The sequence below is a fragment of the Vicia villosa genome, linkage group LG4 (genome assembly GCF_029867415.1).
Source record: "Vicia villosa cultivar HV-30 ecotype Madison, WI linkage group LG4, Vvil1.0, whole genome shotgun sequence".
Classification (NCBI taxonomy): domain Eukaryota; kingdom Viridiplantae; phylum Streptophyta; class Magnoliopsida; order Fabales; family Fabaceae; genus Vicia; species Vicia villosa.
The window spans coordinates 182,647,709-182,791,887 of NC_081183.1; the positions used below are offsets into that span (position 1 = coordinate 182,647,709).

Consider the following 144,179-nt stretch of genomic DNA (forward strand, 5'->3'; position numbering starts at 1 on the left):
ATTTTTCTGAATCAGAAGGAGATCCAACATTATTGGATAATTTTAAAAGTTTTTCTTTTAATTCAGAATTCTCCAACTCAAGCTTCTTTGTTTCAAATTCAAATAGCTTTTTCAGCTTTTTGTATTTTAGACTTATCTGAGACTTGAGTTCCAGTAGTTCAGTTAGACCGGAAACTAACTCATCTCTAGTAAGTTCAGAAAATACCTCTTCAGAATCTGATTCTGATGTAGATTCTGATTCGTCATCTTCTGTCGCCATCAGCGCACAGTTGGCCTGCTCATCTTCAGAGTCTGAATCATCTTCTGACTCATCCCAGGTTGCCATAAGACTTTTCTTCTTATGAAACTTCTTCTTGGGATTTTCCTTCTGAAGATTTGGACATTCATTCTTGTAGTGTCCAGGCTCATTGCATTCATAGCACATGACCTTCTTCTTGTCAAATCTTCTGTCATCAGAAGATTCTCCACGTTCAAATTTCTTTGAACTTCTGAAGCCTCTGAACTTCCTTTGCTTGGTCTTCCAGAGTTGATTTAGCCTTCTGGAGATTAAGGACAGTTCATCTTCTTCTTCAGATTCTGATTCTTCAGGATCTTCTTCTCTAGCCTGAAAAGCGTTAGTGCATTTCTTGATATTAGATTTTAATGCAATAGACTTACCTTTCTTTTGAGGCTCATTTGCGTCCAGCTCTATTTCATGACTTCTCAAGGCACTGATAAGCTCTTCCAGAGAAACTTCATTCAGATTCTTTGCAATCTTGAATGCAGTCACCATAGGACCCCATCTTCTGGGTAAGCTTCTGATGATCTTCTTTACATGATCAGCCTTGGTGTATCCCTTGTCAAGAACTCTCAATCCAGCAGTAAGAGTTTGAAATCTTGAAAACATCTTTTCAATGTCTTCATCATCCTCCATCTTGAAGGCTTCATACTTCTGGATTAAAGCTAGAGCTTTAGTCTCCTTGACTTGAGCATTTCCTTCATGAGTCATTTTCAAGGACTCATATATGTCATAGGCCGTTTCCCTGTTAGATATCTTCTCATACTCAGCATGAGAGATAGCATTCAGCAAAACAGTTCTGCATTTATGATGATTCCTGAAAAGCTTTTTCGGATCATCATCCATTTCTTGCCTTGTCAGCTTTACGCCTCTGGCATTTACTGGATGTTTGTAACCATCCATCAGAAGATCCCATAGATCACCATCTAGACCCAGAAAGTAACTTTCCAGTTTATCTTTCCAGTATTCAAAGTTTTCACCATCAAATACCGGCGGTCTAGTATAACCATTGTTACCGTTGTATTGCTCAGCAGAGCCAGATGTAGATGCAGGTGTAGGTGTAGACTTTTCACTTTCATCAACCATCTTTTACTGAAGCGTTTTTCTCTTCCTGAATCTTTTCTAAACACGGTTAAGTGCTTGCACCTTAGAACCGGCGCTCTGATGCCAATTGAAGGATAGAAAAACACTTAGAAAGGGGGGGGGTTTGAATAAGTGTAGCTTTAAAAACTTGACAGATAAAAATAAAATGCACAGTTATTTTTATCCTGGTTCGTTGTTAACTAAACTACTCCAGTCCACCCCCGCAGAGATGATTTACCTCAACTGAGGATTTAATCCACTAATCGCACGGATTACAATGGTTTTCCACTTAGTCCGCAACTAAGTCTTCCAGAGTCTTCTGATCACACACTGATCACTCCAGGAACAACTGCTTAGATACCCTCTAAGACTTTTCTAGAGTCTACTGATCAACACGATCACTCTAGTTACAATCTGCTTAGTTCACTCCTAAGACTTCCTAGAGTATTCTGATCCACACGATCACTCTAGTTCCTTACAACTTAATGTAATCAATCTAAGAGTATTACAATTGCTTCTTAAAAGCGATAATCACAACTGTGATATTTCTCTTAATCGTTTAAGCTTAATCTCACTAATATATTACAACAGCAATGTAGTGAGCTTTGATGAAGATGAAGATTCTGAGTTTAGATTTGAACAGAGTTTCAGCAAGTTGAATAAGCATTGTTTTGTTCAGGATCGTTAAAATCGTCAACCTTGCTTCTCATCAGAACTTCATATTTATAGGCGTTGGAGAAGATGACCGTTGAGTGCATTTAATGCTTTGCGTGTTCCGTACAGCATCGCATTTAATGTTATACGCTTTTGTCAACTATCTCGAGCCTTGTTCACGCTGTGTCTACTGACGTAGCCTTTAGTAGCTTTTAACGTTCCTTTTGTCAGTCAGCGTAGCTTGCCACTTGTACTTTCTTCTGATCTGATGTTTGTGAATACAACGTTTGAATATCATCAGAGTCAAACAGCTTGGTGCATAACATCTTCTGATCTTCTGACCGTGAAGTGCTTCTGTTGCGTGATACCATCTTCTGAGCTTCAGTGCTTCTGATCTCATGTTCTTCTGATGCTTCCATAGACCCATGTTCTGATTCTGCTTCGACCATCTTCTGATGTCTTGCCAGACCATGTTCTGATGTTGCATGCTGAACCCTTTGAGACAAAGCTTCTGAGCGCTGAATTATGCGTACTCTTTATATATTTCCTGAAAGGGAAATTGCATTGGATTAGAGTACCATATTATCTTAAGTAAAATTCATATTATTGTTATCATCAAAACTAAGATAATTGATCAGAACAAATCTTGTTCTAACAGAAGTAACCTTGAAGATGTTAGGAGTCAGGAAACATAGGTCAGATGTGAATGAGAAAACTTCAACTGGTATGACGGAAGGTGAAAAAGAAGACAAAAATCTTAAAAATCTCCAAGAAAAAGTTTCAAGCATAGCCTCTCTGTTGGAACCAACTTATGTAGCCGCCAAAAGTCCTAAGAAAGCTAAGGAAATCAAGAAAAATGTGGGAAGCAAATTGAAGAGAAAAGTTATCCAGGCTTTTCATCTTCATGAGTTCGCGGTTGCGGAAGTGGCAAGCAACAAGGTTTGGAAAAGGAAATACCCTCCATAAAAGAGGGTAATGGACCGTCGAGCCATGCGACGTTAAACGAAGCGCTTCGTGGGAGGCAACCCACGGTTTTAATGATAAATCTTTCTGGTTGTTTGTCTTATTTTCAGGAAATAAAAGAGAGCATCTCCAGTGGAATCTGGGAAGTGATCATTGGAATGCAATACCTCTGTAAGCAACCTCTCTGAGGCTGGTTCTAAAACATTGAGGACAATGTTTAGTTCAAGTGTGGGAGGGGTTCGTGGCATTTGCTTTTAGTTGTTTTCCATTTTTGTTTTTGTTTGTGTGTTGTGTTAACATTGTGTTATAGATTGAGTGATGGATGCCAAATGAATGATGATTGGTAGTTAGTGGATGAAAGGTGCAACCTGAACTTAATCTCTCGAGGTACTTTGGAAGTGGACATAGCCGAAAGTGTCGGACGCAACTTGAAGAACAAGACTGAGAAGGTAAGTGGTGAAATCGAGCTGGAAAGGAAAGTCACATGACATAAAGGGTGTGTTGAAGCTGCAAACTTAGCCTACATGGTGAGAAACATAAAATGCCAAACACATGTAAAGATCATCATGAGAGTGAAATCAGGTATGACTTTATCTCTCTAATTTTGCGTTTGTCCTACCGACACAGTACAATTATGAAATCACACACTGAGGCACTTGTTTGTTCTCCCCAGAGCCTTTCCGTCCTTCATTTATTTTTGTTGTATCCCTCGTTAAACCCGTTGAGCCATTCCCCCTTGTTTGTTAAACCCGCACATGTCATCCTTAACCATAATTCTATCATCTTTGTTTGGCACTTATGTAATTATTGCTTCTTTTGAATCTGTGTGAAATTGTAAGTTTGGGGTAGTGCTTAAGAAAATAAAGGGCAAGTGTGATATATAAAAAAAAAATTTAGAGAAAAGTGTGTAAAGCACAAGAAAAAAAAAGAGAAAAAAATAGTTTAAAACACTTGCCTAAAAAGATTTGAAAGACTCGAACAATGTTGATTACCCGGTAATTAGGTAAAAAGGAGAGTCTAAGAAGAAACCCCCTCACACAAAATCGAACACAAAGACAAGAAAAATAACATAAGTGCTAGTTCATAAACCATTTGCATATCAATCTCTTGTTTATCCTTCCTTTCACCTCAGCCCCGTTACAACCTAAAAAGTCCTCAAAAGTGTGTTAATTCTCTTTGTGTAGTGAAAGTAGGATGCATGCAAAGTCAAGGGTTGATATTGCATATCGTGATGTTGAGCGAAAAACACTCTAACCCTGAGAGACAATGTGAGAAGTGTGAAAAGTTTGCAGGTGAAATACACTCTGTTGTGAAGTGTGATGGACAACAAGGTTCGATAAGCCCGAACGCCTAATCAAGAAATAGAAGTAAGTTGCGAAAGACATCGACTATGTTGTGGAAAAGAAAATTTCAAGGTGACCTCTGTTTGATCTCTTGCATCACTTGAGGACAAGCAATGAGATAAGTTTGGGGTTGTGATCGGTCACCATTTCTACTTAATTTCGTCATACATTCGGCATAAGATCGCCATACTTGGTAACACTTTGTGGTTGTTTTTAAGTGTTTTTCTTTAATTCATCTAATTCTAGTTATTCTATTAGCAATGTATTTTTATGTCGTTTTCTTTGTCAATTAGGTGCTTTTGATCTCGTTTGGTAATGGTTTCAGGTTAGCTTCAGAGTGATGGAAGATCGCGTGGCCAAAAGATGTGAAGAAAGAAGCAAAAAGCAAGGAAAAAGCATATGGGCAGAGGCGGACACGGTCTGACCGTGCCACCTGACACGGCCGTGTCAGGCCTCAAGAAGAATTCATCTCCCAGACCAGAAGCGGACACGGTCTGCCCGTGTCAAAGGACACGACCGTGTCAGCGGTGCGGGCAGGAGTTCTAAATTTGTGGTTTTTCCAATTTTTAAAGTCCGGGGGCAGTTTGGGCATTGAGGCAAAAATCTGAAAACCTAGAGGGATTAAAAGAGGCTTGAGAGACAAGGGGAAAGGACTTTTGATCGTACGATAGAATTCCAGAGAGGAGAAAGATAGCTTCATCAAGGTTTTGGAAGACGAAGATATTCAACGGTGGACACCATTGAAGATCAGAGTTCTCCTAATCTTTTGTAAATGTCTAAACTTTCTGATTTTGGTTTCTTGAATATTATGAGAGGCTAAACCCCCCAATGCTAGGGGGTGTCCCTGATTTGAATTGTAATGACTTTTGAATTCCGTATTTCTTTAATCAAGTATTAGTTTTATGCAATTTGATTGTTTAATGTTTTTATGCCTTCTTTGTCGGAAAAACAAAGATTAATCTACGGTTAACAATTTGTAGGACTACGGTTGTTAAGGTTTTTAAACAATTTGATCTAGTAGTTATCACCTAGGACTAGGGATACCGAAAGGTTATTTGAACATTCTTGATTATTTACATCTTTGGTTTGCAAACCTTTGTTTCTAAGGACTTAGGCAATAGGATTGCAAACCAAAAGGCTTTCCACTAAGGACTTAGGGAAACACCCTTAAGAACAAATAGTTGCAGTCTATGAACTTGTTGAAGAGATCTTTTTACAGAGTCATTATAAGGAAGATCAAACACCTACCCTGGCATTACCTCAAATTACATCTAAAAAGTCAGACTTTAATTTCAGCTTATTTTTATTATTTCTTTTATTTAAATTTACTTATTGCATTATAACAAAACACCTATTTGCTCTTTTGTTTAATTGACTTAAATAACTTGTGTTTCCTACGCAATCCTCGTGATCGATACTTGGGGTAAAACCCATTATTACTACATCGGTGAAAATAGTACACTTGCTATTTTTCCGATCAAGTTTTTGGCGCCGTTGCCGGGGATTGCCAAAAATATAAGTTTGATTTTAGTCAATTAAAATTTTATTGCTCTGCAATTAAAATTCTTTTTGCTGAAATTTTTATTTGCTTATTTTAATTTTATTTTTTTAACTTATCTACTAATCGATTTCTAATCTTGTATGCGAGGTAAGGCCTCAGCTGAACTTCTTTTTAACGCAGAACCAGAAAGATTATTGAGAGCACGACTCCGAGAAGTCAAGCGAAAAAGACTGGCATCGAAAGAAGACTCCCCTGTAGTTTCAGAATCAGAAGACGAAGAAGTAATATCTATTCAGTCCGAGCAGTCAGATTCTGAGCCTGAAACTATGGCAGCTGATCCACCTCCTCCAGAGAGACTTTTGGGTGATTATGGAAGAGCCAATGCACCGCTTGGAAGAATGACCATTGTAAACCAACCGGTCAATGTTGCACACTTCCAACTTCATCCTTCAACTATCCGACAGTTGGAGAGCAAGCCGTTTGCGGGACGAATCAATGAAGATGCAAATAAGCATCTACAAAGATTCCTCACCACACAATGTCATTAAAGATTGAAGGTCATTCTGAAGAAGCTAAGAGACTTGTAATGTTTCCTTTTACCTTATCTGAAGATGCGGAAGAGTGGTTTTACTCACTTCCAGCTGGAAGCATCACAACATGGCAACAGATGGAAACCGCTTTCTTGAACAAATACTTCCCCGCATCAGTTTTCATCCGAAAAAGATATGATATTGTAAACTTCAAGCAGAAAGAAGGGGAATCGTTGGGGGATGCATACAAAAGGTTCAAGAGATGTTTGATTGCATGTCCTACTCATAATATGGACCCAACCGAGCAAATGCAGACTTTCGTAAATGGTCTCCGAATTAAGACAAAACAACTTATTGATACGGCTGCCGGTGGCTCAACTAATTTTTCAACAGCCACGGGTATCAAGAAGATCATAGAAGCTATTGCTGCTAATGAGCACATCGAGTTATATGACCGTGCAATGAGCCAACCGGAAGGTAAAATTGATTTGAAGCTTGCTGATCAGGTAGTTAAAATGGAAGACCAAATTGCAGCTGAAGTAGAAAGAAGACTGAAGAAGATGAATCTTAGTGAACAAAAGGTAGCACAAGTTGAACCAGCGGCCTCAGTTGTATGTGAAATATGTAGTGGACCACATTTTGCTATGCATTGTGTGGCAACGCAGGAACAGGTGGAACAGATTCATATGTTGAGGCAAAATAATCCATACGCCAATACTTATAATCCGGGTTGGAAAAATCATCCTAATTTCGCATGGAAGGACCAACAAGGAAACTTTCAAAAGCAAGGATCAACCCAATTTCAAACTCCAGCGCAATCACAACAACACAGACCTCCACAACAACAATTCCAACATCATCCTCAACAATTTCAACAACAGGTACCAAAGAAAGAAGATTGGGAGATCGCTCTTGAAAAAGTGGCAACCCAAAACTCTCAGTTTCAAGAAGAGACAAGAGCCAACCTCAGGAACACCACGGCTTCAATCAAAAATCTTGAAGTTCAAATGGGTCAAATAGCACAACATCTCACTCTACAGGCACAAGGAAACTTTCCGAACGAAACTGTGAAAGATCAAAAAAATCTAGAGAAGATCAATGCTGTTACAACAAGGAGTAAAAAGGTGTTAGAACCGGAAAAGGAAAAAGAAGAGATAGATGACCCTATGGTGATAGAGGTAGATTTGGAAATAAGAGAGAACCCAAGAGAGCCAGAAGTGGTGATACCACCGTTTAAACAAGCTGAAGAAAAAATTAAAAAAGGTGCTAAACCGGAAATTAAACTACCCTTCCCTTCAAGAATAACAAAGAAGAATTCAAAAGAGAAAGACTTTAAGAAGTTCACTAAATTGTTCAAAAGGTTAGAGGTGAATCTACATTTTTTTGAAGCACTTGAGCACATGCCTTTGTATAAGAAATTTATGAAGGAGGTGTTGGCGAAAAAGAAATCACTAGGAGGAGAACCAAAAATTGTAATCGAGAAGTGTGGTATAGTCTCTTCAGCAAGAAAGATCCCAATTAAGAGGAAAGACCCTGGGCCGGTGGCGATACCATGCACTATCAAGAATATAGCATTTAAAAAGGTACTCCTCGATTCTGGTTCTAGTGTGAGTTTAATGCCTTTATCCATTTTCAAAAAGCTTGAATTAGAAAAGATTAATGAAAGTAAGACACAGTTAAGGTTCGCCGATCACACCGTTAAGAAATCCTATGGGGTAGCTGAAGATGTACTAGTGGAAGTTGATAAGTTTGTTTTCCCTGTTGACTTCCACATCATGGACATTCCGGAAGATGAAGAAACTCCTATCCTTCTTGGGAGACCCTTTTTGTCGACAGGCCGCTGTAATTTTGACATTGAAAAAGGGACGCTAACGCTGAAATCATTTGATGAAGAAGTAACCTTGAAGATGTTAGGAGTCAGGAAACATAGGTCAGATGTGAAGGAGAAAACTTCAACTGGTATGACGGAAGGTGAAAAAGAAGACAAAAATCTTAAAAATCTCCAAGAAAAAGTTTCAAGCATAGCCTCTCTGTTGGAACCAACTTATGTAGCCGCCAAAAGTCCTAAGAAAGCTAAGTAAATCAAGAAAAATGTGGGAAGCAAATTGAAGAGAAAAGTTATCCAGGCTTTTCATCTTCATGAGTTCGCGGTTGCGGAAGTGGCAAGCAACAAGGTTTGGAAAAGGAAATACCCTCCATAAAAGAGGGTAATGGACCGTCGAGCCATGCGACGTTAAACGAAGCGCTTCGTGGGAGGCAACCCACGGTTTTAATGATAAATCTTTCTGGTTGTTTGTCTTATTTTCAGGAAATAAAAGAGAGCATCTCCAGTGGAATATGGGAAGTGATCATTGGAATGCAATACCTCTGTAAGCAACCTCTCTGAGGCTGGTTCTAAAACATTGAGGACAATGTTTAGTTCAAGTGTGGGAGGGGTTCGTGGCATTTGCTTTTAGTTGTTTTCCATTTTTGTTTTTGTTTGTGTGTTGTGTTAACATTGTGTTATAGATTGAGTGATGGATGCCAAATGAATGATGATTGGTAGTTAGTGGATGAAAGGTGCAACCTGAACTTAATCTCTCGAGGTACTTTGGAAGTGGACATAGCCGAAAGTGTCGGACGCAACTTGAAGAACAGGACTGAGAAGGTAAGTGGTGAAATCGAGCCGGAAAGGAAAGTCACATGACATAAAGGGTGTGTTGAAGCTGCAAACTTAGCCTACATGGTGAGGAACATAAAATGCCAAACACATGTAAAGATCATCATGAGAGTGAAATCAGGTATGACTTTATCTCTCTAATTTTGCGTTTGTCCTACCGACACAGTACAATTATGAAATCACACACTGAGGCACTTGTTTGTTCTCCCCAGAGCCTTTCCGTCCTTCATTTATTTTTGTTGTATCCCTCGTTAAACCCGTTGAGCCATTTCCCCTTGTTTGTTAAACCCGCACATGTCATCCTTAACCATAATTCTATCATCTTTGTTTGGTACTTATGTAATTATTGCTTCTTTTGAATCTGTGTGAAATTGTAAGTTTGGGGTAGTGCTTAAGAAAATAAAGGGCAAGTGTGATATATAAAAAAAAAATTTAGAGAAAAGTGTGTAAAGCACAAGAAAAAAAAAAGAGAAAAAAATAGTTTAAAACACTTGCCTAAAAAGATTTGAAAGACTCGAACAATGTTGATTACCCGGTAATTAGGTAAAAAGGAGAGTCTAAGAAGAAACCCCCTCACACAAAATCGAACACAAAGACAAGAAAAATAACATAAGTGCTAGTTCATAAACCATTTGCATATCAATCTCTTGTTTATCCTTCCTTTCACCTCAGCCCCGTTACAACCTAAAAAGTCCTCAAAAGTGTGTTAATTCTCTTTGTGTAGTGAAAGTAGGATGCATGCAAAGTCAAGGGTTGATATTGCATATCGTGATGTTGAGCGAAAAACACTCTAACCCTGAGAGACAATGTGAGAAGTGTGAAAAGTTTGCAGGTGAAATACACTCTGTTGTGAAGTGTGATGGACAACAAGGTTCGATAAGCCCGAACGCCTAATCAAGAAATAGAAGTAAGTTGCGAAAGACATCGACTATGTTGTGGAAAAGAAAAGTTCAAGGTGACCTCTGTTTGATCTCTTGCATCACTTGAGGACAAGCAATGAGATAAGTTTGGGGTTGTGATCGGTCACCATTTCTACTTAATTTCGTCATACATTCGGCATAAGATCGCCATACTTGGTAACACTTTGTGGTTGTTTTTAAGTGTTTTTCTTTAATTCATCTAATTCTAGTTATTCTATGAGCAATGTATTTTTATGTCGTTTTCTTTGTCAATTAGGTGCTTTTGATCTCGTTTGGTAATGGTTTCAGGTTAGCTTCAGAGTGATGGAAGATCGCGTGGCCAAAAGATGTGAAGAAAGAAGCAAAAAGCAAGGAAAAAGCATATGGGCAGAGGCGGACACGGTCTGACCGTGCCACCTGACACGGCCGTGTCAGGCCTCAAGAAGAATTCATCTCCCAGACCAGAAGCGGACACGGTCTGCCCGTGTCAAAGGACACGACCGTGTCAGCGGTGCGGGCAGGAGTTCTAAATTTGTGGTTTTTCCAATTTTTAAAGTCCGGGGGCAGTTTGGGCATTGAGGCAAAAATCTGAAAACCTAGAGGGATTAAAAGAGGCTTGAGAGACAAGGGGAAAGGACTTTTGATCGTACGATAGAATTCCAGAGAGGAGAAAGATAGCTTCATCAAGGTTTTGGAAGACGAAGAGATTCAACGGTGGACACCATTGAAGATCAGAGTTCTCCTAATCTTTTGTAAATGTCTAAACTTTCTGATTTTGGTTTCTTGAATATTATGAGAGGCTAAACCCCCCAATGCTAGGGGGTGTCCCTGATTTGAATTGTAATGACTTTTGAATTCCGTATTTCTTTAATCAAGTATTAGTTTTATGCAATTTGATTGTTTAATGTTTTTATGCCTTCTTTGTCGGAAAAACAAAGATTGATCTACGGTTAACAATTTGTAGGACTACGGTTGTTAAGGTTTTTAAACAATTTGATCTAGTAGTTATCACCTAGGACTAGGGATACCGAAAGGTTATTTGAACATTCTTGATTATTTACATCTTTGGTTTGCAAACCTTTGTTTCTAAGGACTTAGGCAATAGGATTGCAAACCAAAAGGCTTTCCACTAAGGACTTAGGGAAACACCCTTAAGAACAAATAGTTGCAGTCTATGAACTTGTTGAAGAGATCTTTTTACAGAGTCATTATAAGGAAGATCAAACACCTACCCTGGCATTACCTCAAATTACATCTAAAAAGTCAAACTTTAATTTCAGCTTATTTTTATTATTTCTTTTATTTAAATTTACTTATTGCATTATAACAAAACACCTATTTGCTCTTTTGTTTAATTGACTTAAATAACTTGTGTTTCCTACGCAATCCTCGTGATCGATACTTGGGGTAAAACCCATTATTACTACATCGGTGAAAATAGTACACTTGCTATTTTTCCGATCAGTACCAAACTAAAAATCACTCAAAGTATCTAAGTGTGTCCAGAAAAAAGTTTCTCAAAACATGTACGTGAAACGCCGTTTTAATTCTAAAGTCAATTTACTTGCATTAACTTCCTTTTTTATTTCGTTTACATTTCCCGTCGAAGTTACCTTCTTTGTCTTTTACTTTCACAAACAGTCTTTATATTATCTTTATTTTATCTTTAAGTTTACCATTACCATCAAACAACTTAGTATTGAGAAAACCCTGAGGATTATTCCCCGACCAATGGTAGGATCTCCATCCCTACCCCTGAGGTATGACTCGGATTGAGGTGAACATCTTCAGGCTCCACCGCCTAACGCCCTTGGATTGGCTAGATCTGAAGGGGGTGCGTCAGGTTCTTTGAGAAGATCGTTCCATGGACGTGAAGTCTGTCTCATAAGACCGGCTCCCACCATCATGTACTAAACATATAATACCCTTTATGATCGCAACATTCAACAGTTAAGTATCAAATATCGAAACTATATAAGAATTGTATACTCCAACAACTTTATAGAGTATATAACTAATAGAATCAGAGGTAAGGATATGATGTATTATTTTCTATCATATTTTATTCAGTTGGTTGGGGCGTTAGTGTAGTCGATCTTGTCTTCGTCTACTTGACAAGGCCATGCTCCACCTCGGATGCTTCCTGGTCTTCATAACCGACAGACACCACAAGATGATCAGCTTTGTTGAGGACATATCTTGTTGATGATCACAAATATTATGGAGCCAAGGAACTGTCTTTTCAAGGAGTCCGACGTGATGCCTTATATCAAACAGGGAGGTTACATACCCATTCCCTTCATCTGATAATCTCCTTATGAATCAGTGATGTCATGCCAGGAATTAACTATAAATGTTGACCATAGGTGTCTTTGATGAAACCATGTCTCCCTTGTGCGTATTCCATGGATTTATATCATCATGTATGTCCGACCATGGAAGCTCAGTAGCTTAGTCATGTCGTTTAGGGAATCAAAGCTTAGAGGATGTTGCGTATTAGTTATCTTGTACGGACTCCTACATCGGTGGAAACTGCTACCATCATTGAACATCTCAAAATTGTAGTTTGATTAACGTTCTCGTTCTTTGAACATATTTATGTCTGGACACATTTATTTCTCGATGCAGCGTTCAACAACTACATGGAAGATGAATCTTATTAGGCGATTGTCACTGAAATCAACTGCGCTTTAGATCAAAGTGATGAGGATAAGGTGTAACATAGTTGGAATGCTTAATAATTTGTGTCATGGTGGTGTGTGGCACTGTCCCCGGTGATCACTACTTTAGTCACCATAATTTTGAACTAAAAGTTTATTTCACTTTGCTACGATTAAGTAGCTTTAGTCGCATTACGAGCTTCATTACAATCTATCACATTTGGCATGAGGCAATCTCTGTTCATTGTTCGGAGATCCTTTTTTACTTGGAGAAAGTGCTCCGGTAACAGATCTATGTCGGTAATAATTACGAATTCGACGTATCTTCGAAGCCATCAAGGTAAATATCGCATTAACGAAGAATAATCAAGGTGATGCGAGATAGGAAGTTTGATCAAGAATCCTTAGTATGATCTTGAAGGTAAATTACCTTCATTCACTAGTAATTCTAGCGTAAATGTGGATTTGGATATAGGATCATTCATTATTTTATTTCACGGCACTTTAGTGATAATTAGAGATTCTTAAATTCGATAGACCAGAGTTAAAATGATGATTGATTGGATCGAGGATTTTTCCCTGGCCAATGGTAGGATCTCCGTCCCTACCCCTGAGGTATGACTCAGATTGAGGTGAACATCTTCAGGCTACACTGCCTAACGCCCTTGAATTGGCTAGATCTGAAGGGGGTGCATCAGTTGCTTTGAGAATATTGCTCCTTGGACGTGAAGTCTGTCTCATAAGACCGACTCCTACCATCATGTACGAAACATATAGTATCCTTTGTGATCGTAACATTTAACAGTTAGGTATCAATTATCAAAACTATATACTCCAACAACTTTATAAAGTATCTAAGTAATAGAACCAGGGGTAAGGATATGATGTATTATTTTCTATCATATTTTCTTCAATTGGTTGGGGCGTCGGTGTAGTCGGCCTTGTCTTCGTCTGCTTCACAAGATTTTAGCATAAAACATTCATATATTCGTCTCTAATGTTCTTTCATTTAAAATTCGTTGAAACTTATTTATAATATATTTGTATGCAATGTCCTTTCATTTAAAATAAGTTGCAATTTATCTATAATATATTCGTGTCTAATGTTCTTTCATTTAAAATCATATGTTACTTATTTATAATATGTACTTTTAATATTACTTTCGAGTTCATGTTTGTTTAAACTATTTATAAAGAGAACATCTCAATGCACCCCTTGATATTCTTAGACACCTAGTGTAATTTTATTTATGTTCTCTGATTTTAAAGATGCACATCAGGAAGTATATTTTTTTGGAACTACATCTAGAAAAACATTTTAAACTAGTAAATATTGGGGAAAACGTCAAACTAATTCAATTCAAAGGTTTTTCCGTAACTACATCTACGAAATATCTCAGCGCCTGAATATTCCGTAGGTGTAACTCCGAAACTATCTGATATATTTTGAATCAGCATGATCACTCCCCCATTGCTGGTTTTCTTATTCAACACTCAACTCCACCAACATAAAAACCCTACATCATCAACATTTTTCACTCCAAAACTTCAACTTTTTGGTGCAATAAATCAAAGGGAGCAAGAAAATACTGAATTTCAGGTAAAGATTCAACTTTGTGCATTACATTGCTCACATTATGCATCAAATTTCTGCAAAAAAAGGTAAAGTTGCTTCTGTAGGTTCAACTGCGTAACATGTTGAAGATGAATATGGATGGCAACAGGTCGGATGCAGGTTTCACACTACGCAAATCCGCACCCGAAATCGACACTCGAACCCAAAGCCAAATGTTGTTAGGGTGTAAAAATAACACCCACGCCCGCACCCGTTGGATTCGAGTTTTTTCACTCAAACCCGAATCCGCTGCAAAATATATTAAATACCGGGTGCGGGTTTCACACTACCCAAACCCGCACCCGAAATATCGGGTGACATCCGAATCCAAACCCAGTCAACTCGGGTCTTCACCCGTTGACTCGGTTCGGGTGCGGGTGGGCCCCGCGGGTTTGGGTCTGCTTGCCATCTCTAAAGATGAACATGTTCCGTTGGTACATCTTCGAAACATGTCTGTGTTGTTTTTTTCCAGTAGTCTCGTGATTTTGTGTTATTTTTGTTATTGTTTACAAATAGTTATGGTGCACTCCAATAGTATCTCAAAAGAAATAGTTTTTACAAACAATGTTTCTTCGATTGTTAAAGGGGTTATCGGTAGATATTGGCGGTGACTTTAATAATAAGCAAGAGTTTATGATCGTGATAGCATGGTCACATGGATTCTTAGGAATGCAATTAGCCTTTGTTTTAGTGTGGTAATAGGAAGATCGAATAATGGTTTGGAAAGAAGAAATGTTTTCGTAACAATGTTGTGCGAAAGAAGCGGGAAATACCATACTCTTCTAAGAAAGTTTAAAAGAGACGACACAGGTAGTAGAAAATGCAAGTGTCCATTTAAATTTCGTGGTTTTATGTTGGCTAGCAAGAAGTGGAAATTTAGTTTTATGTGTGGTTTGCATAACCATGAATTGTGCTTAAAGTTACAAGGTCATCATAGTGTATGTTGGCTCAAACTGGAAGAGAATACATGTATTAGTGACATGTCCTTGAATCTTGTCCAACCGAAAATTATACTTACCACATTAAAATGGAAGGAACCTGACAACGTATCAAATAAAAGGCAAGTGTATAACATCCGGTATTGCGATAATAAAGCGATCTTGGGAGATGTAAGTGACATGCAACAACTGTGCAAATTGTTGGATGATAAAATTTATGTGTCACGATATAGAACTTCCGACGATGAAGTTACGGTCTGAGATATTTTTTGGACTCATCCGGATTCGATAAAGTTGTTCAACACGTTCTCCCCTGCTCATTCTCAATTCTACATACAAGACCAACAAGTATGGACTTCCATTATTTGAGATGGTAGGTGTTACATACGCCGTTGGTTTTGCTTTTTTTGAGTGTAGAAAAAAGGATAATTTTAGGTGGGCATTAGCGGTGTGTCGGTCAATTTTGAAGGAACAAGTTGAGATGCCTAAGGCGATTGTTACGGACCATGATACCTTGTTGATGAATGCAGTGGCAAAGGTAATTCCTTTTTCTAATGCATTACTTTGTTGATATCACATAACATGTAATGTGAGAAGTAAGGTTAAACTCGCAGTAGGGACGAAACAAGTAGAGACATAACATGTAAATTTGGTGAAGACTAGTGTGATTATTGAACAAATAATGAATGCATGGAATCATATTGTAAATTATTCGACAAAAGAATTATATGCTGATTCTATCATTCAATTTCAAAAAGTGTGTGAAAAATATCCTGATTAATTGAAATATGTTGAAACCATCATTTTTGATAAGGTGAAGGAGAAATTTTACTATGCGTTGACTGATAATGTTTGGCATCTTGGGAATACAACCACAAATAGAGTTGAGCGACACATGTTAGTTTGAAAAATTGGTTGATTAATAGCAAGAGTGTCTTGTGTCGAGATTGAGACTCCGTAAATCTCATGATTAAAAACCAACATACTGAGATACAAACCACATCTGGTCGAAGCATTACGGTATTGGAACATCGATTTAAGGAAAACATTCTTTGTTCTCGATTGATCGGCATTATGTCTCGGCCCGAGTTGAATTATATTTTTCACGAGGCTAAACGAGGAAAAATTGTAGATTCCGATAGCGCAAAATGTGGTAGCACTATTACTAAAACATATGGTCTCCCATGTGCTTGTGTTATTACTAAAAGATGAAACTATGTGAGCCAATGAGAATGGGCGAAGTTATTCCTCATTGGAAAAGACTTAGTTTTGATGATGATGGTTGCATTGAAGGAGAAAAATTAAATATCTCTATCTCTACCGAATTGGAAGCGACACAAGAGAGGTTTTCGAAGACTCGTACACGCGGTTATATGGAGAGCAAGATAAATTTGAAGCGGTTTACGAAGCTCTTAATCCTTGGTTGAACGGTTACGCACCGGTGTCAAAATGGATGAGATTCCCGGAAATGGGACATCTTATTGCATGTGCATGTGATAGGGTGTGCATTGACTTGACACGATACGGGTTTTCAGAAACCTTTTTCCCGCTTCACACCGCACCACCTATAAATCCAAATGATCACATCATGTGTATTGAATGGTTTGCAAAATCGAGCCATTTTGTACAAGTTTACTTGAAACCGGGATGCCCATACCACCTACGTGACCAGAATGGACGCTTCATTCTACCGCAAATGTCGAGACGTGGCCGAACCTTTTTCTTGATGGGATGCACTAATTCGAAAGATTGAACAACATCGAAAAGGAATCAAGTGCGGAAAAGTAAAAAATGGAACCAACAATACATTTAGCCGGCGACAGTTCTTTTGATTTGTTTTGAATTTTAAAAGCGTCATATAAACACTATTTAGCATTGCAATATAATCATTTTTTGTTAATTCTAAATTCTAATAGAAGGTTAAGTAGCTCCAAAACTATTCTGTTTTGCAATTCTATTATGTTCTACTAAAAAAACTAACAGCGAAAGTTCTGTAGATGTATCCACGGAAGGTTCTTATTTTGCAAACTCTTGAGTTTTTTCGTAGATATACCTACAAAAATAAAATATCCAAGTTCTTTATGTGGATATACCTACAGAAAGTTCTGTGACAAAAAATGAGTGGTCCATATTCACCTAGGTTTTCTATAAATTTGGGGTTTCTTATGTTGTACTACCTCCGTTCCTTTTTATAAGAGACAAGTCATTTTTTAGGTTCATTGAATAACTAATGTATTTGGTCTCTTTATAGACTAGATACATTGATTATTCAATGATTCTAAAAAGTGAATTTTCTCTTATAAAAAGGAACGGAGGTAGTATTTCACACAAACACAAAAATGTCTCAATATGATATCTGTTGATATGACGCAAGTGTTTCCTGCTCCGACGACAGAACATCCGGGCGGACGTCCAAACTCAACGATTACACCTCACTCGACGATATCATTGATGAAATCCACTATCACCTACCTTACAGAGACAAATGAAAGGTTGTGAAGCTCGAGTATCGTTCACCTTAAGTTGACAACTGAGGGAACGTCATTTATAGCAACTTTGAGCTCAAGAGCCGAGAGAATATTTTGGCGATGTGGCAAACGTATTACGATTTGGAAGAGAAAATCCCGCTCGAGTTCGTAGCGACGATACAAAGAACGGTCGAGCAAATTTTAGAGATGTGCAAACGTCCATCGAACTATTGAAATGTAATATTTAATTTTTAGTTGAAACCATCAATATAATGCCGATTTTAATATATGAATATTGTATTTATCGTTGCAATGTTGATTTTCTAATTTTCAATATCTGATTTATTCCGTAGATATACATACGGATATATTCTGTAAATATATATACGAAACGTTTTCATAAAAAAGAGAGTGCGTTCTAGAATATGTCTCCAGAAACAAAAGAGTAGTTTTGGAACTACATATAGTGCCTGAAAACTCCAACGGATATAATAAGAGTTTCTCTATAAATAATGTTTGTTTTCTTAGAGCTCAATTTTTTTGTGCACGAAAAAGGCCAAAGCCCATAGAATTACACACTAACTATTCTCCTCATGCCATCTGGGTAAAATTTATACACCTCTGTGCGACATTTATCTATACCATCTTAAGTAAAATATAATAGCTTAAAAAACAAAATAAAATTAAAACAAAGTTATGAATAAAACAGAGATATAATTACAAAAGATATAAAAGAAACAACCCTATTTTATAAAGTGGCATAAAATAAACAAAAGATTGTTATTGTAATTTTTTTTTATACAAAATTGGTATTGTAATTTAAACCACCTGAATGTTTATTTAGATAAATCTTAAACTAAAAAATTAGTTATGAACTCATGGTAAAAACTAAAAACGAAACCTTTTATATCAATTTTTTTTCCAAAAAAATAAATAAATAAATTTGAACTAATAAACATAATAAATAAGTAAAAATCCGTATAAAAAATCTGAAAAAAATAAAAAAATAAAAGGTATATAAAGGGGTCGAGTGAGCAGCTAGGGTTTCACATCGCCGTTGGGTAACATTTCATCTTCAGAGCTCGGAGCAAGAAGCAGCAGCGGCCAAAATGGTAACGAATTCGAAACTTCTCAACAACTCATTCCTCTGATTCTACTTTTTGCGATTCAGTTTCTGATTTAGGGTTTTTGTTTAATCTCATTTTTCAGCCTTCCCACAAGACATTCATCATCAAGAAGAAGCTCGCCAAGAAGCAGAGGCAGAACAGACCCATCCCTTACTGGATCCGCATGAGAACCGACAACACCATCAGGTAAAGTTTCTCTCTTAACAACAACATTAATAACAACAACATTGTTATGCAAATCGTGTTTAGTTTTTTATTTACTTATGTTGTTTTGTTTGTTTATTTTTTTTACAGGTATAACGCTAAGCGTCGTCACTGGCGTCGTACCAAGCTTGGATTCTAAGCTTCTATGGTTACCTGGTTTAGTTTTTTCGTTTATCGTTTTAAAGAGACAACTTTTGTTTTGGGGTTTTTAATGTTTTGATTAGTACTCTATTGAGATCAGTGTTTGTTATGTAAGGAAGTGATTGTGGTTTTTAGCCATGATTTAACTTATTAAGTGATTATGATTATTTGACTCATGGTTTTAGTTTTGGTTCTACTGAATGGTTGCTCTTTAATCTGTTTGTGTTGTTTATCTGATTGAGATTATGATTCATTCATTTTTCAGTTAATTAGGGTTAATGCATTTGATTGAGAGTATGATGGTGTTTTATCATTTAAGAAATTGTTGGCTTGATTCTGATTTGCATTAAGCACTTATTTTCCTACACCACACCTTGTTTATGTAGCCCATAGATTGGGAATAAAACTAACTATTCATAGTGGTTGTGTCACTCATTTCTCTTCGAACAATTTGTTTTTTTCAATGTATCAGTCAACAGCTTTGTATTGTCTCATGTCACATGGTATTTGTGAAAGCTGTATAGTTTCTTCTTGTATCTTATATGCATCTCATAATAAGAACAATACATTTTTCTGAGGTTAGAAAATCGTGGTCTGTTGTATTACTTTTTGTTTGCCAAGTTTTCTTGGTCATTCAAGATGATTGGTTTACAATGTGTGGATTACCTAATTTTGAAAATGCACCCAATGTTTTCTCTATTTTCATGTTCCAAGCTTCTTGCTGCATATATAAGAGCATCACATTTCCTCTTTACTTGTTCTACAACTTTTAGTTAAGGGTTTTTTGTTTTTAACCAAAAGAAAATACAAGTTCTGAATGTTTGAATGTAAGGTTTTGTGCAGTTGGTATGATTGATATAGGCCTTATTCTAGTCATCTTAAATTTTACGTTGGTTTTTACAATGTCAGCACTCTTTATTATATTTAGGTTATATCCTTACTTACTGTATGAACAACTTATTCTACTTTTCTCTTGCTGTCTCACAATGTAAACTGAGGCAAGTTTATATGTTATAACAGAACAATGATGCTTGTCTCCCAATGAACAATGTTTGTGTTAATGTGATTAAGTGGAGATGCATTAAGAAACAAATACCTCAGTGAATTGAATTTCTCTCTGAAAATTGGTGTTGTTTTCTTAGCATCCATTCATATATACAACTTATTCGATGTGCAAAAGTTGTTATGTAAATAAAAGCACTTATATTAAAGTGGGAGAGCGAGTCCTTAATTTAATGATTTACTCACTAACCGTATTTCCCTAATATAACTATGCGGTGAATGTATTTTCTGTTTGGAACCAGTCTTCTGATCTTTTGGATGATTTGCCCCCTGTCCCTTTTTGCTAGCTGAGTCTGGTGTGATTTTGATTCTTACCTATGATATTCTCATTCATTACATTACCCACATCATTAAAACTACTCTTGTCTTCAATTACCCACATCATTACAACTACTCTTGTCTTCAATTTGTAGAGATGGATAAGTGTGAATGATAGAGTACAAATTCTCTAAAGAAGCATCTTTGGGAAATTTATCCCATCGTCTTACCATTATGGATTATAAATGTGTAACTTGGCTACTGGCTGTCAAAGAAATTTATACCGATGCCAATTCCCTCCATAACCAGAAAAAGACATGAAAAATCTATGGAGTTTTACCATTGTCTGCATCATTAGTTCAACCACTTAATCTAGAGAAATTAGCTTTAAGACAACAAAGATAGCATTCTGGTCCTTGGAGCAGGGAAGACCAGTGATAAAATCCATTGCAATGTCTTCCCATATTTATCTTATCTTGCTATGCACTCACTTACACATTCCAACTTTCTCATTTTAGCCCTTGAGCATATTGTCCCACCTTCCCATTTTACATGTTTTTGCAATATTTATTTTGTTCTTTTGTTGAGCAATGCACCAAAATCAATCTAGAGACAATCATTTTATTGCTTTTACCAAAACATCAAACTTTCAATGATCAAATTCCTTCAATCTTTCGAAGCTTCAAATGTTTGTGTTTGATCTTATTTTTAATTCTTTATGGACAAATTTTGGATTCTTATATTTACTTATCTTTTATATCAATTATATGAAAAACATTGTTATTATATTTTTCTAGTAAAATACAATTTAATAGGGGCATGACCTTTTGAAAATTTCTCAAATATAGTAAAATTTATATTTGATTTGAATGTTTTCTCATATTTATTATTTTACAAAAAAAAATCTATATGTTTAATTTTTGTTCAGTTGATTATCATATTTATTTTCATAAAAAATTCAAAATATAAGTTTTATTTTTAGATTCTATTGGTTTTGTTTCTATTTGCATATCCTGCTAATTGAATCCATCACGATTCCATTAAAATTACTAAAATTAAAAAATAAAATTTAAAAACCAGAATATGAACACAAGAACTTGATTTCTATTCAACTAGCTCATATAATTTGAGCCCAAATTCATAGATTCCAATGAGAAGTACATAATTAATGAAAAATATATTACTCTGAATTATACCTCATACCCCAACATTTATCCCAATACTCCTACCTAAAAAAATTTCGGACAAATTTACTCCTGTATAAATAGTAAAAATTTCAAATTTTTACACTTTTCACTCATTGAGTCAGTTACGTTTCTAGGGGAATTCGGTGAATTTTTTTTTTCCAAAACTGGAACACCCAAGGCTCCCATTTCCGGTTCTTCAATTTCAAGAAAGCAACCAACCGGACAACCCAAGAGTGAGTATTCCGGTTTTGTCAGGCCTCAGCCGGATAACCCAATAGTGGGATTTCCGGTTTTATGTTGTACCAGCCGGATAACCCAACAATGGGTATTCCGGTTCTTCAAAGTCTCAGCCGGATAACCCCCTTGGGGTATCCGGTTCATATTTTTTTTTGTTTTTGATTTTTTTTACTATTATATTTAATTTTTAATAACATTTTATTTTATTGTTAACTATATTTTATTTTTATTTTTCAGTGGTTCGAAGAAGAGGAAGTGCGATCGGCGGAATGCGTCAAAGAGGAAGACAACGTCGAGACCCTGATGGAGAGGGACATCAGGGAGCTGCACCTGAGGTTGGTCCGGAGCACCAGGCATTTCCCGGAGGACCGACTGATACTTCTTTATTGGTTAGATATCAGAATCATGTTGCCCGTCATTTATGGTTTGGCGAGGTACGTAAATGTTTTCTTTTAGGTTCAATAATTTAAAAATTTATCTTGAATAATTTTAAATTATATGTACTTATATATTAACACATATATTACAAATTATTTTCAGGAGAGACGACCAAAGCTAACCTTAAAGGTTGCTGCACATGGCAGCAAATTAATAGGATGGGTTCCGCCAATGCTTCCAAGGCAGATGAATGATTGGCTAGTTGCATCTGGTCTGTCATCTTTGCAGCATACTAGTTTGGCCAGGGTAGATACACATTTGTTATCTGCTTTTGTTGAGAGATGACATCCTGAAACATCGTCATATCATATGCCGTTCGGCGAGATGACCATCACGCTAGATGATGTTTCATGTCTTCTTCATGTACCGATTAGGGGCGAGCTGGTTGACCCCGATGTTGTTGTCACCGATTATGATGCTATCCATCTAGCTGTTGAGTTGTTTGGTGTTTCACTGAGTGATGCAACTACGGAGGCTTCTACTGTTAGGGGTTCTTACTATAAATTGGATTGGTTGAAGCAAATTTTTGAGCAACAAAGAGCGACAAATAACTTTACGGGTGCTATGAGAGCCTACATGATGTTGCTATTAGGTTGTACTATTCTTGCCGACGAGACTTTTACTCTTGTCGAGGCAAAATATCTACCACTGTTTAGAGATTTGAGTACTTGTGGAAGATATTGCTGGGGGGCAGCTGCACTGGTTACTCTGTACAGATACTTAGGGGATGCCACATTATACTTAATATATATTATTTTAGTTTAATTTAGTTTATTATTATTTAGTTTAATTTATAATAGTAATGTTTTGTTACAGTGTTGGATTCATGAGTATTTTCCAACTGTTGGAAAGAGAGGTACTTCTGGATTATGTGGTATTGATAGTCCAATGGCTAGGGCGATGAAATGGGAATATAGGCAGGGGACGCAAAAAGTGTCTGACATCCGAGCTGTGTTAGATCAGTTGACTCCTCACGATATCGTCTGGAGCCCTTTTGAGGATCACAGTGTGCACCGTCCTTTTGATGATATCTGTTTGTACCAGGGTGGTTTGAAGTGGTATGGTACTGTAGTTCTATATTTACCTGACAGATGCATGCGTCAGTTTGGATACAGACAGTACATACCGACTGCTCCTCCAAATATAGACACACTTGATGTGGATGTTGAGTGGGCTACATATATGCAGAGTGTGTTGCAGGTGATCCGATCCCACGATGATCCACCAGCTGCGTTTGCCACCATGCCATATGAGACAGACGATGATTATTTGCCATGGTATTATACGGTGTCACATCCTCGTTTGAGAGCACCACTGGATGATCAGCCGATGGAGGTACCAGTGCCTGTCTATGACGAAGGACCGTCAGACCCGAGATTATCATATATATCTCATGAGCTTCATCATTACTTACTGCGTCATCAGGCTGTTCCTGAAGACGAACAGTTTCTGGAGATATTTAGAGCACTCAGACTTGCACAGGGCGGACCATTACCTAGGGAAGGTCCAATTACTTATGACAATGAGTCTGATTGATGTCACATTTTATGTTTATATTTATGTTTTAGTTTGAGATTTATGTATTGTTATGAGACTTGTAGACATATGTATTATTATGAGACTTATAGTTTGAGATTAACTATTTATAATCCATTTGTCAACATATTAAAATCCAATATCATAAAGTCATACTAAATAGTACCAATGTTTTAGTATCATAAAATCAAACTAAATAGTGCCAATGTTGTAATATCATAAAATCAAACTAAACTGACATATTTTGGCAGTATAGGCGTAAGCCGTTGCCAATGTTGTAACCACCCGGCAAATCCTACCATCCAAGAAGTTGCATCTTTTGTGCGATATTTCCTCCAATCAGTTGTGACAGGTGGTAACGGGAATCCTTCATTCATGTTTACCTGCACACAAAATAAATATCAGAAAAAGTCAAATAGGGATTGAATGTACCAAAATTGTGTTACTAATTAACTGAACCCAATGATTTCCATTGACAAATCCGATGCAGTAAATGGATGCATTAGGTGAATATGCACTCGTCATAGGAAAGTAACTCAAACTAGGGTGACCTAAAGAAACGAGAATAACGTTATACTGATTAGCTATTACGTAGCCCAACTCAGGTAACGTCATCCATTTATTTGGTGGCTGTTGTCCTAAAGTTTCTATCACCAACGATGATCTCACTGTTGGAAGACGTTTACCAAATAAATCCTCATACAACTTGCTTCTAGGACCTATAATTTCTTTCTCCAAATCCCGACGAACTATTGACCATCCATCTGTGCCATAATCATGCAAAGATGCAATGGCTCTAAACCCACAATTTCCATCATCTCTTACATCAACAATGTCATCAATAAATGGTCTGATGTAATCTAGAAATTGTACAATGTATTTATCAAATTCTTTATTTTTTGAGGTTTGGGATAGCTGTGAACATAACCTCTTTGAAGATCTTTGCGAACTCGAATGTGCTTGATCAACATACTCATATCCTGAAGGATCACGATAAACATCATATCCCACAGGTCTCTTCCCTTTCTTCTTAACCCCTCCTTTGGTTTTAATTTTTTCAGGCGGTGGACACATCTTTGTTGTAGTCGGATAAGCAATCTCACACACTCTGCTTTTTAATGCTCTTTTTCCGACAACATCTAGTGACCTCCACCTTTTCCAGATTTCATCGATTGCATTTGTCATGTCTACTTCTGATCCATCATCTGCATCTACATCTTGATTTCCTTCCATACTTAGTTTTCTCCAATGAATATGAATAGCCTCAATTGGTATCGCATCACCACTCAATGTATATCTCCCTAATTCACAAGCACATGGTAACCCATATACTTTTCTATGAGTACATCCGCACTTTTGCGTATCGGTACCTACCATGTCAATCCTCAACCACTCTTCAGCAATCTGCCTCAATGCAACTCTTGATACTAAACCACGCAAATTTAAATAAAAAGGACTAGTGTATGCATACTCAACTTCGTAAAAACTCTTCTGAAATGAAGCTATAATGTTGCCCACTTGTATCTTGATATTGTCATTCATAGCCTCCCAACATTTGCATAAATTACCTAAGCTATTCTCTAACATTTGCTTAAGTTTCCAATGCGCAGATTCCACCCTTTAAATAAAACAAAACAACTAATTATCTGTAATATTAAGATAAAGAAATAATGTCGATAAAATCACATAAACATACCTATTTGTTGTGGTGTTGCCCAAATGTAACACTTGATTGATCCATGCTTCGACAAATCGATGTCTGTGCGGTGTCAACCATGTGTCATTCACATAATCAATAAAACCTTTGGAGTCAACACATGCATCCTCAAGTTGTTTCAACCTTTGATGGTACTCCATCTCATCACTAGCCTTTGTCAGTTCAAACCACATTTTCTCCACTGTTTCTCGCATATCATCCACAACATGTTCCTTACATTTTGATTTCACGTTTTTGTTGATGTGAAATCGGCAAAGCAAATTAGTTGTCTTTGAAAATACTGTTTCAATGGCTTTCATTAAAGCAAGATCTCTATCAGTCAAGGTTACTTGAGGACAATCATCCTGCTTGATAAACAACTGTTTCAACTTATCCAATACCCAACAAAAAGTCTCTGTCTGCTCAGATTCCATATAGGCAAATGCAACAGCAAATGTTAATTTAGTTGATGTCATACCACCTATTTCAAACAACGGTTGCCTGTACTTGTTTGTCTTGTATGTGCAATCCATAATCAATACAATAGGAAACATATTCAACAACTTCACTGATTCTGGATGAGCCCAGAAAATATCTCTCACAACTTCTGACTCATCCTTTTTCCTACTCCAATAAACATAACCTGATTCTTCAACCAACTTGAGCAATTGTTGCATTTCTGTTCTAGGATCCCTTATGTCTTTTTGTATCTTACTCTTATGTTTGTATATTTGCGTAATCCGAGTGACATTCTCCAGGTCACGCTCTTGCAATGACAACAATATGTGTCTTGGTGGAACATGGCGTTTTGTCAATTTAACAATATTTTGCTTATCATTTGTGTTTAGTCGACTTACGAAAGCATGACCTTCAAATCTATCAGGTAAGCCGTGGTTGTGTACTTCGCATTTTACACCGATCTTCCATCCAGAACCATCTTTCGACGGTGTTGACCTAATTTTGAAAGGACAACCACATCTCTTACTAGCACTTTGGGTTTCACTATCTGTTTTTTTTGTATTTTCCACCTCTATCACAACCAAATACTAATTTATCACTTCTTCCTCTCTTGTCTGTTTTGGTATCTGAACGAGTTATTATAACTGTCACTTTATTCCTGATTCCAACCTCCTTAATCCAACTTACCGCCTCTTCTCTTGTAGCAAATTTCTGACCAGTTACAAAAACATCAGTTGTATCCACACATATTTGAGTTACATCGCATTTCATCAAAGGAGGATCCACACCTAAATATATAAAATTAATTTAGTTTAATATATAATTTAAAAAATTAAAAAAAGTTAAAAAAAAACGAAAAAAAATTAAAAAAAAATTGAAAAAAAAAAAGGAACCGGAACACCCACTAATGGGATATCCGGTTGAGAAAAAAACAAACCGGAACACCCATTAGTGGGATATCCGGTTGAGGAAAATGTGAACCGGAACACCCAACCCTGGGTTGTCCGGTTTTAAATATTTACTAACCGGAATTCTGCATCTTGGGATATCCGGTTGAAGCAATCGTACAATTTCCAACCACTCAAATGTCCGTACAAACAGTAAAAATAAAAAAATAAAAAAATTAAAAGTTAAAAGTTAAAAAGGACAAAATTGGAATTTTTTTAAAATTGTAGGTGTATTGGAATAAGTGTTGGGGTATGGGGTATAATTTTCTATATTACTTGTTCATATACTCCCTCTGTAAATACTTATAAACAAATTTTACAATTTATTGAACAAATTTTACTTTTAAATTTATTAAATATTTGATGTATTTGATCTATATATTAATTAAATATGTTAATTATTTAATAAATTTAAAAAACAAAATTTACGTACGAAGTAATAAGATTAAACAAATTTATCGCTAATCATATGAGTGGAAGACAAATTTGTGGTTAAAGATGAAGTGTCGCAAAATTGTGGGGGAGGAACGAAACTTTGTGGTAAACAATAAAAAGACAACTTAGCAATTGACCTTTGAGCACTCCTCGATGGTGATTTGTATTTGAATGATAGCAGAAATTAAAGTTAGATTGATATCTTGAATTTCATCATGCTTGGCATATGAATTTTTTGTTCTTCATTTGAGTTGCTATTACTATTTTAGAACCATTGATCCTTCATAAGAGTTTGCTCAATTTCATCTCTATCTTCTTCATAGAACCATTGAAAAAACCCACAACTAACATTACTGTGTCCCTGTATATATTGAGAACGAAAATTAGTATGCATTATATAAACATTTCAACAACATTCAACTTATCAGTACTGAAACTAAAACTTACCTTAAAATGTTGACAACCCTAAAATAGCTTTCCATAATTGTTAACAGTTCTTGCCTTATGAAGTATAACATTGTCTCCACAACGACATAGAGGCTTCTATGGAAGATTAGAGCTGTTAAATACATGTGAGTCACTTCGGTTTTTATTTGATGATGACGATTCACGCATAAAGCTCATGATTAGAAAACGATTTAGGTTTCTATTGGGGATTTTGGGAACCAATGTCGTTTAGGGTTGATTTTGGGGAGGGTTGATTTTGGGAGAAATTATAAAACGTGCTTCAGCAATAATGGAAGGAGAAGATTGTGATGACTAGACTTTGTTTCTGTTACACAACGTAAGGGACCAATTTGAAACTTTTAAAAAGAAGAGGACCAAAATGGACCCAGATACATAGGTACGAGACCAAAAGGATATTAAGCCTAAAAAAACTAAAGTTCTGTTCATTTTGTAAATAAGCTTAAAAATTAAGATGGACCGAAAACTGATTCAATCCGAAAAAAACTACCTATTCAAACGTACCTGAGTTGATCCGAATTCAAAAATATTAATAAAGTTAAATCGGTCAAAAATAGGGTCTATATACCTCAGCCATGAGTTGGTTCGGTTGCAGTGTTTGGGCCCGAACCGAACTAATATTCACCCCTAACTATAAATTTAAATCTTCTAACTTTTATTTTTCTATCACCCTCTTAATTTACTTCTCTCATGCATTTCTCCCTCTAATTTTTTTTTTTGACTAATCTTCCTCTAAGTTTAAAATCACTATTTCATTTATTTCATTAAAAAGTTATCTAAAATTACTCTAACTTTCCCCCTAAAAAAATTTGCCTATAAACTACGAAATCAACATTTAAGAAAAAATGTCAAAGAAGAGGAATGCACTTTGATCTTTTATTTTTTATTTTTATTTTTAGATTAATAATGGCTCAAACTAAATGAAGGGTCCAAAAAATATAACGGATTAATTTATTTTATAAATATATTGAAGTACAGATTGACCTCATAATTTTGTATTTCTCCACCCTTAAGATGGCTTGTCACTATATTATTTGACAAAAAATTATAGTAAGACTATTAACCTTATTGTTTTTTTTTTTATCTATCTCGTAGCAACATTAAAAAAAGAAAATAAACGTGACAACTAGATTTAGTTAGATTTTTTTAAATAACCAAATTTTCAAACAAAATTTTTCAAATATTATTTTCTATTAATTTTAAAAATACTCACATTTCAAATAAAAAATTGCTGTGTAGCATTGAAGTCAAGTCAATTAACGTTGCATTGATGAAATAAAAAGTCAATACAACTGAATCCATGCATCATATAAACCAAATATTCAATTGACTTGTGTACAAGCAATGTGAGGGGGCAGTGATCCATATGGCTTTCTTGTACATGGTCGCTAATTAAATTGGATCGTATGAAACACCAATTCAATTGAGTTGACCTTCTATTTAATCATCTATGTGCCAATTGATCAAACTTTAGTATTACACATTAATTATTTTTTTATTTGAAAAATAATAAAAAAATGATTATATGTAGAATTTTGTTGAAAATTTTGATTATACAAAAATATAATAAACTTAAAGAGAGACGATCACTTCAGCCATTAAATAATAAGTAAAGGATTCCAATGACAATAATAATTTCATCAAACATACATAAAAAAATTAAATAAAAAATTATTACATTTCGTGATATAATGCATTTAATAAAATCATTCTTTATCAATAGGCTACCTAACTTATACCCTGAAAGCCAATGCCCGTCTCTCTATTTTTTTTTAATACTTTTTTATTTTACATTTATATTTTTATGTTTTAATGTTTAACTATGTTTGTTAGTTTTTGACAGGCTATTTTTTTTTATAAATATTCACCTTTCTAAATATAAAAAAATCACATAATAGATTAATAGTCTTAGTAATTTATTTATTTTATGAAAACATGTCTAAGTAAGCACATAATCAAAGACATGGAAGACATACAGTGATTAAGATATGCTAAGATGGAAAACACAACACAGACAAATAGTGATGGAAATTTTTGAAACAAACTTCCAATGGTCTTGAAAGACAACACCACCAAATGATGCATATGGAAGTAAGGGATTGTGAAAAATAATGCAAGATCAAAGAGAGCAAACATAAGAAAGAATGATTACTTTATGGAGAATGGAATCGATCAGTTGAACGTCTTTCCTATTCTTCTTTCTTGTTTTTCCACTCATATTTTTCTCTTATTCTTTTGTATTGCTCTTCTTTCATCTGTGTTGGCCTTATTATGGTGCTTTTGCTTTTTGTGAATTTGTTGTTATGGCTGCATGTGGATAATGTGTAGTACATATGTCTGAATTGCTGTTGGGTGCAGAAAATTGAAGACTAAATAGTACAGTTGGATAAAATGAGTTCAATAAATTAATATAACTTTTCAATTAAAATAACACAGGTCATTTTTCACTATATTCATTTTCTATTAGCTTTGTAAAAGATTTTCAATAAAAATGAGTTTTTAGTGATAAATTATAATTAAGAATAAATTTTTGATTGAATTATATTTTATCTTAATTTTTGAAATGTCCCATTATTGACTTTATCAATATTCTAGTTGACGTAAGTGGTCTTAAAAATTGAATCGGTCCATTTATCTGGCTTAATCAGTACTAATAAAAATAACTAAAGTTCTATTTCATTTTGTAAATAGACTTAAAAATTAAGATGGTCCAAAAACTGGTTCAATTAGAAAAAAACTCCACATTTAACCTGAGTCGAACCGAATCTAAAAAATTGATAATTAAATCGGCTAAAAATAGAGTCTATGCACCTCACCCATGAGTTAGTTTAGTTATTGTGTTTGAGCCCAAAACTGAACCAAACCGATATCCACCCACCCTTAACTACAAATTTAAATCCTCTAACTTTCACTTTTCTATCATTTCTCCCTCTAAAATTAAAATAATTATTTCCTTTATTTCATTAAAAAATTATCTAAAATTACTCTAACTTTTCCTCTAAAAAATTTGTCCATAAACTACCAAATCAAACAGTAAAACAGCATTTAAGAAAAAATGTCAAAGAAGAGGAATGCACTTCGACCTTGTATTTCTTATTTTTATTTTATTTCTAGATAATAATGGTTCTAACTAAATGAAGGATCAAAACAATATAAGGGTTTAATTTATTTTATTAATGTATTGAAGTACATATTGACCTCACAATTTTGTACTAGTATTTAGATCGGATGCACGGTAAATTAATTAATTAAATATATAATTAATTTAATATTAATTTGAAATAAAACATATAATAATTAATCAATATGTTTAATTAAGTTTTGATACAATAATTAATCAAAAATAAAATGAAATTTACAATATTATAATTTTAATATGTTATATTCATATCACATAACATAATGTTAGCAGTAAGAAATAGATAAATGAAAAGAAAAACTATCACCAAAAAAATGGGGGTTAAGAAAAAAAAATAATGTGAAAAGTTAGTGGGGTAAAATTGGTTTTTAAAAAATTTAGAAAAAGAAGAAGAAGTTAGTGGTAACAGTAAGAAATAGTTAAATGAAAAGAAAAACTGCTACGAAGAAAGTGAAAGTTAGTGGATAATTTTTTTTTTTTTATAAATAGTTAAAATGATTAAATACTTAATAAAATAAAAATATAAAAAATTTAGCTTTTATTAAATAATTAAACAAAAAAATATTAATATAATAAATTCTATGTGTATTTACACCCTTCATAATTGTAAAAATTGTAGAAATTTTTTATTATGTAATTGAACTAAAAGAACCATTAGATTCCTGAAATCTTATATATAAAAGTTATTAAATCTCTTAGTAACTTTTGAAGTCAAAATTAAGATTTTTATTTTATTTATTATTTATATTCATTTTAATTTAGTTTAATTAAATATTTAATTAAGAAATTAATGGAATAAAATAGAAATTAAGAAATTATTTTATTCCACTAATTTTTTAATTAAATAATTAATTAAATTAAATTAAAATGAATATAAATAATAAATAATTATTAAAATAACTTTAATTTCGACTTCACAAGTTACATAAAAGAATTAACAATTTTTATATATAAGATTTCTCCACCTTAAAATGACACTATATTATTTAACAAAAAAATTATAGTAAGTCTATTAACCTTATTTTGTATCTCGTAGCAACATTAAAAAAGAAACTAAACTTGACCGATACATTTAGTTTGATTTTTTTAAATATTCAAGTTTTCTAACAACATTTCTCAAATATCTTTTCTATTACTTCTAAAGTATGACATTTCAAACAAAAAATGTCAATATAGACTAAAGTCAAGTCAATTGAAGTTGCACCTCTTATAAGCCAAATCAATCTAATTGACTTATGTACAAGAAATACGAGGGTATCAATTTATATGACGTTTATGTACACGTGTGTATTGAATCGAAGTCAAAGAAATTGACATCCTCTTCTTTTACTGGTACATAAACGCCAATTCCATTTGATTGACTTATATGAAACGTCAATTCAATTAATTTAACTTTAGTGCTATACATAAATTATTTTTTATTTGAATACTTGAAAATTAATAGAAAAGATTATTATCTGTAAAATTTTGTTAAAAAATTTAATTATAAAAAAATATAATAAATTATACAATAAACTTAAAGAGAGAAGGCCACTTCAGAATAAGTCAAGAATTCCATTGACAACAATAATTTCATCAAACATACATAAAAATAATTAAAAAAAAATTAATATTTTTCATGATATAATGCATTTAATAAAATCATTCTTTACCAATAGACTACATAACTTATACCTGGAAAGCCAATGGCCGTCTCTATTTTTTCTATACTTTTTTTATTTTTATGTTTAATTATGTTTGATAGCTTTTAACAGACTATTTTTTCCGTAAAAAAAACAGATTATTTTTTAAAATATTTACCTTTCTAAATATAAATAAATCACATAATAGACTAATAATAGTCTTAGTAATTTTTTTTTTTTTTAAAAACATGTGTAAGTAAGCACATAATCAAAGACAACACAAATAGATAGTGATGGAAATTTTTTAAACAAACTATCAACTATGGTCTTGAAAAACAACACCACAAAGTAAAGGAATGTAGAGAATAAGATGAAAGAGAACAAACATAAGAGAAAGAATGGTTACTTTATGGAGAATAGAGGCGAGTCGGACATCTTTACTATTCTCCTGTCTTGGTTTTCAACTCATATTTTTTTCTTATTCTTTTGTATTGCTCTTCTTTGATCTAAGTTGGTCTTATTTATGGTGCTTTTGGTTTTTTGTGAATTTGTTGTTATAGCTGCATGTGGATAATGTGTAGTACTAGTACCTATTTGTCTGAATTGCTGTTAGGTGCAGAAAAATTGAAGACTAAATAGTACTGTGTTGTGAATTCAATGCCAAGAACAAAGTATAAAACAAGGAAGAAGAGGAACACAAGAATTGGTTATAACTGCTATTCTTTTACTTTCTCTTAAAACAAGATTACAAGTTTACAAGAATAACAAATAACCTCTCTCACCCTAAATTAGGATTTGCAGCTTAGCAATGATAAGAGACTAGTATGCTATTTATAATAAAACCTAACATACTAACTAATGGGCTTTTTCAGCAAGGCCCATTACACAAGCCAACTTAATAAACAAGCTAACTTAACAAATTAGGGTTTAAACACTAAAACCTAATTTAACATGCTAACAACTCTAGCATCTTCGACATTTGCATGCTAGACCCATCTTCGACTACAGCATGCACACTTCGACACCAGCATGTGAACAATCCTTCGACTTCATGCTTAACTCTGTCGAACTGTCGAACCAAGAAGCTACCCTTCGACAATACTAGAGTTCGATCCAATATCTCACAAATCTCCACCTTGGACCTAACTCTACAACGTCAAGGAACAGACTAGCTTTCTTCATGCAGCTTTATCAACTGCATACAGTGGAAAAACTTGCAACTCGGCAATGTCTTGGTGATCATATCAGCAGCATTGTCTTCAGTCGAAACCTTCAACACTTGGACTTCTCCACGCTCGATTACTCCTCTGACGAAATGCAGCCTCACATCAATGTGCTTAGTTCGCTCATGATAGGCTGAATTCTTCGACAGGTGTATTGCACTTTGACTATCACATTTAACAGTGATACCTCGACCTTGAAGTTTCAGCTCCTTCGCAAAACCTTCAAGCCACAATGCTTCTTTCACAGCTTCAGTTAGGGCAATATACTCCGCTTCAGTGGTTGATAGAGCAACAACCTTCTGAAGTGTTGCTTTCCAACTAATTGCAGTGCCAAACATAGTGAAAACATATCCAGAAATAGATTTTCTGGAATCCATACAACCTGCATAATCAGAGTCGACATATCCTTCTATTACTGCTTTACTATCTTCACCCAAGGCTCCACCATAAATTAGGACTCTATTCAGAGACCCATTTATGTACCTTAAAATCCACTTCAATGCTTGCCAGTGAGCCTTTCCAGGATTCGCCATGTACCTGCTTACAAGACTGACTGCGTAAGCTATGTCGGGTCTAGTACAGACCATAACATACATCAAAGAGCCGACTATATTAGCATATGGGATGCTATTCATATAGGCTCTTTCGACATCAGTACTGGGACACTGATCAATACTCAACTTGAATTGAGGGTTTGTTGGAGTCACAACTGGCTTCGAATTCGACATACCATACTTTTCAAGAATCTTCCGTAGATATGCCTCTTGAGATAAGCATATCTTCGACTTCTTTCTATCTCTCCGAATGTCAATTCCAAGAATCCTGGAAGCAGCTCCCAGATCCTTCATATCGAACTCCTTATTGAGTTCAGCCTTCACCCTCATCACATCTTCAACACTATTACTTGCTATGAGAATATCATCCACATAAAGCAACAAAATAACAAATGAATTACCAGGTCGAAATCTGAAGTAAACGCAGTGGTCGAACTGACTTCTAATGAAACTTATGCGTGCCATGAACTTGTCGAATCTCCTATTCCACTGTCGAGGAGATTGTTTCAGCCCATACAAAGATCTCTTTAACTTGCACACATAATCTTCCTTCCCCTTTTCGACATACCCTTCAGGTTGCCTCATCAGGATCGTTTCATCTAGATCACCATACAAGAACGCAGTCTTCACATCCATCTGTTCCAGTTCAAGATCGAACTGTGCCACCATGGCAAGCAACATTCGAATGGACCTATGCTTCACAACAGGAGAAAACACATCATTGAAGTCGACACCTTCTTTCTGAGTGAAACCCCTTGCAACTAACCTTGCCTTGTATCTTTTCGACGTCACTCCTTCAATTCCTTCCTTAACTTTGAAAATCCATTTACAGCTGACTAACCTTGCCCCATCAGGTTTCTTGATCAGTTCCCAAGTATGATTATCATGAAGAGATTTCATCTCATCATCCATGGCCTTCAGCCATTCAGTCTTATTTCGACTCCTCATAACTTCCTTATAGTCTCTAGGTTCTTCGTCTAGAACCTCACTTGCAGAGATTAAGGCATAAGCTATAAGATCTGCATATCCAAGTCTTTGAGGTGGCTTGATGACTCTTCTCGACCTATCTCTCGACAATAGGTAGTCATCGTCAGTTTCCTCAACTTCAGCATCTTCTGCTTCTTCTTCGACTTCATCTGGGATATGCAATTCAGCATCAACATGCTCCACCTCAACAGGAATCTCTACCTGTTCCAGCTCTTCGTCAGATGTTTCTGTACTTCGACCAACATCATCAGTTTTCTTAAAAGCCATTTCAGCTTCATTGAAAACTACATCTCGACTGGTGATACACCTCCTGTGACCTGGCTCTAGGCACCATAGCCTATAAGCTTTGACTCCTTCAGGGTATCCCATGAACATGCATTTCAGAGCTCTAGGTTCGACCTTGTCTTGCCTAATGTGAGCATAGGCTACGCAGCCAAATACTCTCAGTTTGTCGAGATCTGGTGGATGTCCCGACCAAACTTCTTCAGGTGTCTTCATATCTAACGCTGTCGAAGGACATCTGTTTATCAGATATGTTGCTGTCGAAACAGCCTCAGCCCAGAACACCTTTGTTAACCCCGCACTAGTCAACATGCATCTGACTCTCTCCAAAATAGTTCGATTAAACCTTTCAGCCAAACCATTTTGCTGTGGAGTACCTGCAGTAGTTCTATGCCTTGCAATACCAGAGGCAGCACAAAAACTGTCGAATGCCTCATTGCAAAATTCAAGGCCATTGTCGGTTCTCAACCTCTTGACCTTTCTGCCAGTCTGATTTTCAACCAGAGTCTTCCAACTTTTGAAATTCTCAAAAGTTTCATCCTTAGTCTTCTGGATGAATACCCATAATTTTCTGGAATAATCATCTACTATGGATAGAAAATACCTTGCTCCTGAATGTGATGGACACCTTGCAGGCCCCCAAAGATCAGCATGGATGTAATCAAGGGATCCATGTGTTCTTTGTTTGCCTTTGTTGAACTTCACTCTGCAAGATTTTCCAAGTACACAGGGTTCACAAAACTTCAGCTTTTCGATTTTGTCTCCACCAAGCAGATTTTGTTTCCCTAATTCGACCAGACCCCTTTCACTGACATGGCCCAATCTCATGTGCCAGATTTCTGTTTTCGACAAAGATTTCGTGGATGCAACATTTGTCGAACCACTTACAACTTCAGCCTCAAGGGTATACAAGCCTTGTTTCTTCACGCCTCTCAAGACTTCCTTCGAACCCTTCATGACTCTTAGGATACTTTTCTCTCCTTGGAAAACATATCCTTTCTTGTCGAATTCACCAAGAGAAAGCAGATTTCTCTTCAAATCAGGAACATACCTGACTTCAGTCAACAACCTTATTGACTCATCATGGAGCTTGAATCTCACAGATCCAACACCTGCAATCTTGCAAGCCTTGTTGTTTCCCAGCAATACTGATCCACCATCTTGATCACATAATTCCTCGAACAAGTCTTTGTTTGGAGTCATGTGCCAAGTGCAACCTGAATCCATAATCCACTCCTTCTTAGAGTCACTGCTTGAAACCACAAGAACATCAGATGATTCGAAATCATCTTGAACAATGGCAGCGTTGCCATTATCCTTACCTCCATGATATTTCAAGCGTTCAGGGCACACCTTTCTTGTGTGACCCTCCTTCTTACAATGGTAGCATCGAATGCCAGATGCTTCGCCACTGTAAGTCTTCGACTGACTTTTGCCTTTCTTCTTGTCGAACTTACCATCCTTTCGTAAGAGTTTTCCTTTAACGGCCAAACCTTCGCCAACAGTCGAAGGTTTATGCTCCTTTCGTTCATTCAAGTCCTTAGAGTACAAGGCTGATTGAACTTCTTCAAACGTCAGGGACTCCCTTCCATACAAGAGAGTTTCTTTGAAGTGAGCATGTGATCGAGGCAAAGAACACAATAGTAACAGCGCTTGATCTTCATCATCGATCTTCACATCAATATTTTCAAGATCAAGAATCAGCTTGTTGAACATATCCAACTGCTCAGCCAATACTTTGTCTTCAATCATCTTGAATGAATACAAAGCTTGCTTCAGGTAGAGTCGATTTACCAGCGATTTGGTCATATACAAACTTTCAAGTTTCACCCATAACCCTGATGCCGTCGTCTCCTTTGATACCTGCCGGAGAACCTTATCACCAAGGCTCAACAAAATTGCGCTGTGTGCTTTCTCGATCATATTTGTCTTCTCCGCTGCCGTCAATTCTGCATTCATGGATGCCTCTCCCTTCAACGCTTCCAAACAACCCTGCTGAACCAGTAGGGCTTTCATCTTCAAGCGCCACAGACCGAAATCATTCACTCCGGTGAACTTTTCAATCTCATACTTTGTTGAAGGCATCTTCTCCACGCTCACCGCACCAATTTGTTGTGAATTCAATGCCAAGAACAAAGTATAAAACAAGGAAGAAGAGGAACACAAGAATTGGTTATAACTGCTATTCTTTTACTTTCTCTTAAAACAAGATTACAAGTTTACAAGAATAACAAATAACCTCTCTCACCCTAAATTAGGATTTGCAGCTTAGCAATGATAAGAGACTAGTATGCTATTTATAATAAAACCTAACATACTAACTAATGGGCTTTTTCAGCAAGGCCCATTACACAAGCCAACTTAATAAACAAGCTAACTTAACAAATTAGGGTTTAAACACTAAAACCTAATTTAACATGCTAACAACTCTAGCATCTTCGACATTTGCATGCTAGACCCATCTTCGACTACAGCATGCACACTTCGACACCAGCATGTGAACAATCCTTCGACTTCATGCTTAACTCTGTCGAACTGTCGAACCAAGAAGCTACCCTTCGACAATACTAGAGTTCGATCCAATATCTCACATACTGTACAAGCAACTAACCAAGACCAAGATTGGGCAGGATGTCTATCAGAAAAATAGAAAGAAAGTAAGCATAGAATACAACCAACATAAAAGTAAAGCAACTTCTAACTTAAATTGTCAAAGAGGAGAGAGTGTGCATTTTGATTTGAATATTTTTTAATTTCTTTTTGGATATATAATTTTATTGAACTAAATGAAGGATCCAAACCAATGAATGAGTCCTCTATTTTGATTTTTTTTTCTTTTTTTATCAATAGAATATATAAATATATATATATATATATATATATATATATATATATATATATATAAAACAAATAGGTGAATATAAATACACAATACAAAAAAAAAGAGGCTAATTACTAGCTATACTTAAAAAATATAATTTTGGTGGCATTTCAGAAAAACGAAATTCGAGCATATCGGTCAACAATGGAATAGGAGCATAGTCCAAGTTGAATGTACAATTTTCCGTTCAACAATGAATCAGAGCATAGTCCAAGTTGAACACAATGGTTTTAGTGGACAGGTTCAATCCAACAAAAATTGTTCTCATTACTGACGCAAGCAGACCTTCATCTTTGGACACCGCATAAGAGTACGAAATCCTCCCTCATCTTAACTATTGATCATATTCAAAAGTGATTTGTACTTCAAATCAGATCAACAAAAATCTATTCTAATTGTCTTCAAATCACTCACACTTGCAACAGTTCTACTTATTTCAGATGTTGATTTAAGTGTTAAAGTGTTAACCTTACAAGCATCCCTTTGATTATCTGGGACCATAACCACCATGCCGAAAGCTTAGCCATGGTGGTCATCTTTAACTTCTCATCCACTTTCATTCCAATACGAAATCGTGATGTAGTCCGTGCGAATCGTCTTATAATTCTCACAAATTTTCTACCGAATTTCTTCAATCTCCATCGTTACACCTTCACAACCATTTTAAGTTCTAACAACAGTAACAATTTCCTAATTGTTTTGGCTACCTTCTCTGATGACCGATTCAAAAGCAACTCGCAATCGTAACATCGTTATCAATCTCAATTTCTATCAACGAAGAAAATTTTGTAACACCAAGATCTACAAGCTTCGATCTCAATTTCTCTAGCAATCACAATTCCTCAAGCAATCTTAATTTCTCAACCGTTTATTCAAAAATCTCATTCAGTGTTGCATTTTTTCTCCATAGTTCTCGCTTCCTCTATTGCATCATCAATTTCCTTCTCGTGAACCTTCCAATTAAACATTTTCAATCAATTATTATAGTGAAACAAGAGGATCCTATGTGTCAAAGAGAACCAACAAAAGATTCCAACTCAAATAACAAGTCAGTTAGAAGTGTTGCAACACGAATATTTTAGAGCCATCCCGAGGCATGCTCCCACTAACATCGAGTCACAAAAATCAAGAATGTGAGAGTTTCCAGAGAGGCATCACCATAATCACTGTGGTAAAAACTACCCTCTCTCTGACTATATGAGCGGAGACATTAGCCACACACTACCAGAAGATTATCGTCCTATGAAATCTTCTTTCTACTTGTTCTCAGAAAAGTACACGAGTACGGTTGATCATGCCTCTACAAACCATCAAAGGAGTCTGTTTACCAAGCACATTATTGTCTGTCATATGCCTAAGTCTTTGGATAATTCCGAAAGCTAGAGACCTAAGATGGGACTTGAAATCACGATGAACACGCCAAGTACATGGATATCATACTTGACAACCACCAAGCCATGAGAGCAATGAAATGATGTTTTTTGTACTAACCCTCAAAAGAGATGCCATTACCTGGTTCAAGGTCTTAGAAGACGGCTCCATAAGCTCTTTGAGGAGTGTATGACAAGTTTAATTCACAACTTATATTATGGATTGAAATAATTATTTATTAATTAATTATATTATAGTCAAATATTATTAAACACTAATTATTGATGGATTGTTTGATTGGGCTTTGTGCCTGAATGGACCGTGATGGGTTGGACCATTCAGTTAAGCCCAATGAGAGGTCTCTGCCCTCAACCGTTTAGTTATTTAAGCGTTGCCCCATTAGACGATTAACATACTGTGAAAACTCTAAACGGCAATGAGGGTAGTAATCCTCTCACACTCATTCTCTTTTACGGTGTCTCAATTCAAAAGGTCTCTCAATTCTAAAAGGTACACCGTTCTAATTATTTTTGATTACTCTATAATATTATAATATACTATAATTTGTATCTATAGATTCAATTAAATCTATCAATTGGTATCAGAGCCTTATAGATACATTTTATAGTTATTGATAATTGTATAAATCATATTTATTTTATTCAATTACGCTTTCATGTGTGCTTATTATAAATTGTTGATGATTTTATAAATCATTAGTTTGTTGTGAATTAAATCCTCAAATATAGTATGTATTATAAAATTGATAAAATTTGAGGAATGAAGTAAGTATATCGATTAAATTTTAAATTAGGGTTCATGTGAAATATGATGATTTTATAGATAGTGTTCAATTTTTCGTCAAAATATGATAGATGGTCGTTATATAATCATGTTATGTCTCATGTGTATTATGACAGACCTTTTATGTATATTGATTTGTGTCCAAAAGATATATATTAAGTGTATTAAATAAGGACGCATATTGATCAATTTGACCTAACTTTCTCTAAAAATAAAAATGGGTAAGGAAAATTCACGAAACTATGTAATGCCCATTTACAGATTCTCGTGCGTAAGAGAGTGTGTTCCATTTTATTTATTTATTTAGACCAAATTTATTATTGTTAAATACAAGGTCATTTTGGTATGATATTTGGAATTTTGGCACTAAGAGAAGATCTGAATAAAGTTTTGAATTAGTGGTATATATGTGCGACATATGTGCAATTATTTGACATTAAATTAAAATAATAAAATTTCTATAATGGAAAACCATTATTTTCTGAAATTGTTTTGGCTTGATATAAATGAAATCGAATTTATTTCCATATATACACAAGAATATTTGATGGTTTTGAAATATTCTTGAGTCTTGGAATTTAAGTTTAATTATTTGGAGATCTATATAATGTGATTTGATAAGAGAATTATATACAATTTAAATTATATTTTAATATTACAATCTCAAAATTGTGTCAAATATTTTAGAGATTTATTATGACATATTGATAGTATGTGTTATCATAGATATCGATTTGTTTTGATTTTATAATAAGTTAATTTGATATTTTATTTTATTTATAGAAAGAAATTATGATTTCACTGGCCAGAGTAGTTTTTCCATAATTAATACGAATACTTTATCTTTTTAATATTATATTCGTAATTTCTGGATTGAAGATTTCTTTGTGAAATTTATGGAAATATTCTATGTTAATTAAATTGAGAAGTCTAAAATATTTGGTGTAAAACTTATTTTGATAGTAACACCTTTTGAATTATTTTAATAAAGTGTTACATTTTAAATTTATTTTAGCCTTAATTTTGTTGATTCAGACACCAACTACTTTATATTCTTGAATTTAAAATTATTATTTTTAAATTCTACATTATCTTGACATTTTGAGTAATTCGTAAGACAATTGAAAAGTATATTATCCTTGCAATTTGTTATATTAGAATATTTTATTTGTTATAATGGTTTCCTATTGAATTATGAATCATTTGAGATGATACGGTGATACCTTAATGACTCTAGAACAAGAATGCATGTCACATTGTCTAAGGTTAGTATTATTCAATTACTTTTAAAACCTTGTGACTTATATTATATAATTACATATAAGGAGATATTTGTTAAAATATTATATACTCCTTTTCATAAAATGTGAAATGTGCAATTAGAACTCTTTGATTTTTTATTAATTTCTTGTTAATAAACTACATTTTAAAATAAAGTTAATTTTGGGAGTATTTCAAATAAAATCATTTTGAGATTTCTATTATGTATAATTATTTATTCAATTTTATAGTTTACGATTTTAATCCTGCCTATTGTGGGTACAATTGTACATATTTTGTTTAATAAAATAATTAAATTAATTTTAATTACGTTTAATATTATATTAACAATAGTCATACCCTATCAATATATTATTGTTAATATAATTTTGTCATTAATTACGCAAATCTTGCTTAGTAAAATAAATACAATATTTTAATTATATTTAATATTATATTGATGATAGTCGTACCCTATCGGTATGTTATTGTTAATATATTATATTGTTAATTGATAAATGTACTTATAATTTAATATATCAATAATATATGGTTCGAGTACCTTATCGGTATTAGAATTTTGGTAATATAATATTTGTACATTGTTGTTATATTTCCTTTTTAAGACATGTAATATTTTAATTTTATGAAATCCAATAATTTATTTTAAATATTTTTCATTAAAATGGATTTCAATTCTCTATGTATTATGTAAGTGATTAACATACCCTATCGGTGTGACATTACTTAACATGATAATTGTGTGATAGAGAAAATAGTTGAATATTTGTTTATAGTTTTTTTTTTTTTAAATTTGTTATTTAATAATTCAACTATTATCCTCTATCAAGTGGGAGAATTTAACATGTCAATGGTATAGAAATGAGAAATAAATATTATTTATTTAACATAATATTATTTTATGGAGACTTATATTGAGGATAGTGCAATCTTGTGTTATTGAAGGAAATTTACGACTACTTGTGTTGTATCCTCAAAATATTAATTGAATTAAAGTCTCATATTTTCCGCCGCGTATAACATATTATGTTTCTCAAATGTGTGTAGTTATATTTGTTATAGCATTTGAGTTTTGAGTGAATTATTAATATGTTTTATATAATCCAATATTTAAAATTATATGAATTTGATGTCACTCAAATGATGGTAAACCTTTTATATGACCATCGTATTGTTTCATGTGAAATTATATCTATAATGATATATTTTGTTTATGTGCAAAGTATGTGGTTGAGTTTGTAAAACTCTAGTGATGATATATAACCACTTCTCTGTATAGTTTTGCACTAAAAATAAAATTAGTATCCCATTGAATAATCAGAGTATTTAATATTAGTGGGCTCTGATAAATGTATATCCATTGTTTTATATTGGATCAGTGGGAGTGCATGTGTACACAAAATAATATAATCCAGAAGAAAAAGAAATAGATTATTATTCTCATATTGTCATATATTCTTTTATGCAATATAAAATATGACATATTCTAAAAAGACTTTAAAATGTACAATAACTCTAAGAAGTCTTATTCTAGTATACTGAGATATATACTGTTCTCTTAATCTCAGGAAACATCATAATTGGATGTTTGGGTCGATATTGAAAAGACACAATAATTCCTTAGCATGCAATAATATTGTGTTATTCTATCTTCAATAGTCCACTCTTGTCAGGTCATAATATGAAAGTACAAGTAAATATTCATACTCCTATCGAGTATGATATTGTATTATGAAGGTACTTATGGTTAAATGTAATTACTCTTGCAATAGGATATTCCTATATGTAATTACTATTCGTAGACCTATGTGGATATTCTATGACCTATAATTTAAAACTCATTAGTATAATCACTTCCCAAGACTTATACACATGAGTAAGTCTTATGATATTTTGGGTTAGTGAGAGTTTATTAATAGCATTTTCATATGCTTGGGCCATTGTTTAAAACATATTACTCTTAACTTAAATATGTTACTCTAAATTCATCGTTGTTGATTTAAGTTGTGAGATTTAACTTGTATGATTTGTCTACCCTATCGGATACAATTTCTGCAGCGTTGAAATTTACTTTTCTTTGGATTAATTAGTGTTTTGACCATTATTGGTATTCTAATATTAGAATCAATATTTTTAATAATTAATTATTGTCATCCAAGTGGGAGATTGTTCGATTAATTATTTAATTAATCAAATATGGATTGAAATAATTAATTATTAATTAATTATATTATGGTCAAATATTATTAAACACTAATTATTGATGGATTGTTTGATTGGGCTTTGTGCCTGAATGGACCGTGATGGGTTGGACCATTCAGTTAAGCCCAATGAGAGGTCTCTGCCCTCAACCGTTTAGTTATTTAAGCGTTGCTCCATTAGACGATTAACATACTGTGAAAACTCTAAACGGAAATGAGGGTAGTAATCCTCTCACACTCATTCTCTTTTACGGTGTCTAAATTCAAAAGGCCTCTCAATTCTAAAAGGTACACCGTTCTAATTATTTTTGATTACTCTATAATATTATAATATACTATAATTTGTATCTATAGATTCAATTAAATCTATCATGTATGACAAGTTTAATTCACAACTTACAACCCATACACGTCAACCAAAGACAATATTCATGCTTAGGGACATTCAAAAGAGAAAGAAACAGACACTTCAGGAATATATTGATAGATTTACCAAAGTAACAGTGGAAGTAATAGGAGCCAATGATAAACTGAAGTGTTGGATTTTTTATAAGGGAGTAAGGTCAAACTACGTGTTCAAAGAATATTTGGGATTGGAAGAACAAAAGAACACTAGTGACCTCTTCACTCAAGTTCATACTTACATCAATCATGAAGAGAAGTTGTTAGCCGAAGATGTTAAGATATATAAGGCAAGAGACAACAAGTTTTGCGAGGATGAAGATAAACAAAGACACTAGGGACCTCATATAGGTTATTAGAATACACTTTGTTTTAAAGAATGAGTCTTGCATGAAGATATCAATATCGAATTCATGGAAGTCGGGGTTAAATACCCTTATGTCGTAAAGGAGTTGGTATATAGTGATAAGTCAAAATTCAACATGTTTCATAAAGCCATGCATATGAGACTGATGAATACATCAATTTGAATGATGCAATTAAAGATTTGATAAAGAAAAGAAGATTTGGTAGATATACCAATGAAGACCCATGAGGGAGGGTGCACAAGAGACATAGGGATTCTCCATAAAAAGTTATCTGACAAAGTGAATCTTTGCATAGAAAGTGTTCTCTTTGACATATTGGCACACCGTCCAAGAAGAAATTATTTGAAGCAGTTGAAGACACTAGTAAAGGAAGAGACAACATCAAAGATGAAGACGAGATAAAGGGGAAGCAACCCTTTATAACTTTCATCTCTAGGGGTTATAGCTTTATTGCATTCATCATTGGAGGGTTCCCATCACCAAATTTTTTGTCCAAGTGAACCATAAAGAGAAAAATGGCATAAATGTTGTTCGCTGATCACAACAGGGAACATTCCTTAGGAGAAAACCCTGAAGGATCCATTCTAGTCTTTTGGAACAATAAATAAATAAGAGGAATTCCCAATAAAATATTCCCAGTAATCATCACTATGACTATTACCAACTTTGATGTTTCGAGAATTCCTATTGATGTGGGAAGTTCTTTTAACATAATTTATGTTGAATTGTTTTCTAAATTGGGCATGGAGAGAGAGAGAGAGAGAGAGAGAGAGAGAGAGAGAGAGAGAGAGAGAGAGAGAGAAACCCATATTCAATTATTCACAACCCAACAAATAGATGTCAGGAGATACAACTCATGAATTGTACCTAGAGAAATGAAAGATGGTGACTTGGTATACAAACTGATGGTAGCACCCACTAGGATTGGAAAGTATTTCCCAGCTAGGAATTTCCTTATACATTACGCGAGAAGTCATCACAAGGTGCCTCTAAGATATTATTATGCCCTCAGGAGTATTGTTGCACCCTTTTTGGTATCATTGTACCCTTGGGGGTATAGTTGCACTCTCTGGGGTATCAGTGCACCGTATGGGGCATCATAACGAACATTTTAAACTCTCAAAAAAATAACAAGGTCTCTTAACCTACTAATACTTGACAAAATGAGAAAAGTACAAAAACAAATATTGATAAACCTTAAAAGGTGACGTGCAATGAAATATTATAAATAAAAAAGGCTTCAATTTCTCATTAATATATTACCCATATATGGGAACATTTACAAACAACATCATGCGCCCTAAAAACTGGGGATACTTCACCCTAAGGACTTTCATTCTCCCTGATAATTCCACAAATTCATTTTATCAAGAATGGGACCATATCATTGACGAAATAATAGATTACAAAAACTACTAATATTTGTCAAATTATGAAGATGCAAAAAAATCGTGGTATAAAAATTAAAATTTTCATTAGTATTTATCCCTTAGAAATGATGTCAGATATGACCGCTTACATAAAAGTATTCACTTATTCCCTCAACCTAGCCATTTCATAACTTAGATACAGAAGGAATCTTCTTTATCCTTCATCTCTGGTCGTACTTATCCAAAACTAGTTAGGCCTCAAAATACTTCTTCTCCATAGACGATAAAGTTTCATTTGCCAACGAAAGCATAACCTTATCCAGCTCAAAACTCCCCTTCATATCTTAAAATCTAAACTTAAATTACCCTTTATCTTTCTATACATAGGAGAACTACTTAAACAATATGCACCCTAGAAATGCACTTTGCAGCAAGTAGGTTCCTATCATTTGGAACATTTGCTTTGATCCTAGCTGCCCTACCCTTTAAATATCTACGGCTTGATAAAATAATTCTTGTTCCATAATGAAGGACACACACATCCTTTAGGAGATATCATAAGAAGTTTTCCCAAAGAGGAACCTAGAACTTCCTTACTTACGAGGGCCCCTTTCCCCGTATTCGTCTTATGTTTTTTGGTAGGTGAAATTCTGGTAAGACAGACCCCAGATGTCATATACGATGTTGTGACATCTGGTCTGTCATCAGCTTGGCTGAGGCAGTACATACAGATCCCTCAATTATTTATTACATCTAACATCCAGAAGTCTGGAAGTGTTGGGATCCAATATCAGCTCAGTTAACATTAACAAATCTGCTTAGCAGAGATTCTGTGTTAGCACAGTCATTAAATCACACACTGATGTCATGCACGATGTTATGACATCCAAACTGAACTTACAAATAAACAATGCAGAAACATAAACAACACAACAGAATTGTTCACCCAGTTCGGTTCAATCAACCTACTCTGGGGGCATACCAAGCCAGGGATGAAGTCCACTATTAGCAGTATCAATTCAGAGCTAAACTCCCAGTTTACAACTCCTCACTTAATCACTACCCAATGACCCCTCTACCTAGGTTCTCCCTAGATATGGAATATCTCCATTCCACTCCCAATCATAGCAATGATGTCTAGCAGTCAGCAACTCAGCCACTGCATCGACAGCTTAATCACCAACAACTTAAATATACATAATGGAGTAGTTCCAAGAACACAATCTTCACTCATTGCTTCACAGCTTCTGAGTGAATAATGTAAGCCTCTTACCTACAGGCTTCGAGGCACAAATCAGTGACCATCCCACAACCTGGGTGGTTTACTTAAACAACAAACCCTAATGACTACATTATGACCGTTAGGTTTACAAGGCTACAAAGATTCCTATATATAACCTGATCCTAGCATGGATTTGGGCTTAAAATCGCAGCACTCCTTGCTGTTACAAATCAGCAGATTTCTTCTGCTACAAACAAGGCCTTTTGATCATAAGTTACCTAATTTATCTCCTAAATTAGTAACTGCTGAAACTTCAATGCTTAGATTTGATTCTTCAATATTCTGACTTGAATCTTTGACCTTTAAGACTGCGCCACATAGGATTACGTAATATCCACATAGAATATTCTGTATCTTTTAAAACCAAAACTGAATCTTCCTTCCTCAGTTCTGCAGGTGCGATGTCATGGTTAATGTCATGACATTCCTTGTAACATCTTGTTTTAGTACCTGTTTTTGTTCTTTTAATATTCGCAAGAGTACATTATTTTACATTCAGCTGCTATTATGTTTTAGCCAAGCATGGATGCCAATAAGACAATAATACAGAACAGAGCACACTAACAATCTCCCCCTTTGGCTTATTTTGGCTAAAACTAAACATAAGTAATAAATACACATTAACTCCAAGAGCAGCTGCTTCAACTTTCAGGATACCTAGGCTGAACCACATCATAACATCTTCAGTCTGCTTCTACTTCTGTCTTCAAATCTTCCTTTGTTTCTTTTGACAGTAGCAAAATCAGCGTCAGCCTCTCTCCCCCTTTTTAGCCATAATATGACAAAGATGTATACAATGTCATAATATGCAATGGAAGAACCTGTAACTCCCCCTGCACATGAGGAAGAAGATACGAAAACCAATTCTTGCCACTATAGTTCTCCAAGAACTAGCCCTTGTAACTCAGAACACAAATCACAATTGTGTTCATAACTCAGATCACAAATCACAACTAAAACGTCTCCCTTCTCGAAGACTGAACAAGAAGATGCATGCTCATTGTTATTGCTGTAACTCCATTGGTAGAGATTCATGATTTCCCCACCCTGTGTTATTCTGAGCAGATTTTGGTAGAGGAACCCATCGCAATACCAAATCTGGACGCACCCAACACAAACACACACGAAACACATCTTTGAGAGATTTGATATCTGAAGCCTGCTGCGAAGATGCTAATTTATAGCCATTGGAGAATCATAGGAAGTAACGATAGTCTTTGGTCTTGTTCAACGGTCAAACTATTAATTAGGAAACAGTTCTAAAAGCAATTACTCTTTCCAAAGCAGTTTTTCCTTGTTTGACTCTGCAGAAACAATGTCTTTAACTATGTCATGACATCCTGTCAGACATTGTCCCTCTTTCACCCCTCAAGCACATAGCTTAAGATTCTTTAAGAGACTTTGACAAAGCATCCTATGAATCACGTAATAGACCTCCTACTCCTTTACTGACTCACTAGACATAGACTTCTGTTGTTCTGATCACCTTGAGACTGTATACTGCAACTGTGAAGAGCCTTCCAACACTTGTTGACATGCAGCCACTTTTCATAAGAAACTTCCTCTAACTGAGTTGAAAAAAAAAACTCCTGCTGACTTGGACCACCTTCATTATGATGATAGAGTATAAAGACCAAGATAATTTTCTAGAATTATATCTTGAACTAAGAAGACACTCCCCCTATTTGAGATAATTTGTGCTTCATACAGGAAAACTTGTAATGATGAATGGAAAATATAAGACGCATCTTCATATCTTCAAGAGCGCACCCTCTGCCCAACTAACTAGCTGACACACTTCATTATTACAAAGTAACTCCTTTACAAAAGATACTCACATCAGAATTTAGATGTTATAACATCTTGTATAACATTAAGATACAGTTGAACAGTTCAGTACATTCAACTAACTCCACTTCTCTTTCTTTAACAGATTCAAGTCTACCACCTTATCTCCACCTGAAATAATCAACAAATAACCCTTTGACACTTGATGCTTCCATAGAAAGGTTGTCACTAACTCAACATAAAGAACTGCCACTTCTTCCACTTGTTGATCATAGCCCTACCAAGTTGCACTCTGATCATGGTCTGCCAAGATAATTTGAAATCCTTCTTGATATGATGTTTCACATAATGATTAACATACTCTCCGATTAGAATTAGAAGAATCCTTTTTATCCACAACTATGTTGATCATCTCACCAAATTCTTGTCTTCATAGTCATACTCACTACTGAAGTCTTCATCATGAAAGTAAACACGAATTGCCAGAACATGTTACCATCACCAAGATCAGAATCTGCTCATTCTAATCCACATTAAGTTAGACCGGTCACTTCAGACTTAATGTTGCTTCTTCATCCTTCACATGCTAGATTCTAGATAATTTTCCAAACCAACAAGATATAGTGATGTTGTGACATCACGCAAGAAATTAGTTTATCAGACTTGAAATCTCATCAATATCTCTGAGTGTTCCATCACCTACACTGATTGATGTCTTGTCATACTTCATACTTCCCCTGAGAATTACAACATAAGGATGTTTTGAATAATTGTCCTTAATCTGAAGCATTCTTCATTTGGAACTGCCACACTTTCCAAATTTGGAATCCTTAGTTTGCTTGCTACACAAGATCCAGACTGCCACTTTATGTACCTTGAAATAGAAGAAACTTTTAAATAGCTCTTGAACATCTCTTCAACAGATAGGTCTGAACCTAGTCTTTACTGGTGTCTTCAAGTGTTGTGATGTAACATACAAAACAAAGCATCACATACATCTTCTTCTTTTTCTTCCACATAGTTGATGTAAATATCCAGCTCCCATCAAGATACTCACCATCTCCTATATGTTTCTTCTTCTTGAATCAACTCACCAGTCAACCATTGCCTTTCTTAATGCTTAATTGAAGATAACACAGAACTATAATTGATGCATAGATCAAATCAGACCATGGACACTTCATACACATACTTAGCTCCCGACAGAGTATATGAATCTGTATTCAGGCTGTACATCCAATAAGTACTAAGTCTCCCATCAGAGCACCTATTAGTCACTCAGATAGAATATGCTGCTCACACCAGGTCCTTCTAAATGATCTCTTCTTCTTCATACATGAAAGCATTCTTCTTGAAAATGATGTTACAACATCTGTTATGACATCATTCATTTAGACTCTTTGGATTTCTCATTCAACATCTCCTGTATGACACTTGGGGAAAGACAAAGAAAGCACGACCAACATCATCAACTCAGCTACTCATCAGTCATGATTAAGGGATAATATATGCCATATCTCAATAAACTTTTCTTCAGACTTCTCATCTGACTTAGAGATAATGGATGCCACAATCTGTACCCCATGAAGAGATTCCCTCAACAAGGTTTCTGGAACAGATTCACTTATGACATAACTCCTGAAAATACCTCAGATTCCACACAGTAATCTGACTCCCTTGAATCATCACACAATATTCAAAACCATATTTCACTATGCACGATACACAGTATTCAGTTTTCACCACTAACTGTTCTATGATTAAGAAAACAATTCACACATCTGGTTCCTTTGATCAAAAGAACATACCAGATATAAGCTCATCTTGAATTTTCATAGAGGTCTTGAAAAGAAAACCTGAATGAATCCTTTCACTTGCACTGAGCTCTACTTCCAACTCCCATAAGCTTATGCCTGAAATAAACTAACATTTGGGATGGAAGGTTCAATTGATTGTATTCTGACCAATCAACACAAAAAGCAGATGTCTCCTCTTCCAGATCAGGAGTAGGTTCCAAACAAATGTACTCTCACTACATAAGTTTAGCACTAGAACATCTGTTCTTCAACTGGTAGCGGCATACCAGTATGCCATCAGTTCCTTCTTCTTGGAACACACAATTCTTGACAATCTTGAGGATTATCAAACAACTTTGCAGATGAACATGAGGAACACTGATCATATGAACCTCTTCAACCTCAATAACCATGCCTTTATGAGTGGACTTGAGAAAAATCTCAAGTATCTTTGACACTTGTACTAAAGTTGAAAACAATCTGCTACAAATTCTGTTGAAAACCATATAACCCTAGAGATCTTCTTTCAAAGATAGGATTATGCATCAGAAGCTATGCAGCAGAAAATAGCCATATATCAACAGAGATTACACAATGCTTACTCCCAGAACCAGTTGTAAGCATGACATCCAAGAATTGCAGCTGAACAATCCAACAATATGCTTGCTTCTTCTTCAAGTAACACAACAAGACCTAACCAATATTCTGACCAGAAAGAAACAGATAAGCACAAAGAATACCTTATCATTAATTTCACTCCCGCATGAAGGTTTTGACAATCTTCTTCTCTGTACCTTGCTATATGCTGAATAAAACACCCCAAATTCTTCACTCCCGCATGAATCATTTGGATATCCTTGAAATCAGTAACACCATCTTCCCTTGCCAAGAGAAAACACCTGTTATGGTCAGTTTGGTCCAGTCTTCCACACATAGGTCCAACCTCCACTTCTAGGGACCATTCAATATGAACATGAATGTTTAAACAATCAACTACCTCCAACAACCAGAAAGTATCTCCCATGGGTCTCATCCAGAAACAGACAGGATGCCTGCTCTGATACCAATTGAAATTCTGGTAAGACAGACCCCAGATGTCATATACGATGTTGTGACATCTGGTCTGTCATCAGCTTGGCTGAGGCAGTACATACAGATCCCTCAATTATTTATTACATCTAACATCCAGAAGTCTGGAAGTGTTGGGATCCAATATCAGCTCAGTTAACATTAACAAATCTGCTTAGCAGAGATTCTGTGTTAGCACAGTCATTAAATCACACACTGATGTCATGCACGATGTTATGACATCCAAACTGAACTTACAAATAAACAATGCAGAAACATAAACAACACAACAGAATTGTTCACCCAGTTCGGTTCAATCAACCTACTCTAGGGGCATACCAAGCCAGGGATGAAGTCCACTATTAGCAGTATCAATTCAGAGCTAAACTCCCAGTTTACAACTCCTCACTTAATCACTACCCAATGACCCCTCTACCTAGGTTCTCCCTAGATATGGAATATCTCCATTCCACTCCCAATCATAGCAATGATGTCTAGCAGTCAGCAACTCAGCCACTGCATCGACAGCTTAATCACCAACAACTTAAATATACATAATGGAGTAGTTCCAAGAACACAATCTTCACTCATTGCTTCACAGCTTCTGAGTGAATAATGTAAGCCTCTTACCTACAGGCTTCGAGGCACAAATCAGTGACCATCCCACAACCTGGGTGGTTTACTTAAACAACAAACCCTAATGACTACATTATGACCGTTAGGTTTACAAGGCTACAAAGATTCCTATATATAACCTGATCCTAGCATGGATTTGGGCTTAAAATCGCAGCACTCCTTGCTGTTACAAATCAGCAGATTTCTTCTGCTACAAACAAGGCCTTTTGATCATAAGTTACCTAATTTATCTCCTAAATTAGTAACTGCTGAAACTTCAATGCTTAGATTTGATTCTTCAATATTCTGACTTGAATCTTTGACCTTTAAGACTGCGCCACATAGGATTACGTAATATCCACATAGAATATTCTGTATCTTTTAAAACCAAAACTGAATCTTCCTTCCTCAGTTCTGCAGGTGCGATGTCATGGTTAATGTCATGACATTCCTTGTAACATCTTGTTTTAGTACCTGTTTTTGTTCTTTTAATATTCGCAAGAGTACATTATTTTACATTCAGCTGCTATTATGTTTTAGCCAAGCATGGATGCCAATAAGACAATAATACAGAACAGAGCACACTAACAGTAGGTGAAGCTTTCACTTTTTAAAAGGAATAAGCCTTCTCCATGTTGATGGGAATGGTGTGAATGATCTCGGTATCCTCTTCTAAATTTATTTTATTAAAAGGGAGGTTTAACACCCTAGCTGGATCACTCTTCTCGATGGCGCCATTATCCACGCCTCTTTGTTTAGTGCCATTGTTTAGGTACGCCTTTCTCTATGCTAGTGAGAGGGGATCCTTACTTTATGCATTAAAGAATAAATGGAAAGCAATGAGCGAAAAGTTATGATGAACAAGGGACGGGAAACACATAAAATAAACTTACACAAGAAAGCATCAAGATCTACTTGATTGCCCTTCACATCCATTAACTCCCTAACATTTAGGGTGTATATTTGTTTAATGAAGCTAACCATTTCTTTCTTAGAATCACCAATCTTGTAATAATCAAAGTATATTATAGGTGCATGTTTTCTCATCCATTTCAAGGAAAATATCAGATCTCCTTGTTGTAAAAAATAACCTCGAAAAATTAACATTTCTCTAAACTCTAAAGAAATTTTTTTCACAATGCTTGTAATTCGAAGAGTATAGAGAAAATAGTTTCTATTTGGGAGGGAGCTTATGGAAATCTCGTTCCCTTTGTTGACTCCTTATGTCCCATAGAAAGAAAAGAAGCCATCCATATTGGATATAATTCCCAAGTCACCCTAGAGAATTTTGAAGCACATTACAAAGGTCCGCTTTTTAAGTTGAAGATATGAGGAGTGATATTAAAATTAATTTTAATTGATTTTATTAATTTTGATGAGAGATGGTTGTGTATAGGCAAATGATGGTGCTGTGCCTGATTATTATGCTTTCTAATTGAATACTTGTTGATTTTATAAGTATATTATCATGGTGGTTGAATGATGGTGAGTATGTGATGTTGAATGATATTAAAGTTGTTGTTGTGTTGTGGGATAATAGTTCGAGTAGGGTGAACTATTATCGTGGGTCGATCCATGTTCTTTGTTTCGGGAGGAAACTTTAAATCTTATGTTGTTGTTGCATTGATGTGTTTTGACATGCATTCATGATGTCATTGTTGTTGATGAAAGAGGCGACTTGCAATCCGAGAAGGGTGAATTGTTGACTTGTCCCGAATCCGAGCAGGGTGGATTCGGGGTTCGAGCAGGGTGAACTTGATTCCCAAGTGAACCAATTTTTGATGATATGGTACCACATGCATATCCATAGAGTTGCATAGACGAGTTGCGTTACATAACAAGTCATGTGTACATCTGTTGAATTATAATTATTGAGTTGTGATTGATTGGTGTATTGGGTGCGAGAGTGTAATTGACACACTATGATTGAGATTTATGTAGAATGCATTATGTGTTGATATCCTACCTTGCAGTATTTTCCTTTGATTATTGATTGTGATTTCTCACCCCTTCTATTTGAATGTTACCTCAACGTGGGTAGCGCACAGGTGACATGGATTATAGTAGATGAGGTATGGAGCGACGCCTAGTATTGCGTAGATCGAGTCAGATTCTGCTATGATATGTAACATCGGGGGATGAACACTTGTTTTTTTAAAATTCTTCTAATTATGATTTGTTTTCGGGAATTTTGAGAGGATTATGAACTCTCCTTGATTGTGTTGCAACTGTTGGTACTTTCTGTCGTTTTTAAAGATGATAATTACTATGCATTAATTATTTCCGTTGCGTTAGTAAAGTGAAGTTGAACAATAATATGATTTTTGATGTCGGTTCATCCGAACTAACGTGTTATGTATCTTTGTTTAAACATTTGAGCATAAGTTTGTGAAAATTTGATGATGTAACATCCTATTATTTGTTTGATTGAATTTTTAATTACTCTGAATATTTACTTAATTTACAATGGGGAATGAGGTGTTACAAAGGGTATGTGATCCCTCTTCATGAATGTCTTTTTCCTTAATTGATTTTAGCATTTCTTTAAATGACTTCTAGGTGCACATTCTAAATAACCTTACGATTGCTCTTTCACACTTGTATCAGGTGAATTGGACTTACTGCAAAGTCTTCTAGTATTGGTGTAAATATAAAAAAAAAAGTGTGCCAACCTTAATACTCCTTTATCATTTCATTAAAGCCCAGCGAAGTGTGTCATATAGTAACATATATAATTTCTTCTTTTCTTCAATGCTTTCTTGGTGGCTATTTCTTTATCTTGCTTATTTTCTTGTTCATAAATAAGATGAATCGTCGCCAAACGATACTACAAATGAATAAGACTCATAAGGTGGTTCGTTTACCTGTAAGAACATTAATATGTCATTACAAAGGAATTTTCGAAAAAGAATACTGACTCAGAATACATGCATTAAAGGTGTGAAAATCTTTATGAATCACCTCTACAAATTAGACTCTTGCATTTTTTTTTTTAATTATATTGGACAACAAGTCTCACACACACCCGAACAATTTAGATTTAAAACATGATATATGTTTCGATCGACCTCAAATCTATTGATCAATCACACTTTTATCATTTGAAAAAGATGTTTAATGTTTAATTAAACTAAAAGAGTTTAACTTCAATTCACGAGCAATGTAACACTAACTTAACGTAATGGAACAACACTTAAAGAAAAAGGTATGAGATTCTGAATAAAATCAAATTTGTCAATAATGCATCAATACAAAATACACCAATATCTATCAATTTCATGCCTTATCTTATCTCTTAATACAATACATCAACATCGATATCAATATATAATTTTAGTATATAGAAATCCGTGGCCTCTCTGGAGATGGTCCTTGTTAGTCTGTAAAGTAGGACCCAACATTACATTCGCAACGCATGGTTGATGTTTCTAAATAATTGAGTTGAAAGCTGTCTTGGCTGCATCATAAAAACGTTAAAAAAAGTCTTCAGATTAGGAATCATTTCACATCACAATTCACAAATCTGTGTGCTTATAACTTATAAGGTTGCTTTGAAATCACTTTCCAACCACGGTTCCACATAGTTGCGTCAGTGATTTAACAAATAAATATCATTTTCTGATATTTTAATTTTGAATTGACCACTCACACTTTCTTATTGCTTTACTCATCACGAATAATTCTAAACTAATGAAGTTCATAAATTTATTATTGTTTCGATGTCGGCAAATGGAGTACGTGTGCAACTCATGCATGGTGAACATACTCATACTACACTCATAACCACAACCTGAACACCCTATGAGGGGAACATTAAAAAGTATATGTTCTGACTTAAGTAATGCATGTCTAGTTAATTTGAAACATCACAAATCATCTATATTGTTAATTCTAAAGAAACAAAAAACAATAATACAGATTTTATAATATAATTCACATTCCGCGCATTGGTGACGTTAATAATAGTTTTTTTTTTCTAATGTTTTGTAAGCAATTAATTATGAGTTTTGATTTTATAAAAATGAATTGATGTTTGATTTATTCAATGGTGCTTAGGTTAATTCAATAAACGAGATTAACGGGTTTTTACACACTTAATATTGATTTGAGTATAACAATGTATTGATTCAACCATTGAAATTTTTTGGATTATTCAATTACAAGATTGATAAATAATAGAGAATTTTAGTTAGTAGAGAAAGAGAAAGTGAGAGAAAAGAGAGTTAGAAATATATATATATATATATATATATATATATATATATATATATATATATATATATATATATATATATATATATATATATATATATATATATATATATATATATATATATATATAGTTGAGGGTGAAGATTGTAATTTTTATTTATTCTGCATTACAAATATACTATCATGGTATTTATACAACAATTAGTATAAAAGCTTCAATTCAAAAGGCAGAAAAGTCAAAAACTCAGGACTATAACCGGTTAACACAAAGTCGGTTACGGCTGACATAAACTAGTAAAATACAATCAGTTGTAACTGGTTACTGCAAATGCATAACCGGTTACAACAACTCCAAAAGTGTTTTTCTGCAACTTATTCCTCTCGTGTTAATCGGTTACGGCACTTGAAATACTTCAAAAACTCTTAACATACCACCTTATTTCAAGTGCTCCCATGCCTATGCTCATCTTCAACATTTTGAACACGTCATTTGTGACTCCCTTAGTCAGCAATTTTGCAATTTGATCTTCACTTCTAGAATATCTCAATCTTAACTTTCCTTCACTAATAAGTTCTCTCAAGTAGTGAAACTTCATCTCAATATGCTTGCTTCTCCCTTGCACAATTGGGTTCTTAGTAAGATTAATCGCGGAAACATTATCAACCAAGAGTGTAACAACCTCACCCTTACTGATGTCCATGTCTAGCTCCTTCAGTAGATTCATTAGCCACATAACTTGACACACACCTAACGAAGCAACAATATACCCGGTCTCACAAGACGAGAGTGCAAATACCAGTTCCTTCTTTGAACATCATGAGATTGGTGTTCTACCGAACATAAGGATGTATCTAGCTGTAAACTTTCGATCATCTTTATCCCCTCACCAATTAGAATCGGTAAAATCGAGCAAGTTGCATCTTCTCCCTTGCGCAATTGGGTTCTTAGCAAGATTAATCGCGGAAACATTATCAACCAAGAGTGTAACAGCCTCACCCTTACTGATGTCCATGTCTAGCTCCTTCAATAGATTCATTAGCCACACAAATTGACACACACCTAACGAAGCAACAATATACCCGGTCTCACAAGACGAGAGTGCAAATACCAGTTCCTTTTTTGAACATCATGAGATTGGTGTTCCACCAAACATAAGGATGTATCTAACTGTAAACTTTCGATCATCTTTATCTCCGCACCAATTAGAATCGGTAAAATCGAGTAAGTTGCATTTTCTGCCTATATTCGTTGTGGGAAAAAGAATTCTACAACCAATAGATCCTTTGATGTATCTCACTTGACTGCTGCCAGGTGAGATACCTTCGGTCTCTCCATGAATTTACTCGCAATACCGACACTAAACACCAAATACGATTGTGTACTGCACAAGTAACATGATGATCCAATCAACCTTCTATATTGAGTTGGATCTACGTTATGCTCCTCTTCATTATTTGACAGATGCACTGTTGGTTTCAGCTGGTGTAATGGCAGCAATACAATGTTCCATTTCACACTTGAATATCTTAATAGCATATCTCCTTTGATACATAATTAGACCCCTTTTTGGACTTATGGAACTCTATGCTAAGAAAGTATGTCATGATACAAAGGTCGCTCATCTTGAATTCTTTCATAAGTTCACTTTTGAACTTAGAAACACTCTTCACGTTGCTGTCGGTAATCAACAAATCGTCTACGTATAAAAAAAGAATGATCATATACTCATTCATATCCGTCTTCACATAAACTCCATGCTTAGACACTCATTTCTTGAAGCCAACCTCAATTAGGAAACCGTTTATCCTTTTGTTCCAAACTCTTGGAGCTTGTTTAAATCCGTATAGTACTTTTCTCAACTTGTAGAACCTTCCATCTTGGTTTTTCACAACAAAATCAGGGGTTGTTATACATACATTTCATCTTCAAGCAGATCGTTCAAAAACATGGATTTCACATCCATTTAATAGATAGACCAATTGTTGTTATTCGCAATAACAACAACTAGCCTTATGGTTTCAATTGTAGTATCCGGTGTAAATATCTCATCAAAGTATATACCTTTCCTTTGCAAAAATCTCTTTGCAACAAATCGGGCCTTATGCTTGACTTTTTCACCTTTGAGATTTACCTTCACCTCATAAACCCATCTATCACCAATTAGCTTATATCCTTTCGGTAGATCAACCAACTCTCAAGTATTATTTTTCTTAATCGATTCTAACTCCTCTTTCATAGCCCAAATCCACTTTAGATAATTCAAGGCCTCTTCCATCTTAACGGGTTCGAATTCGACCATAAGTGCAAAGTGGACGAAATCATCATCATCATCATCATCATCAATGACTTTGTTGTCTCAGAACAACTCACAATCTTGGAGTCTTTGAGGCAACCCTCTTTGCCTTATTGATCTTCTTACTTTTTCATCATTTCAGGATTCGACACGCGGCGTATGTGCACTTCTCGTTTCTGCGGAATCTGAAATTTCAAACCTGTAACCGATTACAGACTGTTGGTAATCGATTACAGTCTGCTGGTAACCGATTACAGCCTGCTGCATATGCTAAAATTCATTAATCACCACATCTCGTCTGATGACAATCCTTCTGTTTGCAACATTAAATAGCTTGTAACCTTCAGTGGAGTGATATCCTACAAGTATCATCATCTCCCCTTTATCAACCAACTTCTTTCTAAATTGAATTTGAACATGTCGATATGCCACGGAACCGAAAACTATCAAATGATTCAGATTCGGTTTGAATCCAGTCCATGCCTCTTCCGATGTTATCTTCGCAAGCTTCTTTGTAAGACACATATTCAACAAATAGGCAACTATAGATACCGCTTCTCCCCACAACTCTTTCGACAAGTTGTTCTTTAGCAACATGCTTCTCACCATGTTCATAATTGATCGATTCTTCCTCTCGAAATCACCATTATCAATCAATTATAATTATTAAATAATTAAAAAAATTAACTTTAACTATTCCAAAATGGCATATATGGTTGATAGTGTAAAACTTTATATACATCAAAATTAAATTCCATTTAAAAAATAATTAAGCTCGTATTTTCAATGTTAAAATAATGCAATATTTGACTTAATTATAATTATAGATTTAACCCTCTCCGTCGACTAATGTGTGTGAATGTGTCCCTCCAATATTTATTTTGAAGAAATTTAGTCCTAAACTTTTTAATAGTTAATGAAATCTGTCCATCACTGTTTTTTATTTAAAATTTCCAATAGGTTCATTAGCCACAAAACCTTACACACACCTAACGAAGCAACAATAATACCCGGTTTCACTAGGCGAGAGTGCAAATACCAGTTCCTTATTTGAACATCATGAGATTGGTGTTCCGCCAAACTTAATGATGTATCTAGCTATAAACTTTCGATCATCTTTATCTTCGCACCAATTAGAATCGAGCAAGTTGCATTTTTTGCCTGTATTCGTTGTGAGAAAAAGAATTCTACAACCAATAGATCCTTTAATGTATCTCACTTGACTGCTGCCAGGTGAGATACCTTCGGTCTCTCCATGAATTTACTCGCAATACCGACACTAAACACCAAATATGATTGTGTATGGCACAAGTAATGTGATGATCCAATTAACCTTCTATATTGAGTTGGATCTACGTTATACTCCTCTTCATTATTTGACAGATGCACTATTGGTTTCAGCTGGTGTAATGGTAGCAATACAATGTTCCATTTCACACTTTTTGAATATCTCAATAGCATATCTCCTTTGATGCATAATTAGACCCCTTTTGGATTTATGAAACTCTATGCTAAGAAAGTATGTCATGATACCAAGGTCGCTCATCTTGAATTCTTTCATAAGTTCACTCTTGAACTTAGAAACACTCTTCACGTTGCTGTCGGTAATCAGCAAATCGTCTACGTATAAAAAAATAATGATCATCCACTCATTTGTATTCGTCTTCACATAAACTCAATGCTTAGACACACATTTCTAGAAGCCAACCTCAATTAGGAAACCATTTATCCTTTTGTTCCAAACTCTTGGAGCTTGTTTAAATCTGTATAGTACTTTTCTCAAATTGTAGAACCTTCCATCTTGGTTTTTCACAACAAAATCATAGACTAATGTGTAAATGTGTCCCTCCAATATTTATTTTGAAGAAATTTAGTCCTAGACTTTTTAATACTTAATGAAATCTGTCCATCACTGTTTTATATTTAAAATTTCCAATACTTAAAGTGTGAATGTGTTCCTCCAATATTTATTTTGAAGAAATTTAGTCCTAAATTTTTCAATACTTAATGAAATCTGTCCACCACTTTTTTTTATTTAAAATTTTCAGCTTCTCTGACTTAATCTATTCAAAGTCCTTTTACTCAAAAGAAAGTTAAGGGATTTATTAATAGAAAACTAATAGAGTTGATTGACTAAAAAAGAACTCGAGGAGCCAAAACTATATTTTGTCTAAATTAGGTAAATAAAAAATGTAACTAAATGGAATTTTTTTTAATGTAGTTACGTAATCCCTACAATATTAAATACATATTTCATTTTCATAAAACATGTACATTTTGGATTCTTGTTCCTTAACAGATAACAGAATAATTAAAAACAACATGCGGAAGAATCTACATGTCTAGACACGGTTTAAGAAAAAACAAAGAACTTTGTTTGTAGCTATCCTTTGACACGACGTTTGGCACATGCAATGCAAAGTTCAAAAGTATGGGAAAACGTACAAACAATAAGGTTGTTGTTGTTATCCTTTGTAGCTAAAATACAAGGAAGCAACAAAAGGGAATGGGACATGGAGAAAATTTAACGTTATCTTATTCATTTGTGAACTACCTCTGTGTTTTATTCAGCAGTAATAGACAAGAAAGTTAACAGGCTGTGATAGCTTGCAATTGCAACCACTGAATATCAAAAGCAACAACTATGACCAACTTGACAGAAACACATCATCTTCCTTAGATACCTTGAATTTCCTGATATGCATTATCTCACACTTCAGCAAACACAATGAATACGGTACTAAATTCACAGAACTAATACAGATGAGGCAAGATTCAGAAAAGCTTACCCCAAAAATCTTAAAAAATTAAGAAGCTTCTTTGTTTAATGAAGAGAGCAAACAATTAAAAAGAACAAAGACTATGGCACTGTTTGTCAAGATGGTATTATAGGCTTGTATCGTTATAAAATGTCCGTTTTGTAACCAGAGCCAAAGCAGACATTTCATTTTCACCATCATCAACATAATTGGAAGATATACAGAAGAGCAGACAGATGGAGCAGATGAGAAGTTGCTTTCCTGCTCATCTTTCGTACAGTGCATGATTCTAACAACCCTATGTTTCAGACTCTGACTGATGCGCCAAAGCTTTATTTTACTGCTAAGGTTGAGGATGAAGAAGCATTAATAACAGACGATGATGGGATACCGCAATGTCTTTGGTTTGCAGGTAATGAAGGATTGGAAGGAGCCTCCTGCCTGCGGGACTGACTTCTCATTTTCTTACTTTCTCCTTCCTGAATCCTGTCTAACGAAACTTGTCCAACCTTTGTCTCATTTAGGCTGGTTGGAAGAACGCAGTTGCAGAGAAAACCTACATATTGAGAAACAGAAGTTACCATTAGCAAAAAAACATTTGAAACAGTTAATGTAATATAAACAAGTGCATATTATAAGACAAACATTTTAGAGAACAGAAAATGTGTTTGGTTAACTTTTTTTAATGAGATATGTCATGTTTTGAAGAAAAACAGCATAGGAGAGATAAAGACACCCACGGCCAATCACGCCCCACCATAGACATGTTACTCTAAGCTCGAAGTCACCCGAGACAATCCCTAAATACAGGGTAACATGGCAGTAAAAGTCTCTTGCAATGGCAAAGATCTAGGAAAGGATTGGACATATAGTTGGCAACACATTTGCATGAGGCTAATTCCACAACTTAAACTTGTGACTGCATAATCACATATCAACAACTCCGGCCATTATAGCAAAGATCATTTCCCATTCACCTACACCACCACTGCCCTAACCAAAAATTGCAACGCCGACATACCAAATGCCTGTCTCATCCTCAAACTCGAACTATAATTTCCTTAAAATGGAGGGCGGAAGGAGTTTATTTGAAGCATAAAGACATAAAGTAAGAAAGCTAGCAGCAATCGGCCACAGCAAATGAAAGAGGTAACATTGGCTGATGTGATGGATTGAAAGCAAAAAGAGAACAATTCTTATTTGATATGATTTTGAAACTTGAAGTTACTAGCCCTCAATCCCCCACCCACTCCCAAATAAAATCCTATTTTTCATTTCCGATTAAATGAAATGAAAATCATGCAGAAGGTAAAGGAACCCTAAAAAACAAGCATCAAAAAACAAAGATTAATATGAAACAAAAGATTCAGTATCTGTAGCCATATACTTTATTTTTGTTAAGTTGGATGACAAATTCGTAAAATCGCATATATATTGAACAATTGTGAATTTGTGATTGATATCCAACAAGTATCATTAAGATCGTTTTTTACGGAGTCTAAATAATTTAAATTTTAAAGGAAGAAAAAGTGGTTGGTGACGCCGTTTTAGACTATACTTGTCGTCTTGCACATTAATCCCTCAACATAACAACCATGCCAAACACCCAAGACAGGAAAGATTCAAAATTTCACAATATCATAGCATTTTGCAAATCTTCTAAAAGACGACAAAACATAATCACTAAACACTAATCTCAAAACTCTTTTACACATCACTTACCAAGCCGAGCGAGTCTATTAACCCACCGTGGAATCGATTTCCCAGTCAACTTCACACAAACATCATTACAGAAATGGTTGCAATTCTTCTGTATAAGATGGTAGGTATTCCCAGCATACTCTTGAGATAGCTTTTCCATAAACTCCCGAACCTCATTCGGTCCCAGATCCGTCGATCCAATATAAACCGATTTCCTAAACGTGAATCCAGGACAGTGCCCAGGCTCCACTTCAAAAATCCCAGTAGTTTCACGCTCATGTGCTCCAAATCCATATTCAACACCATGAACTACACACAAAAAAAAATCATATCAAAATCAGCATCATCTCAGTGTTCCTTCCAATTGAATATCCAAATCAATCAAAAAAAAAAAAATCAAAATCAGCATCATCTCAGTGTTCTTCCCAATTGAATATCCAAATCAATCAAAATTATAATTATTATATTAATTAAAATTCAATTAAACCACCAACTTTTCATGACAACAAAATTTTAAATATTATTACTATCGTCATCATTTACACACGGATCTGAATTAAAAATTCAGATTAAAAATCAAAAACTAATATTAAAAATTCAATTTTCAGAATTTAGGAAAAAAAAGAGAAAATTAGGGTTACCTTGAACGCCAGAATGATAAACTCCAAGACCGAACCAATAAGCGTAACCATTCATTGGGGTTAGATCGTAAACGTTGAGGTAAACCGGAACCGAACCGGGTTTTTTCTTCCGCGGCAACGGAACCAAATGACACAGCATTGTGGATACGAAATTACGATTTGCGTGGGTTGGTGTGTGTGTTTTATGATAAAGGGAGAAAGTGGAAACCTAGAGAAAGATCAAGGGTAAAATGGGAAGAGAGAAAAATGAAAACCCTTGAAATTCTCTATGATTTAAGGGAGAGAAGATAAGATAAGATAAGATAGATGATGGTGTGAGTTAGTTTTGTTTCCTTCGGTTTCGGAACAAGAAGAAGAAGAAGAAGAAGAATCTTGTTGTTGCAGTGTGGGTATGTTCTTTGTTTTCTACCTTTGGATTTTTATTTTATTCTTTTTTATTGTTTTGTTTTTTTTGGAAGATGTGGTATTTTGGTAAATGTTTTTTTGTAAATGGAATTTAGGTAAATTGCTAACATTCCCTTTTTGCGCACCGTCAAATGAAATTAAATGGTTTTATTAAAAAAACTTTAATATATTTTGACCAAAATTAATTTATAATCCTTCTTTTCTAAAATTGAGTTTTATGCGATGTTTTAAAAATCGAATCGAAAAATGAACCGTTATAACATAGGGGTTATGGCTCAATCGATTTAACCGGTTCAATCGTGATTGAACCGTATATTAAATTTAAACTAAAAAAAATAAATATATTATTAAATATCATAATAAAATTAATTTATATCATAATTTATAAATTAAAATTCTCAAAAAATAAATACGATACTAATAAACAAACTTACAAAATAAGAATAATTTTTCACATATATTTACAGACCAACATCAGTTATCCTGTGCCCACATACGTTACATTATTCTTCTCTTTCTATTACATTTACATTGTCTTGTGTCCTTCAATTTTATTCTTTATTTTCCATCTATAAAATTTTAAAATGTCTGCTATAATTAATTTTTTTTAGATTTAAACAAAAAAATAAAATGAAGTAAAACATAACAAAATTATCTTTAATTTTTTGAACCGCCTGGTTCACCAAAATCGGTCCCGATTTTATGATTATTTTGCGCTTGAAACAATTTTATTTCAATTTTATAGACCTAATCGTTTAATGATCCAAACCGAATCGGATTAGACGACGGTTCAAGGTTGAATCGATTCAACCAGTCGGGTCAATCCGGATTTTAAAACATTGGTTTTATGTTTTTTCTTTTATGGTTTGTACTATAATACTATCGTTTTCTTCTTATAATTTCTTTTTGATGATGTGGCACCGATTATGTAAGTATAATCTTCATTAACTTAACACTTGAAGTCCAAAACACATGGCCAGGTAAAATCAAAAGGCTTTCATGCTGACATATCCTTCCTTATGACAACAACCCGACGATTTCAAAAAAATATATATCGCGATAGACCAAATAAAAGTTTTAAGATATCGAGAATAAGCGTGAGTTAGTCTTGTGGTGAAGTCTGATTTGAGTAAATGATTGAAAAATGATTGTTGGATGACATAACGAATTACACCACGACATTTGTCTATTTGGACAGTGATCTTACATTTGAAGATTATATAATGGACCACAGACGTCAAATCAAGATACACACAACTTCTAACCTGAAGACACCTTAGATCTGATAATCAATTATTTGGGTGTCGAAGTGTTTGCAGGTACCACCCCTCTTCTGAGACTGACATACCATATCTGACTAACTTCACAACCAAGTGAACAATTCCTTACAGGAAGGATCATTGGAACTGTTTGTGGGAATGACAGTTAACATTCAACCACATATTCAAATGTCATAATGGAAAAATAGGGAAAACAAAAAAACACATAACATTTGTGGATATATGTGCTAGTAAGTATTGTCAGGGTGATCCAAATTGGTGGAGTTTGTTGATAGCAAAGTTGCAATCAACGATTTGGTTTTGATGATGGCAACACTTGATATCCAACGATACCTAGTAAAGTCCTTATCTCTTGAAGATAGCGTAAGAGGTCGAAGATGCTCTCAGTATCATGGTGTTTATCAAGATATCCTTTTGAAGATGCTCTTGTTCAGATGCTTAGAAGATAAAGTCATCTCTTTAAAGTCATCTATGTCATTCAACGATGTTTAAGTGAAGATTTATGTTTCAAGGCTCTCATGTGGTTTGGTCTCTCAACTTTCTTGTGTTGGTAATCAACTAGAAAACATCTCAAACCTCATCAAACTAGAAGATTCAAGGTTCTTGTGTGATGCTAAAGTCAAAGATAATGATGTCAAGACTTAAAGCTCCACATTTGTGAAAGAGAGGAAGTGTGAAAGCTTGATTGATTGTGTTTGTCTGAGTGACTAGTGTCTTGTAAGGACACAAGGGCATTTATGAAAATACTAAGGAAAAATCACACACACACACATACTTAAAACCTTTGTGAAGCCTATATTATTTTGTTAAAACCATCAAAAATGTTCTTTAGGTCTTGTTAAAACCTTTGTGAAGCCTATATTATTTTGGAAGCCTTTTTACAAAGGATAATCAATTATCCCTATTGTTATAATCAATTATTTTAATTTGTAACCCTCACAATCAATTGAAATGAGTCTCTTAATGATTGACAACGACTAGAAATTAAAACATTCCTTTTTTGGGTCAAATAATTAGTTAGCCTAATAGATTATGAGACTTAAATATTCCATGAAATGTTTTCAAATTTATATCACGCTTTAGCCTATATATAGAGATAGCTAATTTATCATTTTAATTTACTTAGAAAATGATCTTTGATCCTATGTTCTCGCTCTCTGATCTTTTCTATAAATAATTCATTTTCTCACTTATATTATGTCTTAGTGCTTTGAGAGTGTTCTAGTACTTAAGTGAGAATCATTATTCTGCATCATGACATAATTGTAATTTACCCAAGGGTGTATAATCTCTTAAGTAAATTTTTCTTCTATAAGAAGTTGTTTTGTTGCGATTTAAACAAGTAAAAGTTCTTGTTTGGTTTGGGGATTGTCTTAGGAAGTCTCCATTTAGTTTGTGAGTTTCGCTTGCTACAAAAACTCTCTTTTGGTTTGTGAAGATCAGCCATCAAAATCTCCCCAAAGGTTCTTGAGCTCATCTCGGTGTAAATACTTTGTTAGTTCGAGATTATCCTGTGTAAAATCTCATATTGGTTCGAGATCATACTGTATAAAATATCATCTTGGGTTCGAGATTAACCTGTGTAAAATCTCATCTTGATTCAGAGGTTAACCCGTGTAAAATCTCAAGTTAGTTTAGAGCATAGTCAGTGCAAAACTCCATCTCGATTCAGAGGATGTTCAGTTAAAACTTTGTTTATCGTTTGGTTGGAAGTTAACCATTGAAAAACTTCAAATCCTTGCAAAAGTAAGTTTGTGGGTACATCCTATTAAAATCTCTTAATATAGAGGAAACTCTACAGAAACATTATTGGAGACAAGAGTATTCCAAGTGATTAAATTCAGAGATGGAAGTTTTTATGATTTTTCAGGAAAAATCTAGGAAAGAATTGAAAAATAAAAGACTGAGCTCAAGAATCATTAACAACTTCATTAAACAATTCATTTGAAGAAGAGGAAAAATCATCTCTGGTAGCTTCATTTTTTTTAATGAAGAACTTTCATCAAGGAGAATATTTACTTCAATTAATGAAGAATATTTAGAAAGTGCCGGAAAAAATAGTACAATAGTTCACAATGTTGTTGAAATTTATTGACATCGGTATATTTATGCAGTCTAGTTACAGTATAAATACATTTTCATCTCATTATGTGAAGCATAAATCAATTCAAACAGATGTCTCGTATACCACTATAAAAAATATAAAAAAAATATGAAAAGAAAGTGGTAAAAAATGGTAAATAAGAGAGCCCTTAACGGTTGACGCTTTGTGGAGAGAGAGAGAGAGAGAGAGAGAGAGAGAGAGAGAGAGAGAGAGAGAGAGAGAGATATCTTTTCCTAGAATACATGAATAGAGATAGGTCTTAAAAATGTTTAGTGGTTCATTTTGTACCATTGACCATGACAACTAAAGCAATGACAAATTTTATGAATGAAAATGTAATTAATTAATATGTTAATTATTAAAATGTACAAAGTAAAGTGTAATTTATAAAACTTAGAATGGTATTTTAAAACCTTCTGATAGTTCACAATGTTGTTGAAATTTATTGACATCGATATATTTATGTAGTCTAGTTACAGTATAAATACATTTTCATCTCATTATGTGAAGCATAAATCAATTCAAACAGATGTCTCGTATACCACTATAAAAAATATAAAAAAAATATGAAAAGAAAGTGGTAAAAAATGGTAAATAAGAGAGCCCTTAACGGTTGTTGCTTTGTGAGAGAGATATATCTTTTCCTAGAATACATGAATAGGGATAGGTCTTAAAAAGGTTTAGTGGTTCATTTTGTACCATTGACCATGGCAACTAAAGCAATGACAGATTTTGTGAATGAAAATGTAATTAATTAATATGTTAATTATTAAAATATACAAAGTAGAGTGTAATTTATAAAACTTAGAATGATATTTTAAACCTTCTGATAGGATCTATAATTCTTAGGTAATTAGTTGACTCTAGGGCTGGAAATGAGTCGAGTTGAGTCGAACTCGCCTCAGCTCAGTTTGACTCGTTAAGAATTGACCGAGTTCGAGTTCGAGTTCATGATGAACTTTTTTTCCAGCTCAAACTCGACTCGTTAAGAATTGGCCGAGTTTGAGTTCGAGTTCGAGTTTATCTCGAAATTTTTTTCCAGGTCAAACTCGGCTTGTTAGAAGTTCATGAACATCTCGATTTAACTCGTTAGGTTTATCTTGCTAGGTTCAACTCGCTTATTTCACGAACTCAAAAGTAATTTTTTAAAGTCTATTTTTTTATATGTATATTTGACATTTTAAATTAATATTTTTTAAACAAAAATATAGAAATAAAATAAAATTATAAGATTGGAATTTATATGATGTTAATTTTATTTGTATAATTATTTGTAGAAATATTTTGCTCACTAGAGAATATAAATTATCAATTAAAACTGTTAGATTAAATAAAATATGATACTAAGATTTAGAGCAAATATTTAAACCTACTCTTAAAGACAATATAATCTATCTCATATATAATCGAGTTGACTCACAAACCTAACGAGTCGAACTATGTATAGTCCAAGTTCAGCTCTTTTAGTTAACAAACTTAGTTTTTAGCTCATACTCAGCTCATTTGGTTCATGAACCTAGTTCAACGATTTAATTTTCGAATCGAGTTTCGAACTATTTTCGAGTTAGTTTGGTTCATTGCCAGCCCTAGTTGACTCTCATTTTATTTTTAAAAATGAAGATGATCACATTATAACTGAAATAAAGGAAACGAAATGTCGTTTAAAAAATATCATTAAAAACAAAAATAAAATATTTAAACAAAATATAAACTAAAATATCACCTTAAATATTGTTAGAGACTAAAGTGGCGCTTAATTTTACAATAAGGAAGGTACTATTGAGATGTCATATTGATTTTTCACAATGGACGTGAAAAAGAATTCCAAATAAACTAAAACAACATAATCTATAATGAATGATTCACTCAAAGACTTACATTTTTTTGTTTAATTATAAAAACAAAAAAACAAAAAAAAATAGTATGATGACTAACTTAAGTCTTGAGTTTTTTTTTTGGTAAGGAATTATTTTGAATCATCACTCTATATTTTATGTTTACAAATATCATAATGCTTTAAAATATCAACATATATTGGATTTGCCCTTATTGCTAAATTTCATGATTGAGGGATGCAATATAGTTTCCTTAAACAATGATGTTTGATAATGGAACTTGAGAAAAGGTATAACCATTATACACAAGTGGATGCCAAACTTTTGTTTTGCAGCCCACGATCTCATCTTCATTATCTTCAAGTTTTGGTATTTAGGATTTTTTGCTTTCGAAGAGGTATTTTTAGGGATGTCAACGGGGCAGATATTGTTCGGAGGATGCTTCTCCGCTCCCCGCCCCGTCCCCAAATTTAGTCCCCATCCCCATCCCCAATCCCTGCCACGGGGGAATATTTCCCCCATCCCCATCCCCACAGATCCCCACGGATATCCAAGGACATCGAATCTTAAGAAAATTTCTACACTTTTTGATCAAAAATATGACACTAGTATTTTGTTATTTTTTTCCGTATTTTTTAAAACGCATATATTTGCATCTTTATTTTATAAAAAAAATAAAAATACATTTTAGCATCAATAATAAATAAAAAAAGAAAAAGAACTCGATGTTGCTAATATTTTTTATATAAAAATAAATAAATAAATAAATAGTAACATAACTTGCTACCGTGCTTCCACTAATTTACTACAACAATACCGATGTCGTCCAACGCAAGTGGTTGATTATGTGTGACAAATCTATAACTTCTAATTACTCTTCATTTTCTAATACATTGATATTTTTCATGTAAAATTATATAATTATATAATATATAAAATATATAAATTAAAATATATCGTCGGAGTCGGGGAATCCACGGGGACGGAGGATACTTTTCCAATCCCCGCCCCAAAGTGTTATCGGGGGAATTTTTCCCTCCATCCCCATCCCCACGGGGAAAAAAATCCCCAACTTCGAATCTCCGCACAGATATTCCCCACAGGGATCCCCATTAACAGATGCAATTGACATCCCTAGGTATTTTTGTACGGGTCTTGTTAATTTATATCAAAAGGACACAAATTTAAAAATAAAAAATTTCTATTTGAATAAAACAATATTTTAAGTGCTAAAAAGTTAAATTACAATTTTTAAAATAAATATTTATATTTAATCATGTAACATTTGTTCTAGACACAAGTTAACATTAATATTTTGGATTTCTTAATTAAAGTGTTTTACAAAGAATAATTTCTTAGTTAAGTGCAAAAACAATGCTAACAGTGATTAATATTATATTGGGAGAGTTGATTACATCATAGAATTTAATTTCATGACGTTGTTTATTAAAAAAATAGACAACTTAAGAGTTTGGGTTGTGAAGAAGGATCTTTTAGAGAATCAAATTTAGTTCTTTAGAAAAATATATTATAGATTAAATAATGGGTCAATTTGTTTAAAAAATTCATAATATGATGAATGAAAAAAAATACACTGCCGATTCTTTTATTTTCTTTTTGGTGAGAACACTGCCGATTCTTTTAACTTTTCATCGTTTGGTACTAAAGGAATCAATGCTTGCTTCTTTTGTGGTCATTTTTTTCTTTTGCTTTGTGGAAGAAAAATTATGCTCTTTTCTTTGGTTGCGTCTCTAAACTACTTTTTCTGTTTTTATATACATATGGCTGATAAATTTATGTGTATTAAAATAATTGACAATATTTAAGATTTTCAACTATTTTTTTCTTTTTCCTCGTTCAATTTATCTAATCAAATATATTTTTTTGTTGTTCATATGTTCATATTATACATTGATGGATGATGGTTATATTCTACATTGATCGGTTATAGGACTAAAGCACTCACACTTAACACAAACAAACTCGGAGAGTGTCCTTATTAAAAATGTCTTGATTAAAAGCCGACAATGGTTGACAAACTTGCACCTATTGCCTATTATTGTAGGAGGATTAATGATGTTTATGGATTATAGACTCATCACAGAGGTGTGTGTTAGAGCAGTTGAGCTTCAAACTCGACACCACTAATATATCAACATTCTCATAATTATCTTAATCAGAGAGAATTGCAATCTAAATATAATTATTACTATCTATTTTTTTTAAAATAACTCTTCATCACTGTCTTTTTTAAAGTGAAGTATTTTACCTTTCATTTGTCAAACCTTTTTGATTTTGACACCCCTTTACACCTAAGCCTTCACGGTGCTGACATCAATATTCAAATATCTAACCTTTGAAAATTCATTGGATCTCACAGTCGCGTGAACTTCATCCAAAATAATAGTACATTCATTACCACAAGGAAGGACATTCTTAAAGTTCTCAAAGGATCTGGATAATGAGCTCAACAAGAATAGAGCATTGTTCTCATCTTCAATTTTCACCTCAATATTTTCAAGATCATCAATAATATTATGAAATTATATCAACTGATATACTATAGATTTATCCTCTACCATTTAGAATGAGTAGATAAGTTATTTTAAACACAACTTGTGTTCCTAAAATTTGGTCAAATACAATTATTCAAGTTTTGCCAACATCGAAGATACACTTTTCTCCCTAGTGACTTTTATTAAAATTTTATCTCTAAGACACAAGATTATGACATTTTTGGTCTTATCATTCATCTAGGTGTTCTATGCTTCTATTAAGTATGTAGGCATCGATGCTTCACCCTTCAATGCTCCAATACACTTCTCTTTAATTAAGATAACTTGCATATTTACTTCTCATAACTCAAACTCTCTGTCTCCAAAAAATCTCTTGATATGATATTTAGAACCCATGATGCTCATTTGCAAACAAATCCCCTTCCCCCGACAGTGAGCGCCACTTTTTATGAAATTGAAAAGTTCAATCACACTAAAAAATTGGATGTGTGGGGACAAAAAACAATTACAACCAAATATATGTCCTTTAGCAAAAATAATTTTATATGCAATAAAACCCCTTTCGAAGATTGCTATTGGGATTCCCAACCCTTTTCTCTGTCCCTGACTCTATAATTCTAAAGGTTATTTTAACAAGAATAATACAGATACATATTTAAAATTATTAAAATCTAGTAGATCCATAACAAGCTTCAAACACAACACATTAACAAATGAATTCAGGAATAAAATGAAGTAGTCCAAAAAACAGGAACCGAACAAACCGATAAGGATGACAGAAACCTAAACCCACATACCTGCCCGATCGACCATCTCCCATTGCCTAAAGCTCTATTACGTCACCTCCAAATCAAAGTATTGACCACTGATATACGACACTTATGACGACCGCATTCTGCTAGTGTCATTGTGGCTATAGTACCACCGTATTTAACCGCTTCCAACCCCTAAATCGACACCATGTAACTCCGGTGCTATCGCCATATTGTGCTGATTTACGATTTTTTATAACTGTTTATCGCGTTGCCGGCCACCTTTATTGGATCTCCTACCTGCAGTTTTGACACCTTTTGAAGATATCCTGACTGCATTTTTAGCTTTTTAGTTCATGCAATCTCAAATAGATTTTATTTCTATTCATCACTTAAGGTTTTAAAGCATACTTCAATAGTAGGCTCTTATATAGTCACTCTTAATAACTCAACTGCAAGAGCAACAACATCTTTTTCATTGATGTCAGGTGGAGGATCATAAAAATCATTTTTAATCATAAAGTGAGTAATAGTCATATTACCAAATGACATATGAAATGACAATATCTCTTCTATATGCCACTTCTCTACACATGATGATATAAGGTTCAAATCAACCATCTTTGAACCGAATCTTTGGAGTGAAGATAGACTAAAGCCATCTAATAAACCCTGTATCATAGTTGTGAGATACACTAGAACTCATTCTAACAGTTTACTCTCTAGTGTCTTAACCTTTAATTCCTTTTATTTGGACCACACTCTTGAAAACAATTTAAAGTATACATTATAAAATATAAATGATAATAAAATTAAATATTATTTAGCCTAATAAAAAAGAACTACACGCCTCTATGTGCCATAATCGGTGAGTAACATGATGTTCGTACAATAGTAGAAGAGATGTGTCGTACGACCCTCTTGAAAAATGATGTTGTTGCTCAGCTGCACCTTACTCATCTCGCTTTCATCCATCATCTACTAAACTTATTATCAGACGCTTAATAACCTGATATGAGGTATTACCATATTTTTGCCAAAAATCCGGAAATCTCTTGAAGTTTCACTGAAAGTTTTGCAAAAATTTGGAATAATTTTAAAGTTTTACCAGATTTTTAGGAAAAATCCAAAAACATTTTGAAGTTTTACCATATTTTTAGGAAAAATCCATAAACATTTTAAAATTTTACCAAATTTTTAGGAAAAATCTGAAATTGGCTTGATTTTAATGCTTTTGTGACCAGAGATTTCAAATTTTTTGGGAAAAAATTTGTAGTTTACTGGATTTTTTAAGGAAAATCTAGTATATCGATTTTTTTTTTGCATAAACCTAAAAATTTGACATTCATTATATTTCATTTATACAGTCTTGATCGTGATGGTTCCCCTGTGGATTTTACTCAGTTTTTCACCACTAACGCAATATGTTTTACGTAAATGTTTACTTATTAAGTAGTTCAAATAGGCTTATGATTTCTCTGACATTGATAATTTATTTTGTATATGTTGTAAATGTCAGATATTTCCTTCCCGGGTTGACGTTTTGGCATGGGCATAATCTGTTGGCAAATAAATGGTACTCCCTCCGTCCCACAATGAGTGACCCAACACACCATTTCACACAGATTAAGAAAAGTGTAAAAAAGTAAGAGAGATAATATTTTTTTACCATAGTACCCTTATCTTGTATTGGGAATGGTGAACTTTTTAATAATTAGAGGGTAGAATTGGAAAAAGTGTATTGGAAATTGAAATGAGTCATTCATTTTGGGACATCAATTTATTCCAAATGGGTCACTCATTGTGGGACAGAGGGAGTATTATTGTTGTTACTATTTGTTCTGATACCGCGAATGAGGTGAGATAGAGAAAAGATAAATTGATAATGGGTTGTGAGAGAGGGGGACATTACAAGAAGAAGGATGTGATTGTAGAAATTTATACTATGGAAGTGAAATATCTATTTATGCTGAGATCTGTGCCAAGTGGAAGCAGTTGGAAGGTTACAGTTATATGTGGGTTTCTTAATCATATACTATCTAAGGACTTTGATGAGAATGACATATTAGGTCGTTTAAAAAGGTCATGAAAGAAAGCTTCAGAATGACATGACCAAATACAATATGGATCCTAGATACATGATTGTTGATTTGAAATATAGAGATCCTGAAAAACCTAACGAGCGCTATCCAAGTCTACATACAAGACGAGCAAGAGAGAGTTTCTTAGGTCTACTAGGCAGAGTCGTGATAAGTGGATGACGATTCCTGATATGAGTTACCCTATTGATTCTAGATACAATGTTATATTGATCTCATTGTCTAGGAACCTTTACATCACATTTTTTTTCCATTAGTGATAGCTTCATGCACAACTTAAGTAGACAACAAATGATTGCAGTTGGTTTTGTTAACAACAATCATTGGATTCAGATGAAGTTGAAACTCAATTGTCCTTTGCTTTCCGTCACAAACCGATGGAGACAAAATTGTAGTGAAGTAGCAGGAGCATGAGAATCAACATATGTATGACGTATTAGACACTAAGAAGAATAAACTAGAAAGTCAACATAATTTGTTTTGTAATAATATTATAACACTTTTGCATTATATGTTTATGTTTTTTCTAGTAAAGTTTGTTAAAAATGTCAGAAAAAAAACCTATTTTTTCATTAATTTCATTACTGTCTACCGAATTTTTCATAATTTTTTAAAAATTTGATGTGTATCAGATTTTTCAAAAAATACGATAGATTTTATATGTTACCGATTCTTTCCAAATATCTAGTCATTTTGTCTTGGATTTTTTAAATATCACGTATTTCTTCATCACTTTTTCCGAATTCCTTGAATTTTTATTAACAATGTACAAAATATCTGTATTTCTACGTACTTTTGCGAAATATTCGCTACACTTGAAAAAAAAACTCAAAATTTTTTCATCCAAACTATAAAATTTACAAAAAAAAAAATATAAACTTTAAAAAAAAAAAAAACTAGAAATTTTTAGTAAGTGCATAAGCATATTCGCAACCCCTTTAGGGTGTCAAATAAAAATTGGGGGTGACAGGATAAAACCTAGAGAAAATGGGTTCTAGCATAGCCCAATTCTCCTCTTTAGCCCACTTGAAAAGCAATGTTGTTTTCCATTTTTCATCGTTCTTCAGCTGCAAAATTCACCACTCTCTGATTCAACAAAAATCCAAACATGTCTATTCTCATTCGAACAATTCAAAGAGCTCACAAATTGAAACAAAATTTCCCTTCACGCATAGTAACTAACGCTCTCTCCCAAACATTAGGTTTCGCCAACAGAACTCACTCTACAAAATCCGTAACAAAATCACCCTTCGAATCCAACATTCTTCGAATACTTCGAAACGAGATCGAGTATCAAGCTGAATACGCTCCTCCACACCAGGTTTTCCAATCTCCCAAACAAAATTTGATCAATTTTGTAATTAGGGTTTCACATTCATTTCAATTCAATGTTCTTAATCCAAAAAAAATTCTATTTTTATGCAGCCTGTGACTGAATTCAATTCTTTTGTTGTGGAAGATCGACCTGGGGAGCAGGTTGTTACGATTAGGGGGAAATTTGGGGATGATGAGGATATTAAAATTGAAGCTACAATGTTTGATGGGTTTCAGCATGTGCCTGTGTTTGGAGATGATAGTTCTGGGGTGAATGTGAGGCTTCATAATAGTTTGATTGTGGATATATCGAAAGGGGAAGATGGGAATGAGTTGGAATTTGTATGCTCGGCGTGGCCGGATGGATTGGATGTTGAGAAGGTTTTTATATTGAAGCGTGGGCAGATGGCAGCTAAGCCTTACCTTGGACCTGATTTCAGGTTTGAATTATGGTTTTGGTTTGTGTTTGATACGTGTGATTACGTTCAATTTTTTAAATTGTTATCGGCATCGACTTGTATGTGATAGTGTTTCGTAGGTAGTGTTCAACTCAGGCAAAACAAATAGGGACTCTATTTAAGTACGGTGTAACTACGACAAATCATGCCATCATGTACATTGATGTGGTGGTCAATTTAGTCGTGATAAATTTTGGCTCATGTGCTGTAGTCTATCTTACACAACTTTAAAGACGGCCCTATATCTAATACTGCTGATATGACATTGTGTCCTTCGATATGTCAAAAACCTTGATGTTGCAGCCACAATAGCAGCTGTGGACATTTTTTATAACCTTGATGGAGATGACAAAAGCTTAAGGATTTGTTTGGTTTTAGAAAACAGTTTCTGTTTTTATGTTCTGTTTTCTGTTTTCATTACCTGAATGACACATTGTTTTCACTTTGTTTGATTTATTTTTGAAATTCTATGTAGATTTTTTTCAATCTTTTTGTACAAAGCTTTGAAAAAACAATGCGAAAACAATGTGTTGTTTTGTAATTAAAATATAAACAGATGATAAAAATGAACTAACATTGGAACTTGGAAGTCTAACAGGCCCTAAAAATTTCAGTTTTTTCATTTGATTCATTGGTCAATTTTTATTTTTTTTTAAATTTTTTTTTCAACTATGCAATGAGTGAAGTTGGCAATACAAAACTTGTACTAAAGCCCTTGCTGTTTTGAAGATATGCAGTTGGCATGCTAACAATTTCTGTCTGTTTAAATTGTTGATTGCAGGAACTTGAAACCCGAGATTCAAGAGATGTTTTGTGAGTACTTGGATACAAGGGGAGTAAATAATGAACTCTCTACATTCTTACATGAGTATATGATGAACAAGGATAGAATTGAACTTCTAAGGTGGATGGATCGTCTCAAGTCTTTTGTGGAGAAATAGACTGGTAAATTTGGCAACAAAAAACTGATGTAAAACCAACCAAGTTTTGCCATTGTAGGAATTAATTTCTCTAATAGAAACCCGTTTGAGTTGTAGTATTAACCTCAATTTATTTATTTGATTCCTTAAGAATGTTAAGCATTAGGAGGCAAGATCAGTAAATAATGCACTCCCTGTTTTCATACATGGTTATATGATGAGTGAATGATAAACAAAGACAGACTTGAACTTATTAGGTGGATGGATTGTTTCAAAACTTTGAGAAATAGACAGGTAAGCTTTGCAGTTGCAGCTATAAATTGATTTAGACAAAACACTTCCAAGTTTTTTTGCATTTGCTACACAAGTTAGGTTACTTTCATACGTAGTGTCCGTTTGGAGCTACGGTAAGAAAGCAACTAACGTCCGACTACTTGAAAGCTTGAGTTTGTAGCTTTACAAAATTCACGGTTGTATAGGTTGTAACACATTGGAATGCGAGAAACATTGCATCCAGGGGCATGGTGTATAGTTTAACATGCGTTTTCATGAGGCCGCCTTTTGTGAACTCTTGTGGAAGATTCACATGAAGGCCGTTGTTATTTTCAAATCCCCTTGTGTTCATTTCTGTTTCCTGTGTCACTAGAGGGAAAATATTACTACAGCATAATTGTTTTGTTTGCTGATGCATAAACATCCACTTCTCATAAAACAAGGGGAAGTTCTTTGATGATGCCAAAACCTTGGTTTTGTGATAAAACTGCGAAAGATGCATATGATTTAATATTTTATAAAACATTTATTAGTTTACCCTGTATTTTTTTTTTTAAATGAAAACGATTTCATTAAAGCAAACTTGCAGAAGTTAGTCAGTTACAAAAGTAGAAATATCCTCTGAAGGAAACTCATCAACCCATGTCCTAGAACCAACAAAATGAGCTAATCTAGCTAAGTTATGGGCCTGAGTGTTACAACTACGACTATGAAACAGTAAAGAAGCAAACATAAAAGAACTTAAGCTCTCCTTAATATCCACGATCACAGGATCCAGGGCCACCATCCTGGAGAGACCATTAACACAATCCACCACCACCTTTGCATCTGATTTAATCACAATCTTCTCAAGATTCAGATCTTTTGCCAAAGTTAATCCCCATCTCACTGCCATGGCTTCTCCTACAGCAACCTCCACTTGCACCAACTCTCTTCTACACGCAGCAAGAGAGAAGACCTGGTTGTGGTCTTTTATGATGCACCCCATGGTCATGTATCCTTCCTAAGAGAAACTAGCATCCACATGTAGGAAATGGACACCCACTTTGCTAGAATCAGAACCTGTCCCAAGCCTCTCCTCACCTTTCTTAACTGGATTCCATTTGTTAAATTCTAAAACACTCTCCAAAGCCTCCTCTGCTACCTTGATTGGAGAGGAAGCCTTTGCTTGATACATTTTCTGATTTCTCCTTAGCCAAATCTTATACACAGAATTACAGATTAATTAGGAGCTCAGAGTATCACCACAAGTTAAAATGCCTAACAACCAATCATTAAAATCCAGGTCACAAGGAGTTCTATAACACAAGACAGAGGAAAACAGAGTAGTCCTAGCAAAGTCACAGTCCATGAACAAATGTTTAACAGTTTCTACATCCTTGTTGCATAAAAGGCAAGTAAAGTCTAAATGGATACATTTCTTCAGCAGATTATGTTTAGTTGGGAGGATGTTCTTGGCAGCTCTCCAAAGAAAGTTTCTAACTCTAACATGCACAAGAGCCTTCCAAATAGGCTGCCACAATTTCTTGCAAGGAGGGCTAGAGGGGCCAGGAGCTTTAGACTCTCTGAGTTACAGGGAAAGATGGTAAGCTGATCTCACTGAATATTCGCCACTTTTCTCATAATGCCAGATTTTTTGGTCCATCAAATGGCTTCGTGACAGAGGTATGCTGACAATCTGGGTTGCTTCATCGTGGTCAAAAGATTGGAAGATTAAATCTCTGTTCCACATCCTCAAATCCTCATCAATGAGAGCTGCCACCTTGCAATCTTCATCTAGCATTCTTCTCTGTGACTTAACTATGAAGTTGTGGTTTAAAGGCAGCCAACCATCCTCAAAGATTTTAACCTGCTGACCATCACCTATAATCCAACGAACACCTTTCTGAACCAGATCTTGAGCACTAATAATGCTTCTCCACGCGAAGCTTGAAGCATAACCACTGCAACTTTTGTCAACTGTTGTTCTAGGATAGTACCTCCCCTTCATGACTCTACCAACAAGAGAGTCTTCACAATTTAGCAATCTCCAATACTGTTTCCCAAGGAGGCTCTTGTTGAAATCACTGATACCTCTGAATCCCATTCCTCCACTGCCCTTAGCCTTAGAAAGTTTCTCCCAACTCACCCAGTGGACTTTCCTCTCCCCATTTCTAGATCCCCACCAAAACTTAGCCAACATATTTTCAATTTCCTTGCAAATGGCCTCTGGTAACCTATAGCAGCTCATCACATAAGTGGGAATAGCCTGAGCCACTGCTTTGATTAATACTTCTTTGCCTGCCCTAGAAAGAAACTGTTCCTTCCACCCATTGATTTTCTTCCAAACTCTCTCTACAACAAGTGAGAAAATCTCCTTTTTGGACCTACCAAACATGACTGGCAGGCCTAGGTACCTCTTATGATTTGAAACAGCCTTAACCCCCATCCTCACACGGATCATATCTTTGTCTTCCTCACGAACATTTTGGCTGAAGGATACCTCTGACTTATCAAGATTTACTACTTGCCCAGATGAAGTTTGGTAGGACTTCAGAATAGACATAATACTATCAGCTTCCTGACTTGTGGCTCTAGAGAACAACAAGCTATCATCGACAAAAAAAGGTGTGTGATCAATGGGGCCTGCCTCGCAACTTTAATACCGTGGATCCTCTTCTCCAAAGCTTCCTTTCTAAGCATACCTGAAAGAACATCAGCACACAGAATAAAAAGGTAACGGGAGAGCGGATCTCCTTGGCGGAGACCTCTCTCAGGAAAAAATCTTTGCTAGGTTGCCCATTTATGAGCACCCTGTAGGTAACAATTGAAATGCATCTTTTAATCAAGTTGACCAGCTTGCTAGGGAAGCCCATCGAGGACAAGACTTCAATCACAAAAGGCCACTCCAGACGATCATAGGCTTTGGACATGTCCAGCTTTAAGGCCACCATCCCTTTCTTGCCACTCTTCTTCTTATTAAGCCAATGGAAGCATTCCATGGCAACCAGAGCATTGTCAGTGATAAACCTTCCAGTAACAAAACCGCTCTCCTCCTCATCCACAATATCTGGCAGAAGTTTCTTGATACGGTTGGCAATAGTCTTCGACACCATCTTCATCACCACATTACAAAGGCTAATGGGCCTAAAATCCTTAGGGGTAGCAGGGTTTTTGCTCTTGGGAATGAGAACAATGTGAGTGTTATTGATGTCCCTAGGATCTCTCTCACTATTGAGTATATCTATAACCAGCTTGCTCACATCCTGACCCACTACCTGCCAATATTTTTGGAAGAAAGGGGCTGGGAGTCCATCAGGACCAGGTGCTTTTAAAGGATTCATCTGGAAAAGAGCCTCCTGGACCTCACAAGCAGAAAAATTTCCTTCACACCAATGAATATGATCATCTGTCAGCTTCCCTTTGGCCCCAGAACAAACCTCTATATTTTCAGGCATGTAAGATGAGAACAGGTTTGAAAAGTAGCTCACCATCAGCCTTTTAACATTTTCGTCTCCTTTCCACCAATATCCTGCCTCATCTTTGAGTTTAGATATGAAATTTGTTTGCCTCCTATGGTCTGCCTTCTTATGGAAAAACTTTGAGTTCTTGTCCCCATATTGAAGCCACCCCACTCTACTCCTTTGCGTCCAAATGATTTCTTCCACCTATAGCAGGTTATTTCTTTGAGCTTCAAGGGCTTTGTGCTTTGCCATAGCTTCCTCACTAGCCTCCCAATTAGATTCCTCCTTCAGCAACATCTCTATTCTTTTCAACTCTTGTTTCACAGCACCAACTTTGTAACTTTTGAAAACCTCATCTAAGTTTTTTAGCCCAGCAATCTTAGAAACACTATTTCCTGGTTGACTATCCCAAACTCCCTCCCTCACTGTAGATTCACAAATAGAGTCTCTACACCAAGCCTCTTCAAATCTGAATATATGTTTCCTTCTCCTATTATTAGCCCCTAAATCAACCTCCAAATCAATCCTCACCACTGCATGATCCGAGTAAAAACCTGGAAAGATGAAGAACTTTGATGGGAGCAAACCTGTTTTGCAGCTGTTGAGAAGCTAGGGCCCTATCTAATCTGCATTGGATGTTCTCATTTCCCCTTCTTCCATTAGTCCAGGTAAACGGATGCCCTTGAAAACCAAGATCAGATAAACCACATAATTCCAGAGTTTGCCTGCCTATAGATAATTGAGAGAAAGACCTGTTGTTGCCTCCTAATTTTTCCTGTTCAGAGGTTATATCATTAAGGTCATCAAAACAAAGAACTCGATCTCCATCACTTCCCACTAAATTTTGGATTAAGTCCCAAGTAAAACGTTTCTTTTGCTCCTCTAGATAGCCATAGACACCATACAAGAACCAATCTTGATTATCCACTTCATCTTCTATCGCCCCTCCTATATGGTTCTCAGAATAAGAGAGGATAGCCAGGTGAATCCTATCCTTCCACATGAGAATCAAACCTCCAGCTCTTTCCTTACCATTTCCTTTGCAGTCAACAATAAAACACCCATTAAAGCCGCTCCTAAATTTAATGCTCTGCACTTCCTCCTTTTTTAATTTAGTCTCCATTAAGAATAGCACATCAGAGTTTTCCACCTTTGTGAGCCTTAGCAAGGCTCGAACTGCACGGGGACTCCCTAAACCCTGCAGTTCCAACTTAAGTTTTTCATTGGTCTAGGCGGTTTTGGCCCTCCAACACCACCTCTGGTAGTTTTGAAACAGACTTTTGTTGCTCTTCTGGGCCTTTTAATTTCTTCTCAATGATTCCATGCTCTTCTAGGGTTCCATCAATAATAATAACATCCACAAGATTCCTCTTCCCCATCTCCACCTCTATCTTCTTTTTTTTTTCTTCAGATTGTGAGCTTTTCCTTATGCCTTGCCTTCGGGTCCACTTCTTCTTTTTTGTTAGGCCTTCCATTTGATTTTTCTTAGAACTCTGACCAACATTTGATATATCCACAGCTCCAAAAGACTTCGTCATGGCCTCGATTTCCAGAGTGTTGCGCTTCGGAGGACATTCTGGTTGCTTCAGATCCACCTCTTTTTCGCATTCAATCAGAGCATCAGCTTTTTTCTTTTGATTGACTTCTCCCTCGTCCCCTTCTTTCTCTTTCCCTTTCACCTCACACCTGCTTTGACCTGAAGATATGTTGAATAAACTTTTGCTGCATGAGTTAGAGTTTGATTCTTTTCTCTTTTGTTCCTCTTGGATTCTGGGCAGAGGCGAAACCCTCAACCAAGCACCATAAGACAGATCTTGTTCTTCCAGGTTCTCATAACCTTCATCACTTTGATATCCTACCTCCTCACAATCCTTCATTTGATGGCCTATTCTTCCACACACAAAGCAAAAAGTAGGAAGCCTTTTATACTTGAAATGTACCCTTAGGTTTTTCTCTTTAAATCGGACTACAGTCCCCCTTTTTAACGCCTTCTTAAGATCTATCTTTACCTTGATCCTCATAAATCTCCCATTCCTGTGCGCCTCTTTTTGGTCCATCTCTTCATACTCTCCCAGTATACCTCCTAGTTTCTTTGCCATAACTTCAGATCTGAGCATTAACGGTAGTTCATACACTCTAACCCAGAAGGAGCCATATTGCATATTGAGCTCTGTTGGTTGTTCTTCTCCTGACACTCTTGCCAAAACCATTATGTTTCTATCAAAACTCCATGGTCCGTTCTTCAACACTTCTTCAAGATCTCGTTTTGTGGCAAAACGAAAAAGGAATAAATTTTTGCTTAGTTCTTGGACTTCCACTGGGTTCTTTAGTTTCCACGCTCCCAACATTGTGCTTGTGAAAGCCCTGGAATTGAAAGGGCTATCAGTCCATAATCTTGCAGCTAGGGTTCTGTGGAACACCTCATCTTCGCACGCCTCCTCAACCTCCGCCGTAATGCCTTCCTCTTCCTCCTTCGACAACTCAAATTCCTTCCATTTCTCCATCTTCCGATCACTACCCACCAACTCGCACACAGATGAGAAATACGATGTGGGTTAACAAAGAAAACTGCTTTTCTTGATGAGAAGAGAGGTAAAGACCAAAACTTGTTTGGGGAAAAAACCAAAAAACTGGGGGAGGTGGCCAAAGCGACGCTCTTAACCCTAAAAGAGTAAAAGAGAGGAAACACGATAAGTCAAATTCTAGAGCGAAGGTGGAGCTTCTCTCTCTAAAAAGACACGTGGGAATTTTCTCGTGTTTACCCTGTATTTAGATAGGTCTCAACCATTCTTTTTTAGTAACTATATAACATGTGGATGTCCTTTTTCTTATTAATTTGTAATTAATACACGTTTTTTTGAGAAATATTTATAATTAATACACGTTTTTTTGAATTAATTATTATTGGTGATCAAGTATATTTGAAAAGATAGGAAAAGATGAATTGGTCTAACCTTATGAAGAATTTAGACATTTCCACTCATCATAAAGGTACTCAATAAAAATAAAATAGTCTTGAATAGTAGGAGTAACTTCAAAAGTTATGATCAATATCACCTTAGTTTAGCCAACTCGTATAAAAAAGACATATACTCGGATCAACAATACGTATATCCATAATATAACTCTTTTTGAGATCAAAGCTACTAGCCACCTTTTCAGCCACAACCCCTTCCTTCAAATCTTTCAGGACTATTTTTTAAACTTCAGTCATTATTTCGAAAGAAGTGATATTGGTAGGTCGCACGAATAAGGATGATTCGAGAGACATCACAAAGACATCTGAGCAATAATCACAAAGATTGTTTATGAAAATCAAGAGAAAAACAAAGGAGGAAGGTCATAAGAGTAGTGAAAATAAAAAGGTTGTCCTTGGACTCCTTATGTATCCCTTGGTATATTTGTCACATGATCAACGTTAGATAGCATCAGATAGTACAACCGTTTCACCAGCATTCATGATCTTGCTTCAATTTATTCAAACACTTGAGTACCGTAAAAAAAGAGTCATCATATTTGTCATACAACCACGTGTCAAGTTTGTCACAAGGAACGTCGCAGTTACAATATGTGCATTTAATGCACACGTTTCCAATACAACTGACTTCCATTCAAAACCTTTCCATTTCCTTCAATAGGAGGCCGACTTATAAACCCACTAAATGATGAGGAGTAGCCCGAGCCTTACAACCCTCACTTCAACAAGTAAAAACAAGGGTTTGAAGGCAATTGTTTCAGACCATTTACAAGACCCGCAAGAGAAGATCCAATCACAAGACTCAACATGGAAGGCATGAGCAACACACGGGAAACATGTGAGACCTCAGCCAAGCACGAAGCATGAGATCCAAATTAATATATAGCTTCATACCAACTAGTCTCATGTATCTTTCATTCTCACTCTAAATTTCTTTTTGAATATTTCACTAACTTAAACGCTGAATTACTAAATTTGCAGGTCCACCTACTCCGCCTTACCTAAAGTACCCATCACTACACCGAAAATCCCATTCCATCTCATTTTCCTATTCTCATTCCAATTATCTTAGTGTTAACTATTAATATAAGCTCTCAAATGTTATCATGTTATCAATTGATTTGTATAGTATTATTTATTTCCTTTGGCCTTAATAATCCAAAAAAGAAAAAAAGTTAACTTTCACATTCAATAAAGTTGAAAGTTAGATATATTTAATTTTTTTAATCACATGTGAAAAAAACTTTTACTAATTTATACCAAATTAAACACATCTCTTTCCAACAACAACTTTAGATAATTAATGTAAAAGATGGTTTTCAAATAGAAACGTTAAATATAGATAAATTAAATTGATGTCGGAGGGAGTATTTGTAAACAATGTGTAGCAACCTGCCCTAAAAATTAAGACTTAGAGAGTCACCACCTATTCTGAAGGGCGAATAGGAAACCCTACGCAGTATAGAGATCAGGGTAAGATACTATATTCAGGTCGAGGGAAGGTGTTAGGCACCCTCAACCCTTTCCTATGGCTTTGAATCTAAGGTAAAGGTTTATAGCAAAGTTACAGAGGTTAATAGCTAAGGAAATGAGAAGGGTGAAAATTGAGATTTTAGGGAAGGGGACTCGCCTTGTTGCCAAGTGCCTACGTATCTCCTTATGGAGAATCAGAGTCAACGTAGTTCGGGAACAGGGTTGTACGCCTTAGGATTAGAATTTGATTTGATTTTGTTTTGAAATGCGAATGTTCGAAGGTGTTTTGAGTTACCTTATCGTAGTTGTGAACATCGCCGTGATTGAAATCTGTAGTGTCGTGGTTTAGTGTGTTTTAAGATGTTTTGGGCGTACAACCCTGATTTTAATTTGTTACCATTAGCTGCAATAATCAATAGATTTGATTACCATTGCTAACGGATTAAAGGGAGGATTGCTAACCACTATAACCGATCGATTCGATTTTCGCGAATAGCAAATATGCATATTTTAATTACCGTTACCCCTCATAATCGATAGATTCGATTACAAATAATAACGAATTTGATAAAGGAAAATGCTAATCATCGTAACCAATAGCTTTGGTTAAAACCATTTAGCAATATAAATGTTATTTTAATTTATAGGATTTGATTAATTAAATTAATCGATTATTAACCATTGCGACTAATAGATTTAGTCGGAACGAATAATAAATTGAATCCTAATGTTTTGATATTTTGGCCTAATGGAATGGAGCAAACCCTAATATCTTATACCTCTCTAGGGTTGTTGTGATTTACATAATTAAAATTAATTAATTTAATTAAACGAAATAATCGAATAATCGGGGGAATGTTATACTCCTAAACCTAATCCTAGTTTTATTATATTAATCATAATTTTATAAATCAATTAAATCTAATTCTAAATAATTAAATCTAATCAAAATATTTAAATAAACCAAAAAAATGACATAAGAACCTGGTTTTGGTCCCATGCAGCTCCATTGTGAGGGTACGTGGTGCACCTTGCAATCCTCCTGGTACGTTAAATGGGATTATAGGAGATCTGATGGCTGTTAACTGAGGCTGTACCATAGGCCTCGTATGGGAGAAAGCATAGAATTCTGTAATGCTCTAAACCAAAGAATTGACAAAAAATACATTTGGCCCTAGCTGGATTCGAGCCCACTACCCTGTGGTTGCCAACCTCTCCCTGATGCCATCTGTAAATGAAACGTACGTCAATAAACAAAAATAAAGAACAAACACTAAACCCAATGGTCAAATGTGGGTCCCAATGCTTCGCGTGCAGCCAATCAACAAGAGAGAGACAGTCTGGATTTGTTGACCGCCCATACACAATTGCCCATGCGTACTGGAAAGAGAACCGGAGATTGACTAGCCTATGCTAGTTCTCCACGCGTGCAGATCGTCATCCCTAACCATGGAAGGTCATCGGAACAGTAACTTCATCCTTCTTCTCCGGCGACGGGCCACCTTCACCTGCGAAAAAAAAACGTGAAAACGAAAGGGAAGCTAACCCAGATTAGGTAAAAAGGATGCTGCGAATACAGTAGTAACGTTCTTTTCCCTTGAAAGTGCCTGCAAACTTGAGTTCAAAGCTCCATGAGCTTCGTGCCCTAACAATGGCACTTCCATGTCCGATCACCAAAACTTGCGAGTGAACAGTCGAATTGACTCTAAAACACCATATAAATTCATTAGTGATGTTAGTTTGGATTGAAACGATCTGTAAGTGATAAAACGATGATGATCATAGGTTTTTAAAAGAGTGAACATAGGTACAGTAACGTAGGGTGCATCGGGGCTCTGCAAGTGATGTTTCTTACCTGTACTTACCTCCAGAACAAGATCCAGCCGTTCAATGGCTCTGAGGAAGTCCCTCCATTAAGATTTCCGAAAATCCAAGTTTGTGTGTAAACTTGAACTCATAAACCCTAGTCCCTTAGGCCAATCTTCGTCCCCCCTTCTCTGCCCTTGTAATATGTATATATATGAGTCAAATTAGGGTTGTGAGCTTTAGAAAAAAATCCATCACTCATTAACATGAAAATTGAAAAAGATCTTTTTATCAAATCTTTCTAAGTTTAGAACTCATGCTATTTTATGCATATTTTCACTTAATCTTGACCATTGGATTGAATTTGGATTGATTGGATACTTGGAACATGAATATTTGATTTAAAACTAATTTTTCATATTTATAACAATTTATTCATATTTAAATGAATTAAAAATTCAAATAAATAAAACAAATATTATAAATATAAAATAATTAATTAAAAGATGATTATAAGGCCCATGGTCATGTTTGGAATCCATATTCAGGGCCCAATGGTTCAAAACATCAAACTTTTCCATTTTACTTTAAGTGCATTTCCTCAAAATTGCTCAACTTGTACAAGTAATAACTCCTTCAATTTTCAACACATGGAGGTGTTCTTGGTCAATTTAAAAAGCTTAGAGAGTCCTCTAAATGATGTCTTTGGTTTCATCTCAATTGGAGTTTCCATGCTCAAGTTATGAGCTTTGACCCAAAAGGTATGTTTTATTGACTTTTCGGAGGACCTGTAATTTTTCTGTCCATATCTCCCAAATGGTCCATTTCTTGATCTTGGTCCCAACATCAAAGTTGTAGAGGATGAAATTTCCTTGAGAATAGGCTTTGGTTGGACAATTTTTGATAAACCATGTGAGAGTTATGACCAGTCAAAGTTGAGTTGTCTTTCTCCTAAAGAAACTCTAATTTGAACCTTTACATTTGTTCATCTCTGAGTTTCTATTAATGGATCATGATCAATATTTGATCAAATGATGGATATAACCTCATATACTTGATGTTGACCAAAAATCTTGAAGTTTGACTGTACTTTGACTATAGTTGACTTTTAGGTCAACACAGTCGATTATTGGTCGTCTGAGCCATAGAATGAGCAACCCTTGGGATTAAAGCTTGATAATAGTCATGGAGATACTTTGATATGTATGAGACACCTTGAGATCCATTTGAGGCCTTAGAAATTCAAAATCCTTTGATAAAGTGCAAACCCTAGCTTTGAGAGACCCTTGATTAGGAGAGTGTTGTTTTGAACAGTCCCTTGAACTTTGAGCCATTGAAGATGCCCAGAGGAGGGCAAATTTTGGGGTATGACACAATGTTTTAAAAATTAGATATAATCGGTTGGTTAAACCAATTAGAATGAAAATCAGAAATGAATTTAGTTTGGTCAATTTTTAAGAACTGCTAGTGAGTCAAAATCGAAATAAAAAAAATCGAATTGAACCGTTTAAAACCATTCGAAACAAAGAATCGGATTCGATTTTATAAAATCGTCCGGTTCAAAAGAAATGCATGAAATTGAACATTTTCTTATTTTTTTTAAAAGTTTAATATGTTAATATCAAAACATTACATATATTTCTCAATCACAAAAAAGAATTTCGTATTTTTTTTACAATTAGTCGTAGTTTTTCTTTCAACCATACTCCATTATAATCACGTTGTCTCTTTCAAACATAATCATATTGTCCAAATCAATATTGATTGTCGTTCAAGTTAATATTATTTATTATTATCAATTATGACTTGTTTGTCATAACTCAACTCAAATTTTCTTTTTTTCTTTAATTAAATATATTATATTGTTTATTTTTTAATATTTTAATTATTCTTAAATAAATATTGAAATGAAGTACAACATAGTACAACATGTACTATGTTGTGTTATATGTACTATTGATATTTGTTCTTTTAAGTTTTTAATAAATTTTTAAATGTTAATTTTATTATATTGTGAACATATAATTATCAGATTATGTTTATGTGTGATATATATATATATATATATATATATATATATATATATATATATATATATATATATATATATATAAATTTTAATTTATTAAATAAACAGTTCAATGATAGATTTAATCCGTTAAGCCAATTAAACTTTAAATCAATAATTTTACCAGTTTAATTTTGCGTTCGGTTTTATAAGTTATAAGTCATCTAGAGCTAAGCTACAATTAGCCATATAAAAACTAAGAGAATTTCTTTGTCCACCTCCCAACCTTCTAGTCCACCTCTGGTGAAAAATCCAAACTACCCCTGACTTCGGAAATGAACTTCCGAAATGCATGAAAAAGGTGTTTTCGGAAGTTCATCTCCGAAAGCGCCTTTTTTTTGAAAAAAATTGTCTTATTTCGGAAGTTCTTTTCCGAAAATACCATTTCGGAAATGAACTTCCGAAATAAGACACGTTCTGCAGATAGACATGGCAATAAAACCCAAACCCACGGGTACCCATCCGAACCCGCCCCGAAGTTGACGGGGAAAACCCGATTTGACTAGGATTGGGTTCGGGTTTGGGTTTTCCCCGATTAGAAAACATGGGGATGGGTCGGGTAATGGGGACACTAGTACCCACCCCGAACCCGCCCCGTTTATTTTAATATGTACATTATTATTTATATTTTATAATTTATATTATTAAATATGTGGCTAATGATTTAATAATTTGATTTGTATTTATTATTTTAAATATTTGAAATATATGTATGAAATTTTTTGAGATTATTTTATTTTGTTATTTATAATGTAATTTGATTTTTGAAAAAATAAATATTTTTATTAAAAAAATTGATTTTACGAAATACATGGTGGCGGGGCGGGGATATCCGAACCCAACCCGAACCCGTTAAGGACGGGTTTGGGTTTTAATTCCTCATCCCCGTTTGGGTTTGGGGCGGGTAACGGGGATTGATTGGGGATTCGGGTTTGGGTTTGGGTTTGGGGAGGTAAAAACCGTCCCGACCCGCCCCGTTGCCATGCCTATCTGCAGATTAAGCAGAACACTCTCCCTCCCCCATTCATTTACCCTAAATAAAATCAAAACACAACCTTCTTCAAATTTTCTGCCAAAATCAAGTGTAAGATCAAAGAGCACTCCCAAGTCTTCTTCCAAACTCATCATCAAACACTAATTGGTAAGTTCTATATTGTTTTTTCAAGTTTTAGATCTATTTGAATAAACTCTATTAGGGTGTTTAGAAACTGAAAAAATCACACTAAGATAGGTTAGTACTGATTTTAGGATGTTTAGTAGGCATAAAAATAGTTTTGGTTGTGGTTTTTTGGGTCTGCCATTGTAGGTTGCAGAAAAGCTCTGCGCAGGGGTGTTTCGGAAGTTCATTTCCGAAATTACCTCCATCCCAGTTTTCGGAAATGAACCTCTGAACTGTATCAGAAGTGCATTTTTTTTTGTTTTTTCATTTGTCTCGCATATTAATCGATTTCGATTGTTTACAGGAACATGACAGGCAACCAGGCAGCACGCATCAGACAGGGCAGGGAGTCCCAGACTGCGTCGGCTAGACGCGAGCGGGCGGCGGCGCAGCTGGCGTCGACACGGGGCCGGGGCGGGGGACGCCGTGTGCGCGTTCCACAGGACTTGGTGGAGAGTTCATCTGCTTCTAGGAGTAGGCTGGCTCGGGTATCTTCTTCCCTCCAGCGATAGGAGGAGGATGAGGATGAGGATGAGGAGGAGGTGATACCAGATGTTGACCCTCCAGTCGGGGAGGAGGAGGAGGAGCAGGGGGAGGATAGCTATCCGGGAGGGCCTTTTGACACTTCCCTGCTTATTCACTACCAGGATCACGTCGCTCGGCGGCTCTGGGAGGGAGAGGTATTTTTTTTAACTTAGCCGTTTATTTGTCACCATTTTTTATAAGTTTACCGTTTATTTGTCGCTTATTTAATATATGTTGCTTATTTGTTTTTTTTTAACTTAGCCGTTTATTTGTCACCCTTTTTTATAATTGTACCGTTTATTTGTCGCTTATTTAATATATGTTGCTTATTTGTTTTTTTTAACTTAACCGTTTATTTGTCACCCTTTTTTATAATTTTACCGTTTATTTGTCGCTTATTTAATATATGTTGATTATTTGGTTTTTTTTGTAACAGGAGAGAGACCCACTGAAAATGGTGAACCACGCCAGGAAGATTTTCGGTCTGTTTAAACCAGCAGCTCAGTGGTTTAACGACCATGTGCGAGGATCAGGGCTTAGCGGGCTCTGCATGACCGGATACACCACCATCAGCACTGGCATGCAGGAGGCATTTGTGGAGCGCTGGCACAAGGAGACGTCTTCTTTCCACTTGCCGGTGGGGGAGTTGACGATCACCTTGCATGACGTCCAGTGTCTTCTCCACCTGCCCATCAGGGGGTGGCTGTTGGACCACTCCAGGATCCAGAGGGTCGAGGCCATTGATTGGATGATGCACTATTTGGGCATGCCGCACGAGGTTGCTTACCTGGAGTGCGTCTCGACTTCTGGGTGTCATGTCCGGTTCACCACACTGAGCCTCTATTTTGAGTTCCACCTGGACGCGGCGGCCGAGGCCGAGCAGGAGGGTAACGACCTATTCAGGGAGTACCACCGCGGCTGCGCTCTCCGGTGCTGGTACATGCATGTGGTAGGCGCTGCATGCTTTGTGGACAAGAGTGCCAGGTACGTCGACGTGGCCTACCTCCGCTATTTCATGGACCTGGATACCGTTCACCAGTGGAACTGGGGGGCAGCTACTCTGGCATTTCTCTGCCAGAAGCTGAATGAGGCCTCCAACTGGAGGACGAGGCAGTTGTCAGGATCCTGCACACTGCTTACGGTACGTTTTATTTTGATACATTATCGTATTTATTTATTTATTTATTTATGTATCGTATTTAATTTTAATACATTATCTTGTTTCTGTTTCAGAGCTGGATCATCTCCTACTTCTCCCGCATCCACGGCTACCACCTCGATTCTGCGTACGTGGAGGCCATGCCCAGGGCCGCCAGATACGATCTCCAGAGGGGGAACGATGCGGTGGGACCGTACCGTGGATACCTGGACCGCACTCTGCACGACGACATCACCTGGAGGCCGTTCAGCGACTACGGTCAGATTGTCCCCTTTGACGGCATTGCACTTTATTCAGGCTGGTTGGCCTGCGGGAGCCGCATCATGGTTCGATATCTCCCCGAGCGGTGCATGCGCCAGTTCGGATTCGTGCAGCAGATACCCAGGTCACCTTTTGAGGCTGCTCCCGACACTGTGACCCGAGTGCAGCTCACTGCCATATGGGAGCATTGGGAGGATCATGTGGTACCGCAGGAGTACCGTCTCACTCGGGTCACCCAGGACTGGAACATTGAGGAGGGATACATGACATGGTTCTACCGGGTGTCACATCCTCTTCTGACACCCGACGTTTCCGGCGCTCCTAGGCCAGCACACGAGGAGATCCTGGAGAACCAGCAGGCCGAGGATGATCACACCATTGATCTCATGCCGATTTGCCAGCGGATCTCGATGCTTGGGCGGGACGCGTTGGGTCGAGGTGTCGTGGAGCGGGGCGGTCCAGCGGCAGTCGCCGTGATGGAGATGATCGTCACTGATGCGGACCGTGGGGCGACATACAGGCGGCAGAGGAGGTCTCAGGGCGAGAGGTTTAGGCACACCCAGTAGTGGTCGGGTTTATATATTTTTTGTTATCGGATTGTATCTTTAGCACACTATTTTTATTTTTTTCGGTTTGTATATATTATTTTCATCGGATTAGTATTTTTTTTTATTATTTATCATATTAGTATTTTCAGTTTATCTATTGCTTATTTTATTTGGCGTTTACGGTTAATTAAAATGCGAGACTGTTTTAGAAAAAACATAAAAAAAAACACAGTTTCTGCATAATTCGGAAATGAACTTCCGAAACCCCCCAAAATCTGAACAAAGGTGTTTTCGGAAGTTCATCCCGAAAATACCCCCCATGAGGTGTTTTCGGAGATGCACTTCCGAATTAAGGAAATTTTTTTTAAAAAAAAAGCGCTTCGGAAGTTCATTTCCGAAACAGGGATATTTTGGAATTTTTGCTGGGGGTGACCCCATAGGAAGGTGGCTAAAGAAATTTTCAAAACTAATTTGTCGATAACTTCGATTTTTATAAACAAAATTAAAACGTTGCAAAAATCCAATAATATAGCTTTCGCGTGGACCCAGAAACAAATCAAGCAAAAAGATTTGAAGAAAACAAAAGTCTTAGCAATGAATCATGTGAAAAGTATTGTTCTAATCTAGTTTGTTTGCAGCTGTGCAAATGGGACAGAATATATATATTTTTTTGTAAATTTGATATTATTTTTAAATATGATAGAATGACAATAGAATAAAATTATTTTAAAAAATTCAAATTAATGATATCAGATTAAATTAAAATAGAATTAAATTGTGAAAAATGCTTGTTGGTATGATAATCAACAAAGACGAAATATAACGAATTCATAACAAGCCTTAGATGAAACACGCGATCATCATTTTTCAATTTTCTCTTTGATGTATTTTATTCCATTCTTTAATTAACATATCAACGATTTTTTTTTGGGTATAAATTGAGATATCTTCTGCGCGCAACTGTAGAGATCAATCTCTCGAATCTTGTAGCATTATATAGACGACCAAAATCTCTCTCAAAAAATTTAACATTGTTGCATGCACATGATAGAGATCGAATCCAAGACCATATCGTCGGAATTTGTAGAACAACGGATCATGCTATATAGCATTGCTCTTAAATTATCACAACTAAATACCCTTAGGTTGGAAGACATGTTTTAAAGAAATAGTTTTATATATTTTGTGTTGGATTGTTAGTTGATCCAGTGGTGATTGACTTGGACTTGGTAGGAAAGACCACAGTTCGATCCTTTGTAATTGCAATCAGAAGGGACTGAAACAACTTAATGCTAGAACTTACTCCCAAACCAAATTAAACGGTCCTGTGAATCGGACACTGTTGGAAAAAACTAAAAAAAGTAGACAAAATTTTATATATATATATATATCACCAAAAAATTTAAGTTCTCTTAAATAATTTATTTGTTGAATCAATATACGAGAAATCGTGAGTTCAATTCCTACCAATGTGAAAATTTCTTTAGAGAGTGATATCTAAATATTTTTTTATAAGCGCCCTTCGATCATTGAGGTCTACTCTGACCATGGTGAGTTGACACCTAAACTTTACTAAAAAAAAAACTCTTTTTAATCTTAAATACAAAAAAGAAGAAAACTAAACATTTATAATGTTGTCCATTGATCATAATAGGGAATTGTCCTCAAACAAGGGCCATGAATGATCCATTATAGAATTTAGTGACAACGAAAAAATAATAGAAATTTCCAATGAGACATTCTCATTGATCATCACATAAACCATGACCAAATTCGACGTTTCAAGAATTGTCATTGATGAAGGAAGTTCAGATGACATAATGTATGATGAGTTGTTCACTAAATTGGACATAAAAAGTGAGAAGCTATCACCCTACATGGATATAGATTTACAAGACTTCAATAGAGTGGTCACCCACCCTTGGAGTTTTATTGAGATCTTGGTTACGTTTGGTGAAGGAAGAAATGTTAGAAAACATCCCAATTTTAGTGTTTCTATTTCAAAATAATGTACAATTGCATTTTAAGGAGACTCTCGATAGTAACTTTGAACGTTGCTCAGAGAGATCTCTCCCCGTTGAGGCCAAAGTGAAGATCCCAATGCCAATCTCCAGTGGTGACTTTGTATTCATTTAACTTGACAACGAACCGACACATATTGTAAAGATTGGCGAAACCTCAAAAGTTCTATGAAAACTGGACTTATCGAATTCCTCAAGGCAAATGTAGAATTATTTGTTGTTTCCCCAAGGAGATGCCATATATTGATCCCAATGTGGCATGATTTCATTTGAATATGGACTCATCTGCTAAGTGTGTCTCCCAAAGAAGATGACATCAATCACCATAGAAAGCTAAAGCCACCAGGAACATTGTTTACAGACTCCTCAAAACAAACTTCAATAATGAGCTGAAGTACACTAAGCAATTGTCTAATATGGTATTAGTCAAAAAGGCATCTAGCAAGTGGTGTATGTGTTTTGGTTACACTGACCACAATAAAGCATGTCCTAGAGATTCCCACCCTCTCCCAAAAATCGACAAATTGGTGGATAACTCAGTAGAATACAAAGTCTTGTCATTCATGGTACTTATTCCACATATAATCAAATTCTAATGCATGACAAATATTGGAACAAGACAACATTCATGAATGAGCACACCAATTACAAGTATAATCTAATGCCTTTCCGATTGAAAAATGTAGGTGCAATATACTAGAGGATGATGAATAAAATCTTCGAGCAAGAGATCAGTGATATAATGGAGGTGTACATGGATTACACGCTAGCCAAGTATAGATATGAACAATTACATGAAAGCCACATATTCACCACGTTCAAGTGTGTTCGATGGGGCAACATTAAGCTAAAACTAGAGAAGTGCACCTTCAGAGTTCAAGCTGATAAATTCTTGAGACTTTATCTCACAAAAGGAGAATTAAATCCAACCATATAAAAGTGACATAATCATCAAGATGGAGACTCCATCCACAAAGGATAGAAAAATGAAGATGAATGAGATGCTCACCACCTTCAACAGTTTCATTTCATAATTTGCCCAACAAACACTTTCATTCTACACGATCATGAGGAAAAAAGTAAAACTTGGATGGACATCAGAGTGCGAGAAAGCCTTCACACAGTTGAAACTCACCCTTTTCGAACCCTTGGTGTTGTCTTGGCTTATGGTTGGGCATGCATTGTTCATTTTGTTTGGACATGTGACTTCAAGCATAAAAGGGAGGGGTGAATTTTGGTGTTCAAAATTCGCGATTAAATTTAAATTTTTGTCATTTAAAAAACAAATTGTGTGATTATTCTTTATGATCGGAGTAAAACGGACAACGGAAAATAAAAACGATAAAGTAAATAGCAAAAAGTAAGAGATACGAGTCTTGAGAGATAACACTAGTGATTTCTAGGGGCTGAGCTAACGAAAAGATTAAATACTTTCTAGGCTGATTTCAATAACCAAACAATACTTTTCCATGCTAAGTTCTTGAACTTATTAAAGATTTTAAGACGGGTTAATCTTAAGAATCAAACTCTACTCTTCAAGAGTATCACACTCTTGAAAGTATCAACAATGGCACGACACCAAATATAACTTCTTCTTTACAAGTAGTTTTCACCAACAAGGGACTAAATCAGCTTTGGTAAAGCGTAAATATTGATATATATATATATATATATATATATATATATATAGAGAGAGAGAGAGAGAGAGAGAGAGAGAGAAGAATGAGAGATAAATTCTAAAGAAATAGAGAAATTCAGAATTCTGGTGTGAAATGAAGAGGTGAGGCGCCTCCTTTATATAGTATAAGAGTTTACTAAAAAAGGAAACAATTCATGGACAAAAGTAATGATCTAACCTATGGGCCTTTATCCTAATCGATTAGATACCTCAAATAATCTATTATTTTTGCCCGTTTTGGAAAGTTTGGATAGGGAGTCGTTACTAATTATTAAGTTACTATCATAATGGATTATGGATTCGATTAGAAATCATCGAATCAATTAGGTTAAGGATATAATCAATTGGATCTTTAAAAAAAGTCTATCCAACTAATTAAGTTTAGGATCTAATAGATTAGACAGTTAGAAAAAATTCCCTAATCAAGCAGGCAGTCCCTTAATCAACTGACTTGGGATTAAAAATATTTTTAAGTGATTTTTTTTAGTAAATGTAAGCCTTAGAAGTATTTTAAGTGTGTGTGTGTGTGATTTTCCTTAGTATCTTAAGATTTACTTTCCTACTTTCAGAATACTCTAGTCACTCAAACAAACATGACCAGACGAGCTTTCACAATTCCTCTCTTTCACAACTCTAAAGCTTTCAAGTTCCTTTACTAGATATATCATTCATATAAGCACTTCACTAGAACCTTGAATCTCCTTCTTGATGAGGCTTAAGATAATTTCAAGTTAATCATCATCATCTAAGACTTGGAAAGATATCACCACTGACTTCGACATTCATCAGTATTGTGTCATGAAGGGCTCTTTGTATCAATTTGACCAATTTGATTTGAATCAATCTTTGTACGTGACTCGAATCAAGCTTATAAAGTGACTCGAATCAAGGGAAAATGGGTAGTTATTTATGAGATATTGTTTCACTTTACTTTCTTATTTGTCCAAGTCATAAAGTGTTCTTGACTCGAATTTAACTAACTTTTTCCATCCATTTTTATGCTTAATCTCAAGCACACATAAATTCTTTTTGTCATCTCAATCCAAACACAACTCACATAACTGATAACATTTTTCAGAGTGATTTTTGTGAGAATCAACAACTTTCATTTTTGAAAACTCAAAATCTCTTGCCAACATAATTTATTTCATCTTCATCCTCTTGTTTAGATTCTGATATTGATTTTGGAGATCTATAATTGTAGAGGGATAAGTGTCTTGAAACTAACCGTTCTTGAAGAGTTTGTTAATTTCAATACAACATTTATTATTATTTTCACTATTATACCCCTATTTATTAGCTTTCACTTTATTTAACTATTCTAATAACTACAATTAATAAAAGTATTTTAGTAAATAATATTAATTTTTTCACTAAAACTAACCCATCTAATTATTTTTTAAAAATCACGTATTCATCAAATAAGACATTTTTTATGAGATGGAGATGAAATGTATATTTTTTTTACATACTTAAAAAGTTCAACCTGATTCAAAACTCTTGAATGTTAACATATTAATTGTTAATTTATTTGTTTATTCCAAAGTGATAATCAATCGTAAGACTATCTTTATCATTTACCCTAGCCACCAGCTTTATAATATCTCTATACTATAAGTTATATACTAGCCTACAATTAGCTAAATAAAACCAAATTTGTTGCCAACTTGGATTCTATTAAACAATACTAAACCAATGCAAAAATTCAGAAAGATAGCTTTCGTGAGAACATAGAAGCAGATGAAACAAAAAGATTTGAAGGAAACAGAATCCTTAGTAATCAACCATGTGAAAAATATTTGTTCTATATAGTTTGTTTGCAGCTGTCCGAATGGGACACCATGTGTTTGTTTTTTGTAAATTTAATATTTTTCACAAATTCTGCAAATTTTTTAATAGTGTTGCATATCTATAACCGAATTCAAATATAAAATTTATGATTAAATTAAATTAGACATTAATTATGTCATCTAAACACCTTTAGGTAGGACGGCATGTTTTTGATGACTTAGAACCACGTTTGTTAATCATAGTTTAAACCTAAAGCTTTTGTCGTAACTGCATTGAATTGAGGTGTTTAGGTGTAGACTAGCTATTATAATTTCATATATAAACACACATGAATCTTTCCTAGATTTGAAGCCACTCAATGACAGTGACTTAGTACTAGTACATGTACATACATGAATCTAATTCAAGACAAAAAAGTCTTCCTATTCAAAACCAAAATAAAAAAGCATGTCTCGACAAACAAATGATCTAATCTTAACTTTTTTAATTTGTATATTTTATGTCTATAATGTTATCTAGTTTCAAACCCACTCAAAATATTCTAGACTTTACTCAGTTTCCCATTGGCCCCCACTTATAGTTTTTACATGAGATCCGAATCTTTATTAATAGACAAGAGAAAATTCCATCAATATTAATTTAAAAGAATATTCAACTTTTTATTTATTATTATAGAACAACTTGTAACTATGTGTTAGTGATAGTGAAATGAATTAGGTTTTAAGTGTGTTACAACTCATATATAAATAGTGTAGTGTATGATATAAATATTATGGTAAAAAAAACAAATATTTATTCAAACTACTCAAATAATCTAAGTGATATATTTATTAGATATAGAGTTTTGAAAGAGTTTACATAAAATGATACTTTTTATTTTACAAATCGATTTTATAAGAATGAGTTAGGTCAAATTCTAATATGAATATTAAAGTTTATCGATCGGACTTTGGACCACTCATCATTTAAAATTTATGGACAAAGTCTAAAAAAATACAGAGCGTGAGGAGGTGTATTAAAAATAAGAGTATTGAAAGAGTTTATATAGAGTGACACTCATGACCTTACAAGTCAGTTTTGTAAGGATGAGTTAGATTAAACTCTAATATAAATATTATTTAATTTTGTTACCGCATTCCCTATAAAAAATAGTTGGACCAATCACATATTTGAGACAACGCAAGAGCACGACCTCTTTTCAGCCGTTGTCTCAACCTCAATGTTTAAAACGTGAGAATTTATGTAGAATCAGTAGAGAATTCAAAAATCATAATTTAGGGATATGTAACACATATTGTAAGATTTTATTATTGGTATATATATATATATATATATATATATATATATATATATATATATATATATATATATATATATATATATATGAGAGAAAATTTAGATAAAATATCTTAGGTTTGGTTTATACTATTTTGTAATGAAATATGACAAATCTATAATTTTCTTCTATTTTTACTTCTTAAATGATATTTGAGTACGATTGTCATATTTTTATTGAAAAATAGTATAGGTAAGTTTTCTCCTAAAAAAATTCACAGTCATAATCATAAATTCACAAGTTCATGATAAAACGTACAATTTTTAAAACAAAACATAAAAAAATTAGTTCAAAATAAAAACAATCTAAAAACAACTATTCTAGACATTTAAAATGTCATCATAAAATTCCATATAAACATCATAGTCTTCATCCCCATCTTCATCTTCATTCTCTTAAAATTCTTCATCAACTGGATCAATATTAAAAGGACTAGGAGAAACATTTGAATCATCTTCTCCAATATTAAGTATGATGTCTTTATCTATATGATCATTACCATCTCTTGCCATTCATTTTTAAATGGAATAATATCTTCATAAAAGTTGTAAGATTATTTTCTAGCTTCATTCTTTTTGCTGAAATTTGAATTAGTCATCACATAAATTACGTTCTTTTTCTTTAAACGATTCTTTTTTTTTTGTGTGGACCTAAATAAATTAAAATTTAAATCAAGATGTTCAAGATTATTTATAGCTGAATACTTAAAATTTTACTTATCTTTTCAAAGATACTTCAGTTCCTTACACAATCGAATGAACTGCAAGTTAAACTTAATTCTCACATTGTGAACCATTGTAATTAAGAATATGCACCTCCATAAGGTCCCCACCATTGTGTTGGTGTTTTGTTTTTAAGTGCATGGCTAAGTCACTATCAAATTTTCCATCTTTTTCTTTGAAGCTTTTAGTTGGTAATCGATCTTATAATGCTTTTCCAAGTCTGACAACATCCTATTCAAATATTCATACACCCATTTTACAACTTTATTATCAATAATGTATTAAGAAGCATAATGCAAGACATGGTTAAGAAAGTTTCTAGCAGGATGCAATGGCCTTAGGTGTTTATCCCATCTTTCATCGATAATTTTCCATATTGGTTTATAGCTAAGAAAGGCGTGAAATGAATTAGATTTGAAATAAATTGTGTAAATTTAAAAATCAAAGAAAGGATAAGATAGTTATGTATCAAGTCTGATTGAATCCTTTCTTTTGTTCGGTCCATCTCTTCATAAATGTAATTCATGGTTGGTTTCTCATCTGAATCCGCCATGTGAAGCACCCTAATTAGGCGGAATACACCCCTTATGAACTATACAACATCTTTCCAAAAGTTCTTATTAGTAACCAAAATTTTCACAAAGATCTTATCGTTACTCTTTGCAATTTTACTAGACTTATTTTTGATGATATCATATTTTTTTGATGATATCATAGCAAACATATTTTTTTTGATGATATCATATTGTCATACAAACAACCTAAGGTCAAATATGAAGTGACAAATCAAGTTAGGTCAAGTCGAATCAAATCACCTTCTTTAGTAAATTTATGCAATAATGAAATTAGACTCATCCTTTCATAAACGAGGGTTGCAATCATCTCTTTGTGCATTGTGATATTTTTTCAAAATCTTATAAAATCAAGTCTATACAATGTGCAACACAAGGTGTCCAATACAACTGCTTTTACTTTTGCATCAGCAAATCTCCAGCGACTTTGTAATTTAGTGCCTTGTTCGTAACAACCCGGGCCACATTATCTTCTCCAACTTCCTCAACAACATCATCAATCATCTTAAATAATTTTTCTGTAGTCTTGTTATTTCTGATGCATCGATAGATTTAAAAAACAATTCCTTTAGGACTATTCAACAATAAAATTAAGTACATTCCTTCTCCTCCTGTTAGTCCACCTGTCCGTTATTATGGTGCACCCTAACTTCTTCCAAACATCCCTGTGTTCATCTAAACCATCATTGATCCTCTTCAAGTGAAAACTCAAATATTTCTCTCTAACCTCAGGTTCAAGGGAAAGAGGAAGTAAATGAAAGAGGAATCTTGAATAAGAGAAGAAGCAAGATACAATTTAGAATAAGAAAGAGGACGTAATTAGATTTCTAATGATAATAAGAAAGAAGAATCGTGATTGAAGGAATAAAATTTATGTTGAAATAATAAGTTGGTAACAATTGAGTATGAGAACGGAAGGTTGCAATCACGTAGATTGAAATAATACCGCGTTTGTATGATGCATTTTTATTCAAAAGGAGTTATGATCATGTCTCTTTGAGTGTTCATTTTAAAAAATTAAAAGATTATATGAATCAAAAAGTTAAGCTTACATAACAAAAATATTAATCATTAAAGGATTTAATAAAACCCGATTTTAGAAAATTAGGACGCATCTTTGGATGAAGACGAGTCAGCTTTTTAACCCGGGTGAATTCATCCAGTTTGCTACATACCATCTTATCTGAATCGCAGCACCCTGACATGCAACTGAATTGATAGATCATACGAGTTTGACTAGCGATCCTACATACACTACTCTACCTACTTAACACCGCCTATGAGTCATAATAATAATAATAATAATTTTACTTCATTTTCAATCAAATGAACTTAATTCAAAATCACTTTCACTAATAAATAATGAATTACACTTTAAAAATATTATCTTGGAAGTATTTTATGAATAGATTGCTATACATAAGCATAAATATATGATTTATATTCAGAAATCTTACAAAATCTTACATCAACATCGGACCAATATACAATTACCAACTTTTTTTTTATCGTGCTCCTTGGCTCCAACACTTTACATGTTTAAGATCATCTACATCAAAAAATTCACATAAATCTTTAAATAGATCTACTAAATTTTTTATATTATTTTACGTTTTTCAATTATTTAAACAACTTATTTATATTTTTTGTAATATCCGTAAGATTCATTAAAAACTCTAAAGCGAATATCATTAAACACCACATTTATACTCCTAATTTAATTTTTGTATGAGAACGATGAAAAGTTGAAGAGCGGCCTAAAATACTAAACATTTAACATCCATTATCCTCTCTAACAACGGTTTTTTGGATCAAATGATAATAAGGTGAAAACTCACTGATATTTATGCTCTAAGTTCTATTTTGTAAAGAACGGTCTAAAATGCTAAACATCCATTATCCTCTGACAACAGCTTCTTTGATCAAATGATAATACAGTGAAAACTCACCGATATTTATACTCTAAGTTCTATTTTGTTTGGTGTCATACACCCGTCTTGACTTTTGTGTGTATAAATATCTCATCTCATTAGATGTTAGTGACTCTTTTAATTATGATCCTGAGCTGAAATTAATCTTATAAAATTCCATTATATTACATAGAAATTTCAAATTTAGTAAAACTAATAAGATTTGAGAAAAGAATGGAACTAATTGTGACAGATTCTGATTCAATCTTGAGACTGACATGAGGTATAAAGAACATGAAAACCTTCACTAAATTTACATTACTTTCATCTATTGACAGACTAAAGAAAAAGAAAAAAAAACTCTTGTAGAAAAAGACATAACAATCATAAAAGTTACAACTCAATAAATCACTTTAAAGTGAATAACAAGAAAATTAACTATGATACTAATTTACACAAATGCTATATTTCACACAAAAATCTAAACTAATCTAATCTAGAATCACTGACCAATAAAGATTCAAATCCATGTTCATAGCTTGAGAGATAAATCAAGATGTTTCTTCTTCATTTCTTCTTGATTCATATGAGTCTTCAAACTTGTTCCACCACTCACAAAATATCCATTAATTTCTTTACTAGCTGCAGAATTCTTCATAGTATCCACCACTTCAAATCTTCCAACACTTCCTCTTGATGATGATAATGCTGATGATGATGTTGACCAACCATGATGATGATGATGATGATGATGTCCATAAGAGTTTCCAAATCCATTAGAAGGCTTTTGAATCATGGAGTGTGCTTGAATTCCAAGAGCACCATAAAGAGGCAAAGAAGCCATGTTTGAATAGCTTTGTTTGTTATGCATAATTGGAAATCCAAAAGCAGAAGCAGAAGCTATAATCTGTGTTCCAAATCTTTGTCCTCTTTTTGCTATGGATCTCTCTCTTTTGTGAGCATTTTGGTGTCCACCTAATGCTTGTGAACTATAGAATTTTCTATGACAATAGTTACAAGAAAAAACTCTTTGTTCCACCTCAACAAGGTTATTCTTGTTTTCTAATGATGAATCATTAGCAACACCTAAAGAAGTTATAAGATTGAGTTCTATTGCTTCTTCAAGAACAAAATCATCATTGGTTGATACATTTAAATCAAATAATGAAACATCTACCTTTGTGATTTTGATATCTTCTTCAAGATCAATAGATTGTTGTTTCTTCTTTTCATGTTGATTTTGTGATGGTGTGGTTGGACTTTGAGGAAGTTCTTGAGAAGAGAAGATGCATGGTTCCTTTCTTAGTCTTTCCATTTTGAAGATAATAATTCCTTAACCCTTTGTTGGTATGTTTAAGGAATTTTTGAGTTGTTGATTCTTTGACAAACACCTTAAATGGATAAAAAGTAGGAGTGGATTTTTAGAGGCAGACAAAAGTTGAGTTCCAATTATTATCCTACACATGGATATGGAATAAGTAACTGAACAAAGTATTATAAGGTTCAAGTGTTTAAGTTGTCAAAATAGTAAAATATTGTTTGTTTCCACTCATTGAAATATGCCTATGGCCTATAGGCTATAATATATTGTCATCATGATATTTTTTAAAAATTTACCAGCAAAATACTCGTGTATTTTATGAAATCAATATTATAAAATATACTAGTATTTTTGTCAAATACTAATTTGTTTTTATAGGTGAAGATCCGTAAAAATATCGGCTTTATTAGGGTATATTTGGATTGGGTTGAATTGAGTTAGGCCAAATCTGTTATCTAATCGGTTCAAATTTTAATGAATTGTAGTTTTTGTCCAATTCGTCGCTAATAAAACTGAAAAGGATAAAGCTGATCATTTATGAGTTTGATTGAATTGAGTTTGCATGTTGTAAATAAAAAATTAATAATATATATATTTTTAATTTTAAAAATTATAACACCAATCAATAAAAATACACTTAAATGTGAAGAAACACATCATATAAGTTCTAAAAAATTCATCAATATGTCATAACACTTGATAATAGTAACAAATTTCACAAAACACTTCATTCTCGTGAAGTATTCTCAAACACACACTATGTATGTAACATGTTTTACTTTAAAATTTTTAAAAAATCCTAACATCCGATTAGAGTCTAGTGTAGCATTTGTCTTTAAATATCATTGATGAGAGATAGGGACTTAACTCAATATTTGTTCTTGTTGTGTGCCACGTGGACCTAATCTTGGACCTCCTCTTAAATCACATCACTAATTCCTAACATGCTCTCCGAAAAAGGAGTCATTGTTGCAAAATAACTTGGTTTGTTTCTTCATAACTCATGCACATTATGAAATAACATATATAATTTTAATTTGACACATATACGAAATGATAATACCTCTTATAAATTCATGCAAATATTTGTGAGAATTAAGACTTTGAATCTTAGTTCCAATGTCTAACCTAACAATATCAACTTTTACTAGTTTATCTATATGTGAACTAACTATTATTAGACTAAATTACTATCATTTGTTTAAACATAAAAAAGCATGTATAATGTGATATGCTTTTCATACTGCATGGACAATAAGGTACCGTTTGAAGTTTGGCTTTCGGCAGTAGAAAATAGACGGTTCCATGTTCACGCGCGTCTTAAAAGTACCTTAACTAATCATGTATGTAACAGACAAAACAAAATGTGTAGACCATAACCACACCCAACAAACAAACTCTTCTATATTCAGTACTTGAAACTAAGCTCGCAATGTCTCATGTTCTTCTGATATTCCTTGTCCTTTTGCGTCTCTTTTTTCTTTTTTCCAAGAATTTTTTTGCTTTACACACTTGTATTGTATGCTCCACCCTCTTCACATGGACTCAGATATTGCCTACAAAAAATATATGCTATTACAAACACTATATTATAATTTTTATTTTATTATTTCTTAACATAATATTATATCAAACCTACAATTAAATATTCTTTCAACTACCAAAGTATTGTAAGTTTGGACTCTCAATCCTATCATCAAAGATTCTTTCAACTACCAAATCAGCTGCTTTAACAAACTTTAATCTTAGTATTTAATAAATATCAAATCTTTCTTATAAATACCTAATTTTCTTTTTAATTAAGTGCCGACATAACTTTGATTCTCTTGCAACCAATTAATGATGGTACATGCTCGAGTTTCTTCTTCCTATATTTCCAACATAATATTCTAGTTATCTTGCAACCAATTAATGAAGCACAAATTAAAATTATTCCACATATAATAAATAATCATAAAGAGAATTCTTATGTGAAGTGTCCCATAATGGCAAAAGAGACAAATGGCCGACACATAAAAGAGAAAACTGATGTGGAGTTCCTCTAATGTCTTTGATAGTGTATTTCGTGTTAATTTGCATTATTAGTATTAATTATGATTAACAAGATCAAATCATCTAGTTTAAAGTATTGAATTAGGTATATAACCTTGGCTTTTGCATATATAATATTACTAATTATTGTTACCGTATTCACAAGTCACTTTTGACAACTTTGTTTAACAAAAGTCCTAACCCCACCTTAAAAGGGCCATGATTGAGTTTAGGAATTTAAAGTGGTTTATTCCATTAAGAAAACAACTTAATCACTTCATCTTAGTAAATTGTTAACTGTCTAATCAATGTATGCAACCAAATCTCTTTAAGAGATCTCATTGTCTTTCCAATTTGGTCCACATTTGAAAACTAGAAATGATGTTTGTGACATGATCAATTAAATTGATCAAGTCAAATAAAGTGTCAAATCTATTTTATTTGTGTTTATAAATGTGTAGATAATAGTATAAGATAACAATGGCAGGATATATACGTATTTGTTGTTACAATTTTAATGTTCAAATGATACATATACTTATAAAATCTCTATAAAACTCCCCCACAAAGTTCCAATCTATGTCTTCACCCTATAAAAGAAAATATCTATAGATCCGCAAGTACTTTAAAGATAACAACTACAATACAATGCTTTCTCATTTCCTCATCAATCTTGTCTTCCTAACTAGACGTCCACGTAATAAAATGACGAAAGAAGATTGTTATTGATAAAGTTGTTGGAATATATATATATATATATATATATATATATATATATATATATATATATGAGGAGGGATATTCTTACTCCAGGAGTAAGTTATCAACACTTACTCCTCATCATGACCATTGATTCTTTTCAATTCAATGGTTAAAATTAATGAGTAATTAAATGTGGAGAGAGAAAAATAATACTCATTAATTTTAACCATTGGATTGAAAAGAATCAATGGTCATGATGAGGAGTAAGTGTTGATAACTTACTCCTGGAGTAAGAATATCCCTCCTCTATATATATATATATATATATATATATATATATATATATATATATATATATATATATATATATATATATATATATATATATATATATATATATATATATATATATATATATATATATATATATATATATATATATATATATATATAAAAATATATATTTTAATTATATTAGTTATTTAATTAATTAAATGGTCAATAAAGTTAAAAAGTTTATTATATTTAATTAATTAATTAATTAATTAATTGAATATGAGTTCAAATACGAATGAATGTTAAGAACCTATTTCAGAATAATGAGACCTAGTTGATCATCACTCTAAAAATAAACTATAGTCTCCAATATACCGTACACCGAGCAATATTCGATGCATTAGAAGTACAGGTTGGGAAGAATCACACAAGCTATCAGGTCTTTTACTTTTATACATATCTTGCTTTAGATTATCAGATTGAACATGTATATTCAATTGGTAGATTCAATAAATCACTTGTATATTTAATAAGTCACATACTATTACGTTGTTGAACATGTATATTCAATTGACTATTATCAAATTAATTATAACAATTAGTATCAAAGTCGAAATTGAAAGCTGGAATCGTATTACCGTAACATAATTGGTTCGTAATTCAAAGTTCCATTATAAATTAATATGTCGGAAGTAGGGGTGGCAAAACGGACCCGACACGCGAGAAAAACTTGTTTTGCTCGCATTTTTTCGAGGGGCGGAACAAGGTTTTAGGTCCGCTCTCTTTAATTTTCCCGCCCCTTCCTGCCCCATTTTTTGCGGACTTTTACGGGCTTGAGTTTTTTCATACAATTTTAGTATTTTTAGGCCTAAAAAGTATAATGCCCGCGGGCATTCCTCGCCCCGCCCTCACTTTTTTGTGGGGAGGGGCAAGGTTTTAGACCCGCGCTCTCAAATATGTCCTCCCCCGCCCCTTTTTTTGGCGAGCTTTTGAAGGGCGGACCCAAGCGGGGAGGGCATGCCCGTTTTCCACCCCCTAGTTGGAAGTGAATATGTACTGCTTATATTGTATGATGCATTAGGAATATTACGATCTATGATGGAAAGTATTGAACATAAATGAGTTCATATAGAAATAGAAGGTAAACGGGAAACAAGTTGCGTCGCTACTCCTTTTTAGATGGCTAAGTCAATCCTCTTAAAAATTACATTCATGGACCAAGGAGATACAATATTGTTATTCATAAGTCTTTGTACTCTCTGTAAAAGATCAACTACTTCTGGTGCTAGAAAACCAAAAGTGTCAAAAGCAAATGGTTTAAATGCGTGTTACACACTTTCTCATGTTTGACCACTTTACTTGAAGAAGTTTTGAGAGATACTCGTTCTACCGTAAAACCTGCAGTCCTCTGTCTCACCAGTGGAGAAACTCCAGCCATGTCCACACAAGCATGTTTCCCTCATACCCATCAATACACCAAAATATCCGCTGGCTTATGTGTCAATCGCCCCTTAAGTGAATCAATCAAGCAACTTACAAGCGTCTCTTTCTTCAGAGATACTTCGACCTACCAAAATATATAAAATAAGACATCCATAACAAGGTCATTTTGGTATTTGAAGCCTGGAATCTCCCTATAAAGAATCGTTATTCCCCAAATGTATCCAAACACGCCTTATGACAAACAAGGTAAACCTCGCCTTATGACAAACAAGGCAAACCTCGTCAATAGAAAATAAAGAAATCATAAGGCAGTATCTTATGATATTACGATACTCCATCAGAGACATATGTTTTCCTAACCCATCAACAAAAATAGCAAGGAGAAAGTCATGAGCATGTGCAGCTTGCAAACAACCAAAAACTGCTTTCTGTCTAGTTATCATGGAAATCTTTACATCCATCTCCTTAACAGTACTACTAAAAAGTACACTCGCCAAAACATGTTGTGCTTTAGGAGAGACAATGTCCTTGCTAGTAAAACTACTAAGGTCAAAATATGGAATTGCAACCCTAAGACCATCCAAAGTTTTGGTGAAATTTGAGTCAATATCATATACCACATTGCCTCTCAATATATGATCTTGCAACATCGAACATTAGGCGCTAGAGCCTTAAAAGAATATGTGGAAGCCTCTACTGTTGAGTACAAACCCAATCCCCCAACTCTAATAAGTAAATAAGCCACCCTCAATTGAAGGCCCCCAAACAAAGAACCTCCACCAACCACGGTGTCTTCAAATGCCTTTCAGAACTCTTTATTAAACCAAATAGTTGTTTCCTCCATGTGATTAGGTTGACACTTTCTTAGCCCAAAAAATAATTTGGCGATACCCATGCAGGATCGAAGTAGAATAATATCACTTTGAGGATTTCGAAGTTGCGATAGTTTCTATTAGGGTTAATATGTTCATTGTTATTTGTGAGAAACTCTCGTAACACTTAGATGCTTGAGTTGGAGTGAGTCTTTGAGCTGTAATTGTTAATCACTCATAAGATTTTAATCAAGAGTGGATCATGTTTCATTGGAGAGTGTCTCCAATTCGGTTGTTATCATTGTTGTATGATTAAAGGGAAGTGAGAGTGGTCTCATATCTATGAGAGTCTTGGATAGAAATATCACAAGTAGTTATTAGGTGAGAAGTATGTAAAACTAGAGCTTGTTTGGTCACTTCAGACTTTTGAATTGGCTATCAATGATAGATCTGACAAGAAGAACAAGAGCATTGCTTTTATCTCCACCACTAATGATGAAGAGAAACTCAATAAGGCACTGAAGATAATGGATAGGAAGCCAAGACCAAATGTCAAGAATAAGTCATTCGACATCACTAAGAACATTGATTTTCAAAGAAAAGAAAGAACAGAGGAGAAGCCCAATCAAGGAAAACGTATCCAATGTCATGGATGTGAGGGTTTTGTCACATTAGATTAGAATGTCCCAAGTATCTCAAGAGTCAAAAGAAGGGCTTGTCTGTTTCTTGGTACGATGATGATGATTCTGAGGGTGAATCAGATGATGAAACTGCTAAGCATGTCATAACCTTCATTGGTAGATATGAATTTGATGAAGATTCATGTGAGGAGGATGTCTCTTATGAAGAATTGGTTGATTCCTAATAAGAGCTTTATGCCAGAAGTGAAGAGGTGTGTAAGATAGGAGAAAAGCATAAGAGAATCATAACTCAAATGGAGGCTAACAAAGAAAAATTGTTATCTATTATCTTTGGTCTTCAAGATGAGGTAACCATATTGACTTCTAAACTTGAGAATATGACCAAATTTGTAAGAATGTTGAACAATTGGTATGATATGTTAGATTAAATTCTTTAAGTTTTAAAAGGGGCTGGAAACTCAATAGTTATAGGGTTTAATTACAAATCTCTAAAAGGAAGTATGATCCCACGATGTCATCTCAAATGTTACAACATCCTGCCAGACACCAGGAAACTCAAACCAAAGCCAAGTTTTTGCCTTGGAAATGTCATTATTGTGGTAAATATGGACATATAAGGCCTTTTTATTATAGACTATATGGTTATCCAAAATATCCAACACAACCTAGGGCTAATCATGTGATGATTAAACCTCAAAAGAAGTGGAAACCTAAGGTTGTTGATACTAGTCTTATAGCCCATACTTCTTTTAGGGCTTCATATAGAGAAAACTAGTACTTTGACAGTGAATGTTCTAGACATATGACATGGGTCAAGAAGTATTTAGTGGACATTAAGTCTTATTCCACCAGTTTTATAACATTTGACGATGGAGATAAAGGTGAAATTAAGGGAGTAGGAAAATTAGTGTGTATTGAACTTCCTAGACTTGATGATGTTCATCTTGTGAAAGGATTGACTGCAAATCTGATCAGTATTAGTCAGTTATGTGATCAAGTTTTAAAAGTTAATTTCACCAAGTCAGTATGTTTGGTTACCAATGAAAAGAATGATGTTCTAATGAGGGGAGTTAGGTCTAAAGACAATTGTTATTTGTGGGTACCACGAGAAACTAGTTATTCTTCCACATGTTGAATGTCCAAGAAAGATAAAGTTAAGTTGTGGAACCATAAGCTTGGACATCAGAAACTTAAAAGTATGAAGAATATTATGTTTAAAGAAGCTTATAGGGTCTTTGACTCCAGAACCAAAGTCATGAAGGAATCCATTAATGTTGTGGTTGATGATTCGATCATTGAAAAAGTGGCTGATGTCCATGATGATATTGGAACATCATCCCAGTGGACTGATGCTCCAGAAAATGAGGTAGACTATGAGTCTAACAATGAGTATGTTTATATTGAGTCCCCTGAAAAATCTCAAGATGCTGTGTCTGATAAAAACTCCCAAGAGGTTGTGTCTGAAGGTGAATTTTTTGGCGGTGAAGAAGATGATTTTGATAATGATAGTATGTTAATTGAGTTTGATTTGTTTGATAAAGAAGACAAGGGAGAAAGTGTTGGTGTGGAGAAGTATTAGTCTACAGATACTGTCAATGTAGTATGATCTGCTACATCTTATATGTTTTTGCTTCTTATGAATGTTCTTCCTGTGTTTTTCAATTTTTGGCTAAAAAGGGGGAGTAGTATTATTGTTTAGAATTTGATTCTCATTTGCCTACTTGTAGTACTACTTGAGCGGGAGTAGTAGTTGTTGATCCTGATATGGTGTTTGGGGGGAGCATGATGTTTATGACTGTGGCAGTTTTTGTCCTTGATCTGGTGCTTAGGGGAAGCATGATGTTTATGACTGTGAGATGATCTAGTGTTAATTAGGGGGAGCTTTATGTGATTGATTTCATACCTGATGCCTTGACAACTTGTCTGGAGAATATATTTTTTTGAAGAAGTTTTTTGTGAGAGTTTATGTCTTTTTGTTGTTGTGTTTTGTGAGGATGGGTTTATCTTTTCTAATGTGTGTGCCTCTGGTGTGTCTTGGGGAAGTTCTAAGATTTTGTTTGTGAGAGTCTATTTCTCTTTGTTGTTGTGTTCTGTGAGGCTGAGTTCTATCTGTTTTGTGTTGTGTATGCCTCTGATGTGAACTGATGTAATTCCAATTTCTTTTGTGAATTATTTTTGAAGATGTAGTTATGAGCTAATAATGATGTTTTATCCCTCTTGTTCTTGGATGTTTTTCTATAATTTGGTATTTACAAGATGTTTTTGCAAAGGCTGTTTAAGCCAAAATATTACCAAAGGGGGAGATTGTTAGGTTTTTTGACTTTATTTTGTTAAAACAAGTGTTATAGCAAGATGTTGGACAAAATGTCTTGTCATGTTGGTACGACATTGTAGCATGCCCTATTTCGCATTCTCAAAAGATTTATTTCATGATTCTCAGAAGATTTGATTTACGTATACTGCGGTCCAAGATGCGTGTATGAAAATTTGATTCTCTAAAGATTTTTTTTCAAGAGTGAGATATCTGAAGATTTGTTTTTAAAGATTGGATGTCAAAACATTTAAGGAAACATTTGATTATGTTCTGATATTTATGCAGAAGATTGTGTAGCAGTCTATTTTGGATATGCTGATTGTTTATCCCGAAGCCCATTCTATCCTAAGGTAATTTAAAGGAAGACTCTAAACATGTTGAAGCTGTATAGCGGCAAGCAACAAAAGTTTTGGAAATATTTATCCGAAAATTATCGTGTCCACAGAGATGGTGGAATGCCATCCAACAGTTTATATAGTTCCGAGCTTGGGTTTGAATGAACAAAAAGTAAAAAGATATAGATAGGAAAAAATAAATACATTCTTAAAAGAGAAATAACTTATCAGGCATGCAAATATACTCACTCATCACAAACTTAAACTTATCGATCAGTTGTACTCAACCTACAATACTCGACATTACCATCACGTGTCTCTCACATCCGGGTCCATCTCTGGAGCACCTACGAGACAACTCACAACTGAGGTTATCTCTAACGTAAAGCTGCGATAACATTTGTATTCTTGCGTCGGGGATCTCTCTCGCGCCGCTCAAACACGAAAGCATGAAGCTTCAACACACAAGTGATTGTCAGCTCTAAATCTATCTCTAGAGTTTAGAAACTAACAGAAATCTATCCCTAATCAGAATCTGTGAAGTTTATCTCTAAAGCAACACAAATCTCAAACATAAATGTAAAAAGATTAAGGAAGATAACAATAACGTTTTGTAGAGCAAATTTTATACAACGCCATGAGCGATAAATATACATAAGATTCGAGTAAATATATAAAAAAAGCCCAACACAAAAGAAATACACAAATAGTATCGCTTAGATTCTTGATTTGGATTGAGTCTTTGAGTTGTAATTGTGAATCACTCATAAGCTTTTAAGCAAGAGTGGATTCTATTTCATTAGAGAGTGTCTTCCATTTGGTTTTTATCGTTGTTATCACTGTTGTGTGATTGAAGGAAAGTGAGAGAGGTCTCATATCTAGAAGAGTCTTAGATAGAAATATCACGGGTGGTGATTAGGTACGAAGTTTGTAAAACCATAGGTTGTTTAGAACTTCAAACTAGTACTATTATAGTGGATTTCCTTCCTGGCTTGGATGCACGCAGGTGTAGGTGACGTTGTACTGAACTAGGTTAGCAATTGACCTGTGTTATTTACTTCCTCCAACTTACTTTAAATTGTTAATTGTTACTTATGTTGTTACGATGTCATGACATTGCATTCGACTTTCTGGAAGTTCTGACATCGTATACGACATCTGTTTTCTAAGTTCCAGAATTTCAATAAGTTTAGTGGTTGCTATATTTGTCGAACCACTTACAACTCAACCTCAAGGATATACATGTATTTCCTTTTGATGTCTCTCAATACTTCCTTCAACCCCTTCATTATCCCCTTTAATACTTTTCTCTCATTTGAAAACATATCCTTTATTCCCGAACTAACTAAGAGAAATCAAATTTTTCTTAAGGTCTGGTAGATACCTGACACCAGTCAACAACTTTATTGACTCACATGAAGCTTGAATCTGACATATCTAATTCCCACAATTTTGTAGACTTTTTTGTTTCCCAGCAACATTGATCCACCATCTTGATCACATAATTTCTCAAACATATTTTTGTTTGGAGTCATGTGCCAAATGCAACCTGAATCCATAATTCATTTCTTGCTAGAATGTTTTGCTAAAAACCACTAGTACATGAGATGATTCATAATCATCTTGAACAATGAATGCATTGTCATTGTCCTTGCCATCGTCATAACTCTTCAACATTTCAAGACACACTTTTCTAATATGGCCTTACTTACAATGATAACACCTAATAAGAATTTGAAGAATCGATGTTCGAGACATGACAAATGTGCAATTGTAATACTAGCAATTAATAATTTAAAATTTAAAATGAAAATTAATTATTTAATTGAGTTAAAATATTTAGAATTTAATATTTGACAAATTGTCTAGTTTAACTATATTCAAGTTAAACCGAATTGTACGCGAATTTTGATCTAACTGAATTAGAATTAAAAAATATTGTGAAAAATTTGAGTCAAATTTTGAATTCAAGTAACTTTTCTTAACTTTGACTCAACACTACTCATTTTTAATTTTAATTTTAAATCATTAAAATTTGTAGATTTTTTATTGCTAGATTCTTTTTGGTGCAATAGTAATGACTGTTATCATTTTTTCTCTTGCTGGTTAAATATATTGTGTCCCTTTCATATTAACAAATCAAAATTATAGGCAACGTAGAGGATTGATTGAGTTTTCTCAAAATGCTCTCATCATGATTATGACAAATCAAATTTTGGTTGTAGATAACCATAACATGGTCTCTTCACTTTGTACGTTTTCTTTCCTTTCAATCTACGCATCTTCTAAACCTTAATTTATATAATTTTTGCATCATCTGATTTTCACACGAATCCAAAAAAGTCATTTTCCAATATCTGAGTTTGCTTTATGCATGTAAGTTGGTGCTATATATTTGTGACCACACACATGAATGCATATCTAAAGCAAGTTTTATTTAAAGTGTCAAGCATGATGGCAAAGCCAAATACTAGTGCGGCGTATTAAAAGTGCACTATAGATAGAAATTCACACACAAATAATGTTTCTTCAATTTAACTATGGACACTTTTTAGTTGAGTTATACTAGCCAGTCGGAACACCAGGCGGAACAATCTTGCTTGGCCAGTGCGCATGCCTCTCCGCACGAGCCGGATTAGTGGCCCACCTGTGGTGGATCGACACCGGTGCAAATAGCAAAAAAAAAAAAAAAAAAATATTGTGATCTAATGGGGTACATTTTTAATCCAACATGCAATTAAAAAACTTAGTTAATGGTAAAAATTGAAATTAAAAAAAATTAAAAGTAATTTCGTTTTATAACCACAAGAGAAAGAGATGTCATATTTCTCCTTAAAATCTTAAAACATATATTATATGAATCAACTCTTTTATAAATTTTAATGTTTTCTTTGATTCATACTAGCAATCTTTAAAATGGAGGAAAATAAAATTAATCTAATTCAAATGTTAAAATGGAGGAAATATTTGCTTTGTTAAGGGGTTTATTAGGAGGTATATTGTTTTTCACACCTAAAATATTGTAAAAAATTATTTATCATCCATTTTTAAATTGTGTTTATTGTCTTTTCAACAAGATTTCAACTATGTTGAAATACATAGTAACTATGTGGTGAAAAATAATATACTTTTCAACCATATTGAAATACATATTAACGATGTGTGTATGGTCTAGTGGTGAAGTATTGAATATTAGGAGTGTGCTCTTTTTTTAAAACATACTATGGTACATGATCGTACTTGATCAGACGGATCGTCAAGGCCTGCTCGGAACTGGATCTTTGAGAAGTGAAGGGGGGTGTACCTGCAAGGTACTCCGATGTTAAAGTAAGAAAACAAGCAAGGGAGTGCAAGTACGAGCTAAAGGTTAGAAGAGAATGAATACCTGACCCTCTAGTGAAAGAGGGTATTTATAGCCTCCAGCGCTGGGCCATGATCTCGCTACTGGGCTGGATTTCCAGGCCCAACTAGGAGACTGCCAGGTTTCCTAGGCGGAAATATCGGAGATACATGAGTGCTCTCCGTCCTGGTCAACCACTCCGAAGTTTAAGGAAGATGCGGTCTTTTAGGGACCACGTGGACTCCGCATTATTCGGGGGGTTGGATGTGAAGGAACCCTACGAGAAGAAGGGTCCTCGGCAGAGTAGGCGCTCGCGGGGAGCGCGCTTTGACATGCTCGGGTCCAGGTGAGGAGGCAGGTCCTCGTCAGGTGGGGTGCTCGCGGGAAGCACTCATGCCGAGCACCAAGTAGCTTACTCCAGTACCGTTGAGTCCTCGAGTAGCCGGGCACTGTATGCTCCTTATGGGCTCAGGGATAGTTTGGACCTCTAAGGTTAAGTGGGCCGAAAGTAAATTGGGCCGAATCTTGACCCAGTCCAGAACAGTATATTTTTAAAACGTATTTCAATGCGGCCGATTATAAATAAGGATCTTTAAATATCATTTTTGAACTAGTTGAAAGGCCACGTAGTGAGAGGAAATTATAACAAAAATCCATTCATCTTCTGATTTTTCGACTCAACAACCTACAATATATTTCAAGTGTCTTTTGACCTACTTCTACTTTTTGAATTTGTGACCAAATTGAATTTAAAGAACATCTATACTCCAACTTAAGAGGGACCTAGTTTTCCTTTGTTTACCTTGTCACTCCAACTCTAGAGAAATGTTATTCTTACACTATTGTACCGATCAAATACTTACATCCAACACTATTCATCGTATTTATACGGTGAACAATATTTTTTTAAATAAAATAATAATATCAATAAAAAAATTATTTTTTAAATTATTTTTTAAATTATTTTTTTAACACATAAAATTTAATATTAATCAATTTTATTATTGCATTAACCACAAAAGATATATAAAATTTAACATTAATCAATTTAACTACTTGATTAACCAATAAATTATCTAACATTTACTAAATTCTGACATTAAAATATCAAATAGAATAACCAATTTTTACACTATTAACCAAGTTCTGATATGAAATTATGAAATGTATGCAATATAGCAAATAAAATTGATTAATGGAGTGTAAAAATTGATTATTATATTTTATATTTTAATGTCCGAATTTAGTTAATATTATATAATTTATTGATTAATGAAGTAGTAAACTTGGTTAATGAATTATAAATAAAATGTATGGTCAATAATGAAATTTTTTTCGATTAATGCAATAATAAAATTGATTAATGACAAACTTTATTTTTTATTATAAAAATAATTTTAAAAATAAAAAATAATTTTTATAAATAACTATATTGTAAGTATTTGGTGTACATATTAGTATAAGAATAGTATTGCTCTTAATTCTATACGCCTATAAAAACATATAAACTATCCTAAATACCTTTAGTTCTACAACTCACCCCTAATTATTGTTAGAAAAAATGCTTATTTGCACTGCAAGAAATGAAAGATCGAAGAAATTATTGGATAAAAAATATGAGAGACTAATGGTGAGTTCTGTAGAAAATGATTAAGGAAGCATACATGGTTGTACACACAATAAATGAAAAAAAAATCTCAAATCTAACAAACTAACTTCCATAGTTAGTAACCAATTACAAATTTAGTTATAACTCTTAACACCCAATTTAACTAGCTTCTAATTATCCTAGGAGTAAATTAACTAACAACATATGCTCCTTGAATTTAATTCTATATCGTTCATTTGGTAAGCATATTTTACAACATGTGCAATAGTAGGACAATATGCAACCTCTAATTTTTATTGATTAACTTGATAGTTGATTTTTTATCAATTTGCATCTTGAGTGGCTTCTTAACCTCAATCTTCAACTCCTTAAAAACAGATTCTATTCATAAGGTCTAACATGCAGCATATGATTCAACTATGTATTTTGTTTCACTTGATAAAACTCCTACATCGTGTTGTTTCCTCAAACACTAAGAAATAGTTGAATTAATAAACTTATAAAAGTGATTGTCACTGGTGTTTATCCTATCAAATTTATCACCAACCCGTCTGAATCTGAGTAAAATATGATCTTTGTATTAGAATTCTTTAAAGAAGTTGGAAACAAAATTCCATAATCTATTATACCCCTCAAGTATCTTAAGATTCTTCTAGTTGCATTCATGTGAGATCTCTTTGGATCATCCATAAACCTAGTCACAAATCTACAACAATTAAATGTTTGGCTTGATGTTGTAAAGATATGTTAATGAACAAATAATCAGTTTGAAGATTGTGGGATCCACCTTTTATTTTTTGCATCTTTTCTCTAACTTGAGCATGCTTTAATAGGTGTTTCTACAATGCTATAAGCATTCATTTTAAACCTTTTAAGAATTTTACCAACGCATTTTTTCTAATGCAACATCAAGCCTCTTTAGGTTCTTAGAAATCCCATCCCTAAATAAAAGGACAATATGGCCAAGTCATTCATCTCAAATTCATAAAATCAAGAGCACCTTGAATTTATCGATCTCAGTCTTGTTGCTTCTAATTACTAATAGATCATCAACATACAAGGATATAAGAATTATATTGTATTTTTATCCTAGACATACACACCATACTCAATCTTACATTTGTTGAAGCACTAATGCTCTAAGAAGCCATCTATATCCTTTTTCCGAGCTCTAAGTGTATGCTTTAAGCCATAGAGATATTTATTCAATTTATCCACCATGTCTTCATTGCCTTTGATAACAAATCTTGGTAGTTGAGTGACTAAAACAAGTTCTTCAATATACTCATTCAAAAATGTTGACTTGACATACATATTGAATTTGCAATAGCTATTACAACCATAACTGTTTCAATTCTAGCCATTGGAGCATAAACTTACAAATAGTTCAGACCAAGACTTTGAAGAAAACCTCTAGCAACTAACATGACCTTGTGTTTTTTAATTGATCCATCTAAGTTCTGCTTCAACTTGAACACACATTTTACTTCAATACCCTTCTATCAGATGATAACTTCATTATCTTCCATTTATTATTTCTCTCCATTGCATCTAACTCTTCTTTTATAGATATTTTTTCGTGCTTCATTCATTAAGGATTCTTGATTATTGATAGGATTAGCATATGCCAATAGTGTCATATGAATTAAGTCACATTCTTTTATCAACTCATTGTAATTGACTTACTCGTAGCCTTGGCTCATTAGTATATCTCTTTTTTTTTTTTCTGTGGTCTCCCACCAAACTCAACATTTGGTGTTTCTACTTCTTCATCCTATGACTCATCCCAATCATATATCATTATTACTAAGTAACAAGCTCATCTAAGGCTTGCTTAAACAACTCTCTAATTGCCAAATCCATCAACTTCCATCATCTATCACCACATCTTTGTTGATTAACATCTTTTAAGTGAGAGGATCATACAACTTATAGGCACCACTTGCATGATACTCAACTAGAATCATAACTTCCCTTTTGCGATTCAACATCATTCTCTTGGCATCAGGGCCAAATTTATGACATAGTGCACCAAGTATTCTAAAAGGATGCATACTAGGTTTTTTGCCACTCCAAACCGCCTACAGTATCATGTTCTTTATTCTACTGGTTGGAATTTATTGAGCACATATACTATGTTGAGCGAGTGGCTTTAAACACAAGAGAGATTGGGTGAATTTTGATATTCCGATTTCAAAAAAATTTCACAAAAATAATTGATTTAAAAACGATTTATATTAGAAGCAAATATAATTATAGATTAAGTAGCAGAAAAGATAAATAACAACGAAAAATATGAATGCCATAAATTTAAAGGGATAGGTTAAGAAATATCATGTATATATATTGAATCTGAAATGTGCTCTGCACATTCTTTATCTTTTGTATTCAGAAGTGTAAAAGATGATACATTTACAATAGAGAGGCACAGTATTTATATGTGTGCATACTGACACGTCACACTGCTATGAAAGAAACTAAAACTAACTGAATACAAAATACAGTTTCAAGCTATATACACATATACAATGTGTTATATCTAATACTCCCCCACAAGATCAAAGTGGTGAGACTTGCACAACTTTGAGCTTGTTCCTGAGATCCTGAAAAGAAGCAGTGGACAGTGGTTTTGTCATAACATCTGCGATTTGTGCAGTGGCCGGTACATGTTGTATTTTCAGTTTGTTGGACATTACTCTTTCTCTTACAAAGTGTATATCAAGCTCCACATGTTTTGTTCTAGCATGGAGAATGGGATTATGGGAGAGAAGCACAACACTCAAATTATCACAAAGTAGTGTAGGTGACATGTATGGAACCTTTAATTCAGAAAGCAAAGACTCTAACCACAGAAGTTCAGAAGTGGTATGTGCAAGAGCCCTATATTCAGCCTCTGCACTGGACTTTGCTACCAGGGACTGTTTCTTGGAGCTCCAAGAAATTAGATTAGGTCCTATGAATATGCATGTGCCAGAGGTAGACCTCCTATCATCAGGATCATTGGCCCAGTCAGAGTCACTATATGCTCTCAAAGATAAAGCTTGGCTTGGATTAGTGGGAGATAGGAGCAGACCAAATGTTGAAGTGCCACTGAGATATCTAAGTATCCTCTTCACAAGGCACCAATGACTATCAAGAGGACTGGCCATGAATTGGCAGACTTTGTTAACACTGAAGGAAATTTCTGGTCTGGTCAATGTGACATACTGAAGAGCACCCACTACAGACCTGTACAATGTAGGATCTTGCATAACATCTGTGCCATACCTGCTGGGTTTGCAGTGACTCAACATAGGAGAGTGTACACCATTAGCTTCCTCCATATTTACTCGTGACAGAAGATCTTTGATATATTTTGTCTGTGTCAGAACAAGGGATCCATTGGACTGATACTTCACTTCTAATCCAAGGAAGTACTCAGGTTTGCCTAACTGTTTTAGGGCAAATTGTTGGTGCAGCTTAGTGATTAATTGATGAATAAGTGTAGAGGAAGAGCCTGTGATTAGTATATCATCAACATACACTAAGGCATATAGAACAATTCATTGATGACTGTAGGTAAATAAGGAGTGGTCACACTTACTGGCTGTAAAGCCAAAATGAAAGAGAGCTTGATTTAGTTTTTCATACCAGGACCTTGGAGCTTGTTTGAGGCCATATAAAGCTTTATTTAGTTTGCATACAAGAGCTTTATTGGAGTGTTCAAATCCTGGTGGCTGCTGCATATAGACTTCTTCATGTAGTGATCCATTTAGAAAGACATTGTTTATGTCTATTTGTTGTATCTCCCATTTGTAGGTCAGAGCCAGAGTGATAATGACTTTGATTGTGGCTGGCTTAACTACTGGGGAGAAAGTTTCATGGAAGTCAAAGCCATACTGTTGATGAAAGCCTTTGGCTACAAGTCGGGCTTTGTACTTATTGAGGCTTCCATCAGAATTTTCTTTGATTTTGAATACCCACCTACACCCTATAGACTTTCTGTGAGGTGGTAAGGTGGTAAGTGTCCATGTGTTGTTGGCCACAAGAGCCTCATATTCTTGTTTCATGGCTTCAAGCCATTTTGGTTGGGCCAGAGCCTGCTTAACTGTAGCAGGTTCAGTGAAAGCAAGATAGGCTTTTGGTTTAGCATTGCCTGTTTTACCTCTGGTAAGCATGGCATGTTGGTTAACCACTAAATTGGTGGGAGGTTGTTGTTCATGAAAGGAGGCTGACAGAGAGGTATTTGTTTGTGTATGAGGAACAGATATAGATGAGGAGTTAGGAATGTTGAAGTTTGAGTGAGTGTTAGGTGAGATGTTTGACACAGGGGGTGGAATATTTGTGGGCTCATTTTGTAGAGGGGAAGAAGTACCTTCAGACTCATTATGAACAGAGATGTCCATAGACCCTGTGGACAATTGAGTTAGTTGTTGGTTACTGGGAGGACTCTGAGCATGATGTATAGACTGATTAGTCTGAGCTGGCATAGCAGAACTGTGTCCTGTCACAGTTGTGGGTGTATTAGGTACCTCACTAGGCAAAGTACTTTGGTTTATATGCTGTCCTGTGCTATGTCCAGCAGTGATAGAGAGAGGTATGGACTTAGAGGGCCCAGTTGTACCTGTTCCTGAAACAGACTCCTTAAAAGTAGTGAAAGGGAAGTGAGTTTCATTAAAGACCACATCTTTTGACACATAAATTTTTCCTTCCTTACTTAGGCATTTAAAACCTTTGTGGTGAGGGGAGATACCGAGGTAAACACATTCATCACTCCTAAGTTGCAGTTTGTTTTTGTTATAAGGTCTGATGTGTGGAAAACAGGAGCAGCCAAAGGTTTTGAGACTGGTATAGTCAGGTAGTTTTTTTTGTATAGTGAGTGGTATGGGGATGTGAACTCAGGATATGTGGATGTGGGGAGTCTATTGATGAGGTACACAGAGGTAGAGAAGCTATGATCCCAATATTTGATAGGCAGATTAGCATGTGCTAGTAATGTGAGGCCCATTTCAACAATAGTCCTATGTTTTCTCTCAACTGTCCCATTTTGATGGGAAGTATAAGGACACGTAAGTCTATGTATCATTCCTAACTCATTGAGATATTTGGTAAATGGGCGAAATTCTCCCCCAAAATCAGATTGAACAGCTTTAATTTTGGTGTTGAATTGAGTTTGGACATAGGTAACAAACTGTTTAAAGACACAGAGAGCCTCAGATTTTTGTTTTAGGAAATATATCCAAGTATATTTAGTATAAGTATCTACAAAGGCAATATAGTAGAAATATCCTTCACTTGAAGGATTAGGGGATGGTCCCCATAGGTCTGTATGTATGAGTTCAAAAGGTTTGGTATAGACAGTTTGTGTCAAGGGAGCATAAATTCTATGAGACTTTCCTATACAACAAGAATTGCAGAAATCAATAGAGTCTTTATTGCTTAATGAAATGTTACAAAGTTTAAGAACACTTTTAACAGCAACAGAATTAGCATGTCCTAGTCTAGAGTGCCACAAGGAAAATTTATTGGAACCTGGGTCTTGAGACTTGTTATGAGACTTATTGGCTTGGACACTAGCAGAGTTGACTGTAGGTTGCAAGGAGGGTTGGACCAGTGGATTGTGAAAGCAATACAGTCCACTAGGATCAAGTGAGCCCTGTAGGAGCACTTGTCTAGATCCCTGACATTTCACATAGCATTGGTCAGCATGGAACTCAAAAAATACATTGTTATCCTTGGCAAATTTAGACACTGAGATAAGATTACGGGATATGTTAGGTACATGTAACATGTTATTCAAAGAAAACACAGTATTAGGTAAAGTATTGGATTTAATCTTTGCTGAGCCTATGGATTTAATGGATAGGCCTTGACCATTTCCTATTAGGACTTCATTAGAACCTATATAGGGGCTATGACTATGAAAGTAAGAGTTATGAGAGGTAATGTGGTGGGAGGCACCTGAGTCTGCAAACCAGGCTTGGGATTCAAGGTTTGCAGGGATTGTCAGATCATCTTGATGCGCCAGGAAAGCTGAAGCTTGAGTTGCAGATGTGCTTTGAGTTTTCTGCTCATCATTTGCCTGTTGTCCCTGAATAATTCCATGGGATTTGACTGGAGCTGGTTCAAAGGTTTCGTCATATCTGTGCCAACACTCAGCTACAGCATGTCCATACTTTCCACATAGTTGACAGGTTGGACGATTTCCTGAAGTGTAGGAGCCTCTGGCTCTGCCTCGTCCTCTGCCTCTGAAGGTGCTTCCTCGACCTCTGGTAGCTTGAGGATTCACTCTGGTATTCTTGGTAGTTTGATTCTCATTAGTGTGTGCTACATTGGCTGTAGCAGTTGTAAGAGAGAGTTCTTGACGATACTTGTCAAGCTGTGCTTCTTGCACATAGAGAAGTGCTTCAACATCATATAGTGTAGGAGGATCGATCTTGCCATACACCATCATAACAAAGGGATTATACTCTTCTGGCAAACCCTGTAAAATTGCATCAATTTGATCCCGTTCAGAAATTGGATCTCCAATTGCTAGTAGGGAATCTGCGATAGCACGAATTCGCAGCACATATTCAGAAATGGATCTGTTCGCTTTCTTGGTAATCTTTAGCTCTGCACGTAGCTGATGAACCCTAGCTCTCATGAGGGCATTGAAATGCTTGTGAATCTGATCCCAAATCTGGTATGAATGTTTGCACGATAGAACCCTAGGTAGCACAGCTTCAGAAATTGTTGATAGAAGCCATGTGAACAGAGATTGGTCTTGAACGATCCAAGATTCATACTCTACAGACACAGTGTTGGTGATGCGATCCTCATCAGTCTTGAACATTGGTGGGATTTGCGGATTCACCACAAACTTATGGAGTTTGTGTGAAAGAATCACTCCTTCAACCTGCTAATTCCAAAGCAGAAAGTTGGTTTCTTGAAGCTTGATGGAGAGCTTTGGTCCGAACGCACTGTTGCTCATGGCGCTCGTGAACTGAGAAGAAGAGTGAAGATGTTGGGAGTTTGGATCTGCGTCAGCCATGGTTGAAACGTCTTGAAGAAGAAGCACAATGCGAGTTTCTCAGAAACTCAGAAAAGGATGTGAAAGTCGGCACAAAGCGCAGAAAAGGAAGAAAGCGCGAAGCAAGGATCTAGGCGCGTGATACCATATTGAATCTGAAATGTGCTCTGCACATTCTTTATCTTTTGTATTCAGAAGTGTAAAAGATGATACATTTACAATAGAGAGGCACAGTATTTATATGTGTGCATATTGACACGTCACACTGCTATGAAAGAAACTAAAACTAACTGAATACAAAATACAGTTTCAAGCTATATACACATATACAATGTGTTATATCTAATAATATAGATTATCCTAGTTCGGCCTTAAGCCACACAGCCTACCCTAGTCCCCAAGGCTATGTTTGGGAGTTTGGAGGGGAGGGAAGGGGAAGGCTTCCAAAAATGAAATTTTAAAAAAATATAGGAAAGAGAATTTCTTCACCCACCTCCCAACCTTCTTGGCCACCTCCGGTGAATTTACCACAATACCCCTTGTTTCGGAAGTTCATTTCCGAAACTGTACTTTTTTTCTTGAAAAAGGTGTTTTCGGAAATGAACTTCCGAAAACGAGTTTTTTTTAATATAAAATATTGATTTCGGAGATTCATCTCCGAAATAAAGTGACTTTTTCAGAAAATGTGGTGTTTCGGAAGTTCATCTCCGAACGCACCCCCCTGGGGAATTCGGAAATGAACTTCCGAAAATAGGTCTGGACAGAAGAAAATGAACAATTCGCTTTATTTAATCGGGTGAAAATTACAACGATAATATTACATAAAATTAAAGTTACATATTGTTAAACACGGGTAGGTGGGGATGAGAGAGTGGTGGGGAGAAAAAAAGGCTTCCAAATTTCAAAAGGTTTATTTATTATTTTAATAAAAATACGTACAACTGAAAGTAACAAATGACGGAGGAGGTGTAACCGGAGCCGAAACATATGACGGAGGAGGTGGATGTCCGGAGGAAGAAGACCCGGAGGTACGTCCACCGCGAGACAAAGGAGCCAATCAATGTAAGCTATAATTTATCATTATCATCAGGGGACGTCATTACAAAAAATTGGAAAAAAAATCTTATTATTTTTAATCTTGATTTTTTAGAAATGACCTCCCCAGATGATAATCATAAACTATAGCTTACATTGATTGGCTACTTTGTCTCGTGGTGGACGTATCTCCAGTTCTACTTCCTCCAGACATCCACCTCATCCGTCATATGTTCCGACCCCGGTTACCACTTCCAAAAACTAACATGATAAATCCAATACAAATACACTGTGCGATACAATCCGAAATCAGAACAAAACAAAACAAAAACATGTTATTCTGCCCGACGAGCGTTACAAAATACACATCAAACAAAAAAAAACACGTTATTCTTCCCGACGAGCGAACTCCTCCGAATGAAGATAATTATACCAATCCTCATCCCACTCAGTATCAGAACCATCAGCGTTGATCACGCCTGAAGGCTGCGAAGCAGAACCAGTCAAAAGTTTCTTCTTCTCCTTCTTCTCCTTCACCTCCTTCACCTCTTTCACCTCTTTCACCTCTTTCACCTCCTTCTTTGAAGAACCCTTTCTTCCCTTAGCGTCAGTCCTGCGTGCTGGTTGGTTGCCTGACATGTTCCTGTAAACAATTGAAATTGATTAATATGAGAGACAAAATAAAAAACAAAAAAATTTGAACTTCTGATATATTTCGGAAGTTCATTTCCGAAAACTGGGATGGAGGTGTTTTCGGAAATGAACTTCCGAAACACCCCTGCGATGCAATTTCCTGCAACTTCCATGGCAGACCTCTAAATCAACCTTCAAACCAAATCAAAATGCTTCTAAACAACCTAAATACTACTAACAACCTAGCCATATATCATTTATGCAATTAAAACCCTAAATAACATGCATTTGAATAATAGATCTAAAAATTTCAAAACTTACAAAGTGTTAGGATTGAGGGCTTTTGAATGTTGTTTAGCAGTGTGATTGGAGCCTTGATGCAGCTTTGGAATTCTGTTTGCACAAATTTTCGCCTCTGCCACTTTTTGTTTTGATTTAGGGTAAATGATTGGGGGAGGGGGAGTGTTTTGATAAATCTGCAGAAATCGCAGTATTTCGGAAATGAACTTCCGAAATAATTGTTTCGGAAATGAACTTCCGAAGTAAGTTAATTTTTTTAAAAAACACGCTTTCGGAAATGAACTTCCGAAGCAGGGGTAGTTTTGGTTTTTCGCAGGAGGTGACCACCCATAGGGAGGTGGGTAAAGAAATTTTCTATAGGAAAATATTTGACATTTTTTGAAAAAATGATTTTGTTTAGAATGATAAAAGAGTCATTATCATTACTAAATTTTTAATTTTCACAATAGTATAACAACCTAAAAGATATTTGGAAAATTTATGTAAGCCATTCAAAACCCTCCAAAACCCTCCTTCAATACAATTTTTGAGTTCCCCCATTTTATGGGGTTTTTGGTGTTATGAATAAACTCAAACCCTCCAAAACCCTCATACCCAAAATCTTTTTATCCTTTTCACCCAATTCTTCCTATTTTTCAAAGCCCTCCCCTCCCTTCCCCTCCAAACTCCCAAACATAGCCCAAGAGTTTTCTCTTCATATTTCCGCTTAACAACAACTTGACATCTTACACAAGTTTAGCCTAACAACCTTAAACAAATTAAGCTTTTACACATGATCAATCATAGAATCTTACACAAACAACTTGAGATTTAAATGACTAATATGTTACTAATTAGATCCTTGATGGATTGTTTATTATAACTTATATGTTTATTGGGTTGTGAAGAAGATGAATAGGACGAAGATGAAGGTGACGAAAATGACTCATTTATTAATTTAATTTTGTTGAGGTTAAAAGAGGTTTGTTAATTCACTTTGTCCAATTTTGCCAACTGAATTGCCACATAAGAACAATTTAATATTTAGAGAAAAATTTCTCAAAAAAGACTAAGTTTTGCTAACAGAATAATTTTTGAGAAATTAACAATAATGTTTATTAGATAAGTGACTAAAATAAAATTTAAATTAACTTAAAGGACTCAAAACTATTTAAGTATAAAATAAATGATATGTTTAAGAAATATAATTATAAATTGTGGAAATATGAAGCAAAACTCTTTACATTAGACCGGACCTCATTATATATTTGTATTGGAGCTTTGTAACCTAATAGGATTTGAAAATCTTTATTCAGCCCTTACCTTCTTAGAAATCTATTGTAAAATTTTTTAAATGCTTTTATATTTTGGAAGTGCATCTCAAAATATATTTTTTTAGAGAAAAATTGTCATTTCAGAAGTGCATATCCGAAAACACTTTTTTATAGAAAAAATATGACTTCGGAGATGCACTTCCGAAAACACAATATTTTTTGGGGAAAGGGGTGTCTTCAAAGATGCATATCCGAAATATTTCAATTTTTGGTCTTGGAATTTTTTCGGATGTGCGTATCCGAAAAAACTCAATAATTATTAAAAATTAAAATCAAGATGAATCAATACAATTAATAGTATAATTAATTATATTAATTAAAATATAGAATTTATTCACTAAATAAAATTAAGACAAAATTTTCCTTTAATTTTTTTAACTAAATGAAAAATAATTTTTTTTATCATAATTAATTCTTAAAATAGTTTTTATATTTGTGATTTTTATTTATTATTATGAAAAACTATGTAATTCAAAATTTATATTAAAATATAAATAAAGTAGTAAATAATTTTATTCTTACTTGATCTCTTTTATTTTAAATTTTTGTTGAATAATTATTAATGCATTTATTTTTTATGTAATCATAATTGTTGTGTATTAGTTATAATTTTAGTAATTATTAATATGAAATTTATCAAAAAATAATTAAATTTTTTATGAGTTTTATTTTTTAATTTATACTTGAAATTAGAATAGAAATATCAACCGTATAATTATCATTATTATTATTTATAACTTATAAATTATATCAATTTTATGATATCTGAATTAATCAATATTCTAAATTTTTTAACTTTTTGGGATTTTTTCGGATATGCATGTCCGAAAAAAACCTCTAATCATTTTTATAGAATTTTTTCGGATATACATATCAGAATTAATCAAAATCTCAATTTTTTCAGAGATACATCTCCGAAAGATATTTTGGAGTTTCCAGCCTAGATTTTCATCCATTGAAGTGGATAAAAAAATTGTATAGGATTCTATATATAGTTGGGCTTCATTCTAGTTTGTATTAGCCCTGATATATTAATTGAGGAAATTTTATCGCATACCTTTAAATTCTTTCACTCCCTGTAAAATATTTAAAAAATGGTAAGTTTATTCTTTTTAAATATAGAGTTTCTCATCCTACACAAAATTTTTAGATTACTTTAAAAAAGTTTTCTTAAAATTTATCTGTGAGTTGTTCGTAAGAAAATATACGTTGTTTGGTAAAATTGTTTATAGAAAAACTTGTAAAAAAATATCCAAAAACTTCTGTATAATTTATTCGTGAGTAACTTTAGCCACAAAAAAATGCAGATAAATTTTCAAAAATCTTTGTTACAAATTATCTGATACACAATTAAAAAAAATTTGTAATCTGTGTTTTATACACGAAAACTTAGATTTATCCATGAACACGAGAATGAAATCTTTTTTTATCAATTATCCGATAAATAATTTTGAAAACATTTAACCAACCGAAATTCACATTTATCTACAGATGAGCCACATGTAAATTTTCTGAAAATCTTTTTCGAAGTAATTCAGAAATTTATATAAGAGTGAAAAACTTTAAATTTAAAATAGATAAATTTAAAATATCTATGAAGTTCAAAATAATTTCATTTTCTTTCTTTTTGAGTATTCATATCAATTTGTGCCACTGATCAACTTACGTTTACTTATTACTCCTTCCCGTTTTAAAGCAATTGCCACATTTCCAACAACAAAAAATATTTTTAAAAATTGTCAATTTTGGTATTCATCTATTGAATATCTTACCTCATCCTCCTATAGGATTCTCACATGTCATGTATTCAGTTTTTGAAGGTGTATTTTTGAAAAAAAAAATTTACGTTGATTTGTTCCGTATATATTTTTACGACACTTTTTTTTAATGTTTCCCAATTTAAAATACTTGCATCTATGGAAAAACCTAAATTTTAAAAAAAAGTGCTTTAAAAAATGTATCTACAAAAATAGAGAGTATAAATGTAATTGCGTCGGATGCCTAAGAATATTATAGAATGGATTGAGAGATTCTCTTAAATAATATTTTAAAATTATTTATTCTTTATTTTATATTTATACTATTGTAAATATACTAATAATTAACATGAACTATTATTCTTTTTCATTCATTTATATTTTTCAAATATTATAAAATGATCAAAATAGACAAATGAAGTAATTATTATAGAAGCTGGATCAAACATATAATGGATCAATAGTTGGATCAATTCAGCTCCGAGCATTTAACATGCCACCCCCACTTATACATGCTACCTCCATAAGGAGTATATTTTTACCATTATATTCTTATTTAAAGTCACTAATTTTAAAAAAAAACACGTTTTTACTGGAAAATTGGGAGGTATATTAGAAATTTCGAAAAAATATCAAATTTTTAAAAAAATTTGTGAGTTTTTATCAGAAATTTAAAAAATATACCAGAAATTTTGAAAAAAATATCGGAATTTTTGAAATTTCCAATATATTTTTTTTGCAAAAAAAAAATTGTACTACCGAAAATTTTAAATTTCTATTATATCAAAAATTTCAAATTTTCGATAGTACAATTTTCTTTTTCCGCTTAAAATGTACCGGAAATTTTAGGGGGATGTTCGGAAATTTTTTATTTCACCCCTTCTAACTAATGTGATGGGTGGCATTTAAATGCTCTAATTTTCCTAAGTCTAACGTGAAAATTTGGACTTCACACCCTAGACCTATACCACAAATTATGACAATTTCAAAATATAATTTTTTTTATTCTTTCAAAGACTTCACATTTTCAACTTTTCTAGAAAACATACTCTCTTTCTAAACCCAAAATTCCTTATAAAAAAATGTAAGTTTGAATAAATTTTGGGAATATTCACTTCATAGGAACTTTCATTTTTTTTTTTAAGAAATAGAAAGTTTCAATTTGAATGTTTAGAAATACATATATTTAATTTGAAATGTTTAAAATAGAAATATCAATAATATAACTTTGCCAATTTATTTTTATTGGAACTATTCAAATAAAAAGTTTTTAAAATAAAATATTTGATTTGGTTTGGATTCTTGTTCGGTACGGATTTTTCCGAATTAATGAACACTCGTACATGGAATAATGGAATTGGATGGTTGGTTAAAGTGATGTGCAAACTTCTTAACGATAATTGCTCTCATATGTTGATTGGTCATTCATTAGTGGTTCGTTTAAACGAAGATCAAACAAGATACATCCAGTTGAACCCGTTAAAACGGAGGAAGCCTTGAGTGATCCAAAATGGATTTGTACCATAAAGGAGGAGCTGAAATCCATTGAGAAGAACAAGACTAGAGAGTTAGTTGTTATACTAGAAGGAAATAAGTCAATTTGTGTAAGTTGGGTGTACAAAGTAAAGGAAAATTCCAAGGGTGAAATAATCAAGCATAAGTCTCGATTAGTTGCAAAAGGATTCTTGAAAATATAAGACATAGACTTTGAAGAGGTATATGTACTAGTGGCTAAAATTGAAATAATTAGGCTAGTTATTGGTATTGCAAATAACAACAATTGGTCCATCTACCAAATAGATGTCAAATCTGCCTTTTTGAACGGACCATTTGAGGAGGAAGTATATGTAGAACAACCCCTAGTTTTGTTGTGAAAAAACAAGAGTCAAAGTTCTATAAGTTGAAGAAAGTGTTATACAGTTTGAAACAAGCTCCAAAAGCTTTAAACAAGAGGATAAATTATTTCTTAATGGAGAATGGCTTCAAGAAGTGTGTATTTGAATATGGTGTGTATGTGAAGAAGGATATAAATGAAGGGGTGATAATTTTTTATCTCTACATAGATGATTTTTTTAATTATGAGTAGCGATAAAAAGTGTATTTCTAACTTCAAGAGTGAGCTTATGAAGGAGTTTGTGATGACCGACCTTAGCCTCATGACATACTTCGTTGATATTTAGCTTTAAAAGTCCAAGAAGGGACTGCTCATGCACCAAACAAGGCATGCACCTAAGATTTTGAAGGAGTTTGAAATGGAGCATTGTAATGAGGTCGTTACTCTTGCTGAATCAAGGCTGCAGTTATCAAAGAATTGGGATGATCAAGATGTCAATAGAGATTAGTATAGAAGGTTGATTGGATCCTTGTGTTACTTGTGTAATAGGCGATTAAATTTGGCGTTTAGTGCCAATATTATGAGTAAATTCATGGAGAGATCGAAGGTGTCTCACTCGAATGCTGTCAAAAGGATTCTTAGATACATTAAATAATCTATTGGCTACAAAATTATTTTTCTCGCAATGGAAAAGGGCACAAAGTGCAATTTACTCGGTTTTACCAATTTCAATTGGTGCACAGATAAAGATGATAGAAAGTTTACAGCTGGCTAACATAAGTTACAATAGCAAAGTGCAGCCACTTAACATAGTATGTCAATCGGTTACACCTGTGACATTCAGTTAAAACTGAAATAGTGAGTTAATGCAATCGGTTGACATAATAGTGCAACTAGTTACACATTTGGTTTTTCGTTTTATTTTCTAGTTAATTGTACCTCATCTAGTATTGTGTACAAATATCTTTGGGGTGTCTTGTGAATGAATCAATTGCATTTTTTCACCCTCAATATTTTTGTTTGGCTTTATAGCTCTCTGGTTCCTATGGAAAGGGACCCTATTAATCCAGAGGTGTAAACTGAGGTATGAACACTGGCCAAACATTGTTCCCACCGTGAATCGAACTCGGTATTCCCCGAGTATCGTCCTTTGCAGGAGCTCCTTTATCACTGGACCCCAAGTGCTTGGTTTTTTCACCCTTAATTTTATTCTCTCTAATTATCTCTCCCTCTCTCCATCTCCACAATCAATTATTCAATTATTCACCAATCTTGTGATTCTAAGTTTTAACAATAAACACCTGATTCACCAACCTCAGGTACATTAGCATCTGAACCAACAACACGATATTCTTTAGAGACCTGGTTGACAATAATATGATACATCATATTAGCAGTTGTTAGGTGTATATGAAACATAATTTAACAAACATTCAACTGGAAGTAGGGGTGGCAAACGAGCTTGTTCACCCCGCAAAAGCTTGAAAAAAAAATGAGCGGATATAGTTAAGGGTGCGGCCCTAAAGCCTAGGTCCGCTTCGCAAAAAAATGAGGGTGAGGCGAGGAATGCTTGCCGGCTTTGAATCTTTTAGACCTAAAAATATAGAATTTTATGTAAATGTCTGTTTCTGCGAAAGTCCGCAAAAAATGAAGCGGGACATGACAGACATATTAGAGATTACGAGCGTAAATTCTTGATTCGCCCCAAAAAATGCAAGTAAAATGGACATATCCAACAGACCGGGTCTATTTTGACCCCCCTGATCGAAAGCAGGGACAGATGCACATTATGTGGCAAGGAGGCTCAAGCCCCCACAAAGAAAAAAATATTTGGTTAAAAATATCTAAAGTTTTGTAATTTGTCCCCGTAAGAAAAATATTTGTTACAAATATATACATGTTTTTTAATAAAATAATATATTAATACTAATTTTAAGTTTTTAACTATTATTGTTTGATTAAATGCATTTATTTAACATTAAATATATACTACAGTATAAAGTAGAAATTGATTCTGATACATTTTATGTAAAATTATAGATTCGAATTTGAGTTCTTACATTTTTTTATTTTGACGAATACTATAAAAAAAATTTGCCCCCACCTCCAAATATTCCTGGATCCACCACTGATCGAAAGGATTTTTTTTAAGTTATTTCAAGAACTTAAAAATGATCCTTTTATTAAATTTGTGTTATTTAAAAATCAGAGTATAAATTAATCGAAAAAATATAAAAATATAGTGTTATCTATAATTTTAACTGGGGTTAAATATGTTTTTGGTCCCTATAAATAAGTCAAAATCCATTTTTAGTCCCTATAAAATTTCTCTTCAAAGAATGGTCCTCTTAAAATTTTCCGTCCCCAATTTTAGTCACTGCCGTCTATTTTCTCTAACGGTAGTTGACATGGCACGCCACGTGTTACGCCACGTCATTTAAAATCAACATTATATTTTACTAAAAAAAAAGTTAGATTGTGGGGGTTACAAACCTCCCTAAATTCTTTCTATTTAAACATTTGTATTTTTGAGTTAGATAAAAGTCAACCTAGCTACATTTTTTAGGTGTCTTTCGTATGATTTTTAACTTGAGTATCTTTGATTTCCTGAAATCCATAATTTGTTTTAACCACATAACATGAACAACAGCAATGGACGGCTAACAACAAAATTGGATATCAATTATAGGGTAGAAGTTGCAAATTTCTATGTGCAGGAAACCAAAAGAAAACAGAAATTACGAAATGATAACAGAAACATAGTTCAAGACTTCAAGTTCCGAATGTAATACACATGGTTATTTTTAAAAAGTAAACACATAAACAGAACAAAATCATGCACAAATTGGTATATCAACAAACCAAGTCAATAGTTACCTGTAAGTACTTCAATTCTGACATCCCCTCCGAAATTATCAAGTAAAGTGACCTCAAACCTACATTCAACAAATAGAAGTTGTTTATTTATAGCTTTTTCAAATGCGAATAAATTTGTAAGAAAAAGCAACGACTATTGTTAGGAAGGAAAACATCTGACCTCAATGAATTTTCAATATGCATTAACACATTTCAAATTCTAAAATTTAACTCAAGTGTACTAGCATTACATCACAAAGGGAACAAAAGCAAGAGAACTTACCCAGAATGGCAAAAAGATTAGAAGAAAACACTATAAATGGATCCCGTGTTACGCCAAAAACTGCAGGTATTGAGTCCACCTATTAGAAAATAACACATGTGTCAAGATTTATACCATAAAATTGCATATTAAATAAAAGGACCGTAGAATCGATAATCTTACAGCGAATGCAATGTCACTGAGCTCAATAACTGCTACTGTAAGAAGCAAAGGTGTGGCCTGCCCAAAATGTTTGATCCCTGTTAGAAATCAAGTTGAAATTAATTTAATTCATTAAGAAAACATTTTTACTTATTGACAAGAAAGCAACAAATGCAAATTGTACAAAAACTTCAATTCATTTGTGAGAAAAGATAACAGTTGCTTAAATCAAGAGAATAAGGAAGTATTTTCAGTTTGCGAGATCTTACCATCCATATCCCATCCTGATAGAGAGTTAATATAATTTATTTAGTATTTTATATTAGTTGTTGTTTTGTAATAATTCTAGAATATTCTTAGGATCTTGTAAGGTTGTTGAATTGGGCTTTTATAAGTTTGGGTTTTATTTAAATATCCATTAGGAGTACTATATATGTAGTCCTTGAGACATTGAAAGAATTATCAAAGAAATAAAAAAGTCTTTATTTTATTAGTTTATTTTACTTGTGTCTTTTATTTCTCTTAGCCTTTCTCTAGTTTTGTTAGGGTTCCAATATAGCTTCCTAACAATTGGTGCTCTCATTTCGATCTCATTCTCCCAAATTATATGGCTGTTCCAGAGTTCTATGGAGAAGAAGAAGAAGATGCCTATTGGTGGATTCTATGTGTGGAGAAATTTTTCAAGGAGCATGAAACACCAAAGTCATTGAAGGTTTTAAAAGCTGTTGGAGCATTGAGAGGCTCTGCTTTTACATGGTGGATATGGTGGTCTCGTGTTCATCGCAGATATAGTTGGGATTCCCTTACAACAGCATTGTTATGGCGTTTTAAACCCGAATGGAGAGAAATTTTACCAATAATGGATGAAGAAATGGAACCAATTTATGAACCAATTGAATCCATGGATCCAATATCGGCAACGGTTGAAGAGGGTTCAGACGAATCATGTAATCTATTCAAAGAAAAACCAAAACCACGAAATATCCCAGGAACCCATCAGAACCATTTTCCTTCGCCTCTTGTTGAAGTAACAAATTTTGCAACAGTAACAACCCATTCCAATACTGAAGATTTTCGTGACGATGCACGCTTCATGATCCCACCAAAACCCCCGGACACCTCAACGAATATGATTTTAAAACCACCCAAAAACCTAAAATCTTCACCTCAAACGATGTTGTCGCTGTCGACACCACCGCAGTCCCCATCTCCACCTTCACCGCCATTTCCACCAGCTAAACCCCCTAGTTTGCAAACCTCATCTGAACTGTCGCCGCCGCCAACCCGGAAACCATTGACCATAGTTTCATCTCAGCCACGACCATTAAAATGTTCAAATATCGTCTCATCTTTTTCACCACCTCCTAAAACACCATTGAAAGCTCCGGAAATTGTCTCACATCAGTCACCACCGCCTCAATGCAACAATGGAGTGTTTCATGTTGATGCTGATTTTGTGATTCCGCCGGAACCACCAGATCAGATTGTTGCTCGGTTTTTGTGTTGTGGAGAAACTGAATTCCAAAGGTACATCAACAATTTTTTCTCAACTTTCGCCCATAAGTTGTTTGTTAAAACACCCTTGACACCCACTTATGTGAATTCTACTCTGTTACAAGAATTGAAAACAACTTTAACTCTGCTTCACAGTGCTTCTTTACTTGAAAGCTTCCATTGCAGTATCACTCAACTTAGAATTGCTTGGTCTTTACTTGGTCCCAATTTCATTAAGAGTTTCAGTCCCTCGATATCGGATATTAAACTTGTTTTCCCCTATTTTCAATTTTCATTTTCTTCAATCACAAAATTTTGGCATGAAAAGAAACCGAGTATAATTCCAAATAGAAAATCCTATGTGAATTTCTTAATTAAAAGTGGTGTAGAGGTTGCTTCTGTTGGTTATAGGCATAGAAGGTGGAAGCTTGATCATGATATGTATCTTGCTGCTAGGAATGAGGTGCATATTGTTGTTGATGTCAATAACCAGAGGTCATTCCTTACTTGGAATGCATTGAATGAGTTTGATCCAAAGTATTTTGCTTTTGATTGGAGGGAGAAGTTTGAGACACAAAGAGGTACTAATTTGGCTACAGAACTCAAGAACAATGCTAACAAGTTGGTTAAGTGGACTACACAGGCTATTTTGGTGAGTGCTCATATGATGAAGTTGGGATATGTTTCTCGGATTCATCCCTGTCATCATTTTGTGATCTTGGCTGTTGTTGGATATAAAACTAAGGACTTTGCTGCACAAACTAATTTGAATCCAATCATTATGTGGGGAATTGCGAAATTTGTCGTAGCCTTGTGCATAAAATTGAAGGAGGTGAACATGACATTGGCAAAATCTGAAGTTAAATTGATTCAAGAGAATATCACAGATAAGGCATGCAATCACAAGGATGTGATCAGGATTGCAACAACAATGAGTAAAGTGAAGTCAAATGCAACTTTTAGCTGCTCTAATAATGAGTTTGGCAATGTAATAAACAAGGAAATGGAAATTGGTTATGAAGATGAATATCAGAAATTATTGAGGACAGCAATTAAGTGCGTGTGCTACTCGGAAAAATATTCGGAGGAAGTCTTAAGGTTGGCTATAAACAAGACAACTTTTGATGAATTGACACTAACTAAAGTGGTGACTGTAACACCCCTCTAATAACCCGCGGCAATTAAACAATTAATAAATCAGAGTAGGCATGCAAGGGGTATCACAATTCATAAAATAAATAAACACACGTCGGTACCTGTCATGCATTCACTGGAAACAACTGAAATTATAACTCAACAGATAAAATCATGTTTTACACAGCGGAATTAAAGCACACAGAGTCAACATTCATCATAATGTATCTGACTCAATCAACAACCAAATAGAGTTATAACTAAACTCATACACAAACGTGTTCCCAGTGTTACATCTACCAGAGCATGACACCGACACTATAACCAAAAGCAGACTTATGAGCTAATCCTCACCAAGTCACGCCGCTATCCTCAATCTGAAAAATGACAACAAGTAAGGGTGAGTCTCATCACAGTTAACCAATATTATCACATCACAAATAATAACATGTCATAGTTATATCATTCACCCAATCGTTTCATATTCAGACAATCACCAATCATAAATCCACAGACAAACAAACAATCAACACATAACATATATAATCATGTTATAGCAAATCATGCACATGTATGAAACTGACACTATGCATGTGGTACCAATCATCACCAGTGGAATCATCCACCGACCGATCTATCATCAATTCAGAAACGGTCCTGCCAGCACCAATTCCACACAATGGGAATTCTGCCCCTCGATGAATCCTCTCATCATATAGGATTCAACTCATGTTTATGAATGCATGCAACATATATATAACATACTTTCATCATTACCAATCTATGAGTAGCATCAACTATACTCATTTCATCATCATCATCATCAATAACAAGCATGTTCATATATACATCACATCATTCAACATAATCAATCATCAGTAAACCACAGAATCACATTACAAGGTTTACACAGTACGAAACAGTACACAAACAGACATACCAACCGAAAGTTACACATCATCGAACTTTCCAGAAAATCACAAAACAGAAATTTCACACACAACACGCCATACGCGTATCACTATGCCTCATACGCATCCATACGCGTTTCAACACGCCTCATACGCGTATCATACGCAATCCACCAGAACACAAAATAGCCTGTAAACCATCACATACGCGTATCAGTTCTCCATACGCGTATCACCAGAGCTATGTTCCTCTTTCCAAAATTCCATACGCGTATCAGCTCTGCCATACGCGTATCACCAGAATAATTTTTCCTCTTCAATTATTCCCATACGCGTATGTGCATCCTCATACGCTCTCGTACGCAACACACCAGTACGTGGTTCTTGGGACAGGGCAACTGCGTATCATACGCGTATAGCCCCTTGGGAGTGTCCCCCATACGCGTATCAGCCTCATTCCATACGCGTATGGCACTGTTTCATACGCGAAACACCAGAAATGCCCAGTAACCTGCAGAATTCGACACAGTCCAAAAACCCATTCGTTCCCACTCATACCAGTCCACGAAATTGAGTCCAAAAACCAGAAAAATGCATCTAACAATGTACGAATTCATCCACAAACAGTAGCATATGATTCTCTAACCAATTCTATTCATCATATCCTAATCTATCAGTTATTAGGGATTACAATCCAAACCCAAATGATGAACACAGATGAATGTTTCAGAATTTGGAATCAATCAACCAAATAATATTCCTAATCCACATTACTACCCATAACACGATAATAGAGATTAAACGGAGAGTCCCCCCTTACCTCAGATAATTGTTCTTGATCTTTGGTCTCTCCCTCTACAGATCTCCTTCAGTTCCTCGTGTTCTCAGCCTTCGTTCTTTCACGTTCTTTCTTCCTTTCCAGTTCCAAATGTTTATGAAAATAATATAATATTTTAGTAAAAAGGATTATAAAATTACCCTCCCTCTTTTACTAATTACTCATATGGCCCAAATGCCATAAACCATTATTTTCACAAAATCCCCAATAATTCTAATTATTAATTCAATAATCCAATTAAATTAATATTAAAATTATACGGATGTTACAACTCTCCCCCACTAAAAGAGTTTTCGTCCTCGAAAACATACCTCAGGAAAAAGTTCTGGATAAGAGTCCTTCATCTGACTCTCAAGCTCCCAGGTAACATTTCCCTCAGCTGGTCCTCCCCAAGCCACTCTGACCAAAGCTATTTCCTTGCCACGCAATTGCTTCAGCCTTCGATCCTCAATCCTCACCGGTAAAGTCTCAACAGTCAAGTTATCTTTCACCTGTACATCATCTACTTGGATCACATGGGACGGATCTGAAACATATTTCCTCAACTGAGATACATGAAACACCTCATGCAAATTCGCAAGCATCGGCGGTAAAACGATACGATAAGCCACTTCTCCCACCCTTTCAGAAATTTGGAATGGTCCAATAAAACGCGGAGTCAACTTCTTCGACTTCAATGCCCGACCAATCCCTGTCATAGGAGTAACTCTCATAAACACATGATCTCCCTCTTGAAACTCAAGTGTTTTCCTCCTTTTGTCATAATAACTCTTTTGTCGACTCTGAGAAGCTTTCATCTTCTCTTGAATCATTCTAATCTTCTCTGTAGTCTGTTGTACAATTTCTGGACCAATCACAGCACTCTCACCAGATTCGTACCAACACAACGGCGTCCTACATCTCCTACCATACAAAGCCTCAAATGGAGCCATACCAATACTCGAATGATAACTGTTGTTGTAGGTAAACTCAATCAAAGGCAGATAACTATCCCAAGTACCTCCTTTTTCCAACACACAAGCACGTAACAAATCCTCTAACGACTGAATCGTCCTCTCAGTCTGTCCATCAGTCTGCGGATGATAAGCAGAACTCAATCTCAGCTTAGTACCCAAAGCTTTCTGCAAACCTTCCCAGAATTTAGATGTAAACCTCGGATCTCTGTCCGACACAATACTCGAAGGAATACCATGAAGACTAACTATCTTCTCAATATACAACTGAGCTAGCTTCTCCATCGGATAATCCATTCTCACCGGTATAAAATGTGCAGACTTCGTCAACCTGTCTACCACAACCCAGATAGCTTCACAATTTCTAACAGTTCTCGGCAAACCCGAAACAAAGTCCATTGATATGCTATCCCACTTCCACTCAGGAATAAACATCGGTTGCATAAACCCAGATGGTTTCTGATGCTCAATCTTTGACTTCTGGCAAGTCAAACAAGAATACACAAATTCAGCAATCTCCTTCTTCATTCCAGGCCACCAAAACAACTTTTTCAAATCATGATACATCTTAGTAGCACCAGGATGAATACTCAACCCACTACGGTGTCCTTCTTCCAAAATACGCTTTCGGAGTTCATCAACATCAGGAACACAAACTCTATCACCAAACCTTAGTATACCATTCTCGTCAACTCTGAATTCACCAGTCTTGCCTTGATTAACCAAAGTCAACTTATCAATCAATCCAACATCAGCTTTCTGACCTTCTCTGATTTCTTCAAGAATACCACTAGTCAGCTTCAGCATACCCAATTTAACACTAGTAGGAGTACTTTCACACACCAAACTCAAGTCTCTGAATTGTTCAATCAAATCCAATTCCTTCACCATCAGCATAGACATATGTAGAGTCTTCCTACTCAATGCATCAGCCACAACGTTTGCCTTACCCGGATGGTAATTCAAACCAAAATCGTAATCCTTCAGAAATTCTAACCACCTTCTCTGTCTCATATTCAGCTCTTTCTGATCAAAGAGATACTTCAAGCTCTTATGATCACTGAACACCTCAAATCTCGAACCATACAAATAGTGTCGCCACAACTTCAAAACAAAGACCACGGCTGCCAACTCCAAATCATGAGTCGGATAATTCCTTTCATGCACTTTGAGTTGTCTCGACGCATAAGCGACCACTTGTTGATTATGCATCAGTACACCACCTAGACCCATCAGTGATGCGTCACAATAAACCACAAATGATTCTGTCGGGTTCGGCAAAATCAAAATAGGAGCACTAGTCAATCTCCTCTTAAGCTCTTGGAATCCTTCTTCACACTTGGCATCCCAAATAAAGGCTTGTCCCTTCCTGGTCAATGTAGTTAACGGCAATGCTAACTTTGAAAACCCCTCAATGAACTTTCTGTAATAACCTGCAAGACCAAGAAAACTACGAATCTCTAATACTGACTTCGGAGCTTCCCACTGAGACACAGCTTCAATCTTTGTAGGATCCACAGCAATACCATTCTTAGAAATCACATGTCCAAGAAAACTAACTTTCTCTAACCAAAATTCACACTTCGACAGTTTGGCAAAAAGTTGCTTTTCTTTCAACAATCCTAACACAGTTCTGAGATGCTCTGCATGTTCTTCCTCATTTTTAGAATATATCAGAATATCATCTATAAATACCACTACGAACTTATCGAGATAAGGATGAAAGATCCTGTTCATATATTCCATAAAAACACCAGGTGCATTAGTAACCCCAAACGGCATTACAGAATACTCATAATGTCCATACCTCGTTCTAAAAGCAGTCTTCTGAATATCGTCATCTTTCACACGTATCTGATGATACCCAGACCTCAAATCAATCTTACTAAATACACATGCTCCAACCAACTGATCCATCAGATCATCAATCCTCGGCAATGGATACCGATTCTTGATAGTAACCTTGTTCAATTGTCTGTAATCTACACACAGCCTCATTGAACCCTCTTTCTTCTTTACCAGTAACACAGGCGCACCCCACGGTGAAACACTAGGACGAATAAATTTCTTCTCAAGCAATTCCTCTAACTGCTTCTTCAGTTCAGCTAATTCAGACGGCGACATACGGTACGGTGCCATCGACACTGGACTAGTTCCCGGAACCAATTCAATAGAAAACTCCACTTCTCTTTCCGGTGGTAATTCATTCACATCTTCTGGAAAGACTTCTGGAAACTCACACACCACAGGCAATTCGCCTCTCGCCCCTTTTTCCTTCACATTCATCAATGCAAACAACATAAACACAGTTGCACCATTACCGATAGCCTCATTCACTTGTCTAGCTGTCATCTCCAGATTATCATTACTAACCTCTTCAGGAAAGATTACCGTCTTTGTAAAACAGTTGATATGAACACGGTTGAACTCCAACCAGTTCATTCCCAGGATCACATCAAGTTCTTTCAACGGAAGGCACACTAAGTCCATCCCGAATTCTCTACCAAAAATGTCAACCGGACAATTCAGGCATGCAGACGAAGTAGTTACTGAACCCGACGCAGGAGTGTCAATAACCATACTTCCATTTATATCAGATATCTCAAGATTCAACCTCATAGCACAATCCAAGGAAATAAAAGAATGAGTTGCTCCAGTATCAATAATTGCAACTAAAGGTGTGCCATGAATGAAACACGTACCTTTAATCAACCTGTCCTCTGGAGTAGTATCTGACCCGGTCAAAGCAAAAACCTTTCCTCCTGACTGGTTCTTCTTTGGCTTAGGACAATTAGGACTGATGTGACCTTCTTCTCCACAGTTGAAACAAGTCACAATCCTTTTCTTGCAGTCAGCAGCAATATGACCCACTTGGTCACACTTGTAACACTTCCTCTGATCAACCTTGCATTCATTCCTACGATGTCCCATCTCACCACAATTATAACACCTGATACGAGCACTGGAATCTCCCCCACTGGGTTTCTTCCAATCAACAGGTTTACCTCTACCATATGGCTTACCTCTATCCATAGGCTTCTTACCCTTTCTGTC

The 144,179-nt window shown here is 34.5% G+C and overlaps 8 protein-coding genes across 10 annotated transcripts; 3 read left to right on the forward strand and 5 right to left on the reverse strand.

The window, feature by feature from the left end:
- Positions 1-18,547: 18,547 nt before the first annotated feature.
- On the forward strand, positions 18,548-19,238 carry LOC131600483 (large ribosomal subunit protein eL39-like). Its single transcript, XM_058872639.1, has 3 exons — positions 18,548-18,702; positions 18,800-18,903; positions 19,012-19,238. The coding sequence occupies exons 1-3, from the start codon at positions 18,700-18,702 to the stop codon at positions 19,058-19,060; spliced, it is 156 nt and encodes a 51-aa protein (XP_058728622.1). The 5' UTR covers positions 18,548-18,699; the 3' UTR covers positions 19,061-19,238.
- A 3,315-nt stretch (positions 19,239-22,553) lies between these two features.
- LOC131598469 (protein MAIN-LIKE 1-like) lies at positions 22,554-23,780 on the forward strand. The gene is made up of 2 exons (XM_058871065.1): positions 22,554-22,946; positions 23,061-23,780. Exons 1-2 carry the CDS (start codon positions 22,554-22,556, stop codon positions 23,778-23,780), a joined length of 1,113 nt encoding a protein of 370 aa, XP_058727048.1.
- Positions 23,781-24,004: 224 nt separating this feature from the next.
- Positions 24,005-57,729, reverse strand: LOC131598470 (PKS-NRPS hybrid synthetase cheA-like). Its single transcript, XM_058871066.1, has 5 exons — positions 57,461-57,729; positions 26,079-26,430; positions 25,477-25,991; positions 24,213-25,398; positions 24,005-24,163 (listed from the first exon to the last, which is right to left on the reverse strand). The coding sequence occupies exons 1-5, from the start codon at positions 57,727-57,729 to the stop codon at positions 24,005-24,007; spliced, it is 2,481 nt and encodes an 826-aa protein (XP_058727049.1).
- Positions 57,730-61,949: 4,220 nt separating this feature from the next.
- On the reverse strand, positions 61,950-64,846 carry LOC131596300 (deSI-like protein At4g17486). Of its 2 annotated transcripts, XR_009282266.1 has the most exons (4): positions 64,424-64,846; positions 63,804-64,091; positions 62,112-62,637; positions 61,950-62,016 (listed from the first exon to the last, which is right to left on the reverse strand). XR_009282266.1 is itself a non-coding variant. In XM_058868908.1 (3 exons), exons 1-3 carry the CDS (start codon positions 64,560-64,562, stop codon positions 62,414-62,416), a joined length of 651 nt encoding a protein of 216 aa, XP_058724891.1. In that variant the 5' UTR covers positions 64,563-64,846; the 3' UTR covers positions 61,950-62,413. The 2 variants fall into 2 exon arrangements, 1 of the variants encoding a protein (XP_058724891.1); XM_058868908.1 differs by having other exon boundaries at positions 61,950-62,637.
- An 11,611-nt stretch (positions 64,847-76,457) lies between these two features.
- On the forward strand, positions 76,458-78,622 carry LOC131600484 (uncharacterized protein At2g39795, mitochondrial). 2 transcript variants are annotated; one of them, XM_058872640.1, is made up of 3 exons: positions 76,458-76,735; positions 76,840-77,168; positions 77,968-78,622. In XM_058872640.1, the coding sequence occupies exons 1-3, from the start codon at positions 76,523-76,525 to the stop codon at positions 78,125-78,127; spliced, it is 702 nt and encodes a 233-aa protein (XP_058728623.1). In that variant the 5' UTR covers positions 76,458-76,522; the 3' UTR covers positions 78,128-78,622. The 2 variants fall into 2 exon arrangements, with proteins under 2 accessions (XP_058728623.1, XP_058728624.1); XM_058872641.1 differs by lacking the exon at positions 76,458-76,735 and having other exon boundaries at positions 76,834-77,168.
- A 349-nt stretch (positions 78,623-78,971) lies between these two features.
- Positions 78,972-79,367, reverse strand: LOC131598471 (uncharacterized). The gene has a single exon (XM_058871067.1). It carries the CDS (start codon positions 79,365-79,367, stop codon positions 78,972-78,974), a length of 396 nt encoding a protein of 131 aa, XP_058727050.1.
- A 3,675-nt stretch (positions 79,368-83,042) lies between these two features.
- On the reverse strand, positions 83,043-84,326 carry LOC131598472 (uncharacterized). The gene has a single exon (XM_058871068.1). The coding sequence runs from the start codon at positions 84,324-84,326 to the stop codon at positions 83,043-83,045; it is 1,284 nt and encodes a 427-aa protein (XP_058727051.1).
- Positions 84,327-104,112: 19,786 nt separating this feature from the next.
- On the reverse strand, positions 104,113-105,367 carry LOC131600485 (zinc finger protein 3-like). Its single transcript, XM_058872642.1, has one exon. The coding sequence runs from the start codon at positions 105,141-105,143 to the stop codon at positions 104,361-104,363; it is 783 nt and encodes a 260-aa protein (XP_058728625.1). The 5' UTR covers positions 105,144-105,367; the 3' UTR covers positions 104,113-104,360.
- Positions 105,368-144,179: the final 38,812 nt, after the last annotated feature.

What these genes read in the sequence shown, in the direction of transcription:
- LOC131598472 (XM_058871068.1), bottom strand. Translation starts at nt 84,326, where the DNA reads ATGGAGAAATGGAAGGAATTTGAGTTGTCGAAGGAGGAAGAGGAAGGC.
- LOC131598471 (XM_058871067.1), bottom strand. Translation starts at nt 79,367, where the DNA reads ATGGGGTGCATCATAAAAGACCACAACCAGGTCTTCTCTCTTGCTGCG.
- LOC131598469 (XM_058871065.1), top strand. Translation starts at nt 22,554, where the DNA reads ATGCCGTTCGGCGAGATGACCATCACGCTAGATGATGTTTCATGTCTT. An exon ending in GCTGGGGGGCAGCTGCACTG is followed by an intron (nt 22,947 to 23,060) that starts GTTACTCTGTAC and finishes GTTTTGTTACAG; the next exon opens with TGTTGGATTCATGAGTATTT.
- LOC131596300 (XM_058868908.1), bottom strand. Translation starts at nt 64,562, where the DNA reads ATGCTGTGTCATTTGGTTCCGTTGCCGCGGAAGAAAAAACCCGGTTCG. An exon ending in TTATCATTCTGGCGTTCAAG is followed by an intron (nt 64,092 to 64,423) that starts GTAACCCTAATT and finishes TTTTGTGTGTAG; the next exon opens with TTCATGGTGTTGAATATGGA. An exon ending in TAATAGACTCGCTCGGCTTG is followed by an intron (nt 62,638 to 63,803) that starts GTAAGTGATGTG and finishes CTCAATATGTAG; the next exon opens with GTTTTCTCTGCAACTGCGTT.
- LOC131600485 (XM_058872642.1), bottom strand. Translation starts at nt 105,143, where the DNA reads ATGGAAAGACTAAGAAAGGAACCATGCATCTTCTCTTCTCAAGAACTT.
- LOC131600484 (XM_058872640.1), top strand. Translation starts at nt 76,523, where the DNA reads ATGTCTATTCTCATTCGAACAATTCAAAGAGCTCACAAATTGAAACAA. An exon ending in AATACGCTCCTCCACACCAG is followed by an intron (nt 76,736 to 76,839) that starts GTTTTCCAATCT and finishes ATTTTTATGCAG; the next exon opens with CCTGTGACTGAATTCAATTC. An exon ending in TACCTTGGACCTGATTTCAG is followed by an intron (nt 77,169 to 77,967) that starts GTTTGAATTATG and finishes TGTTGATTGCAG; the next exon opens with GAACTTGAAACCCGAGATTC.
- LOC131600483 (XM_058872639.1), top strand. An exon ending in AGAACCGACAACACCATCAG is followed by an intron (nt 18,904 to 19,011) that starts GTAAAGTTTCTC and finishes TTTTTTTTACAG; the next exon opens with GTATAACGCTAAGCGTCGTC.
- LOC131598470 (XM_058871066.1), bottom strand. Translation starts at nt 57,729, where the DNA reads ATGGACATCAGTAAGGGTGAGGTTGTTACACTCTTGGTTGATAATGTT. An exon ending in GGCAACACCACAACAAATAG is followed by an intron (nt 25,399 to 25,476) that starts GTATGTTTATGT and finishes TTTTATTTAAAG; the next exon opens with GGTGGAATCTGCGCATTGGA. An exon ending in TAATTAGTAACACAATTTTG is followed by an intron (nt 24,164 to 24,212) that starts GTACATTCAATC and finishes TTTTGTGTGCAG; the next exon opens with GTAAACATGAATGAAGGATT.